Genomic DNA, 134,082 nt, shown 5'->3' on the forward strand with positions numbered 1-134,082 from the left:
GCCCAGTGCACCTGCTTTCCTTGCCCGCATCCCCTTCCAGGGAAAAGTGAGCAGTCCCCTTCCTACAGGAAGGCCTCCTGCCCTAGAGGCCTCCAACTGGGTACCGGGGCAGGACCTAAGGGCCTTCTAATTCTCAGGGAGAGGCCTGGGGATCTGGCAACTCCCTGCTTAGGCCCCTCATGGACTTGACTTTAGGACCAAGTCTCCTTTGAGTCCCTCCCAGCCCACAGCAGGAAGAAGAGGTAGATGGTTGGGCTGGGGGACGCCTAAGGTCTGAGAAACACCCTAGTACCTGGGAACGCGCAGCAACTTCTCCCTTCCTCTCCCCTCCCCTCTCCCAGAACCCAGCCAACTTCGGCCTCAGGCTGCCTGGGGTGACGCCTGCCCCTTTGCCCTCTCTCCAGGAGTAAATATTGGATCAGCTTCAGTCACCAGCTGTTTAACTAAGAGCGAAGTCGTGAGCTCACCAACGGTTGGGATCCTGGGAAAGAAATGCTGAGCGGTATTAATACCCCAGGGGGACCATGGGCCAGCTTCCTGGGGCACACAGGAGGCCTGGGGGTCCAGACAGTTCACAGTTCCTTTCCTCCCCCCCGCCCCCCCCTCGCTCCTGGCTCTGCCAGGCACTGCCACATACGTGCCTGCTAGTGAGGCTGTCCCCTGGAGCGGCCTGTCACCCGGAATCAGTCTTTCATGCCAGGTCACTTGGTGCTCTAGTCTGATTTGGGGCACTCTGGGCTTCCAGATACCGCACCTGGTCATACCTGTTCATTCTCTTAGACTTACCCTCAGCCTAGCCGCTCAGGTGTATTTCCTCGGGTAGCTCCTGACCTGCTCATATGTCTTTGGGTTGGACATACCTGCTCACTCAGGCAGAGGGGCCCCCGGCCCCAGCTGATCATTCAGGGGCATCCAACCCGAGCGGGCCCAGTATCCGCTCCATCACTCACAATCACTCACACGGGGTGCTCCTGGGAGCCCTGGTGCTCTCACCACGCTGGTCACTGGCTCACCCCAGAGACGGAGGACTGAGTAAACCCTTTCTCACGCCTTTCTTGCTCCTCCCCCAACCCCAGGCCCCTCCAGATTCCTTCTGGTTCCTGATCCCTCCTGACCCCTGCCACTCACCAGGCACTTACCCCTCAGGCCACACCTGGCAGCTTTGGGGGCTCCACCCCTCCCAGGCAGGCAGGGAAAGGGGAAGTGGGTCTGGGAGGGGCCCCTAGGACATGAGCTGTGACTCCAGGGCTGGGTTCACACGGGGCGGTGGTGCGGTGGCAAAGGGCTCCGGGCTGATCCCAGCAGGCCACAGGCGGCTCCTGCCTAGGCATTTCTCAGGGCCCTGCTAGCCTCAGAGGCCAGAGCCGTGAGTCACTGCTGGAAGGCTGTCCTCACCTCTTCCCCTTTCCCCAGACTGGGGGTGGTGGTGCTGACCCTGCTGACCCCGGGGTCCATCAGAGTCAGGATGACCGCGGGGGGAGAGAGCCAGGGGCCGGAAGGATTTCTGGGCGCTTTTCTGACTGCAGGCGGTTAGCTCCCTGGGTGGCCGCTGGGCACTGGCCATCCACCCAACTGCTCTGTTTTAACCGTTAATGTCTTGCAAATGTATGTCAAACAGCACGCACGTCTCCTCTCTGTGCCCTGGTTTCAGAGGCTCTGGCTGCTGGGTGTCCTGGTCTCTGTCCCCCCCGATGAACTCGTCTTCTGGCCTGTGTAGACTGGTTTGCTCTGCGGGTCTGTCCTCCATCAGGATCCAGCTGCCGGAGCCGGAGCTTGGAGCATGGAGTCACTGAGGCCCAGGCCACTCCGTTAGGGGAGCAGGTAACTCTGGAGGGGTGTAGGCACCCCCTTTCTGGGCCTCAGCCAGCCGCCTTCTCTCCCTGTCTCCTGAAGCTCCATCCTCACACGGGGCCCTCCCCGCGCAGTCACACTGGTGGAGGGCATGGTCTCTGCCCTTCGGCTGGAGATCAGGTTTGGCTAGAGACGTATGGGTGCCCAGAATATCTTCTTGGTGTTTGTTCAAAGTGGACTTAGCAGAGAGGCCAAGTGCTGGGTTGGGGTGGGCACGGAAGACCTCTGGCTTTCCCAATCAGTGTGTGCTCCCCGCTGCGCAAAGCAGAAACCCTGCGGTTGGCCGACGCCACCATCTTGCCACTAGAGCAGACTTAACCCTGAGGAGAACTCACCTCTACCTTGAGAGGGATTGTCAGATGATTTCTCCTACACACGTCCTGTTATAAGTCCAGAGGTGGTCTGGGCACCTGCAAACTAGCCCACTCCCTCCTCCAGCTTTGGCTGTGGAAGTCTCTGGGGGCTGTCTTGTCCAGCCCGCTCCCCCCAGAATCCACCCCTTCAGCCCCCTTTTGGTTACAAACCAGTGGAGAGAGAGAGTGTGTGTGTGTGTGGTGTGTGTGTGGTGGTGGTGTGTATGTGTGGGGTGTGTGGGGAGCTGTATGGTGGGCGTGTCTCTGTGTGTCTATGCGTGCGTGTGTGCACGTGTGCATGTGTGTTTGGCGGGAACATGTATGTGGTGTGGGAACATGCGTGTGGTGTGTGGGTGCTTACACGTCCTCAGACAAACCTGGAGCAAAGACTTTCCAACACCTCTCTTTCTAGAAGCCCGCTTCCTAGCGCCCGGCTCAGAAGTCTCTGCAGAAGCCGATGTGGCGCATTTGCCATCCGTGGGTCCTGGGGGTCCGGGTGGGGAGGAGGCCAGGTCCCGCCTCTCATTCCATGCCCTTTCATCTCCTTTTCCCAAGAACTTCCCAAATCTCCTCCCCAGCTCGGGGCAGAGTCCTGGGGACCCCCACTCGCAACTCACAGCCCTCCGTGTCCCTTCTCCCAGCAGGGTCAGAGCAAGGCCTCACCCTGCCCAGCCCTTCCCCACTGCTCCCCTACCTCCCCACAGGAGGGAGAGGAGTTTAATTACGGAGCAGACACTCGGCAAGGAGGTGGCTCCCGGCGGGGCGGGCGGCGTCTCGGCACCCCGGCTAATGAGACGGTGCCCGGCCGCTGACGGAGGCAGGCTCTGTGATCAGAGCTGTGAGGGCTGTCGCTTTTCCACACAGTCAAGAGCAACAGCCTCCTTTTTCTCTCTCTTTAATCTGCCTACCCCGGGAGAAAAGGAGTTCTGGTCTCTCCTGACGTGTTGTACCAACCTGGACATACCATTCGGTGGCACCGGGATCCGGGATCCCTTCGAATGTCTCTTCTGCATATGACGTTATGGGTGTTCATAGACCCGCTGAAGCCCTGTGTGGACTCCCCCCGCCCCGCCCCTACTCAGGGGTATGACGTTCTCCACGTGCAGGGGGCCTGAACCCAGACGGAGATACCTGAGGGTAGGATCGGTGTCTGTCACCTTAACCACCGCATAAACAGTGCTTTAATTAGTGTTTACTGAAGGAAGGAAAGAGGGAAGCAAGGGACCCAGGAAGGGAGGGCATGACCCCTGCCTTTAAGAAGCTCAGAATCGAATGAGCTGGACAAGCAACACAAACTAAAAGTTTTAAATAACAGCCCAGGAGAAGAGTCCACCAGTAGCGGCCTTCGTTGTGCTTACTGGACAAAATATCACAGACGCAGGACAGAGGGCCACCGGTGCTGTGCGCCCTGGGATGGTGGCGAGGGTCGGTCTGGGGACAGAGGCGGTGGCCTTGTAGCCTTCGAGAAATTGTTGTCGAGGTGTACGCGATGTTCCTGATGCCAGTCTTGTTTGCTTTCTCTGCGGGGCAGTGGGATCGCGACAGATGGGCTGGGAGTCTGGTGCCCTCCGTAGGCTCCTGCTGCCCCGCCCCCATCCCTGGTCCAGCCCACTGGCTCCGGAGTCACTGGTTCTCCCAGCTGCCTCCCAGCCCACCGCATACAGGCTTCTGCCCCCGTCCTGCTTCCGGAACTGCCCTCATTAGGGTCAGTGATCCAGTCTCTGACCAACCACCTCTGTTGGCCTGGGGCTTCCAATTCCAGAACTGGGAGACTCCTGGGCAAACTGGAGCAGTTGGTTACGCCACCAATGGCTTCCTCCTTGCCAAATTCAAGGATGCCTCTCAGTCCTTAACCACAGTGACCTCCAGTCTCCTCCGGATACCTCGCTCCTCTTCGACACCTTCTCTCCTCTCCTGGCTCCAGTCCTGACTCCAGGCCTCCACGTTCTTCTCCTCCTTTGTCAGCTGTCTCCTCTGCCCATTCGGTCCTGCTGTTTGGGTTCTTCAGACCTGTGATGTGCTAGGGACTAGGGAGATAGAGACTAAAGGTGTGGTGTCTGGCCGCGGGAAAGCCCAGTAAAGGTACTGGGAGACACGCAGTAAGCGGATACTTCACACTGAGGCGTGATCAAGCCTGTCCGGCCAGCATCAAAGACTGTGAGGTATGGATGCCCGAACGAACGTGTGGAGGTGCGTGCAAGGGGTGTGCACAGAGTTCCACGTGGCCTGGGCATGTACCAGTGTTGGGGGAGGGCAGAGTAAGCCGAGGAGGGAGGCAGAGGCCGACCACATGGGGCCTCTTGTGCCCTTCTTCCCAAGCAAGTCTGCAAATGAGCTTCAAGAGGCCCATAGCTCCCAAAAATGAATGGAAAATGCTGGACATGGATGTTTTTGATTCTAGGAAAGGAGTCCCTTCGCTTTCACCAGATTCTGAAGGAGGGGACCAAAGGCCCACGGTTGGGGAGCCATCAGGAGAAGCAGCGGGCAGCGTAGCCCTTTGTCAAATCTTCATTTGGAATGAAGATCTCCCTGGGAGCTGACCAAAGGCGGGACGAAGACGCGTGGAAGCCAGAAGCCAGGTTGCCAGGGACGCCTGCAGGGTCTGGGCTTCAGCCTGCTTCCCAGGCCCCGAGCAAAGTTTCCTCAAGGCAGTCTTCAGCCCTCCTCCAGCCTTGTCCAACAGACCTCCCCGCCATCTCCAGACATCTCCGCCAGCACGCTCTGCAGGCTCCTCACAGTCCGCCTGGCCCCCGCTGAAGCCAGCATCGGCGCCTTTCACGTGGTAAATACCAAGGGAATGTTTCTAGACTGAATTGGGGTCTACCTGTACAATGAGCTCACGAGCTGGACTTCGGCGTCCATCTGGGGGTAGGCCAACTTACTTTTACCCAGAAGTCTCAAAATTCTTAGGGTTTTCTGAAAAGACAACCTACCCTTATTTAGTAGTTGAAAAGGAATTGCACTATGATATGATAACACAAGCCCATTCTATAGTACACAACACTGAGCATGTCTTCGACCCCATCTACAGGTGAGCAAACTGAGGCCCAGGGCTAAAAATAAAATGGACTTCGCAAGCACAGGTGAACTAACTCTCTTTTCCTTCCCTCCCCGTGTGACAACCCTCTCCCCTTAGTGACCTAATGCTAGCCAGCTGTGGTCTGCGTGCTCACCCCAGTGGCGGGTCCGGTCTTGTTGCTAAGGGCCACTTTCCCATATTCCCTGCTTTGTGGGATGGTTTCGTTGCCATGGCAGTGCAGGTTGTGTGTGCCTGTGGTGTGTTTGGGAGGCACTGCTGGACCCAGGGGTGGGGTTCTAATTGGTTTGGTGGTTGCTAGGGTCAACAGGGCTGTGATTGGCTTGCTCTGTTTATGTGCCCACCCCCTCCTGGAACCCTCTGGAGATGCAGCTGTTGCTCCATCTGAAGTCTGGAGCGGTTGTACATACCGCGCATGAGTATATGTGTGTGTGCGTGTGTGCGTGTGTGCGCGCGAGCTCACACGCACAAGGACATCCATGCCTGTACATTTAGCACAAGCAGTGAGGAGATGGTGTGATGCTTGGTGCCGTGACCAAGTGGCAGCTTCCGGGCTCTTTAGTGGAATCACACTGGAACCAGGTAAATGACATTTGTCTCCTAGTCATCCCCACTCTCTGGAAGTCACTGGAAAACAGTGGTCTGGATTTATTTAGAGGAGGAGGAAGAATTGGCTGCGTCCAGCCAACTCTTGCTGTCCCGACTGACTAGCGCACTTGGAAGGAGCTAGGCCTCAGGGGATTTGGTCCGTGGGCTAAGGTCCCCACTGCCATTCTCCTTCCTGAGGTTCTTGGGGAGGGTTTCTCTGTGGTCTTATTTCATTTCTCATTTCTCTGGTCTTTACTTGTCTCCTAAGAACCTTAAGAAGGGGGCGCCTGGGTGGCTCAGTGGGTTAAAGCCTCTGCCTTCAGCTCAGGTCATGATCCCAGGATTCTGGGATCAAGCCCCACGTCAGACTCTCTGCTCAGCAGGGAGCCTGCTTCCTCCTCTCTCTCTCTCTCTGCCTGCCTCTCTGCCTACTTGTGATCTCTGTCTGTCAAATAAATAAATAAAATCTTAAAAAAAAAAAAAACCTTAAAAAAAAAAAAAGAACCCTAAGAAGGTCTCTTTGGCCAAACACTAATGATCTCATAATACATGCAGATCTTTCTAGAGTTTACAAAGTACCTTCACATTCACCCTCTCACCGAACCCTCCTGAGAGGCAGCTTCCACGTCATTCCCATTTTTCAGAGGAGGAAAACTGAGGCCCAGATAAATGAAATGACTCTTGTGCCTTAGGGCAGAGTCAGGTCTCTGGCCCTCCCCAGTGTCCCCGCAGTGCTTTGGAAGACTGTGCGGGTAGGACCCGAAGGGACAGCCTGCGGCAGTTTGCAGAAAGGAGATTCTCTGTTGGCTGAACTCTCTCGCTGTCTGGATGTTGCCCCTCCCTGGGGAAAGGGGGCGGGCTTGAACTTTGGTTTTTCAGAAGCTATTCGAATGCACTGCCCACACAGTCTGTGAGGGAGAGCTGTTTCCAGCTTCCCCGCTCAGCCCTCGGGCACCCAGGGACGCCTGTCCTCTCCGCAGAGCAGTGGCATGTTATCCGCAGCAGGGGGGGGAGAGAAGGGATTGAGTGGAGGAGTGGTCTGGGCTGCGCCTGCCCCCCCCCCCCCCCCCCCGTTGTCATCCTGCCAGCACTGCCTTGCGGTGACCAGGGTCACCCCCAGATGCCATTTAGGCTAGCAGAGGGGAAGGGGCCTGCAGGGTCTAGAGGGGAGGGGTCCCGGAAGCCGGAGCGCCAGACACCGCTCACTGAGAGTCTCTTGTCTAACCCTCTGCAAGGAGGCTGTGATCAGGCAGAGAAGAGAAACAAGCCTTGACTGGGTGCCGAGTTTCCATCACATTTGAACCTCACGAGAGCCCCATGAGGAAGGGACTATTGCTGTCTCCACGTTACAGACTGGAAAATCAGAGGGGTCATAGTCTGTGGCTGTAAAGCCCAAGGTCTTGCTTGGTGGGGCAGGAGGGCGGGAGTCCTTCCTTTGTGGAGGACCAGGTAGGGCTGCTTCTTCTAAGCCGGGCTCCTTGAGAAATATATGGAAAAAATTGGCATGAGAGGCAAGGCGGGGGACACCAAATGGTTTCACAGGGAATTTTTAGAAGGGCACAGACAGGAAACAGAAAAATCAGGATGGCCCAAAGAGCACACACACACAGCTAGCAAGCTCTGCCCACATGGCCACGTTCGCTCCTACCTCGGTCCCTTCCTCTAACTGCCCATCTGCGCGTGCCCTTCCCTGGGGCTGCCAAGGTTCTGCAAACAATTGCCTGGGTTCCACACAGACACCCCCCCTGCAGTCCACCCCCTTCTCCCAGCCCCAAGGAGCATCACAAATGCGTTCAAATGGAACATTTCAGATTGTGAAACTCAATCCCATGTCAAGGAGTAGGGGGTTGGAGGGGGTGTGCTGGGACCATCTCTGAACAGATAGCTGGCCCTACGTTGTTTAAGTTGTCACCTCTCCTCTGTGAAGTTGTCCCTGAGTCTTTGAGCACCATTTCTTCCTCTGTCCCAGCCCATATTGCTTTGCTATATGACTGTTTCTCTGTGTATCTCTCCCCTACTGGATGGGGAGCTACATGAGAATAGGGACTGAGACTTAAGTCCCAAAGATAGAGGACAATTGGTGGCACATGTCAGATCTTCAACAAAGGCTTGTGGCAAGGACAAACAATGGTAATTACATCTACTATTTATTGAATTCCTCTTAGGAGTTGAGCCTTATGCTTTGGCACACATTATCTTTAATATATATAACAACCACGCAAGATGAATATTAGTATCTTTGTATTACAGATTGCAAAAACTGGGCTCGGAAAGGTTAAGTCATTTGCCCAAGGTCATACAACCAATAAAAGGAGGTTCTAGGAATCACAGCAACCCTAAGAAATATCCAGCTTGGTCTATCACACCAGAGGTTGCTCCCGTATCTTCCAGACTCAAACAGACACAAAGTTCTGTGATCCTGGCTCCTAATCTCAAATCAGCCCCCTCCCCTTTCCCTGCTACCACTGCTCCAGCCTAAGCCGGCATCAGCCTTCACTGCGATCAGCCTGCAAACTGGGGTTCCTGTCTCCTGAAGTGCCCCACCCTCCATCCCCCTCTTGACTGGGGATCATCCTACATCACAAACCTGAGGATTTCTCTTTCCCCCGAAATGTTCCACATTTCCGAATAGATCAAACGTGGGAAGTTTTTTCAGAATCCAGCACCGGCTCCCTCTATGACATCACCTCCAGTCCCAGCCCCTCTAAGCTCTGACCTCTCAACTCTCAACTCTGCACAGGTGTTACCTACCCTCCTGGGAAAACGGAAACCCCTTCCTGCCCTCCACTGTCCTCTCATCCTGAGACCCTCAGCGCAAGCAGCAAGACACCCCAAACAGACAGCCTCAGCTCTAAGCTGGGTCACACAACATCCCGACTCTTGTTCCCTGTCCCATTAGACTGTGAGCTCCCCGAGGGACTGTGTTCTTTCCATCCCTTGTGCCCAGCATGCTGGCTATTGTTGGGCATACAAGACATACTAAGAAAACTTTTGTTGAAACTTCTTGACCTCATCCATTCCCGATTCCTTGAAACTCTACCCTTTGGTCCATATTCTCGAATCCTCCAATACCCACAGTTCTTTAGCCATAGCCCTCTCCCCTGCCCTGCCTGTCCTTTCCTGCCTCTGTGCCTCCCGTGTTATTATTATACACGTGGATTATGGAGCCCTGCAGCCTGCTGTCCCCAAACCCTGGAGTTCTGTATCCATCCAATCTTTGTACCCCTTCAAGCACTTGGCAGATTTCTTTTTCTAGAGGGCATGGCCCAGGAAATCTGCATACCTTGGCAGAGAAAACAGAGGTAGCAGAGTTGGGAGGCCCTTTGTGGGGTGCCCCTGTGGACCAGCCAAAAGTCACTCTCTTGGAAGCACCCGGGGTCTTCCTTCTTTCTGCATCTCCAGCGCTCCTGGAGTCTCGAGTGATCTCGTGTTGCAGGACTAATGTGCGCTGGTGGCGGAGGGCAGGCGGTGGTCCTGAGAGAGGGACCTCAGACCCATGGCTTCCAGAAAGGAAACAAATCCATGCTGTGGACCACCCACCTCAAGACACACTCCCCCCAACCCCATGAGGACACCCAGATTTCAGGGGTCATGTCCACCAGCAAGGCAGAGGACACAGACCTCTCTGGTTTGCTGCCCATATGATCTGATGCCACCCCCCCTCTCCTCACAGTCTTCAGGAGGTAGCAGGGCTGGGCAGGGCCCAGATGGGGCCACTGTGATCTTCCCTGCTTCCCGGTCTCCCTTAGACCCCTGAAGTTGGATGGTGTGGCCTTTGGCCTGGGTCCTAGTTGTGGTTTGCCATTAACTCTTTGTGGGATGTTGGGCCAGTCCGATCTCCTTCCTGGGCCTCAATTTCCCCTTCTGTAAAATGAAACCCGGACTAGCGCTAGCTATTCTGTAAGATTTCTTGGATGATTCTCCGTTGGCCTGTGGGGTTTAATTCCAAAAGGACAAACTGAATTATCCTTCAGGGTAGGAAGTTGGGGGTGATGGCTAACGGGGAAGCCCGGAGAGGTGGAGTCAACCAGGTGGGAGCTTGGTCCCAAAAGGTAAGTGACAAGTCCCACTGGGCTGGGCCAAGGGAGAACCCCAGGGCCACTGCTGCAAAAGGCCACGATGGCCAACAGGATGGGCCTGGGCGCATTAGCGCCTGCGGTGCCCTGTGCTGGGATCCAGGATCAGACTCAGAAGGTGGGAAAGCTACCTTTAGAGAAAGGCACTGTCAGTAAATCACCCCTGGTGATCTGGCCCCAGTCCTGGGGTGCTCCGATCCAGAGGGGCTCAGTGCATAGTCAAGGCTCTCGGGGCCATCCCCAGAAGGCTGGCAGACGCCGGGCCTAGGAACGAAACCGGAAGAGGCACTTGGACCCTGGTTCCCAGAGTGGGAGAAAGGGGTGGGCACCCGGGCAGAGGGAGCCCTGGGGATTGGCAGTGGCTGTGGGCAGGGCAGGAGGGACGGGGGAGGAGTCAACTTGTACACGTGAAAAAGTCTGGCGGGGGCCGGGTTTTTCCCTTCCTCCTCCTCCTCCCCCTCCCTCCTCTTCCCCACCTTCCTCCACCCTCCCTTCCCCTCCCCTTCTCCCTCCTCCTCCTCCTTCTCCACCTCCTCCTCCAGCTCAGGTTGCAGCTTCTCTGGGGAGCCGCTCACCTTCCCGGAGTAGCCCCCAGCCTGGGCAGGGACCCCAGCAGGGCGCAGGGCACGGCGCCCAGCCCCGCGGCACCCCGGCTGTAGCGGGCGGGAGCCGGCGCGCCGCGGCCCCCAGGACACGCGCGGTGAGTCCCGCGGGCGTCGCGCAGTGTCCGGAGGGCTGGGCGGGCGGCGCGCCGCGGGGAGGAAGGGGGCGGTCGGAGGAGGGGGCACCGCGGCGCCGGGGAAACCGAGCAAAGGTAAGCGGAGCGGCTCTTAAAGGCGCCGGTCTGCTTTTGCCCTGGGGCGGGAGGTTGGAGGGCAGTGCAGGCGCGCCGCGGGGAGATCGGAGATCACGAGGCGCGCTGGCTCGCGTGCTGGGGGTGGGCGATGCCCCGAGCAGGCCCCTCCCAAGTTCCAGGTGCGCCGGTTCACCTTCGCAGACCCCCGCCTCTCCCCGACCCGGGAGTCTCCGCCGAGACTCACTCCGGCCCCCGGGCTCCCTGAACCCTAGGAAGCAAAGTTTATAACCCAGGTTCAGACCTGGCGCTTTCTCATCGCCCTTCCTTCTGGGAAGGGCAAGGGTCGGGAGTCTCCGGTGACGGGAGAACCCGCGCGAGTGTGGGGCCAGATTGCACCTTGAAGGGCTTTCTGGGCTCCGGTGAACTTTCCAGAGCGGCAGGCTGGAGGGTGGGAGACTAGAGCCCTGGGGTGAAGGTGGAAGGACAGCGTGGGGGCGCTGGGGCCTCTGGGGATCGCTGCCTCTTCTCTGCCCCCCAGGAGACCACAGGGGCAGGGGCTCCCAGTCCGCAGCAGCAGTAAGCAAAGGGTTAATAGAGCCGTGGGGAAGGGCGGCTGGTGGCCTGTTGAGCTGTGCGGGTGAGCATTCGGCCGCTTGGGGGGCAGGGGATGGGTTGGGGGAGAGGCTCAGAGGATCGGGAGTCGGTAGGGGCTGGAGGCCTCCCTTCTCTCCGTGTTGGCAGCGGCGGGAGTTCCCGGAGCTGTCTGCAGGCCCTGTGGGCGTCGGGCTGTTCAGACAGTGACCGATTTTCTGTGCTGTAGGGTCAGCACCCTCCTAGGCACCAGCAGCCTCTTTAATGCATGCTGAACCCTTTCTGGACAGCAGGGGTAGGAGAGTTAGAGCTGTGTGAGGGGTGGGGTGGGGGAGGTCAGCTCCCCCAGAATCTCATCCCCAGGAATTGCTCTGCAGTTCCTCAACTGTGGCCTGGGCACTGTGACTCACTGCCAGCACCAGCTTGCCCTGCCCCCCACCCCGGCCAGGACCCTGTGAGATGCAGGGGGCATCTCCCAGGGTTGCTGGGCACACAGCACATTCTGGGACACTGGGCTGGGGGGCGCAGAATCCTGGAGGATGCTGGGAGGACTGGCTCCCTGGCTCTGCCCGCCCCCACAGAGATCCTCTACCTTTAGTCTAGCCTTGGGAAGCGACTGGGACACATGGCGAGGGGAGGCAAAGGTGGTTCGAGGCAACCCTAGCTTCTGGGTTTGGGTCTGCATCTTGAAGGCTGTCTAGAGAGAGGGTCACCTTGCCAGAGCAAAGCTACTGGCTCGGATTACTCTCTCTGCCCCAGCCACCTCCTGTGTAGCGGAAGTGGGGCTGGCTTCCCCCCACCCCTGCAACCTCACCAGCCTGTTGGGTTCCTGGGACTCTCCCCACTGGCCAACCATGACCCTCCAGGAGAATGGATCCCTCCTTCTTCCCATATTTATGGGGGTTTCCAGAGCCAGAGTGGACTCCGTAAGCTCCATCTGAATTCTGAATGCCTTGGTGGCTACCAGTTAGAGAGTATCTGCTGGGTTCCCAGCAGATGCAGTAAACATCGCCGTCCCGTTTTATAGGCGAGAAAACAGAGGCTATGAGAGACCAACTTTCCCTCAGCCTCACATTAAGTGGGATCCAGCCCACTTCCGTCTGAACCTGGGCTTCCTGCTAGATACTCCCTGCCCCATCTGGGGAGCTCCTGTCCCGCTCTGGAGTTCTCTGGTTTGACATCAGTCCCCAGGAGAAGGAAGGATGGGTGTGGTGCTCTGGGTAAGAACGTTCCCGCTTGTTTTGTGCCACGCAGAGCCAGGCTTTTCCGTGGGTCGCAGGAGAGGAGACACTAGATCCGAAGAACCTACAACTAGGTTCTTGGTCTGAGATCTCCTGGGATCCAGCCGCCTGCCCGGGAAGCCACCCCCTGGGTCCCTGGGGTCATGATGCTGCCTTTTGGACCGCACTTCTTTTCTCTGTAGGCCCAGACTCCATCATCTGTCAACGTGCCCCATGCTGTAGGGCAGAGCCTGGGTTGGTCTTCCCAGCTTCTACCCCAACTGTGCCTCTTCTTGGTGGGGGTTACCCTCTTTGGGACTTTGGGCTCGAACCTCTATCCATCCTTCCCGATTCCTTTCCTTCCCTGAGTTTGAGACCTAAAGGGGAGGGAGAACCGGGGTCTTGTTGGAATCTGGGTCCAGAACATACTAGCTGAGTCCCCTCGCCCCAGCAGGCACCTCCGAGCCTCAGTTTCCTGGTCTCTGAAATGGGAATCCTCGTAGGTCGGGTGGTTAGATGAACGAAATGAAATAACACACAGTGCCTGGCACGTAGCAGATGCTCAGGGACTGTTAGCTGAATCGTGCATGGTTATTTGGGAAGGAAATTTCCCAGTTATCACACCATGCCTGGCTCTGGGGTAGAGACCGAGGCAGGCTTTCCTAATCCCAGCAGGCTGGGCCCTGAGCATCTTTCCTGCTCTTCCAGCTTGGGGAGGAAGGGGTGGTTGGAAACCTGCCAGGAGGGGACCAGGAATCTGGGTTGTGGGGACTCTGCCCTCTAGTTTCTAGCATGAGTGAAGTGGGCACTGAAAGCTGGGAATCCAGCAGTTTCCGGCCAGCCTCTTTGCCCTGGGGTAAAAAGACCCTCGCTCCCTCCTTCATTAACTGCTGTCCCTTTTCTCCTCTGTCATCTGTGAGGGAGTGGCTGGCCTGGGTCCAAACTTATCTGATTAGCGTCACCTCGTTCCTTGGGAACAAGTCACATTTCTCTTCTGTAGCCCCGAGTCCTACCCCCACCCCTTCTGTCGCCAACCCTGGACCCTTTGCCTTTGGCCCTGCCATCAGCTGCTGAGTGGGCGGCTCGCCATCTCGGGAGGGTGGAGCTGCCCAGGGCCGGGCTTGTCTTGTCCTGGCCCCCACAGCTGTGTGCATTTCCTGGAACCCAGCTCTAAGGCCGGGCTAACAGCAGATCGGCAGATCGGGCCAGGGCCTGGGGCCCGGGATCCCCACAGAGCTGGGGGCTGGGCCCGGCAGGAGCTGGCCAGGGGTGCTGCAGCCGATCAAGAAGGGGGAACGCTGTAGGCGCGTCTCAGCCAGGACTCCTGTCTGAAGGAGAGCCCATCTGCTTCTGAATTCTGCAGTTTTATCTGCAGGGGAGGAGGGACCAGGAGGCAAGTGTGAGGACTGGCCTGCAACCAGAAAGGGTCTTGAAGCTTCTTGCAGACACGAGTGTCCCTGGTGAGTCAGGGCCCCCCTGGGTAAGAAGACATGGGCCAGAACTTTGGAAGGAACGGTGGTGAGACCCTCTTTCTTGGAACTGTGGACCGGGGTCTAACCCTGTGCCGCCTTCCTGCCTACCAACATTAAATCGAGTCTGCCTTCGAATGAGAGGGGTGGGGACAGGCAAGGGGACTCTGTGATGGCCAGCTGGGGCGTTCCTTCATTTATATGCGAGCGCCCACCTTCTGTCCAGCATGGGGGGCGGTTTGGCGACTTCGGAGTGGGTTCCGGTCCTGCCCCTGCTGCGGAGCGAGGGGCTTCCGGTGCAGGACCTCATTCACCCAAGCCTTGGATTCCTCTGTGAGAAAGAGAGCGGGAGCATTACACATGAGGATGACAGTGAGACACTGGCCACCACACTCCTGGCTTTTTGCCTCACCTCGTGTTGTTAGCGAGGGCTGGTTGCTGTCCGAGTCCCTGGGCCACACGTGGCAGTTCTCAGTAGCTTGACTTCTGCTCTGTCCCTGTAGAAACCACAGCTTAGGCCTCGCATAGGGGAAGGGGACTGCCCTTAAAACGTTTCCACTCTCCCTCCTTCCAAGGACCTTCTGTGCTTTATTGTTATGGGGGTTAAGTTCTGACAAAACTCCAGAACGATTTCTCTCTTTACACCCTTACGTCTCTCAAGAAGCCTCCACTTTCTTGCCTTTGTGGGGCCGGGGGTTGAGGGGGAGGTCCCTTCAGGAACGAGGGCTGCTTCTCTCCTGTGGTCCCAGCAAAGGAGACCCTTGCTGGGGGACCAGGCCCTGCTCTGTCCTTTCCAGGGTTGTGGCAGGATCCAGTGCCTGGGAGCAGGTAGGAGACAGGTCTTGTGCCCGAGGTTTCACTCATAACGTCAGTAGTGCTGGGTCCCCAGACCACCTCTGCCACCCGGGCATGGGATGAGGCCCGAGAAGGGGTCCCAGAGCCCCTCCCTTACCAGCTGGCAGTACCCGCCACTGTGGCTGGGCCGGGTGCCCTGCTCTGTGCGGATGCCGTAGCTGAGATTGCTTCTTCCCAAGGCAGGGTGGTCCTTGGGTGGGCTTGCCTGGGGACCTCTGGGCAGGTCCTCGAAGTCCCCGAAGGAGCAAAGAGAGCACTGAAGTCCCAGTCACAGGCCCTCGGTTCTGGTCTCAGCTCTGCCCCTTCAGGCTGCATGGCCCGAGGCGGGTCATCCCCTTGGCTGAGTCTTGCCTTCTTCTCCTGAAAAAGGAGGGCACAGACCAAGGGATTTCTAAAGCTCCATCCAAGATGACTGGTTTGTGGTTCCAGCTTTTGGCAGTCCTGCTGCTAAGGTGAGCTGTGCTCTGGGACTCCGGGAGGGACCCTGCCTTCTGTTCTTTTAAACTCAGGAGCCCAGACGAGGGCTTCCCCCAGCCAAGGCCTGCCGTGGCTCAGATGACTGAGGAACCCCTGGGAGGCCTCCTCGAGTCAGATAAGAGGAGAAAAGAACCTCCTGAGGGAGTGGGTGCTGGATTCAAACCCTGTGCAGACACTGGGCGCTCAGGGGCTGCTTCCGGGAGTGAGGGCACATGAGCCAAGAATGGACGGCATGGTTTTAAACAGTGGGGAAAATTCAAAAGAAGAAAAAAAAAATACTCCGTGCCACTGAAAATGATATAAAATTCAGATTTTTGCGTCCACAAGTTAAAGTTGACCGGAAGATAGCCGACTTGTTTGTGTCCATCCTGTCTTCGGGCACTTTCTACAAAGGGCGGGGGTGGGGGTGGGGTGCGGTGGTGTGATTGCGGCAGAGACGGTATGACCCCCAAAGCCGAAAATATTGACTATCTGGCCTTTTACAGAACAAGTGTGCCAATCCCCGTTCGAGATAATTATAGTCCTCCCCAGGCTTGCACTAAAGAGTTTTGGAATCTCAATCTAAAAATACTTTTCTTTTCATTTAAAAAGAAGTGTTACTTCTTTTAACATAAGCAGCGAGTGGCCATTATGCAAGTATTGGAGGAAGCAAATAAGCAAAAAAGGAGATATTAGAGTCACTCCTGGTTCTGCCACCCAGAGAGACCTGCTGTTAGCCATTTATCTTGTATCCGTCTGGAATGTATGCAGTGTCCGTGTTTATAAGCGTGAGTCTCCAGCGTGTGGATACCCAGCCTGCAGGGAGCGTCACAATTGTACATGTCGGCCCTTCTCACTTGAAAACACATCTCAAACTGTCTGCTCCCTCCAGACCCAGTGAGGTTTATCCTGGTGTGTCACAACCCCTGGGGATGTCCAGACAGCTGGGCAGGGAATCCTTCGGACCTGCTTATTGCCACTTGGGGGCTTGCTGGGGCCAGAGCTCTGGGTCTGGGAGTCATCAGCACGAGGCTGGCGGTTTCCACCACGGGAAAGCATGAGGTCACCAGGAAGAATGCTCAGAGGGGAAGAACCGGAGGGCCAGGGCTGGAGAGGGAACTCTGGGGAGTGCCAGCTTTGAGAGACAGGTAGAGGAAGTGAGTCTGGGAGATGGGAGAGGGAGAGGGAAGCAGGAGGAGAGCCAGGAGGCCAGGGGAGGGGAAGACTGGGCGTGGCACTTAGGACAGTGGCTGCCCACCGCCCCCACCCCCACCCCCGGCTTGTACCTGTAGCATGAGTGAGTGACTAGGAGAAACCAGCACCCCCCCCCCCCAGGAGCCTAGGCTCTGGGCAGCAGGTGCCACTGAAGGGGGCACTTAGAGAACAGCTGAACGAGGGGGAGATGTTCAGAGGTTTCTCGGAGGGGGCCTTGGAGGCAGGGAGGAGCGGGAGGTGGTCCGGGCCAAGGGGGCTACCTGGGCCCAGCCTGGCAGGAGGGAAGCCATGCAGAGCCTGAGGAGGCCAGCTTGCCCTGAAGCTTGGAGCATATTGGTGGGGGTCCTGTTGGAACACAGGCCAGACTGGAGCGGGTGGGGGGTGCTGGGAGCGGACTAAAAATAGGACTGCGGGCTAGAGACGCTGGAAAAGCTCCTCCCGCCCTGCCTGCTCCTGAGACTGAGAGGTCCCCAGGGATGCCAGCACTTGAAGTTAACAAAGATCCCAGGACGACCACCGAGAAGGCTGGCTTCTTGCATGGCCGAGGGGGAGCTAGAGCGTGGGCGAACTTGGTCCGCCTTATTTCTCCTCCGTTTCATTGGGTGGAAGATGGTGGGCACCAGCCCTGGGGCTTAAGCAAATGGTGAGGAGACAGGTGTGAGCTGTTTCCTTGGGGACTGACCTCAGAAAACGTTCTAGACTTTGGGATTTCGCAAACGCTGAGCGAGGTGGCTGAGGGACCTCCCGTGAGGGTCTTCAGCGGAACCCGCGAAAAGGAGCAAGGAAACGGTTTCCTCTGCCTGGGAGGGAATGTGGGGATGGGTTTTGCCTTTACTGCCCCTTGCTGTAGCCTCTGGTCTAGAACGTTCTGCACAGCCCAGGACCCGAGCTGGTGGGAGGGCACCTTGTTACATCTTAGCATTTGCAAATCCAGAGCCTCCCCAAAGACTGCAGACCAGACTTAGCTAGGTCTGAAAAAGGATCAAGAAAAAAAAAAAAAAAGCAGAAGATGATAAATGGGCCTCCGTTCCTTGAGCCTTAGGAAGCCAAAGGGAGCAACAAAGTGAGCATCAGCAGGGCTGATGTGGGGCTAGAAGTGGACAGTCAGGGGGTCAGGAGAAGTCAGCTGTAGGGGTCAAGGCCAAGGTCTGTCCCAGGTAGTGCACCTGACCTGTGAGGTCCTAGGAATCTACCCCTGAAGGAATGGGAACCCCTGAGGAAGGTCTCAGGACCCTGTCAAATCCCCTTGCCACAAGCCCCATAGACCCCAACTCAATGGTGTTTGGTGGGAACCTAGCATCCCCAGTCAAGAAAAAAAAAGTATCCCTCGCTGTGGGTCATCTGCCCAAGAGGAGACCTTCACAGACCTCGCTGAGGGAGTCGCTGCCCAGCAGGCAGCTTCCCCTGTGCTTCAGTGGTGCCCCTTCCTCCCCACCCCCACCACTGCCATCAGGGTCAAGAGCAGCCCAGGAAGGTGGGTTAGGTCACAGTTAAGGCTTCGAGTCCAGAAGACAACTGACAGTTCCTGGCTGCTCTCTGGTCTCCAGGTAGCCCCTAGAACTCGGGACTTGTAGCTTTCAGATACTCACTCGCTGGCCATTTGAGGGTTTGCTCAGTGCCAGTCCTGGGGGTGTAATGATGGGTCAGACCCAGTCCTTGCTGTTAACCTGCTCGCAGGCAAACCTGTGGGTTAGACAAATGAACAGGGACACCTGCGAGCCAGGTGCTCTGCTTGGGAATGTCCAGGATGCCATAGGCTGGTGCCAGTGGGCTTTCAGACCAGGGGAGAAGCGACAGTCCTCACAGAAGGCCTCTTGGAAGAGGTCGTGCCTTTCTCCAGCCTTGAAGATGCGGACACTTAAACTGGGTTTCTCCAGTCTCTGGCCTACCAGTCCCGCCGTTCCAGAGAACCAAGGATGTCCGGGGTCTTGGGCTGGTTCTCTGGACTGCACACCTTGCTATGCTTCCCCAGAAAGAGGGCAGGGTTGGGCCCACCCCAGGTGTGCTCAGGACCCACCTACTAGGTATGGAGCTGGCCTCGTGAGATAAACCTAGAAACGGGCCTTGGCCGGATTAAAGAAGGAAGAGCCCCACCGTATACCGCCTTTGTCCTCAATGGGCCCTGTATGTATGTAGAGGAAAGAGTTTTAAATAAGCCTTTGGGGCTCAGTGGCCTGTGGCCTCATTCATTCGAGTAAGGCACTGGGCAAACAGCTCACCGAACCCGCTCTCGTCCTGGAGGGCGTCACAGTCTGGTGATAAATGTACACAAGCTGGTTTAGCAGTGACAAGGAGGAAGCGTCCCAATTGTGGTCACATGTGGTTCTGCGGAGGAAGCGACACTTGAGTTTGGAAGTCGTCTTACCAAGGGAACAATGAGGAAGGGCATCCCGGGCCAAATGAGCAGCACGTGCAAAGCTGTGGGGCACGAGTGTGGTTTACTCTGGGAACAACAAGCACACCCCATAAAACTGGACCCTCCCGGGAGTGATGAGAGCCGAGACTCGAGAAGGAGACAGATCAAAACACAAGGGGCCTGATCTGCTGGGCCCTGGAGTTTGGACTTTTGTCTGAGGGCATTGTCAGGTTGAAGGATTTTAAAGAGGGGAGTGACATCGTCAGAAAGCAACCAAGAAAGTTAAGTCCGGGAGTCTCTTGGCAGTTGGATCGGGGACTAGATATTCTCCCCATTAGGCAGACTGGGAAACCGAGGCATGGGCTGTTTTCCCAGGTCACGGTGCTGGTGAGTGGGAAGGTTAGCGCTGCACGCTCCCAGAAGGCCTTCCCCGCCTGCTTCCTGCATTCCCAGCAGAGGCAGTGGGAAGAACTTGTCCACTGGCCGGCTGCAGGCCTCTCTGTGGCCACCCAGGAGGCCCCAGGCTCCCAGCATCTCCTCCAGGCCGAGCTGGCACAGGGCGAGGTCAGCGATGAGACCCCCCGGGGCTGCTGCTGCTGATTGCCCCTGAGGTTTGTCGCAAGCCAGGGAAACCAAGGCCCCCTGGGCTGGGTCAGCTGCAGGATGGGGGAAGAGATGCTATCTTCCAGGGCTCCCTGAGGCTCGGTCTCCCTGGGAGGAGGGAGTGTCTCTGAAGTCCCAGCTCATGACGTCTGCAAGCTCGGTCAGCCGGTCAGCCGTGGCCTCTTGTTCTTTTGAAATCCGCCCAAAGGCCCAAAGTGGCTGAGTGGCCGAGGTAGGGGGGCGGGGCAGGGAGAGGGTGGCAGAGGGTGTCCTGGCCAGTGATCAGCCTTTGAGACCAAGGCTCAGCCCCTCTGGGCTCCCGAGAGTGAGCAGTTGTGAGTTAGAGCCTCAGGCCCTGCCCCTGGGCCCTCAGAGACTGAGACAGGGGGACTTGGAGAAGCACCTGATTCGTTCCTGGAGCCCAGAAGGTGCTCACTGTGGGCCTGTGTGATGTCTGTGAGGAGCAGAGTGGCCCCAGGGACAGAGGCACTTGAAAAGTCCTCGCCGGAGCCCCGGGAGAGGATACGATCTCCCGGCTGCCTGGTGGCCCTGGGGGTCGGGGAAGCCTTGCCAGACTCCCGGCCTGAGCTGGCCTAAATGTGGGCAGGGGTACCGGCGCTGGAGCTGAGCTTGGGTTGTGGGGAGCAGGGAGACCAAAGCCGTTGGAGGCAGGAGGCTGGATTGAAGGACCTTGGGTGCAGGCTGTAAATTGGGGCTTCATTCAGGGAGGAGGGAAAGGGCTTCTCAGAGGGGTTTGCTTGAGAGAGGCTTCTCAGAGCCTGGCTCCCTGGAGGTTACGGGAGGAAGCCGGCTGCTGCCCTCCATACCTCCTTCCGGGAGAGGCTGCCCAGCTTCCCCGGAGGCTCTGCCAACCTCCTCCTCTGCCTCCGTAGTCTTCGCTGGCAGGGCCTGGCAGGTGGCCCGGGCCTGGGGCAGGTGGGGCTGGGACCTGGCAGAGGCTGTCCTGGGGGCAGCCGGCTGTGTCCGCCCTCCCTGGACACTGGGCCTGGGGGCCAGCCAGGCCTGCTCTGGGGAGCTTTCTCCCTTGCAAGGACCGGGGCTGAGAGCGGTCAGCTGGGAGGCTGGGGTCCTCTGCCCCGTCCGTCTAAGTCGGGGTTGGGGGAGGCCAGGCCCGCCTGGTCTTTCCCTCTTAGTCGGGAGCCTCGGGACTGCCTGGCTTCCTGCCCTTTGCCATCGGGGGTCCCGCAGCACTTCATACGCTGTAAGGAGGTCTGTGAGGGACACGTCTCCTGTGTTATCGGGGGCCTCCTTTCCGGCACATCTTTGCGTCTGAGCCGGAGCTTGCGAGAGGAGGAGGGAAGTGCAAGGTGTCCTGGTGTCCTCGTGCTAGGGCGGTGTCATGTTAGCTCACCCGGCGTCTGCACTCAGATGTCTGCTGGACATGAAACACTGGCCCCAAACCCAGTTTCTGGACTTGCCTCCTGAACCTGTGCGCCAACATTCCCCGCGTCCCGCGGTGGCCGCTCCGTCCTCCCAGGTGCTCCAGCCAGAGCCCCTCAGGGTCTTGCTCAACTCCTCTCTCCCCGTTCTGCAAATCCCTTGGGCTCCACCTGCAAAATACAACCAGACGCCAGACGCTTCCACTGTTCCCACACTGCTCTCAGCCACCACCTTCTGTCACCTGGATCTCTCCAGGAGCCTCCCAATAGGCTCCCTGCTTCCTCCCTTGCCCACACAATCTGTTCTCAACACAGTAGCCAGAGGGAGCCTGTTGAAATCTAAGTGCGACCACATCCCGAAGCTGCTGAAATCCTTCTGTTCCCTGCGGGGGGCCCACATAGTCTGCTCTATGCTCAGCTATGGCCTCCTCTGCACTCTCCTATGGCCTCCTCTGCCTCCACACTGCTGTTCCTAGAGCATACAAGCTCACTTCTGCCTCAGGACCTTTGCACCTCCTGCTCCTGCACTGATCTGCTTCCCCTAGATTCCACATGACTAACTCCCTTGCTTACACCTTCTTGGAATTATTCCTGAGATGTCACGTTCCCAGGGAGACCTTCCTGACCACCCTGTTTCAAATTGCAACATCCTACCCTCCCCACCCCCATTCTTCTCTGCTGCTTTCTTTTGCACCTGTCACCATCTAACTTCCTGTGCAGGTTATGTATTTATTTTCTTGTCTATGCTGCTCCCCACCATTCAAATGGAAGTGCCATGAGGGCAGAAATTATGTCTGATTCTTTCATACGTGGATTCTTAGGGTCTACAACAGTGCCTGGCATGTGATTCTGTTAATAGATACTTGTCAACTGAAGGACTGGCGCCAAAGCTCAGAAACATTATATACCCCAACTGCCACCCTCCAGCCCTGCAGAGAGTGGCACCAGAAAATGAATTTGGCTTTTAAGTCGGGGTGGGGGTGGAGGAGACTTGGAGGAGATCTGGAACTGGGAAACAGCTCTTACAGCCTAGGCCCCAGAGAAGGGCAGGGTGGGGAGGGCTCCCGTTAGGAGAAGCAGGGAGCAACGTGGTCACGGAGTTTGGGCCCTTACTAACAAGCAGGAAATTGCTGTATGGTTTTGAGGAAGTCGGGTCTCATCTGGGAGCCTCAGTGTCCTCCCCGGGGCCGCAAGGGGATGGAACGGTGGGTCTGTAAGTGCTTCTGCTGCGGTTCCCAGCGTTCAGCCCTTTCTCACTGGAGTTCAGCCCTTTCTCACCGGGCACATGGTGGCCTCTGGGCAAGTGTCAGCTCCCTCAGGGCCTGGCTCCTCCCTCTCCTGGGCCACCCGCTGCTCTAGCACCAGCAGGAAGTTCTAGGCTGGTTGGTGTGTGCCCGGGAGGAAATGACAGGAGGTAAGCTGGGAACTCCAGGCTTACCTGGCAGGCGGGCCGGAGGGAAGGACTGGTTGCGGGGTCTGCTTGTGAGGAGGGGGGACGTCTGTGCCCATGGTTCCCGAGGGGGCCTCTTCTCCAACACCTCCCCGGCCAGCTCAGCCAGGCCAGCATCCCTGGATGCCCAGCTCCCTCTTCCCCTGGCACCAGTTGCACGAGGACAGCCCCAGATGGCTCCCTGGCCTGGGGACAAAGGCCACACTGTGCCCGGCCTGGGGCTGGCCTCAGGCTGGATCACACTGAGCCCTTCTGTCCCCAGATGGGGGTGAGGGGCAGACAGCAACAAGGTGACAGGCCTTTTTCCTGTCTCCCTTCCCCCTTGACCCCCCAAAATTGAAGAGCTGATTCTCTCCAGGGAAAAGTGACAGAGGCATCTTATGTCTTGAGCGAGGGGACAACAGAGAGCATTCACGACTCCGTCTGCCCTGTCACACCCAAGACCCTGCCGGGTTCAATGCCCCGATTGTCCCCAGCAGAGCGAGGCGTCCACTCTCTGCTGTGGTCACCACCCCTGCCGCCTGCCTTGCTGTCGCCATCAGTAAGTCCCTCCTTACATCCGACCTCCATCCCTGTCCTGCTCCAGGGGAAACTGCTTCCTCTGGGTCTCTCTCGAGTGGGTGGAAGATAGCCGGTCTCCCTCGCTCTGTATCGCCTGGCCCCGTGTTCCTGCTAGAGATGCCGTTGCAGCTTTGCTCTTCTTCTAGCTCCCCAGCCCACCTCCCTCGCACCCCAGGCCCCAGCCGGTGGCCCCTTGCTCCTAACAGAGCTGAGGGGAGCCGAGGGAACAGCAGGAGCAGGTGCCCCTCAGGGCTGGCTCTCTATTGTTTTGCAGAAATCGAGGGCGCCTGGGTGGCTCAGTGGTTAAGCCGCTGCTTTCTGCTCAGGTCATGATCTCAGGGTCCTGGGATCGAGTTCTGCATCTCTGCTCAGCAGGGAGCCTGCTTCTGCCTCTCTCTCTCTCTGCCTGCCTCTCTGCCTACTTGTGATTTCTCTCTGTCAAATAAATAAATAAAATCTTTAAAAAAAAAAAAAAGAAATCGGGGGTCTCCCTCCTACAAGACTTCTGATGAGCCCCCCTCCCCCACAGGCAAGAGCAAGGGTATAAGATTTATGGCAGCTACTGGTAGATTCCTGAACACAAACCCAGCATGCCATCCCATAAATCCCAGACGGCAGGACGGCTTTATGGGGGAGCCCTGTTTTTAGAAGGGGGCGTGCCTAGTCCCTCTTGGCAGAGCTCAGACCTGAAGGAGCCAAGTGCCTGGCTCCCCCCATTGCCCTAGGCTAGCCATGACTGAGCTGGGACATCAGTCTGCAGGGCAGACGTTTCTTCCCCTTCCAGGTTGTGGGGTGTTGGGAAAGGGGGGGGCTCTGCTGCTCCACTCAGCCTGACATCTGCCCTCCTTCTCCCCAGCTCGGAGGATACCGTGTCTCAGCACAGTAGGGCAATCTGGAATCCTGGGTGAATTACCATCCCTTACCCAGACCTCAGATGCTTCTCACCAAGAATGCTTTTTTTTTTTTTTAAAGATTTTATTTATCTATTTGTCAGAGAACGTGGGGGGCACAAATAGGGGGGAGTGGCAGGCGGAGGGAGGAACGGGCTCCTTGCTTAGCAGGAAGCCTGACGGGGGACTCAATCCCAACACCCTGGGATCATGACCTGAGCTGAAGACAGATGTTTAACTGACTGAGCCCCCCAGACGCCCCTGGGGATGCTTTTTTTAAAAATTTATTTTCACAGTCACCGTCTTCAGTTCCAGACTCTGAGAGGGAGACCCAGGAATCTGAATTTTTAAAAATCCTCCCTGGTGCTACTGAGGTTCAACAACTCTGTAGACAACTGACCTGTCCAGTGGGGACATCTCCACTCTCCTGTCCTGCTGGGAAATGTCCGACGACGGGTAGGGCACATCTAGGTCCCCCTGTCCCTGGAGACCATGTGCAGCTGCTGTCCCGAAACTTCTGTTAGGGGATACACTCTGGCCTCCCGCTGGCTGCACACGGCAGGGTAAGGCGGGGTGAGTGCCTGCTGGGAGCTTCACGTCTGTCCGTGCATCCTGCAGACCGTGGGCCTGGGAGTGCAGGGGGCCAGGAAGGAGCGGCGGAGGGTGGCCGGCAGGAACAAGCTTAGGGACAGGGACCAGGAAAGTCCAAGGTGTTGGGCTTTGCCAAGGAAGCTGGAAGAAGAGCTTCGGATGCCTTCTTAGAGGGGGCATCGGGAGCCCCTGAGTTCCTGGAGAACAGGGACCACACTCACTCCCCATGTGACTCCATGTGACCCAGGACGTAGTAGCTACTCGGTCCTCACCTGTCTGAACTGAACCTAGGGAGACTCCGGGGCCCAGGGACAGAGATGGCTCTGCCGGAGGCAACCTGAGGGAGGAGGGCCTGGCTGCCACCCGCCTTCATCTCTGCGCTCAGAGCTGCTGCAGGTAGCTGCCCCGGGAGTGTGGGGGCAGCCAGGACCCTGCTGGCCCAGGGAAGAGCCCTCTCCGGGCTGGCTGAGGACAGAGGATGACCGTGAAGCAAAGCGAACATGTTATGACCCAGAACCCCTTAAACCAGGAGGACTCAGAAGGGGTCTTTGGCCTCAGATTACCAGCTAGTGATTGGGAAAGGGCTGTGCCTGGCTGTTCAGGTAAAAGCTGGGAGGGGGTGCGGGGTGGCCCCCCTCCCATCACAGGACTAGCCCTGGATGCCTTCTTGGCCCGTGTCAGTGGGGCGCTTGGGATGCCTCTTGGTCCTCTGTTCACCAGGGAGGTGTGGGCCGAGCAGGACCAGGGGCAGCTGCACCGAGAACTTAGGACATCATGGAGGGGAATGGGGGGGTGGGGGTGAGGGTGGTGACTGGAGAGGCAGGTGGGTTTTCAGGGCAAGATATGGAAAGAGGGGGAAAGAGGGGTGTGCAGGAAGAGGCAGTCTAACAGAGTGGACAGCAGGGTACCCCCTCGCTCACAGAGCACGAGGCCTGGGGAGCCCCGAGAGGGAACACTTTCTGGCTCTGGAAGGGGCCTTGAGGGGAACAGAGCAGCCCACCCTTCCCGCGCTATGTTCTCTGCGGCGTGGACACTCTGCCCCCTCAGGGCTCTGGCATGGGAGGGCCTCCGCCTCCTGTCCCTGGGGCCCTCTTTTTCCGGCAAGCTTCTGTGTTTCCCCTGAGACCTTCAGCTGCTCCTGACCTCCCACATCTCAGCTGGAGAGGTGGCGCTGGGCCAGCTCAGAGGCACATGTCCCCTCCCTTGTCCCTTCTCCTTTCCTGCCTCGCAGAGGCCTAGGACAAGCCAGAGAGGGAACTCCAGGTGTCCGTGCGAGGGTGAAGTGGGGTTTGGAGCAGACCGAGGCCGCGGGCCAAGCTGGGGTTCAGCTGCTGGGCGTCAGTAAGACTTACTGGCTGTTGACATACTCAAGCTCTTACACACAAGTTGGTGAAGAGCTATTGGCCCGAGTTCTGGTCCCCTCCCTGCCACTCCAGGCCTCTTGGAGAATTCTCTAGACCTCCAGCAGCTCAAAGGTCTGGCCCTGGTGAGGCCCCCAGGATCTTGCTGGCACGTATGGCTGTTAGGCAGCAGTTTGCTGGATTAGTCCATAGTGTGACTACCTCCCCAGGGGCGGGGGAGGGGTAGTGATGGGGGAGCAGGATTCACAGGGAGGGAGAGGGCTATGTCCTGGAATCTCGGCGAAGAAGGCCTCCCTAGGTGCAGGCCTCAGAGCTTGATGGGCCAGCGGAGACCCAGACCCAGAATTCGCATCTGCTGTCAGCCCAGCCTTGTGCCTTGTTCAACCCCAATCTGCGTCCCCCCCCCCCCCGCCCCGCATCCCAGGCCCCACCGCCCGGGACCCGCTGACCATGAACAAGATGAAGAACTTCAAGCGCCGCCTCTCCCTGTCTGTGCCGCGCACCGAGACCATCGAGGAGTCCTTGGCCGAGTTCACAGAGCAGTTCAACCAGCTCCACAACCGGCGCAATGAGGGTGAGGGGTCCAGCTGCCCCCCTGCCCCGCCCTGGCCCTCCCTGACCCAGCCCTCATGGCTGGGGGAGGACAGAGGTGGGAGGCAGTCTCCCTTCCCCTCACCCCCAGCCCCGGGGCGAAGGGGCAGGGTGGGCAGCTGACGCCTCCCCCTCTCAGACCTGCAGCTTGGGCCTCTTGGCAGAGACCCCCAGCCGGAGTCCAGCACCTTCTCCCCGACGGACAGTGGGGAGGACCCTGGGCAGCTGTCCCCTGGTATGCAGTACCGGCGGCAAAACCAGCGCCGCTTCTCCATGGAGGTGAGGGGCGATGGACTCTCCCCTGGGGACCCAGCAACAGTATATGCCCAAGGAGGGTGGCCGCCTGGGACCCCAACTTCATGGATTCACATCCCAGCTCTGCTGTCGGTCATCTCTGTGACTTTGAGCAAGTGTTTCAACCTCTGCATACCAGTCTCCTTGTGTTAAAATGGTCATCGGGAAGATTAAGCAAGTTAATATATACCAAGTGCCTAGAACAATCCTGGTACATAGGAAGCTAGACAACTTGACTGCTGTTCTTTTTACTCAGAGACCTGGACCCATGTATGAGAAAAATAGGCTTCTTATCCATTGGAATCTCATTCTTTAGATGGTTATACTGCAGCCCAGAGAGGGGAAGGGAACTCCTGAGGTCACACAGCAACTCCTGCGTGTTCACATATGTCTCTGAGCGCAGCTTTGAAGCAACTTTGAGCCTGGGGTCACAGCCTGTGGTTTGGCCCTGCTGGGGTTGCTCTACAGGGAAAGCCAGGTCCTGGGTGATGAGTGAGGGTCCCACAGCACGAGGTAGCCTGGAGCAAGCACAGGTGTCCCCCTCTTACCCCGGCCATTGCAGGACATCAGTAAGAGGCTATCTTTGCCCATGGACATCCGCCTGCCCCAGGAATTCCTGCAGAAGCTACAGCTGGAGAGTCCGGACCTGCCCAAACCGCTCAGCCGCATGTCCCGCCGAGCATCCTTGGTGAGTCCTAAGAGGGTCAGGGGTCACCAGGGGAGACCCAGCTTGGACACATCAGATTGGGTTTGCCTGGCCCTGCGGAGCCCTGCAGCAGTTTGTGGGCCTCTGGCGCCACCTGCTGGCCTCAGCGGATTCCCAAGCTTGTACTCCTTGGTCAGTGACGTGCATTCCCCTAGGTGAGTCCCACCAGGGCTGGAGCAGAGCCCCTAGCCCTCTCTGGGCCCCCACGGTTTCCACTGCGGTGAGACCCCTGGACCAGATGGCATGTGCTTTCCGGTCATGGCTGCTTATCATATTTCTTTGGGAGCCCCTTGCAAAACGTGGACTCTGGCCCCCCACTTCAGATACCTATAGAGTCAGACTCCGGGTGGTGGGGCCCAGGAAACTCCGTTGCTAAGGGTCGGGTACCACTGAGCTAGAGGAAGTATGCTGACGAGAGAGACTGCTGGGGAGGCAGGTTCTGAACTGGACACTTGAGGTACAGTGGGGAACAAGGCAGTTTCTGCTACGAGGCTCTAGTATTCTGAGCACGGCGGAGACGGATAGGTTTTGAAGGTGCGTGGCAATCCCAGGTGCCTGGGCCCTGACTCCGCCCCCTCCACTGCCAGGGAAGGAAGAAACTCATACTTCCAAGGGTTCCTTCCTTTCTCATGGGGACAGAGGGGAGAAACCAAGAGGCAGGACTTGTGGCTGCCCTCATCCCTGCTAGGCTCTGTTGTTCCCTCTCCCTGATGGGGGTCTCATTCCCTTCCCTCCTGGAGGCTGGCGCGGGGGGCGGGGGTGTCCTGCACGTCGGACTGTGTGGCCTTCACGCTCACAGGACCCTGTGTCTTTCCCTCTCAGTCAGATATCGGCTTTGGAAAACTGGAAACGTATGTGAAACTGGACAAACTGGGGGAGGTAAGAGGCTGGGCAGGCGGTGAGGAGCAGGGACAGGCTCTCCCGTGCCGCCCTGTCCTGCCTTATTGCCCCTGCCCCGTGGAGACATACCATCTTGGCCATCCAATCTGGCCCAGCCTTTTGCAGGCGTTGAGGGGGGCCCGGGTCCTGGAGGAGGGTATGAGGATGGCATGGGGCCCATGGGCTCTGGGCGTAAACCAGTTTGTCTGTTTTTCCTGCAAGTATTTCTCTGGGTTCGAATCCTGTCTCTGCCATTTATTAGCTCTGTGGCCTTGGGCCAGTTATGTGACCTCTCTGTGCCTTTTTTTTTTTTTTTTCCTCTGTCAAATGGAGATGCGACGGCTGTGTGTCCTGGGGCTGTCGCGAGGGCAGGCTCCGTTACTATAATAAGCTTGCATGCACGCTTACACCGTGCCTGGCACAGGGGCCGCCGTGTGGGCCGTTAGCTGTCTCTGTTACCACTGTGCCCTGCTTTGTGGCAGGGCTTCGGGGCGGCCAGAGGTTTACAGACAGGAGGAAGACACAGCCGTCTCCCTCCAGGAATCCAGAGAGGAGACCTACCTGTAAACATCAACCTAAGGAAGAACAAAACTGGCGTTCTGACAGAAGGGCGCCTCCCCTGCTGGGGGCTCAGGGGAGGGACGGTTCATTCGGAACAGGGAGGAGGGAGGACGGAGTCAGAGAGAGGTGGGCCTTGGAGCAAACAGGAATTTCAGTGACAGGAGAAGAGGGGGGGAAGGGCATAGCCCAAGCAGACACACAGAGAGGAGGGCGCTGGACAGAGGAGTGTGCGCCCTGAGTGTGGCCGGCGCTGTGGGGGTTCTTGTCCCCAGGGAACCTACGCCACGGTCTTCAAAGGGCGCAGCAAGCTGACGGAGAACCTCGTGGCCCTGAAGGAGATCCGGCTGGAGCACGAGGAGGGGGCACCTTGCACGGCCATCCGAGAGGGTATGGCACCCTAGGGTCCTGAGCTCCTGGGGGCTCCTGGGAGGAGGGCTTCATTGACGTGAGCCCCAGTGGGAGCCTTGGGGCAGAAGGTCATTGCCGGAGTGGGGTCTGCTAGGGCTGATCCCAGGAAGAGAGGGTGTGAGGGGTGTGTGGGGCCACAGGGACCCAGGCAGGCCTGTCACCCCACAGTGTCTCTCCTGAGGAACCTAAAGCATGCCAATATTGTGACCCTGCATGACCTCATCCACACGGAGCGGTCTCTCACCCTGGTGTTTGAGTACCTGGTGAGTTGGGCTGGAGCTAGTGGCTTCTCCCCTGTGTGGTGGGGCATGGGGGCGGGGTGGGGGGCAGCCCAGGCCTTGTTCTAGAATCAGGTTCTCAGATGTTCCCATGCAGGAGTGGGCCCAGGGGGTGTAAGGGCAGCTCAGACCCTGGGCCCTGCCCAGGGAGGGGCTTCTGGCCAGAGGTCAAGACAGGTCAGGGCTGAGCCAGGCTCTGTGTTCCAGGACAGTGACCTGAAGCAGTATCTGGACCACTGCGGAAACCTCATGAGCATGCACAATGTCAAGGTGAGGGCCTCGGTAAGGGCTGCCTACCCCCGGGCGCCCCATTTCGGTCCCCATCTATTCTCAAGCCCAACACAGGCACCCGTCTTACCACCAGGGGCCCAGCGGCGAGGTTGCTCAGACCTTTCAAGGTATGAGGGCGTGCAAAGTCACTGCCATTCAGGGAATCCCAGGAACTGTGCTAATAAGCCCCCTACCCCACCAGTGCAGATACACACCCTCTGCCACCATCTAGCCGATGATCCAAAATTCCCTCTCCAACTCTGAGCACCAGTTTTCCATCTGTCAAATGGGTATATGGACGAAAGGAGGCTTGTGGAGAAGCTTGAAGGGAGGAAAGACCCCTTCTGGCCATTGTGAGAGAACCAAGTGCATGGCTCCCAACCCCGGTGGCCTTCCTGGCCCTGCGTGGCCCCCCTCAGCTCCTGGCCAGACAGTGCTCTGGCCGCCAGCACCCTGATGCCTCTTCCACACACCTGGGGCCCTCCCCTAGCTCCCCAGGGACCTCACCGCACACACCGCCCTCCCCACCCAAGCCATGGGGCAGAAATATAGATTCTCCCAGGCGGGACACACCCGCCTTCCACTGCTCACCTTTCTCATCCCCTCCTCCCTCAGATTTTCATGTTCCAGCTGCTCCGGGGCCTTGCCTACTGCCACCGCCGCAAAATCCTGCACCGTGACCTGAAACCGCAGAACCTGCTCATTAGCGAGAGGGGAGAGCTGAAACTGGCTGACTTCGGTGAGGGCGGGGCCCGCCGGGGCCAGGGGGCGCGTCCGGGCCAGGGGGCGGGGCCCGCCCGCTCGCAGGGGCTGGGTGCTGGTGGGGGGCAGGGAGCTGGGAGGCTCAGTGACGTGTCCGTCCCCAGGACTGGCGCGGGCCAAGTCAGTGCCCACGAAGACCTACTCCAATGAGGTGGTGACCCTGTGGTACAGGCCCCCTGATGTGCTGTTGGGGTCTACCGAGTACTCCACCCCCATTGATATGTGGTGAGTGAGCGCCGTGGGACCAGGGGGTTCCCACACCTCCACATTCACTTTTGCTGTCTCAAGGCCCTCTGCCAAGAACTGCCTAACCTCCTTTGACTAGAAGCCATGTGACCCCCTCCTGAAGTAACCGGATAGGAAAGAATTAAGTCTGGACTCTGTTAGCGTTCCCGGGGCTCTAAGTAGACCCTCCCTGGCTCTGCTTCTGAAATACTGCTGCAGGGATACCTGGGAGGTTCCCAGAGGGTGCGGGAGGGCCGCCACTGTAAATACGAGGACTCTTCCCCAAGCATCAGTTCTACTGAAAATTTTGGAAAGGATCTATTATTTGTGTGTGTGTGTGTTAAAATTAACATGCATATGATTTGGTGTAGAATGAAAAAAAAAAAAATGAGCCCAATTTTAAAGCTGAAACCCAGGTTTCTGATTAATGCCACTGTGTTCTGTGCGCCGGGGTCCCCAAGAGAGTGGATTTGCAGACTCTGAGAATCCTCTGGACAGAGTCTGAGATAGCGCTGCTTTCGAAACTCTACATGGGTGCAGACCCAAACTCTATGGGGTGAGGGGAGAGGTTAAAGCGCCCTAGAGCCCAGAGGAGCCCCAGAGAGAGACCCCAGTGGCGCATGCGGCTGTGCTAGCCTCCGCTGTCCTGGGCCGCCCACCCCAGAGCCAGGACCCTTGGAGCCACGATGGCAGGGCGTCCTTGGTGCCCTGGTGGAACAGCCCTAGGAAGGGCGGGTGCGAAGAGGCCCAGCCTGACGCCGCCCCTGCCCATTGCTCCCCGCAGGGGCGTGGGCTGCATCCACTACGAGATGGCCACGGGGAGGCCCCTCTTCCCCGGCTCCACGGTCAAGGAGGAGCTGCACCTCATCTTCCGACTCCTCGGTCAGTCTCCGGCCTCTCCCCCCTCTCGCCACCAGGGGGCGCCAGAACTCCTCCCAGCCCAGGCTCACACAGGGACTGGGAAGAGGGGCTCCCACTCCCTCTCCACCGGGCAGCGACCCCTGTGGCCTCTGCCATTGTCTGCCCCCACCTCCTTCACTGCATCCTTCCCAGTCGCCCGTGGCCCTGGCCCCTCACTGTGCGCTTCCCACGCCTTCTCATCTCCCCAGGGACCCCTACGGAAGAGACGTGGCCTGGCGTGATGGCCCTGCCCGAGTTCAGAGCCTACAACTTCCCGCGGTACCTCCCGCAGCCACTCATCAGCCATGCTCCCAGGTAGCCCTGCTGCCCCACATCTTCTATCCTGGTCTTGGCCCGGGCTGTCCCTCCTGGAGGTGGCCTCCAGTCCCCCAACCAGGCCAGGCCTGTGCCAGTTCCTTCCTCCTGCAGGTTGGATACTGATGGCATCCACCTTCTGACCAGCCTCCTCCTGGTGAGTGTGCCCCCCCCCCCCCCGTGGGGCCCAGGGACAGGCCGCCTGAAGGCCCAAGATCCCACCTGGGCCCTCCACCTGCCTCTGAGCTCACAGCACACACCCTCCCCCATATTCCACCCCATCCCCTTACCCCCAGCCCCCGCCCCCCAGCACTGGTTCCCACACAGAGGTGGGAGTGGGCGCACTCTGAACTCAAACCCTCTTACTATGTAGCCTTGGGCAAGTTCTAGAACTTTCCTGAGCTTCCATTTCCTCCATTGCAAAGGGGAGTTGATAATTCATATTTCCTAAGCTGGTCACAAGGATACACTGAGATAATGGAACACACTTAGTGTGGGACCTGTCTTGAAGGAAGCGCACAGTAAAGGGGAGTTATTGGTATTACATGTTAGTGTTGCTGTTATTAATGTTATGATCACAGAGGCTTCAGCCTCTGGGTTTCCATCCCAAGAGGAGGTCACTCAGGAAGTCCCATTTCTGGTTTTCTCTTGGTGGCTGGAGATCTGGGAGCTGAGCCCGGAGACTGCCTCAGGCTGGCTTGGAGGGGGAGGCTGGCAGCAGACCCTGTGGGCTCCTGGGTTAGACTCGGGCCCCCCTCATGCTGGCCGTCTAACTCAGTGTAGGACTTGCTGCACTGAGGGGTCCCCAGAGTCCCCCAGCCAAGGCCCCATAGCCCACCCTGTGCCTTTCAGTACGAATCCAAGAGTCGCCTGGCAGCAGAGGCAGCCCTGAACCACCCGTACTTCCGGTCTCTGGGAGAGCGTGTGCACCAGCTTGAAGACAGTGCGTGTGGGGAGGTTGGGGGAGGGACCAGGGTCACCCCAGAGCCAAAGAAATGGGGCAGCAGGTGTGGGTGGAAGAGCTGGAGCAAAGAGGCCGGAAGCCCCCAGTGCAGCCAAGTGCTTGGGCACAGGACTTCCCCTCCTTGGGTTCCCGACTGTGACTAAGGGCAAAACTGGGGGATCTAAGAAGCCACCTGAAAGGCCCAGTTAGGTGCTCCTGGGGCAGTCCCAAATGAAGGGGTTCCCCAGCCAGAGGGCTCTCTGTGAGTGTGCGGGCTCCCCCCAGGGGCTCGGCCCTCTCCCTACCTCTCTCCTCTCTCCCCACAGCGGCATCCATCTTCTCCCTAAAGGAGATCCAGCTCCAGAAGGACCCGGGCTATCGGGGCCTGGCCTTCCAGCAGCCAGGTAGGGGCTTGCGCCTCCCCCGCCCCCACCCCTTATTAGAAGAGACCAGGGCAGGCTGCTCCTCCCTCTTGAAGAACAGAGTGGGCAATCAGCATGGCCTCCCCGCAACGTTGGCCTCCCTTTGGGGGGCCCAGGGAGAGCAGGGAAGGGACTGGTTTCCCTATCTCCTGCCCAGGCTTCCTCCCACAGCGTGTCCCTTGTCAGCCCCAACCCGGCATCTGACAGAGCCCTGAGGAAAGTGCACGATCTCTAGGCTACATTCTGTCTGCAAACCCACCTCCATTCTGGGTTCTCTCTGTTCTGGAATTCTCCACAAATCCATTCTGGAATTCTCCCACCTCCGTTCTGGGAGAGCCATACCTTGTCTCTAGAACAACTGATGGCCTTAGATGTGACGAGTACATTATTTTTTATCATCCTAAAATACCCTGACAGAGCCCTGAGGAAGGTGCATGATCTCTGGCGACACTCTGTCTGCAAACCCTGGTTTGCAGGCCAGCAAGCAAATCCTTGCTAGGCCTGTCAGAGCAGCCCCCGAGGTTGTCTCGCCTGGTCCCCGGGGCACCCTGCTGCCCAGCCCCCTCTCTGCAGCCGCACCCTTCCCCCCCAACTCTGTTCTCCAGGCCGAGGGAAGAGCCGGCGGCAGAGCATCTTCTGAGCCGGGCCCACCCTGCTGCGGCCCCAGGGACGAGAGACGAGCGTTCTCCGAGAGCACGACGGCGGGCAGGAGGGGGCCTGCGTGGCCCTGGGAGGACTGAGGAACAAGGGCTAATGGCCGGCCCAGAAGACTTCTTGGCAGCCCTGCTGGCCACGGCTGTTTCCTCTTCCTGCTTCCCACATGCCTCCCCTGTGGCCTTCTCCTCGACACCCACCCCTCTGTTGCTGGCCCCGGAGCTGGGCCTGAGCTGCTTTCCTGGGAGGAGATGAGGGGCAGGGAGGGACCACTGACCCTTTCCCACCCCGAGGTGCTTGGGCACCAGTGTGGGACCCACAGGGAGGGGAGAATCCGGGTGCCCAGCTGAGCAGGGTGCACTGAATGTGGGTCCCACCATAGCCCCCGCCAGGGGCTGCCTGGCGCACGTCACTCTCTTTCTTCCCCTCTGGGAGCAGGAAGCGCAGGGCACTTGTCTGGGACCCTGGAATCCTGGGTGCTGTTGTGGGCACCCAAACCCAGCCTCTACCTGGAGGGCAGGTGTCTCCAGAGCAGCCCAGCCCTTCTCCACATCCTCAGCCTGTCCCCGTTCCCTCTCCTGGCCAGAGGCCCCATATGCTGCTGGCTGCCCGGCTGAGTCCAGAGGCGGCCTGGTCCCACCAGCTGGCCCCCGCCTGCCCGCCCAGCCTGAATGGGATTGCCTTAAATCGGCAGGGGGTAGAGCATCACTGCCCTTGGAGCTCCGACCCAAACTCCTACTTGTCCCCCCTTCCCCAAGAGCGGCTCCTGCTTAACACGCCTGGGCCCTGATAACCCAGCCCGGGCCAGGGTCCAGGGGACGACACCCCGATAGGCAGGGTCACCCTGATTCTGGTACCAGACCAGCCTCAGCTCCTTGGGGCTCGCCCAGCCTCTTCCCTCCTTCCCAGCCCCCACAGCCCGGTCCATGCTGTACCCCACCCCGGCACCAGCCTCCCCATGACCCCGGCCTCCCCAGAGGGCAGGGTGTAAATGCCACAGTCTGACGTGGAGGAAGGTGGGACCGGACGCACAGGCTTTGAGCCGGAGAGCCCCACCCTGGGGAGCTGGGAGCATGAGGGCCCGCAGCCCCAAAGTAGGCCCCTCACCACCCCTTCCGAGCACGCCTGTTGTATTCCCAAGGTCTCCTCAACACTTGCCTGCATCTCTAATGGCAAGGCCAAGGGCAGGCCGGGCGCGGCTGTTCTCCACAAGCCCCCTGCCCGGCCCAACCCCTAAGCCTGAGGAGCAACCCCGGAGGGTCTTGGCCTCCACATGAGTCCTTCCCCTCCTCCCCCCACTGTACTGTGAATGTCCCGTGACTCAGCACAAAGACAGATAATATATTTAATTCATGTTGTACAGAAAAGCTGATTTTGACAGATTGATGCCAAAGATGGAGGACAGAAGACCCTTCTCCAGGCCCCATGAGTGTGGGTGGGGCTTGCTTGTATGTGTATATGTATAAAGTGGACAGAGAGTTTGGTTTGTGTATATCTGTGAACCCACCCTGGGCACGGGAGGGGAGCCCGCACCCTTCCTGCTGTATGCCGGAAGCTGCTGCCTCCGGAACCGGAAGTTCACTCTGGGTGTTGTGGGGAGGCATGGGAGAGGCCTTCAGCCAGGGACCAGGGACAGGGCCTGAGGGGTGGGGCCAGCCAGGAGAGCAAGAAGGAGTCCCCGGGGAAGGGTCTGGGGGGCCGGCTGCTGTACCTGCCCTCTTGCTCCCCCAACCAAACAGCTCCCTGACTTCTTCGGAGGGAAGAAGGGGAGGTTTAGGAGAGGGCCGACATGGGGGGTGGCCAAGGCCAGGGCCCAGAACGAGGTTGCACATGTCCCTAATCCAATCCAGGAATTTCTACAAACTTGGACTCCACCTTCTGTTGCCCAGACTGTCTCTTACCTTGGGGGCACACGACCTCCTTGCTCTCTCCCAGAGCTCTCCATGTCTTGCTCTGCTTTCCAGTGCAGTGTCCAGGTTTTTTTTTTCCCCCAAGAGCACTGTGAGAATGCCAGGCCCCAAACGATTCTTCCTGACCCTACCTGTCCAGCAGCCTCCTGGCCAGCCGTAAGGACTTTCCAATTTGAAGACATGCATGGGTTGGCTGCTTTCAGGGAAGGAAGCTAATGCAGAGGTTGGGTGATGTCTTCTGAGGTTGTGAAAGTAAGGGGCAGACCGGGGCTAGGTTCTCTGCCCAGCACGACCACTGCCAGCCCAGACCTCCTCACCTGTTTTAGGCAGCTGGTCACCAAACGGTAGGACAGTTAGTGCTTGATGGGAAATGCAGTGGTGGGAACTGGAGTCAGGCCTTTTAAGCAGAGTTTGGAAGGAGACAGGACAGACCTGAGGTCTGCGAGGCTCCCTCCTACGTGCCGGGCGTGGTGGAGGATCATTGCATTGACCCCGCACAACAGCCCACTTCTCTCCCCACTGCGGCACAACAGCCCACTTCTCTCCCCACTGCGGGTGAGGACAGTGAGTGTGAATGACCTCCCCCAGAGTCCTGTGCAAACAGGTCTGTTTGCCCTGCCAGCGCTGGTCTTGCAGGAGGGGAAGGAGCCAAAACAAGGGGAAGTGGAGAACCAGGCCCTGAGAGCCAGGGAAACCACACAGGAAGGAGCTGGGGGCAGAGGCTGCTTTGTGGGGCCTCCAGGAGAGAAATGGGCACTGGGTCCCCACTGTGTTGCAGGCAGTGGTGCTGCCAGTTCATCCAGGTGTCTGTCCCTTTAAGAACAGGTGTGGAGACTCACCTGGCTGGGGGGATGTTGGAGGTCTCTGTGGAGGCAGCAAGGCAGCCAGAGCTGCCCTGGAAAAGCCTGGGGCACCCAGGCCTTGTATATAGTTAGTACTCAAAACCTTTCAGCTGAGAAGTAGTTCAGGAGGAGGCTGGAGGGCCCCTGTGACTCTGGTTATGAGTTGTAGGGGCAGACGGGCTTCAAGGGCTGGCCCCAGGGTTCCGGTGACCAGACTAAACAACGCAGCCCAGGTCCTGGAGCCCCATGTTCCCTGGGCACCACCACCATCATGTCCTTAAGCCTTATGGCTCTCACAGGCAGGAACCTGCCCATTTTGCTGGAGCCCTGGGCAAAAGCACGCCTTCCGGAGTCTTTCCTATCTCCTGCTGGCCCCCCTGGTGCCATCTGCTTCTGGGGTTGGTCAGGGATGCCCATGGTCCCGACTGGCCTTTCCCTTCACCACACCCACTTGGTCTTGGCCTTGGCCGGGGACATTGGTGGTTTGCAATAGCCCCACAGCTGCCTGACAAAAGATGCTCATGGATATCGTCTGCAGGGGTCAGGGTGGGGGCTGGGGCTGACTCTCCCCTGCCCCACCCTTCCCTTCCTATGAGCTCCCTGTCGTCCTGACCCTACTGCATGGTCCAGTGGTCGGGGCTGTTGTCCCACAGGCCACCACTGCCCTGACCTGCCGGCTGCCCAGGCCAACTAAGTGGTCAACACTTCGGCCAGATCTCCTCCTCCTTTTCTTCCCGGAAGCAGCTCAGTGCCCTGCGGCCCATTTTCCCACCTCCATCCGCTTGGACCCCTTCTTCTGGTCTTGACGCTCCACGGCATTCCACCAGCCCTTCTGTTTCCAGAGCAAACCACCAGCACCATGAATTGGCCCCAGACTGACTGATCCTATGCCGGACGCCAGGACGCCCAGATGCATGAGTCCGCCTTCCCCTTCCAGGAGCTCAGGCCTGGGGCGCAGGGGGACTTTCTTTACACAGATTTCGGTCAAGCAGCCATTGGGTGCCAGGCACTGTGTTGGGCCCTGAGGAGGGGACACTGAATAAACTAGCACATCCCTGGTGTCCTAGAGCTTAGAGAGATGTCACCCGAATAAACATACAGCCCATCAGGGGGTCAGCGGTGTGATAAAGCCAAATGAAGCAGGGGCGGGAGAGAGGTGATGGCCCAGGTTGGGGGCTCTCTGATAAGATCAGGGGGAGCGGTGAGTAGTGGCAGGGAGTCATGTGGACCCCCAAGGACAGAGCCTTCCAGCAAAGGCCCTGAAGGGCGTGCGTGTGTGCATGTCTGTGTGTGTGTGTGTGTGTGTGTGTATGCACACAAGGAGGAGGCAGGCTGGGTCACAGAGGCTGGGCAAGCTGGTGAGGTTAGGAAGGACCGATGCCCGGGTCTGGCTCGGATCCATTCGCCCAGACCCACTGGTGTGGGGCCAAGCATCAGCAGCCAGAAAAGTCTCCCCAGATGACCCTAACGTGGAGCCAGGCTTGTGAGCCACTCATATGGGGTCTTGTGGGCCATGAAGGGGAGAAGCTCTGAGTTTCACTGTGGATGGGAAGTCACAGATCTCTGTTTTCCGAGGCTCAGAGAGGCCCCAGGAGGAAGGCTGTGAGAGGGGGAGGGGAAGGACATCCACACCCTTCAGGACAAGCCCAGACCCAAGGGAGGAGGGAAGAGGAGCCTCTCTCATGCGGGCTGCTGTGAAGTGGGGGCGGCCATCACATCCCAAGGGTGAGGCGGCTGGGGTTTGGGGGTGAGCCTGGCCACACTGAGCTAAGGGGGCTGGTCAGAATTTGAAGCCAGGTCTGCGCACCTGTGCGGCCACAGGCTCTGTGCTGCACCACCTGCCTCCCAGGCAGATTCAGCTTACTTGTCTGCACGGAGAGCCACTTCTGGGATCCTGGGGACTGGGGGCAGCACCCTTGGCCCCACCCCATCACCTACAGGCATAGGTGACCACGGGCACCAGAGAATTAGCTGATAGCCACTGTCCCCTGTCCCCACCACACACCTGCCCTCCCCCAGCCCCTCCTCTGGACCCTCTGGACTTCCCACCATCCACCAACCGAAGGGGCAGCGTGGGACCCCGGGGCCCGCGTCCTGCTCCAGCGCTCTGGCTGCTGTCCTTTCTGATGCTGCCCTCCCAGAGGCCAGCTTCCCCGCCCATCAGCCATTTCTCCTCCCCCTCCCTCCCTCTTTGTACCTCTCTCTCCCCTTTCTCCTCTACCGCCCCCTCTTGCTGCCCCTCCCCTCCTTCCTCTTCATGGGGGGCCCTTAAACCTGGGGAGCAGCCAGCAGACCCGGCCTCCTCCCTAAGGGAGATTTTGCAGACTCCCCAAGCCTCCGACCCTTGTGAATTCTCCGGGTGCCAAATGTCATCCTGTCTCTTGTCCTCATGGATTTTCTGGTGACGCCAACACAGACATGGGGGGCCATGGCCTGGCGGTGGCTGTAGGGGCAGGCAGGGGTGTGGCTCTGCCCTCCGGACCGGCTGCCGTCAGCACTCCTCCCTGCTTGGAGCTTCCAGCCCTGTCCTCATCTTCCTGACTCCTCCTCCCTCCTTCCCTCATTCATTATTCATCTGAGCGCTCCTGACTCCGTGCCAGACTGTTTCCAGGACCAGGGATACAAACTTGACCCTGACTTAGACCCTACTTGGGGGAGCTCAGAGTCTCAGAGTCAGTTAGGATGTGGTCTTGGCTTCCTCTCATGAGATCTCAGTTACTTGGGGGAAAGGGAGTTGTCTTTTAGTCATTCTTTTAAAATTTACCGAGTTCTTTTTTTCTTTTTTCTTTTTTTCCGTTAACATTTCAGAGACAACAAAACCCTTTTATGCCATCCACGTTTTCCCTGGAGGAGGGGTCAGCTGGGTTCTGGGTTCTTGAGGAGAACTCTTGCACACCCAGAGCTCCAAAATACGTGGACACGGATTCAAATCCGTGCAAGCTGGGTCGCCTTGGGCATGTTACTTAGCCTCTCTGTGCCTCAGTTTCCTTCTCTGTAAAACAGAGGTAGCAGCAACACCCATTTTTGCAGGATTTCGAGGATTCACGAACAAGTGCCTGCAAGGGGTCAGGCACCTCCTGCTCATAATGTGGAAGCATCAAGACCCTACCCATGCCCACACCCTTCTCTAAGAGCAGGAATTCCAGCTCCCTCCCTCCCCCAGGGATCCCAGTCCTGGCATTAAAACTGGGCACTTTTTCTTTGCTTTCTTTCTTGACCCTTGATAAGATCTCGATCATTCGTAAGAATATATTAAGCACATTCTACCTAAAAGATTTTGCAAGACTTCTAGAAGACTTCCTCAGCCCAGCGTTTTGGGATTTAAATGTAGCTGCGGAAGTCATTATGGAAGAGAGTTCACAATCAAAGCATTGGGTCAAGGTGTCTCAGAGTGGGTCTGCTGCCTTCTGAGCTTGTGAGTGCTCTGTCCCTAGAAGCGCTGAAGCAGAGGCCTGGGAGCACCTCTTGGGAAGTGCTCAGGGCGCACTCCAGCTCTACCAAGTCTCACCTGCTTGCAAAGGACGGTGCCATCTTTGGTCGGCCAGATCTGTACCTGGTCTGACCGTATTCCTTGGGTCTCTACTTTGCCAGGCAGGGCAGCATGGGATGGCCCACAGATGAGAAGCTGGGCTCAGAGCAGCTGAGGAAAACGTGGCACACAATGGTGCTGGTGTGTGAACCCCGTTCCCGCCTGGATTCCAGGAGGCTGGGCCACTCTCCCCATGAAGTCACTCACTTCATAATAAGACAATTGGCCTTTCCAGAGCAGCGAGTGACCCTGGAGTATGGATAATAACCAGACCTGGGATTTCAGAAGCCGGAGCTGATGAGTGGGAGAGTGGCCTTGGGGAAGAGGGGGTAGGCCCAGGGGTTAGGGGCCAGAACCATTTCCTGCCGTGGGCACCTGCCTTGAGAGGTTATCCTCAGCCACCGTGACTGTGCACTTCTGGCCGAGAGCCCCACTGGGTGATGGAGTTGACTGCCCAGCTCACTGTTCAAGATGGTGGGAAAGGCCGGGACAGATGAGCAAGGGAGCGGTGTGGCATGGAGGTCAAGAGTCTGATGGCCTCCACTTGGATCCTGCTCCCTCACTTCTTGGCTGTGGGACCACATCATGTGGCTGCTCTGGGCCTCAGTTTCCCCAGCTGTAAAATTGGCTGATCGTAGGAGTACTGTGGAGGTGAAATGAGTTAGCACATGGAAAGCACTCAGAAGGTATGGGCCACATAGAAAGCTCAGCATAAGTGTTAGTGTCCTTATCTGAGTCCCATTTAGATGGTGGATGGCCGCAGGGATCAACCGCCCCCCTGTTTTCACCGCTGGTGCTGTGACCAGAGGCCAAAGGGTTCTCACTAGGAAAGAAGGGCTGTGTGGGGGCTCAGGAATGAACAAACCCCCTTAGGGCGTATCCGTCCCCCCAAACTGCCGTCAGAGTTTGTGAATTCCCACGTCCGGTATCCTGACAGTTTCCGTGTTACGCAAAGTGCTATAAGTTTAACAAACTACCTAAATGTTCTTTACTTTAACAGACTTTTATTAAAAATCTCCTTGGCCCTAGCAAGTCTGTGAAACACTGAAGATTTAGAAATGAGTAAACAGGGCGCTCTCCCAAGGAACTCCCGTCTGGTCAGGGAAAGATAAGCCGATTGCATAAATTACAGTAATGGCTTCGAAGTGAGCTTAGTTATCTGGACCTCACAGATGCCCCGATAAGCCCAAAGAGTGTGAGCGCCTGGCGGCGGGGGGGTGGTGGTGGTGGTGGTGGTGGTGGTGGTGGTGGTAAGCCTCCCTCCCCTCCCCTTCCTCAGCCTCTGCAGTATCGGTGAGTTTTGCAAGCCTCCGAAAGTGAGTTGTACCTGTACCCTCAGTTCAGCTCTGGAGGTGAAGAAAAATGAATTAACATAAAAATGAAGCACCTGATACATCAGGAAACTGCTGGAACCCCCTCTTCCCCAGTCCAACCACCTGCCCTTCCCTACAGCAGGGAGCGTGCCCCACGCTACCCCTGCCTTGAGACGGGACCTCTTTAGGCGGCGTAAGTGCCCGTTCACAGTCACAAGGTAAAGCCAGTCTTGTTTCTAGGCGTTTCCAGACCCTACTCCCTCCACTCCCCGCTCAGAATGCTTAGGGGAACTTGGCAGTGGTTGAGCTCCAACATGCCATTGAGTGTCCTACTGTCGCTTCTCCTGCAAGGTTCCTGCAACCCGAGCCCTGTGTGCCCCAGCTCTGACCTTCCTTCTCCGGCTTGTATCCCATCGCCCACAGCATGCTCTGTGCTCTGCTGCTAGACCAAGGACCCATCATGCCCTGAGACACTTCCTCCGCCAAGTCTTTGCACCCCCAGAACGTATCTGTCCATGTTTCCTCTGCCTGGATTTCTTCTTCCACCTCCCTCAGTAACTCCAGCTGAGTCAGACTCACTGGCCCTTGAGCACATGCCTTCCCCTTGCTGGCACTTAGTGCCCCTGTTCCTGTCCTGAAGGGGCGTCCCGGATGCCTTGCAGGGCCCTCCCTGCTCCAGATTTTACACCGACCTGTCTGTTTCCACTTTAGTGTTTTGTAGGAGTCATTTCCCTCTCCTCCTTTCGAGCTTGCTCAAACTCTCTTCCTCCAGGAAGCCCTCCTTTTTTTTTTTTTTTTAAGATTTTATTTATTTATTTGACAGACAAAGATCACAAGTAGGTGGAGAGGCAGGCAGAGAGAGAAGAAGGGAAGCAGGTTACCTGCCAAGCAGAGAGCCTGATCCGGGGCTCAATCCCAGGACCCTGGGATCATGACCTGAGCCGAAGGCAGAGGCTTAACCCACTGAGCCACCCAGGCGCCCCTAGGAAGCCCTCCTTAATCAACTCCGTGAACACTCTATGTTCTCTGTTCTGTTGGCATCAAGTAAGGCTGCACCCATTGCAAGGGCATCAGGGGTTTTCAGCCCCTCATAAGCTCCATTGCCCGAAAAGCCACCCAAATATGCACAACCTGAGTAAAAACAGAGCTTAGTATGGAAATGTGACGTCTAGGTAAGTCCTCCAACACTCTCCACCTCTCATCTGTTCTCCCCCAAGCCCGACTATCTAGAAAGTCTAACAGCTTGCATTCTTTTCAAGATTCTTTTTTATTGATTTGAGAGGGAGAGAGAGAGTGAGCAAGAGCAGGGAGGGGCAGAGGGAGAGGGAGAAGCAGACTCCCCACTGAGCAGAGAACCCAGACAGTTACAGGGATCATGATCAAAGCCAAAGGCAGACATTTAACCTCTTAACTGACTGAGCCACCCAGGCGCCCCTCCCAGCCTGTGTTCCGTACTCAGGTTCCCAGTGTCTGCCAGGTCTCTTCCCAGGGTTCAGATCCTCAGTTCCCTGGGTGGTCTTCAGTGTGATTGCCCCCAGGATGCCACCCCCACCGCAACTGCTTTATTGGGGTCATGGTGCCCGTGGATGACCAGGTAGTCCCTTGGCAACAATGGTGGTACTTTCACACACAGCAGACCATTTTGCTCTGAAAACATCCTATGAGGTAGACAGGGCAGGCACAATGACCCCATTCCACGGATGTGGAAACTGAGGCCTGAGGAGGTTTAACACCTTGCGCACAGGGTTAGTTAAATGACACAGCAAGGCCTCCCACCAGGTACACCTGAACTACTTTGTTTGCCTGCTAGGACTTTAATTCATTCCGACCCTGAGCTGTGGAGCCCTTGGCCTCTAGCCCCGGCAAGGGAGCCAGAATAAGCAGATTTGACTTCTAATCTGACTTGCCCAGCTGGTTCAGAATGCAGCCGCTCCTCACCTTGCCTCATCCACAGCTGCTCTGGGCACCTCTGTGCACCCCTCCTTCTCCTCCCCGACCCCCCCAAAACTAGCTCTGGGAGCCCTGAGGTGGGCGTGGGGTGGGGTCCCCAGGAGGATGTGAGCCTAAGGACAGGCGGGATGTTTTTCCTAGTCCACATTGTTCTGCCCGTGCCCATTGTGTGGGCTGAGAGCTGGACGTCACCAAGTCGCCTGGCAGGCTTTCAGCAGAGCTGGGGAACATTTCCGGAGGGAACTGACCCGTTATGAATGACTGAAGCTTCTCGAAAGCGTTGGCATTTCTTTGGATCGGCCAGACTGGGGGGAGGCGAGGCAAGGAAGACGGGATGACACCCGTCTCCTGGCCCACCTGCCGTTTGCCAAGAGGTCTTTGTCCCACAGAGCAAGGGGTTGGAAATGTCACGTGGAGGGGAAGCGGGGTGGGAGGGTGGAGGCAGACAGAGGGCTCGGCCAGGGGGAGCCAAATTGGACGATCATTTAGTTTATGTCACCTGATTCCAACTTGGAGTTCCCACACCTGCGGATGGGAACCCATCTAGACACCTTTGAAAAGCCCCCATTGAGTTCACCCCACAGGAAGTGCAAGGTCAGGAAGGTGTCAAAGCAGCTGAGGGTTTGTGGAGGATGAGTAATGCCGGCTGTCCACTCCCAGGGAAGGCATTTATTCACGCATCTCTCTCTCTATCCCCAGGCCGGGTGTGCCTCCAGACACGTCCCTCGGTGCCAGCGGCTGGGTAGCCGTGTTCTCTCAGGGTCTGATTGAATCCTCACAGCAAGACCAATGGGCAGGGGTGCCTGGGGGTCTCAGTCAATGAAGAGTCGGCCTTCGGCTCCGGTCATGATCCCAGGGTCCTAGGAGTAATTGAGTCCTGCATCGGGCTCCCTGCTCCATGGGGGGCCTGCTTCTCCCCTTCCCTCTGCAGGCCGCTCCCCCGGCTAGTGCTTGCTCTCTCTCTATATAACAAATAAATAAAATCTTTTTTTTTTAAAGATTTTATTTATTTATTTGACAGAGAGAGATCACAAGTAGGCAGAGAAGCAGGCAGAGAGAGAGAGGAGGAAGCAGGCTCCCTGCTGAGCAGAGAGCCTGATGCGGGACTCGATCCCAGGACCCTGGGATCATGACCCGAGCTGAAGGCAGAGGCTTAACCCACTGAGCCACCCAGGCGCCTTTAAAAAAAAAAAAGCAATGGCAAACATAGTAACCCACATCTTCTTCTTTTTTTTAAAGATTTTATTTATTTATTTGACAGAGAGAGATCACAGGTGGGCAGAGAGGCAGGCAGAAAGAGAGGAGAAAGCAGGCTCCCCGCTGAACAGAGATCCCAACTTGGGGCTCCATCCCAGGACCCTGGGATCATGACCTGAGCTGAAGGCAGAGGCTTAACCACTGAGCCACCCAGGTGCCCCCCCGACCATAACCCACTTCTTATAGATGAGGAAATAGAGTCTCACAAAGGTTAGTTCCAGACCACACACACACACACACACACACACACACACACACACACACAGCTATTTCTTGGCCCAGCTGAGATTTGAACCCATGTCTCTGACACTGCGAAGTCCATGTTCTATATAGCAGGGTTTCCCAAACATTCACAAGCATAAGAATAGACTGCGCGCTAGCTAAGAATGCAGCTTTCTGGGCCCTGTCCCCACACTACCCCCCACCCCCCGCACCGTTCCCCATTCTCATTCAATACAGCAAGAGTGGGTGGCAGGAATTTGCATTTTTGCCAAATAACACAGGTGGTTCTGAAGCAGCTGGACCACAGGCTGAGAAACACTGCCTTGGGGTCTGGGGTCCATTCTATGACTTTAGCCAAAACGGCCCCCCAACCTGGTCTGAAAACATGGGTGCAGCTCCAAGCCCCTGCCAGGACCTCAAGGGGTGGCCCTCTTACCTCGCTTGTCCCTTACCTGAGCAATGAAACCCAGGAAAGGCAGCCTGGAACCTAAGAAGACAGCCAATCTGCAGTCTAGAAAAGTCTCCTGTTGCCCTTTGTAACATTTTAAACCCACAAGAGGAATCCGTATAATAGAATCAGGGATAAAGGGGTCCTTGCTCATCCCTGGGATGTCTGTGGACCCCTGCCATGGGAAGAAGCTTGGCACAGACCCCTCAGAGAACCTCTCTCTCTGCCTGCCTCTCAGAGCTGGGTGCAAGAGGGAACCTCCTGCCTTAGAATTATTTGGGCTTTGCTAAGAATTCAGAGTCCTGAGCCCCAACCCAGACCTCCAGAGTCAGAAGCTCTGGGAGTCAACTCTGGGGCCCTGCATCTAAAACATACTCCTCAGGCAATTCTGAAGCACATAGAGGTTTGGGAAGCAGTGCCCAGGCTGTCTGGAAGGCAAGGAACTCCTGAAGCTCGGGGACCCCGGGAAGGCTGCAGAGCTACAGCACGGGCTGGGAGCCCTGGGCTGCCGCTGTGGGTTAGCAGAAGGAGTGTCACCCTTGGTGTGTGCACATCTGGGTTTGTATCCTGGGCAAGTGACAACCTCCCCCACCTCGATTCCTCACAGGCCAGATGAGGTTCATCTGGGTCACCTCCCCACATCACTTGGTGGCCCAGGGAGGGCGCTGTAGGCACAGAATGGGCAGCCGTGGGTGTGCAGTGGCAGAAGCTTATTCTAGGTTTTTAGGCGATGCCAACAGAAGGCTCCCGGCAGCATCCGGCATCCAGCTTCCAGCTGGCTCAGACCCACTCTATTTCACTGGGGAGCCAAAAGCGGGGTTGCGTGTGGGGGGTTGGAATTCAGAATTGTGCCTCTGGACTCCCGTAGAGTGGCCTGGGGCATCGTGGGACGGTCAGGGCTCGGGCTATGGCTGGTCGAACTCCGAAGCCCCGGTCAGACCTGGAGGGCCGTTGCCAGCTCTCCATCTGCTCCCTGTCCGTCCATTCTCAAGCCCCTTCACTCCACTTCAGGGGGTCACAACAAAAGCATGGGCTCTGAGGAGTCAGCTTGAGCCCTTCCTTGTTGTGTTTCCCTGCTGCTGTCCCTGCTGAGCTGGGGGACTCACTGTTCCCCTCTCCTCCCCGCCACCCTCCGGCTGGTAGCCAGGTCCTTCCTGGAGACGGACCTGCTAAGCCAATTCACGGCCCGGCGTGAACTAGGCAGACCCGCGCCCTCCTCGGGAACATGAGCCCTTCATGAGAAGCTGCAAATGACAGACACAGTCAGCTTGGATGACAACCTCTCCCCGGGCAGTTTAGTCTTGTGGTTAGGGGCACAGCCTCTGGAGCAGAAGGGTTCAAATCCTGGCTAGCCCATCCACTAGCCAAGCAACCGGGGCCACCTGCTTTGCCTCTCTGTGTCTCAGTTTCCTTGTGTGCAAAACCAGAGTTGTCATCAACGTGCCCACTTCCTTAACATGGGGAAAGCACTCAGAACATATCTGGCGCATATTAAGCTCTAGGTAAATATTAGCCAGTAGTGCTTATTAATTCGAACACTGGGCTTCATAGGTAAGTGCCCTTGTCTGCCCAGGGTGTGTGCTTGCTGCATCTAGGCTTACTTAGCCCTGGTTCTGTCGTCACAGGGTTTTCCCCGAGATTTCCTGAGAGGATGAGTCCCAGCCTGAGACCCTCACCACTGGCCGGATTAGGGGAGAGTCTATGAGAATATCCCTTAAGTCAGGGCATAAATGGTTGGGAAAGGAACTTGACCTCTGCCATTTCTTTCAAGTTCAGCTCCCCTGTGAACTGGGGGCGGGGCTTGGTGAGAGATGGGAGTACTGGGGGCCATTGGTGAACCACTGGGTCTGTCCACGCTGGGAAACCGGGAACAAGCCAAATTGTCTGGCAGCAGCTTTTTTCTGGAGGAATCTGCAAAATGGCCAGAAGACTCCAGTCCTCCGGGCAAAGAGATGGACAGTGGGGCCCTGCTCCACTCACTCCTCCTGCTCCCATCTCCTCCCCTCTGGCCAGTGTCCCTCCAGGATGGGGAGGGCAGGAAGACTGGAAGGCTCCTGGAGTGGGGTGGGGGGAGGGGTGGTGTGCAAATCTCTGCCCTAAATGTCACCTCATCTCCCAGCCCGACTTGCTCCAAAGACACGAGAGCAGACCCGCCATCCTGGGAGGGCCCTCTCCTCACATTGGACCACCACGGGTCGGTCCAGCGCCCATCGCAGGCTTGGAAGACACCGCCCTATCCGAGGACACTGCTTCGGGAGCTAGGACAGCAGCCAGATCAGGCAGAACACTGAGTTCACACCCCAGAAACTGATACACAGAAAGGAGACACCAAAGCGAAGTGGGGACCGCAGCCAGCGGTAACTCTCTTAGGTCCTCTGCCGCGCAGAAGGTGGAGGGAGCACGAGGGCCTCCCTGGGAGGCCCACACCTTCCTGGCTTTCGTGGTGAGTCAGGGGCTGGCCTACACCTGGAAGAACAGTGACTCAAGACAAAGGCCACACACTTGCGGAATTCAGTGCAGAGGAGACAGTGGGTTACCGGGGCACGGAGGAGGGTGCCCCTGATTCTATCTGGGAGCAGGGACATTTGAGCTGGACAGGCTGGGTCGTGTTACTGAAGGACAGGGGACAACAGCCAGGGGACTTGCTCAGGGGTCACAAATCCTCCGGGGTGGGGCGGGGGTTGTCCGGGAGGGATGGAGAACAACAGAGGAGGGTGGAAAGGCGGGCAGGGGCCTCGAGAGGCCTGTGGAAGGGACCGAGCTTTATCCTGCCAACAGTGCGGAGGAGGAACGGACAGGACTTTTTCCTGATTGTTGGAAGCTATATATCTTTATCATAAAAAATTGGGGGAGCAATAGCAAAAAGAGAAAGAAGGAAATTAAATCACTCGGATGCCAACTACCCAGAAATAACCACCGTTAACATCTTGATGTTTTCCCTTTAGATTCTTTTTTATAAAGAGAAATTTAAGAAGAGGATATATATGATCAATACGACATGTAACATACGGACTTTTTTTTTAAAGATTTTATTTATTTATTTGAAAGACAGAGATCACAGGTGGGCAGAGAGTCAGGCAGAGACAGAGAGAGGGGGAAGCAGGCTCCCTGCTGAGCAGAGAGCCCAATGTGGGTCTCGATCCCAGGATGCTGGGATCATGACCTGAGCTGAAGGCAGAAGGCCCAACCCACTGAGCCACCCAGGTGCCCCCATAGAGGCATTTTAATAGAGTGAGATTGTGTATTTCATACTAAAAGATTATGTTATATTAGAACATCTTCTGAATTCAGAGAATACATATTACCATACAAGTTATTTTATAGTAATTTATTTTTTTAAAAAGATTATTTATTTATTTGACAGAGAGAGAGCACAAGAGGGGGGAGCAGCAGGCAGAGGGAGAGGGAGAAGCAGACTCCTCACTAAGCAAAGAGCCCAATGTGGGGCTCGATCCCAGGACCCTGAGATGTACCTGAGCCAAAGGCAGACATTTTACTGACTGAGTCATACAGGTGCCCCATTTTATAATAATTTAGTATAATATGCATGCTTTTAACTTTTAACTTTTTCGGGTTTTAAAAATATTTTATTTTTAAGTCATCTCTGCACCCAACATGGGACCCAAACTCATGACTGTGAGTGAGATCAAGGGTCATGTGCTCCTCGTACTGAGACAGCCAGGTGCCTCTGTGCGTGCTTTTTGAAAAACTAGACTGAAATTCTACAAAGGCGGAGTTTTAAATTTTATTTATTTATTTTCAATAGACAACACATTCATGTGCTCCGTAATTCGAAAAGTCCAAGAGAGTATATAGTGAAAATGTTCCTTTCCGCCCATACCCCCCAGCTAGCTTTCTCCTTGGAGTCAGTGAATATTGCTGGAAACTTCCAGGGACTTTATGCGTAGACAAGATAAACACATCTTACCTTCTCCCCATTTCCCAAATGTTACACAAGTGTTAGCCACTGACTCTGCATTGCCCGGTTTTTACTACGTATATCTTTGATACTTTTCCTATCAATATATAGTTTTCTCATTTTTTTATGATGACATTTATTCCATGATACGAAGGTATCTCATTTCTGTCCCTACTTAGTCATTTTAGGGATCTTCTGCCTGCATAAACAGTGCTGCAACCAATAACTTTGGACAAGGGTCATTTTGCAGAAGAACACCTCTATCTGCGGGAGAGCCTTCTAGAAGTACGAAGATGACGAGGATGATGGGATCACAGGTCAGGGGTCAGGTGCAGTCATAAGTGTTGATGGCTGATGCCAAATAGCCCTCTGCAGACGTGACACCAATTGCTTTAAAGTGTCCCTCTTTGGGGCACCTGGGTGGGTCAGTCATTAAGCGTCTGCCTTCAGCTGGGGCCATGATCCCAGGTCCTGGGATTGAGCCCTGCGTTGGTCTCCCTGCTCAGCGGGAAGCCTGCTTCTCCCTCTCCCCCTGCTTGTGTTCCCTTTCTCCCTGTGTCTCTCTCTGTCAAATAAATAAAATCTTTAAAAAAAAAGAAAAGTGTTCCTTTTCTGGGGCATCTGTCTGGCTCAGTTGGTTAAGCATCTGCCTTTGGCTCAGGTCCTGTTCTCGGCTCCTGAGATCGAGTTCTGTGTCAGGCTCCCTGCTCAGCGAGGAGTCTGCTTCTGCCTCTGCCTCTGGCTCACGGTCTCTCTCTCTCTCTTTCTCTGTCAAATAAATAAAGCATTTTTAAAAATAAAAATAAAAATAAATAAAGTGTCCTTCTTTTTATGTAAATGAGGTATGAAAGCAGGTGGGAACTTGGAGGCTAAGGAAGGCGGGACCCGCTGCAGGCAGGCAGCACAGGCGGGGAGGTGTTGCCATGGAGCAGGAGACACTGCCCGGGACTGGACTGTGGGTCAGAACCGCCCAACAAAGGCGGTGCTCGGAGCTGGACCTGCGGCTGCAACGCACGTGCCGGACCTAGAATTCACGGGCAGGGACACCAGCGAGCATTCGGAGGGGAGTGTGTGGAGGTCTGTGATGGGGCGACAGGGCAGTGGGACGGGTGGGGAAGCCCCATCTGATGTGAAGTGACAGCTGGGATAAAAGCAGCCAAACAGAAGGAAGGAGCTCCTCAGGTTTCAGGAAACTCCGGTTCCCAAAGTGTCAAGATACTAATGATGAGCACGAAACTGAATTTGGAGCATTCTCCTATGCTCTGGAAAACATGAACACAGACCATGAAGAAGGAACTGAAGGAGCTCCCGGCTGGCTCAGTCAGTGCAGCGTGAGGCTGGATCTCAGGGTCGTGGGTTCGAGCCCCACATTGGGTGTAGAGGTTACTTCAAAAAATAAATAAAAACAAAACCAAAAAAGGAGGGAAGTGCAGATTTCCGTTTCCAGACCGACTACTAGCCACATGTTTGTCATCCCTCCTGGGACCCCCCCCCCCCATGAAACTGATGATAAAGCAATGAAGAAAAGTCCATTCTCTTAATGAGGAGGAGAACAGAAGGGAGGCTGGCACAGAGGGACAGTTGGCGCGAGTATATAGGGACGGACATGGAGCAGAGCGGTCCCTGATGAAGGGGGAGGCAGAGTGGGAGGCGGCTGAGAAGGCCCCACGACATCCCAGCACAACCACAGTGGGGCTCAGAGAGGCCGGGGGTTGGACGGCGTAGAGGAGGCAGGAGACTGGCAGCGGTGGCTAAAAAGAGGCGGACTGGCCAACAGCACGGCAACAGCAGATCCCTAAGTGACATGAAGGGCAGCCAGGGATCCATCCCCATCGGAAGGTTCAACAACCCCAAAGAAGGGGCTTCCACCTCTGTTACTTGGAGTCCCCCCCCACCCTTGTGACCTAGGCTTCCTCCCCGGAGGATATGAAGCCAACTGACCAGTCCAGCCTCGCTCTTCAGCACGGAAAGACAAAGACCCTCAGATATCTGGCAAAGCCTCTGGTGTGAAAAGGAAGCAAAAGTAAGTACCCAGGGGTGGCGAGGATGCTCCACGAGAAAGAGAAACCCCTTACGACACAGAAGACACAAGAAAACCTTCCAAACCTGATAGGTATTTTCAGGGAGATTTGAGGGCTGTTGCATCCCCAGACAAGGACAGGAGGCTATGAAAGAAACAACCAGAAAATAGTGTGAGTGGGGCACCTGGGGGGTGCAGTTGGTTGAGCGTCTGACTCTTGATTTCGGTTCAGGTCATGATCTCAGGGTTATGAGATCGAGCCCCGAATCCAGCTCCTTGCTGGGTATGGAGTCTGCTTGAGATTCCCTCTCTCCCTCTCCTTTTGCCCTTCCTCTTCTTCCCCTGCCCCTCATGCTCACTCTCTCTAAAAAAGAAAAGAAAAGAAAAGACAAAGAAAAGAAAATACTGTGGGCTACCAGAAATTAAAGTTAGGATTATAGAAATAAATATTTCAGTAAACAGTGTTGGAAGGTAGAGAATTAGAAAATCATTATGATAAAAGTCTATCCAGAACAAAAGTACAAAGAAATTCTAAAATAAAGAAATAAAATAATTCCCCAGAGCCAAAGAGCAGAATTTTTGAGTATAAAGTGGACACCAAGAATCACGAGTGAATAAGACACCATAAGCTCTGTTGTCGTGAACTTTTAAAATAGCAACGAGAAACACAAGATCCTCAAAGATTCCCTAGAGGGGAAAAAGTTTACCTCTAAAAATATAAGAACCAGGGGCACGTGGCTGGCTAAGTTGGTGAAGCATGTGACTCTTGATCTCGGGGTTGTGAGTTCAAGCCCCATATTGGGTGTAGAGATTACTTAAAAATAAAATCTTAAGGGGTGCCTGGGTGGCTCAGTGGGTTAAAGCCTCTGCCTTCGGCTAGAGTCGTGATTCCAAGGTCCTGGGATCAAGCCCTGCATTGGGCTCTCTGCTCAGCAGGGAGCGTGCTTCCTCCTCTCTCTGCCTGCCTCTCTGCCTATTTGTGATCTCTGCCTGTCAAATAAATAAAATCTTTTTTAAAAAAATAAAATATTAAAAAAAAAAAGAATTAGACTGGCCTCAGGATTCCCATTAGCTAAGGCTAGAATAATATCTTTAACATTGTGTGAAAAAAGCAATTTTAAATTTTTTTAATAAATATTATTTATTTATTTATTAGAGAGAGAGAGAGAGAGAGTGCATGAGCAGGAGGAGGGGCAGGCAGAGGGAGAAGCAGACTACTCGCTGAGCAGGGAACTGGACCTGGGGCTCAATCCCAGGACCCTGAGATCATGACCTGAGCTGAAGGCAGACGCTTAACCCACTGAGCCACCCAGGGGCCACCTCCCAAAATAATTTTTAATGCGAAGTCTATATCCATCCGAATTACCATTCAAGTGTGATGGTGGAGCCAAGACACTTCCAGAAACGAGGAACTCAGAAAATCCATGTGCCAGAAGCCCCCTCTTAAGAAATTACTTTGATGTAAAATGGGGTGTGGGAAAATGATAGCATAAACAAAGGAGGAAAAGAGAGGGAGGAAAGGCGGAAGGAAGGGAGAACAATGGGACCAGGCCAGGGCATCAGTGAAAGGAAGAAGTCCCTGGTGGACAACTGTGTGACAGAAAAGCAACACACCCAGGGGCGCCTGCCTGGCTCATCAGAAAAGTACGTGACTCTTGATCTCAGGGCTGTGAGTTGGAGCCCCACAATGGGTATAAAGACTACTAGATAAATAAATAAGCCAACAAACAACAACAACAACAAAACCAGCTTGCCCAAATTAGAGCATAAGAGAGAGGACCCTGTGTACGGGCTCCCTGAGGAAAAGGGGGACTTCATAAACAGAATCCTCGATAGGCTGAAACGCTGGAAGATAAAACTTGAGGAAATATGGTATCACGTGAAGAGAAGAAGAGAAGTACGAGGAGAAGGAGACAAGCAGTCGAACTCTAGGATAAACTAAAACAAATGAAAGGAAAGGTCATTCTAAGACATTACCGGCTGGGCCACAATTGGTATTTACATAGTCACAAACGTAAACATTATTTATTGGACTTAAACTTTTAGAACCAACCTGTAGGCAAAACGCAAAGACCTAACAACGGTTAGAAAGTTAGAATTTCAAGGAAATGTTCAGAAGACAGAAGTTGGGAAGGAGAGCCCAAGGGAAAGGTAGGCGTTATGGTAGGCTCAGCCTACAAGATGGCAAGTCCACACTAGCTAGAGCTGACGAGATGAGAAATAAGATATAAATATGTTACCTGAAACAGCAAAGGTCATCAACAGATTTATTTTCATTTTATTGAGAGGAACTGAATAAAAACAGTTCTCTAACCATGCTGGGAGGAGGATGGGCAGAGGGCTGTACGGATGATGTGTGTGAACTCCATCCCCGTGCTCCCCAGTTAGCAAATCAATAGAGGCTGTCTAGAAAGGAGAAATCCAGAAACAGCAGCATAAGCACATTATTTAGAGATGCGGAAGTCACTCCCAGAACAACGGAGGTAGAAGTGTTCGCCTCGGAGGAGTGAGACTAGGGGAGAGGATGAGGTAGGGCTGTTCACCGTAGGCGCCTCCGTTCAACCGTCATTTTAACCAAGTGCAGGATGTTCTTGGATATAAACACTTAATTGTATCCCAAGGAAGACAAGAAGGCAGGCTCATGCACCTGCACGTGAGGACTGGAGGCCAGATTCCAAGGAATCAGACACCCGAGTCATGAAATCCCTTGCAGGTAAGACTGAAAAGCAACCAGGATAAACGGAGAGGACGTTGGCGACGAGAGAATGTTCTGATTTTCGCAAAGAGACAGACGGTATTTCTGGAAACAACGGACCAAATCACTCAATATAGAATCCTGGCAAAATTCTAGCACAGATTACTAAACAGATGGCTTGGGAGTGTTTGGGGATTTATTTATTTATTTATACTCTGCCTTGTTCCAGAAAGAAGGATTTGTAGAGGCTTACAGAGAGGCGAACAGTACCACAAGATAAAAAAAAATAATAATAACTTTCCGTGAGGAAAGAGTCTCAGAAAGTTAACCACGGCGTTGCTATGTGACCCAGTAAATCCGCTCTGGGTAAGCGCCTGAATGACCTGAACCTCGTTCTTGTGAAAACTTGTATGTGAGTGTTCCCAGCAGCGTTATTCGTGCCGGCAGAAAAGCGGAAACCCATGTCCATCAATGGATGAATGGAAAAGCAAATTGTGGCACAGCCCTGTGATGGAATTTCTTGTTCAGCCACAAAAAGGGTACTAGACGTGTGTCACAACATGGAGGGACCTCGGAAACATGCTAAATGAGGGAAGCCAGACCCAAAAGGCCACATATGATATGAGTCCCTTTCTGTGAATTGTCCAGAGTAAGTAAATCTATAAGGAAAGATGGTAGACAGTGGTTGCCAAAGGCTGAGAAGACAGGGGAAGGGGTTGTGACTGCTAATGGGGATAGAGTTTCCTTTAGGGGTAATGAAAATGTTCTGGAATTAGGTAGTGGCGATGATCACACAATCTTGTGCGTGTACTAAAAACCGCAGACTCATACACTTTGCTTTTTTATTTTTTATTTTTTTTAAAGATTTATTTATTTATTTGACAGACAGAGATCACAAGTAGGCAGACAGGCAGGCCGAGAGAGAGGAGGAAGCAGGCTCCCCGCTGAGCAGAGAGCCCGATGCGGGGCTCGATCCCAGGACCCTGAGATCATGACCTGAGCCGAAGGCAGAGGCTTTAACCCACTGAGCCACCCAGGCACCCCACACTTTGCTTTTTTAAATTAAAATTATTTGAGTAATCTTCTACATCCGACATGGGGCTCGAACTCACAACCTTGAGATCAAGAGTCGCACACTCTTATAACGGAGCCAGCCAGTCACCCCTGGGTCATTCACTTGAAAAGAGTGAATTTTATGGTATGGGGGTTATATCTAAAAAAAAAAAAAAAAAGGAGGGGGATGAGGAAAGGGGAATAAAAGGACAGAAAATAAAAAGAGGAACCAAGTCAGCAAAGATACATGTACTATATGATTCTGTACAGGTGATGAAGGTGGGCCATGACTTCAGCCATGAGATTTCTAGCAGCTTCTATCAGCTTGGAAAGGGTGTTAATTAAATAATACCCAGCATCCACAAGATAAAAAAAAGAACTGGATATTCAGGAGAATCGCAGTTTTTTCTTGGTACGGATGCCTGGCAGGAATCTCTCCTGTGCATCTTCCTATAGGGATCCGTAGGCGGCAACATTCCCACCGTAACTGCAGTAAACCATCGTAGGCTCGCTCCAGCCAGGCAGAAAGCCCCGGTAGAATTCAACAAGGGCACTTTAACGCAGGCCCTAAATCGTCTGCCAGGGTATGTGAGCAATTCTCCAAGGGCGAAATGTCCATTCTCTGGAGCAGTGGTTTCCAACCTTGGCTGCACATGAGAAAACCCCCAGGAGCTTCTGCAAAATACCAGTGCAGGACCCCATCAACCAGAGAAGCTGATTGTCTTTAGCTTCCAGGTGATTCTGACCCATAGCCAGGTCTGAGAATGACTAATAGATGAAATGTACATCCCTTACCAAACCCTCCACGAATAGTATTTCTTGCCTCAGAGCTTATTCGTAAGTTCAAGCTTCTAGTAATGAAACTTGAAATTCACGGACTCCTATTTCCTGGATGTCTGCTGGGCACCAGGTAGGTGCTGGGCCATGCACCTGAGACAGAAGGATTAATGTGTGACCCAATCTCCATCCTCGGGGCACAGACATCCGATCTGCGTTAAGGACACCCCAGCTGGTGATCACAAGAAAGGGTGGTAAGTGGAGATGGAGGGAACACAGGCAGACCCCTTGGGTAGCAGTGGGGGGGTGGGGAGGTCCCCACAGGATGACTAGCTCACCTGAGCTCCGAATGAAAGGTTAATTAGAGGGTGGAGAACGGGGCACTGTATTCAATATTTTTCTCAATGAGTTGGATGACGGCTAGTAACCATCCATTATCAATGTGAGGGGCCATCCTTACTCTGGGACAGCTGGAGGAATGGCCCTTCTGTGGCACAGCTGAACTGGGATCTACAGTGTGCTGTCAGGGAAGAGAAACCCAAATGGAAATTACATGAGGCTCAGGGTAGGGGAAGACAACTAAAAATGTAGGCGGCACCGAACTCCGTGTTCTACCAGAGGCTCAAGTGTGCTCTCATTTCTTCCCACCGCAACCCTGTAAGGATGTGCTATTTTACAGTTTAAGAGAATTGGGCTGACAATGTTGAGGGCGGAGATGACAGTTGAGTGCGGGACCAGAACCTAGTGCTGGTCTCTCCTGCTCCCACGTCCAGATTCTTCCCATTATTCCTCATGTAGACCAAGTGCTATACTGCATAGGACTTCCATAAGTCAACTGCGTTTCGACAACTGCGGTTCTGGGGGCGTGGCGTGCCTGGGTGGCTCAGTCGGCCTTCCACTCAGATCATGATCCCAGGGTGCTGGGATCAAGTCCTGCTTCCCAACACCTTGCTCAGTAGCGAGCCTGCTTCTCCCTCTGCCTGCTGTTCCCCCTGCTTGTACTCTCTCTCTCTGACAAATAAATAAATAAAATCTTAAAAAAAAAAAAATAACAGTTCCTGGGGGAAAATGTCACCAGCTCTAAGCCTGCGCACCAGTCTTGGGTGTGTAAGTAGGAGTCGAATGTGAGAGGCAGATGGCGTTATGGGGAGGGTCCAGACTTTGGAGTGGGCTCAAAATTCAGCTGCGATACTTTCTAGCTGTGTGGCTCTGGGAAAATTACTCTGCCTTCTTCAGCCTCAGTTTCCTCATCCATAAGAAAGAGATAATAATGCCTGCCTCATAGGATCATTGTGAAGATTAAAGATAATGTAGGTACAGACGCGGAGAAGATATTTATAATATACGTGAGAGAAGACTTCTATCTAGAATATAAACAAAACTCCTCAATAATATTTCTAAGGACAGACAACTCAATGTTGAAAGTAGGCAGAAGACAGGGGGCCCACGGGTGGCTCAGTCGGTTAAGTGACCAACTTTTGATTTCAGCTCATGTCATGATCTCAGGGCCGTGGGATCAAGCCACTTCTGAGCAAATCCTCAACAGACCGAGTATTTCCATTCCCCAAAAGACAAGTCATGAATGTTCACAGCAGCCCTATTTATAATATCTCCAAACTGGAAAAGACATGAATGTCCATCAATAGCGGATGGGATAAATAAATTCGTGTACATAACTTTGTATGCCATAAAACTGTATGCAAATAAACTGTGTGTATGTATACGGCGGAATATGGCACAGCAACAAAGAAGAACAAACTTACGCTCTCACAGACATAATACTGAGCTAGGCCATTACTGTTTCTGAGGTGGGTGCTGGAAATATTCTGTATCTTGATCTGGGTACGTACACACATAAAAATTCAGTTTGTTTATTTAAGACTTGCACATTTTAATCTACATAAATTTGACCTCTATTAAAAAAAAAGTAAAGTAAACAGGGGGTGCCTGGCTGACTCAGTCAGCAGAACATGTGATGCTTGATCTCCGGGTTATGAGTTCGAGCCCCATGCTGGGCACAGAGCCTACTTCGAAAAAGGTAAACAAAAAGTCACTGTATGTCGTATGCTTAGCACAGAGTGGCCACTCGATAAAGCCATCAAAGTTGCCAGAAAAGAGGAAACAGCAAGCCCATTGTTCTCAGTACCCCTTAGACCACTTGGAGCCCAGTATGGTGCTGGGAGACCCCATTTTTATGAAGCTCACTAAAAATCAGAGCATGACATGATCGCAGAAAAGCATCGCAAGGGGTCTAGAATACATGGCCAGTGAGGGTTAGCTGAAGGAAGTAGAGAGGATGTTGCTGGGGACAATGAAACTTGTCAAGGGAGAACATGAGGAATGTCTTCAAATAGTGAATGGCTCTCGGTAGAGTGGGAATTCGAGTTCTCCTTTGTGGCTCTAATGCAGTCATTCGCACACGGCAGCTGCCGCCGAGTCCCCTGGAGGGTTTTACTGAAACAGATTATTTCTGACTAGCTGGTCTGGGGCAGGACTGAGAATCTGTTTCTTTCTCTCTCTCTTCTTATTTTTCTAAAGATTTTATTTATTTATTTATTTATTTGACAGGAGAGACCCAGCGAAAGAGGAAACACAGCAGGGGGAGTGGGAGAAGGAGAAGCAGGCTTCCCACTGAGCAGGGAGCCCAATGTGGGGCTCCATCCCAGGACCCAGGACCTGGCAGACACTTAATGACTGAGCTGCCCAGGTGTCCCTTAAGATATTGTTTTTTAAATAATCTCTGCCCAACGTGGGCACAAACTGACAACCTCTAGACCAAGAGTCACATGCTTTACTGACTGAGCCAACCAGGCACCCCTAGAGAATCTTCACTTCCTTCTTACTTTTTTTTTTTTTTTTTTTTTAAGAGAGAGGGTAAGCAGCTGTTGTGGGAGCAGAGCAGAGGAAGAGAGACAGAGAAAAATCTTAAAGCAGGCTCCACGCCCAGTGCAAAGCCCCAGTGCAGGGCTCGATCTCACGACTCTGAGATCATGACCTGAGCCAAAATCAAGAGTTGGAGGCTTAACCAGTCGAGCCAGCCAGGGGCCCCAAGGATCTTCATTTCTAAGGAATTCCCAGGACATCCTGATGCTGCTGGTCCGGGGACCTACTTCGCTAGCCCCTGTGCTAGCGTATAGACCAGGAGAGTGATTTGTGCTATTGTTGGGAAGGAGAACGAGGAGGAGGAGGAGAATCCGTTGAGCCTGGTACACCAGCTCCTCTATCACACCCTGTCTACACTTTCTCACAGGAAGGGAGGTATTATTCTCCCCCATTTTCTTTTTCTTTTAGTAAGCCCTGTACCCAGCATGGGGCTTGAACTCACAACCCCAAGATCAAGAGTCTCCCACTCTACTGACTGAGCCAGCCAGGTGCCTTCATTCCCCCCATTTTAAGAGAGGAGGAAACCAAGGCTCGGTTTGGCACACATCTCACAGCTTGACTCCGAGCCCGGGCACACGAAAGTTGAGGCCGAGTGGCTCCCTGGGCAGTGCTGTAAATGGGATTGGGTGTCTGGGTGGAAGGATAATTTCAGAGGGTCCTTCCAACCCTTAACTTGAGGCTAGCTTCAACTAGTCCCGTTCACCACTAACACATATTCAGCACCACCAGAATTCTCTCCAGGATGCGTGTGGCCACCAGTCTCATTCTTAAGAGGCTCCTGGGCCATCTCACCCACTCCTGTCTCTCCTATCCCTCCTGGAACCTGCAGTCACCACCCCCCACCCACACAGGCAGATAACTCGGTTCATCCAGATAGCTGGCGAAGGAGATTTTCCTACGCATACCCATCTCCGCTGTTGGCATTCGTGTAAGGGTAAGGTGGCTGGGTCATCTGGATACAGTCCTTGGCACCAAGCTGTCTGCCACTCCCCCCACCCCCCAGTGCCGAGCCCAGACTGAGCCTGCCAATCCACTCTGCACACTCTGGCCAGCAAGGAGATGATGCGGGGGCTGTGAAGATAAAATCCAGAAGTAGGGGAGGGGTGGCCTCATTCCCCAATGGCCGGAGGAACAGCAGATGTGCTTAATGACCTTAAACTGGAGACTTCTACTGCTCCTGCCTGCCTTCCTCCGAGCCTGGGAAGCAGAGACCAGAGGGTCCTGGGGACCCAAAGCAGGCCCACAGTCACGGAGAGGATCCTGCCAAATGCGAAATCAGGTCCAAGTCCAGGTGAAATGCTCTAGGCTGTGATCATCAAAACTTTTCTTTTTATACATTCTTTTTTGAAAGATTTTATTTATTTGAGAGAGAGGGAGAGCACAAGCAGTGGGAGGGGGGGTTTCGAGAGGGAAGGTGAAGAAGCAGGCTCCCCGCTGAGCTGGGAGCCCAGATGCAGAGCTTGATTCCGGGTGGCTGATGGATTGCTTATCAACGTCCAGGTGTAAGCGGGAGTCAGGGAGTCAGGAGAGGGTGAACAGCTCTCACCGAAGAGCCAGTCCTGGCACTCAGTGAAGAGCCGAGCTCATAGCCCTTCCTTGGAGGAGAGGCACTGCACAGACATTTAGCAATGATTTAAGATGGACCCCCAAGGAAGGACCCTAGGAAGGTCAAGGAAAGCTTCCCAGAGGAGGTGACCCTTGAGGCAAATAAACAGATTTCAGTCTGCAAGCGCCTGAGGACCCTTCACTCCCATAGATCTTTATTGCCACTCTAGTTCATCTTCCCTTATTTTGGGGTCTCAAACTGCTTTCCAGAGCTAGTGAGGAATGGGGATAATTTCCTTCCAATGCACGCAAGAAGAAATCTGAGAGTGGCTAAGGGACCATCCAAGGTTTTGTCGTTAAAATTGAAGAACGAACCCAAGGTGCCCAGGGAGGGCTAGACATTTGGACAGTCGACACAGAAGAAATAGAGGACCGCTTCTGTCCTTAGGGAACTTGTTACCATGGGGAGATAAGATACATAGATGAAAAACCAAAAATAATTATAAGGGCAAGGTGCAAATAATTCAGTACCCATCTACTTATCCAGGACCTGCTATCTGCAAGGTGCTCTGTGAGGCACCTGGATGTGGGTGGGGAGAGTTGGCAAATATAATATAATATGGTAAATATAGTCCCAGCCCTTACGAACTCACCGTTTAACTGGCCGCAGGGGAGGCAGGGTGGCAGGAAGAGGAAGCCGGCAGTCCCTGGGTGTAACAGCTGACCCTGAAGATTATAGGGGGCCAGGAGGGGATCGGGGGCTTGCTGGAATTCGGGAATTGGGTAGGATTTTTCCGGAGAAGTTTCTTGAAGAAGGTAGACAAGGTGATGATACCGAAAAATAGAGACAAAGAAGAATAAGAAGAGAGATTAAGCAAAACATTTTCCCATATTCCTCCTTCCACAACAGTCCAGTAAGGAAGCCTTCCCAGGCAAGGGGAGATGTTTCCCCCTGCAAGCTCTCAAAGCACCCCCACGACAGAAAGAACCTCACAGCTGTGCCAGTTTCCCTGCCTGTCTGACCCAGCTCAGGGGCCCTGCAGGCCAAAAGGAAAGGGAAAGAAAGGAAGGAAAGAAAGAAGGAAGGCAGGAAGGCAGGCTTCAATTCTAAGGAGGCTGGATATTGTGTTCACGGAGAGTTCTCACTTTGTTTTTGTTTACTTTTTTTACTTTTCACTATTTTATCAAACCATAGCTTACTTACAATAGAAGACACAAATCCTAAGTGTACATATGTTTGTACGTGAATGAATTTTTATGTATGTTTATATCTGTGTAACCACCATCCAGATCAAGTTATAGAATGCTTTGAGCACCTCAGACACACTGGGCCGCCTCACTGTACCAGGGTCACAGCCACTGTGGCTGGAGGAGCTGAAGCAGTAGGTGATGTATCTAGGGCGTATGTCTAACAAAATTATGAAAACATTTCAGGCGTTTGAGCTGAAAAGGCCAAGTACTGGGGCAAGGTCATATGCATGAAGGACTAACGTGCCCAGAGCCATTAGCCTTGTCCTGTGGGTGGCTGGGGGGAGCCACAGGGAGGGGCATTTCAGTTGAGCTCCAAACCCTTCCTTGCAACTGGAGCTGACTCACAGTGGAAGCGGACCCGCAGGAAATGATAGGTAAGGCCCCAAACAGTAAGAGGGATCAGTCAAGAACAGGACTGACAAGCTCTTACCAGCAGTGATGGGGTGGGAATAGGAGACTCAAGTTGGAGATGGTTCCTTCCAGCTTTGACCATCTATGGTTCTAGAAGTCTGTGAGAATGGCGAGAGGACCTAATCAAATGCTCGTTGTTATGATTTATTTTTGGTTTTGTTTTTCAGAGGAGAACTTTTTTTTAATCTTTCTTTTAATAAAGATTTTATTTATTTATTTGACAGACAGAAATCACAAGTGGGCAGAGAGGCAGGAGCAGGGGGAACAGGCCCCCTGCTGAGCAGAGAGGCCAATGCCGGGAAAAGGGGTGTATGTGTGGGGAGGTTGGGCTCAATCCCAGGACCCAGAGATCATGACCTGAGCCAAAGGCAGAGGCTTAACCCACTGACCCACCCAGGTGCCCCGCAGAGGATAACTTCTAATTGAATCACAAATACTGTGTAGACTGACTTACCACCTCTGAATAAATAATTCTTATTACCTCCCAAACCACCAAGCCACAGAGACCCTGAGGCTCTGCTCCCAGGCGCTCAGAGTCTAGGGCGGATGGAGCAGAGGAGCGAGCGTGGCTGTGAGAGACAACCAGTGCCTGCAGGAGAAGTTGGTTACCTGTCCTAAGGCCAAGTTGTCAGGAGAGCACCCACCCTCCTACCTCCTCAGCCGCTTCAGCTCTGGTCCCCCTGGAGGGCCAGTGGCCATGATGTCGCGGCTTCTGCCACCCCTAGAACACCTGAGCAGAGGTGACAGTCTGGAACTTATTGCTCTGCCTCCAGAGGCCAAAGCAGGAACCCTGGCTCCCCCCAGAAGCTGGTCCAAGCAGGACTTGTCAGTTCCATGGCCACCTGGGGGGAGGCACAGGCTGTGTCAGCCACAGGCTCCTCCAAGAACTAGGGGTCTGGAGACTAAAATCTCTTCCCCCACAATCCCATCCAGGGTTTTCCAGCATTAAAAACAAAACAAAACAGGGGCGCCTGGGTGGCTCAGTGGTTTGGGCTGCTGCCTTCGGCTCAGGTCATGATCTCAGGGTCCTGGGATCGAGCCCTGCATCAGGCTCCCTGCTCCGCAGGAAGCCTGCTTCCTTCTCTCTCTCTCTCTCTGCCTGCCTCTCTGCCTACTTGTGATCTCTGTCTGTCAAATAAATAAATAAAATCTTTAAAAAAAAAACAAAACAAAAAAACCCAGGAATTTTCCTGAGAACTCTTGGCCCAAAACACCCAGAGAATTTTTCCGGAATACCTCGTGGGATTTCTCCCGATCTCTGACCTTTCCTTCCCACCCCCTCCTCCCCACTCCCCACCGGGAAGAAGGAGAGAGACGGAGTCCGAAGAGAACATCTGCATCCGGCCACCTCCTGCACCTGCCCAGCGCCCCATGAGATGCGGCGGGCAAAGACCAGCTCTCGGGCGGAGCTTGGCGTGAAGATGGGATGTTTCATAAGGTTTTCTGTCTCAAGTGCTCACCCTCTGGAGGTGCTAATGAAAGCCATGAATACTCTCCCAAGAAAAGCATGTATGTAGGTGATTGTCTTCTATTCCAGGGAAAGATGGGGGCGCTGTCAGACCCTCGAAGTCCATCTGTGAAGCCCCCGAAGTGTAGGGGGCTGTGCTCCGGGGTTCCTCCACGGCACAGCCCAAGCCAGGCTGGAGTCTGGGGGGAAACTGTCGCTCCCCGAGCGGACGCGCAGCGCTGGAAGAGCCCGCCCTCCAGGCTGTGCGAGCATCCAGGACTCCTCGGGCTCAGTTCGCCCAGCTCTGCAATGGGGGCTCAGGCCCCTCCGCCCCCGAGCGGGCCGCGCAAGGACGCGGGTGGGACGGGCAGCTGGAGAGGGGGTGGGAGCGAAGAGCGGCAGGCGGTCGGTCTCCCGCAGCCCGGGAGGGTGAGCGTGGGTTCGGGAAGCAGGGGGGACGCCGGCTCCCGGGGCTCGCGAGGAGGGCGCGGACCCCGACGCGCTGCCCGCCGGCCGCACACGCGCCCCCCTCGCTCCCCCGGCCCGAGGGCGGGGCCCCTCGCCGGGCCGCCCCTCCCCGCCCCTCCCTCCCGGCCGCCGGCCTCCCGGGCCCAGCCGGCCCTCCCGCGGGCGGCGCGGCACTCGGGCACCGGCGCGCGGAGCCACAGCCGCCAGCCCGCCAGCCGGGGCCATGGGCTGCGACGGCCGCGTGTCCGGGCTGCTCCGCCGCAACCTGCAGCCCACGCTCACCTACTGGAGCGTCTTCTTCAGCTTCGGCCTGTGCATCGCCTTCCTGGGGCCCACGCTGCTGGACCTGCGCTGCCAGACGCACAGCTCGCTGCCCCAGATCTCCTGGGTCTTCTTCTCGCAGCAGCTCTGCCTCCTGCTGGGCAGCGCCCTCGGGGGCGTCTTCAAGAGGACGTGAGTGCCCGGCCAGCCCGGAGCCCCGCAGCTCCGCAGCCCTGCAGCCCCCCAGCCCTCCAGTCCCCCTCCTCCGCTGCTCCTCCGCACGGCCGCGCCGACCCTTCCCTTCCCTGCCTTTCCCTTCCTTCCCGTCCTTTCCTTTCCCTTCCCTCCCTCCCCTCCCCTTCCCGCAGCCGCGTCCCTGCCCCCGTGGGACCGAGGCCGCCCGGCGCCCTAGCCTCCGGGCGGGCGACGACCACCCCTCCCCGCGCCGCCAGCCGCGCCCCGCCTTAGCTGAAGGACTGCCTCCCTCCCCCACCCCAGCTCTCCCCGGAAAAGTCTCTCCAGGGACTGAAGGTGACTTCGGGATTATTTATTTGCCTTCGCAAAACCCGGCTCTCACCCGCCGCCCCGCCCGCGCGCCACGGGGCCAGGGGTGATGGAGTTGGCGGCGGCGGGAGAGTCTCCCTCCTGCTCCGCGGCTCCGAGCTTGGGCAGTAGCCCCTGCTGCCGGGGGCGGAATTGGAAGTGAGGTGGAAGGAGTGGGAGTGTCCCCTCAGGGGCCATGCTAGGTGCCAGAGCAGGCTGCTGCTTGACAGAGCGCCCTGGGGCGGGCTCCACGCACACCCTCGGCTCTGGTTCAGCTGACACACGCTAGTCCCGCTATTCCTTCTCCCCCGGGGGCCTCGGGGCCGCTGGGTCCTGTGTGGTCCTGCTTCCGAGAGACAGCAGGTTCCTGCACTGGCCCCTGGAGGCCAAGCCCTTCTGCCTCTGAGACGCTCAGGACCTGACCATTAGGGCCATGTGGGGGAGACGTGGGGTGTCTCAGGCACACCTTGGTAAGACGACCCTCCATCTCTGGTGCCAGGGGACCCCTCCACTTCTCCCACCCGGCCTTACTCCTCCTCCGCCTCTGTCCCAGGGCAGAGCTCTAGCATCTGCCTGCCATGGCCCCAGAGATGCCCCTTTGTATGCTTCTGCAGAGCCTCAATCTCCGGCCTTAAATTGGACAGGGCCGCCCCCGCAGAGCCCTCTGGAAAGGCAGCAGGATTCGCTCTCCTAGTGCAGCTGGGAAAACAGACCCAAAGCAGGGAATAGATGACTTGCAAGCTGGAGACTGCTGGAGATTTCCCTAGCCCCAGCTTCTGGCTGGCTGGTTTTCTGGACTGCACGGACTCAAGCAAGCAGAGGGCCAGGAACAAAACCATAGTTAGGCTATCCCAGAGAAACATCTGGGGGGGGGGTTGCTTTCTGGGTCAGTTGCTCTCCCCCCCTTGGCTCACTCCTCCACATGAGAGTGGGTTTTCCTATCCACCTTGCTTCTGAAGCTGATGGAGAGAATGCAGGTGTCACATAGAGAGACCCCACTTTAAGGCACTCAGCTGACAAATCATTACCAATTAGGGTGTGATTAGCCCCATTATCAAATTCTCTTGTAAATGGAAGACTCCTCCTCTGAAGAAGCAAGTCTGTGTATGCTGGTTTTTCTGTGGGTTTTATATAAGATTGGATGCTTGGGGGGATATAGAAAATCTTCCAAAAAATCTCAAGATCCTTCCTGATTCTGCCTCGAGGTTTAATTAGAAATCTAGCCGGGTGTTTTTTTTTCTGTTTCTCCTTCTTTCTTTTTAAAAAGTATTTTGACTTACAAAAGCTTCCTTACCTGGAATTTTTTAGGACCTGGGGTAGTGCAAAGAACAGGAAGGGGGAATGAGGATTATTCTAAATGGCAGGTTGGTGAGCCTGGTTTTGTGAAAACAACAGAGATCCACACCTAGCTGGGCCCTGTCTTCCTCACTTGCTCCACACCTCTCTCATGGCTCCCTCCCTAACCAGGAGCTCTGAGCAGGCAGTGGAAAGGGTTCAGGGGCTCACGGGAAAGAAAAATGATATTGGTAACAGCAATAACTAACTTCACCAAACTGTCGCTCAAGGCCGGGCACTGTTCTCTGTACCTCACTTGTACTGACTTACTTGTCTTCCCCACCACCCTACGGATTAGTACTATTTTCTCCCCATTTTGTGCATAAGGAAGCTGAGGCACAGAGAGAGCAAGACACTTGCCCCAGGTCATACCACACAGCTGTTTAAGTCAGGATTTGAACACAGGCATTTGTCTCTAGAAGCAGATGCGTGAGAAATGGCTCTTGCTTTATGAGCAGTCAGCTTGAACTGTGTAGGGCACAAGTTACACCCTGTCCTCTCCAGGCACAGGCATATGGGTTGCGGATTCCTGAGCTGACACTCCTGGGAAGGAAACCCAGGGCCTCTGGGGCTTCCTGCTGGGATCTGAGGGTGGGGGTAGGTTGCTGTGGAGGGCATTAAGTCCTATCAGTTCAAGTTCACATTTAAATTTGCGACCTCAGTCCTCCTGCCCCCAAAACAAAATGTCAGGAAGAACCCTTTCCTTTGGCTAAGAGCAGAGTGGACTTCAGTGGGAATGAAAGGTGTGGCAACAGGGGTGGTGTGTGTGTCCACGGGAGTCACTACCCAGCTTGGACCTGACAGCTTGTCACAATCCCCAATTTCTCAAAGCCCCAAAACCAACCACTAAAGCTTAACTCTGTGGGCCCTCACTACAAGTTCAGATACTAGTACCCCCGCCCCCAATCCCCATACGCTTTTCAGCTTAAGTGATTACCAGCTAGTGCTAGTGCTCCGGGCTGGTACTGGTGAGAGCATGGGGGCAGGGTTGGTTTGACACATGGTGAGGGCCAGATGTTGTGGACAGACTCCCCGAGAGGCACTGGGCAGCTCAAGTCAAGAGCTGCCTACTGCTTGGCCCAGACTGAGGACCAGGGCTGAAGAGGGATTCTGGATGCCTCCATAGGGACATGCATTGGAGGATCTGCATGTGAACAGCCTTTGGATGTTAGAGTCGGACAGGACAGGACAGGAGCTCTCTGCTCGGGGTAGGATCAGGACCCCCGACCACCCCTCATCCCCCGCCCCTGTCTCAGTCAGTTAAGCCTCTGCCTTCGGATCAGGTCCTGATCCTGGGGTCCTGGGATCGAGCCCCACATCAGGCTCCTTGCTCAGTGGGAGCCTGCTTCTTCTCCCTCTGCCTGCTGCTCCCGCTGCTTGTACTCTCTGTTAAATAAATAAATAAAAATCTAAAAAAAGAGAAAGAGAGAGAGAGAGAAATATCTTGCTTATCGGGAGTGAGGAGCCATTCAGAGAGAGAACACAAAGTCACCCGGTTGGCAGGGTGTATAGGTATGTGCTTTGTCACACAGGAAAGAGAAAGGAGTATTTAGATAAAAGGTTAGGGGTTTTTCTTCCTGGTTTCATGGGGACCTGTCTAACCACCTCGGGCAGTTTGGGAGACCCCTTTATCTCAAAGGCATCAGGGTAGATAAATGGCTTTCAGACCTTCCCTGGCCTTCTCGAAGCCTCGCCTTGGCCTCCCTCCCCTGCATGCACACTCTTAATTGAAGGCTTGACTTCCCCTCCGCCGGACTCACGGTCTCCTTCTCTACCTCTAATTTTCCCACTCCTGCAAGTCCTGCTCTGCCCCAGACCCAGCTCTCACTCCCTCCTGCCCCTTGCATGAAATCCAGTCTTCCTTCCATGGAGGGGTTTCCCAGGCCACCGTCAAACCTGCTTCCCCAAGACCCCGGCCCCCTGAAGCACCTGGAACGTAATACAAAAGTCAGTTTCATCCTCTGAACTGTGCCCTGGGTGGTCTCCCATCTAGAAAGGCTCTGCCTCTCTCTCCAGCAGCTTGTCCACATTTCAGCATGCAGCAAACCTGGGCTGAGAGCCTCCTGGGGGGTCTGGCCCCAGACGTGATTCTTGCTTTAAAAAACTCATCTCAGTGGGGCACCTGGGTGTCTCAGTCATTGGGCATCTGCCTTTGGCCCAGGTCATGGTTTCAGGGTCCTGGGATTGAGCCCTAAATCCAACTCTCTGCTCAGCGGGAAGCCTGCTTCTCCCTCTCCCACTCCCCCTGCTTGTGTTCCCTCTCTCACTGTGTCTTTCTCTGTCAAAATGGGTAAAATATTTTTAAAAAAGAAAGAAAGAAAGGAACTCATCTTAGCCTGGGAGTTACCATACGACCCCACAGTGCCACTCCTAGGTATATGCCTCAAAGAACTGAAAACATGTCAACACAAAACCTCGTACAGGAATAGCGGCATTATTCATCATCGCCAAAAAGTGGAAGCCAACCAGATGTTCATCAGTGGATGGACGGACAAACAAAATGTAGTACACCTACACAGCGGGGTGGTATTCAGCCAGAAAAAGCAACGAGGCTCTTATGCACACTACAGCATGGGGGAAACTTGAAAACAAAATGCTAAGGGAAAGGAGCCAGGCACAAAAGACCTTGTGCTGTATGGTTCCATTTCCGTGAAAGTCCTGAAGGGGAAAATCTACTGATACAGAGCGTAGAGTGGTAGGTTCCCAGCATATGGGAAAGGAATGGTGCGAGGGACGCCCCGTGGGTACGGGGTTTCTCTCTGAGGTGAGGGCAATGTTCTAAACTCAGATGGTAGTGACGGCGTCACAACTCTGAACGGCTAAAAACCACTGAATCACATACTTTGAAGAGATGCATTTTATGGTATGTAAATTATCTCAAAAAATTTTTAAGATTTTGTTTTTTTAAGTAAGCTCTATACCCCCTGGTGGGACCCAAACCCACAGCCTTGAGGTCCAGAGTTGCACACTCCACTGACAGAGCCAGCTAGGTACCCCTGTCTCCGTTTCTTTTTTCTTTTTTTTAAAAAAAGATTCTTATTTATTTATTTGACAGAGATCACAAGTAAGCACAGAGGCAGGCAGAAAGAAAGGTAGAAGCAGGCTCCCCGCCGAGCAGAGAGCCTGATGCGGGGCTAGATCCCAGGACCCTGGGATCATGACCTGAGCCCAAGGCAGAGGCTTTAACCCACTGAGCCACCCAGGCGCCCCCCGCTGTCTCCGTTTCTTAAATAAAAAAAAAAAGAATCTTGAAATGCAAAGGTTTCAAAACTCATCCCACCCCTTAATTCACTCATCCAACAAGTATCTTTCCAGCCAGACCCCGTTTGCAGGGGTGAACACAATGGACAAGGTCCCTGTTCCCTTGGAGCTTACGCTCTGGAGCCCCCCAGTGAACCGGAGGCCAGGAAGCAGGGTGGGGCTGGAGCATAGCAGAGTTGAGAGGTTACTTTTACCAGCAGGTCAGGGAAGGCTGCTCTGAGGAGGTGACATTTGAGCTGACGTCTGAAGGCCAGGAGGGAACCATGCATTCGAGTAACTGGAGGAGAGCGTTCTGGGCAGACGAAGCTGCAAGTCCATCCAAAGCGGGGAAGTGCTCCCTGCAAGGCTAGCTCCCCAGCAGACCAGGGGTGTGGTCACACACTGGGTGCAGCAGCCCCAACCCGACAGCCCTAACAGGCCCTGAGAGCTGCCTTAGGTTGGGATCTCCCCAAAGACAGGCTTTCTTGCTGCTCCCTCTGAGTCTCCCGAGCCTTAACACAGAGCCCTGAGCAAGCTGGGGTGTCATTGTGGGAATGAGTGGTTAGAGGGGGACCTTCTCCTGGCCCCCTCGGTCTGGGTTGTCCCTTCCCTGTTGGGCAGCTTGAGCTCCGGTCTCCAGCCTGCCCAAGATCCCAGGAGATGCCCTGACTCCTGTTTTTTTGTCCCAAGCCCCCATTCCTCTCTTGGCAGCTGCCGGCTCCTTTCGGCGTGGGGAGGACCTGGGGGTGCCTCTGACTCTTTCTGGGTTCCAGGCACTTCTCCTCTTCCCTGGCTCCTCCAGGAAGAAGAGTATCAGGGTGGGGATGTCCTGAGGCAAGATTGTGGGCACAGCAGTGCCCCGCCTGGGGTCCCTCATGTCGCAGTGGCAAGGGGCTGGTCCTCAGCAGCATTTCTCACCACCCAGTGGACGTGGAGGGCAGGCTGTGCTGGCTCATGTCTTACTGCTTAAGCCCTTGCCCTGGTTGGGAGCCAAGCAGCCCCTCCTCTTATCACGGAACCGGGAGGGCCAGAGCCAGCACCCTGGCAAGGCCAAGTCAAGGTGATCACGTGTATCCTCGGGGTAAAGCAGAGCACCTGGGCCAGCAGGGTCGGCAGCGTGCTCAAGGTCACACAGCAGACTGGTGGGGCAGGCACCACGAGGCTCTCCCTCCCCCATTTCACCTTCTACATGGAACCATCAATGAGTAACCTGGCCATTTCTCAGGCTTCCTGAGGAAGGGTTCCTTAAACTCTCTGAGCTCTTCCTGCATCTCCCCAGGCCTTAGGGAAGTAGGACCCCCTCTCTCACTGGCCTGAATTAACCTCTGAACCCCGGGCCAGGGGAGGGAGGATCAACGAATGACACAATGCTGGCCTTCACCTGGATTGGGAGTCAGAAAACCCGATCCTGACTTTTCCCCTGTCGGGGCTCGGGTCTTGATCTATAAAATGAGGGGTAGGTCCTTGCTGCCACTGTAGCAGTTCCTTGAACCGACCTCCCACGGTCACCCCAGACCAGCAGACTCTGCGGCCCAGCTTGGCTGGGACATCCTGGAGCTGCTGAGCACTCTCCCCTGGCAGGGAGGAGGTGAGCACTGGGGAAGGGAGCTGCCAGTGGCCGGAGAAAGATCCCAGGGAGCAAGCAAAAGACTGTAAGATCACACCGACTGCACATGCACGGCAGCCACAGGAGACAGAGCTTACCGTCCGCATTCATAAAGGAGCTAAGTATTCACCCCTGCAAGCTCAGAGGGGCTATGGCTAGGTATTCACCCCTGCAAGCTCAGAGGGACTATGTGTAAATGCTGTGCCCTGAGCCGCCGCTGGAAAGTGGAGGGTTAGGAGGACCAGTCTTTTTTTTTTTTCTTTTAAATTTTTAATTTTCAATTGAAGTGTAGTCGACATACGTATTTTATCCGTTTCAAGTGCACAACATAGTGATTGGACATTTCTGTATGCTAGTCCGATTATACATCCGACTACATTTGTGCTGCCAAAGCCGTTTTGACATTATTATTCCATAATTTTCAATTACCCACATTCCTGGAAGGGGCCTTTGACCAAACCATTAAGTGACCAAACCAATTAGTCTATTTCAGTCTGGCTCTGGGATGTATCTGGGACTTCTTTTCCCTTGGCAGCAGTACGCCGTTCTCAAGAAATGTGTTCAGGCTGGGTTTTGGAATGCCCAGGCACAGCCCTGCTGAACCCGTTGCTGGGGGGGAGACACAGGCTTTCCTGTGCCACAGCCGTCCCCAGGAAACGGGGCACGTCTCCATCCCCCGGGAACCGCAGGCCCAAGATGGGCTTCGCCCTCCCCAGCCCCAGCTGGTAAGTGGCAGGTTCAAATCATGCCCCGGGGCTGGCAGGAGATGCAGGAAGGGGCCTTCCCAGGCCAGTTTCCCTCCAGCCTCTCCTTTCCGTTTTCTCATCCCTTCCTGGCTGTCCCTGAGCCCGGGAACAACAATCTTCCCTGCGGGCATCCCAGAACGACAAGGTGAGAAGGTACAAATGGAAGAGAGGGAGGCCAAGATGGGGCAGTCCACCGTGACCGTGGCCCTCCCCCGCCCCCCACCCTTCCCCAGCCTCCTGCTGCTGCACTGTCATCCCAGCCCTACCTAAGGCTTTATCTCTGGCCTCTGTCTCTGTCTCTCTGTCTGTCACGTACCACAACTCCGGCATCAGGCCCCTCTAAGTCTCCAGGCCATCCTGTGTGGGGTGACAAGGCAAGCCTTCCTCAAGCACGTTTCCCATCTGGGTGGCAACAGCCAGCACCCCTGGATGGAACAGCAGCTCAGGGCCAAGCGCGGTGCCAGGCACGGGGCCTGCAGCGAACAGGTGACACACATGCCTTGGGAAGCTCGCCACGGAGCCAGGAGCCAGCAGGTATCCCAGAAAGGGCTTGAAGCTGCCAGAGGGACCCCTGGGGGCTCGTGTTCCAGCCACCACAGCTGTTCCCGCTGGTTCCTAGTGGGGTCTGTGGCCCAGCACCAGCTCTTTTACACACGCGCGCGCACACACACACACACACACACACACACTCCCTCTCTCTCCCTCTCTCTGTCCTCCACGGAAGCGCAGCATGACTTAGGAATTACCAAGATGAAGACCTGGGTTCGAGTCCAGATGCTCGGCTGCTTTACTCTCTCAGTCCTAGTTTACGCGTGGGTCCAGCAGGCACCATCGCCCTGGGCCTGTGAGCTAAGGTTTGCTGTCATTTTCTTTTCCCGCAGCTCTCCTGGCCACGCTCACTTGCTGATCCTACGTCCCATTCCCACAGGGCTTGTCCACACTCACTTCTACTTTTCATTCCTTCAGGACTTCACTACAGGGCTGTATTGTTTGTTTGTTTTTTAAGATTCTATCTGTTTATTTGAGAGAGAGAGCACGAGCCAGCAGGGGTTGGTGGGGAGCAGAGGGGGAGGGGGAAGCAGACTCTCCACTGAGCAGGGAGCCTGAAGCTGGGTCTTGACCCCAGGACCCCGGGATCGGGGCCTGAGCTGAAGGTGGACACTTAACGGACTGAGTCACCCGGGCAGCCCTACAGGGCTGGTCATTAGCCACATTCGTCTGGGTCTTTCGGGGCCACAGTGATAACGTGTGACCTCTTCACCAAAGTCTGCCCTTGACTTGGGGTGTCCACGCTTTATTGCAGAGTGGTGAGTGAGGTGGTGGAGAGCTCACCCCACCCCGTGTGTGCACGCTCGATGGGGAGAATAGTGGAGAGGGAGAGGGGGACCTTCTTGCTATCCCTGAAGTCAGGCCAGCCAGGAAGCTGCCGGGTTCATCTTGTGCAGGCAAAGGAACAGGAAAGAGAGAGTGAGCCATCATGAGAAGCCTGCCGCGTTCATCACCCGTGGAGACATGGACATCCCCTCCGCGCCGGGTGCCAGGGAGTGAAGGGGGACCCGAGGCCGGTTGCAGAGGCAGAAATGCACAAAGCTCAGTGGGCCCCCCAAACTGTCAGCAGGGGAAGGGGGGGCCAGGAGAGACCTGAGCAGGCCTCCTCACGACACCACCCTCCTGACCCTCCTTCTAGTGGCTGGGGTGAAGTGTGGCCAGAGTCCGCATCTTCCTGCTCACACAGAGTTGGGAACAGACAGGGGTCATGATCAGTGATCTCCCCAGCAGATCAGCCTGGAAACAAGAAAAGAGGAAGTAATGAACTAGTGCTATTGGCAGAGGCCTTCTGATAAAGGAAGTAATCAAAGATGGACCAAAAGGAGAAGCAGAGAGCCAGAGGGGGCAGAGGCATGACCTTCAAGGGAAAGGCATAGCTGAGAGCTCTCCTGGGGCCTCCCTCTTTGCCTTAATGTGCCGGAACCTCAGGTCTTCTCGCCACTCGCCCCTGCCACCTCTCCAGGTCCAGCTGCCAGAACTTTTCTTTTTTTTTTTTTTTTTTTTTTTTTTTTTTTTTTTAAAGATTTTATTTATTTATTCGACAGAGAGAGATCACAAGTAGGCAGAGAGAGAGAGGAGGAAGCAGGCTCCCCGCTGAGCAGAGAGCCCGATGCGGGACTCGATCCCAGGACCCTGAGATCATGACCTGAGCCGAAGGCAGCGGCTTAACCCACTGAGCCACCCAGGCGCCCAGAACTTTTCATAATCTGAAAATCTTCCGTTATAACCTTTTTGTTCCAGAACCTTCTTCTTCTTCTTCTTTTGTTTTAAAAAAGTAGGGTCTATGCCCAGTGTGGTGCTTGAACTCACAACTCTGAGATCAAGAGTAGTATATTCTGCCGACTGAGCCAGCCAGGCATCCCCAGAACCTTCTTCCTATCCAATGTCCTTCACCCACATTAGCCTTTCAGAGTGGTTCCAGAAAACACTAGACATCCTTCCTTTCTCAGAGTCTGGTTATTAGGTAAGGCGTACCAACGTGATCTTGACAGAGCCCTAAGACATACCATTCACTCGCTCACTCGGGTTCCATTCACTTCCCCTCATTCCTGAGGGGAACAGGCCTCAGCCTGCCTGTTGTGGGCTCCTCTGCAGGAAGGTCAGCCTCCCAGATACCTCTCATTGAGGACAGCCACAAGGACTCCATTCCAGAAACTTGCAGAGCCAAGATCTCTGCCCAAGGGCCAGGGGGATGGGGTGGAGGAAGGTGCCAAATTACCCAAATACCTTGGCTTCGGGCTTTGGTTCAGGTGGTTTTAGTTGGCGCCTGGGAAGGGCCCTTTGGCCATTCCTGTGTGGGGAGAGCGCACTGCAGCCCTGCTGGGGAGGGGAGGGGTTCGGGCTCCGCCCCAGGCCCCACCCCCACAGTTTCCCCAATATGGCACATTACCTTGGGATGCTCAAAGCAGATGCCCCTCACACATCTGTGAGAGGGACAGAAAGAGCTCTGTGTATAATAGTTTATGAGTAAACTATTCATTTATTATTTTAAAGGTTTTATTTTTAAGTTCTCTTTCAGCCCATCGTGGGGCTCGAACTCAAAACCCCAAGATCAAGGGTCACATGACTCTACTGACTGAGCCAGCCAGGCACCCCTCTACCTAAGCAATTTAAAACTGCTTGTACGTGAAATAGGAGCAGTTACACTTCCTTCAGTGCGTATCGTGGGCCGCCTCTGTGCGGCAGGGACTGCAACCCGAGAAGACTGGGGACACAAGGGACATCGCATCTGCAAGCTCCAAGCTAATGACAGAGCTTCTTCTGCAGCCCTCTCCCCTCTTCTACTAGAGGCATTCCCGAGGCTGCCCGGCGGGGGGAGGACAAGGAGGGGGCTCTGTATTTGAAGAACCCAGAGCCCCTCCCCTGACTCACGCCTCTGCCCCTGCAGCCTGGCCCAGTCGTTATGGGCCCTCTTCACGTCCACGCTGGCCATCTCACTGGTGTTTGCCATCATCCCCTTATGCCGAGACGTGCAGGTGCTGGCCTCAGTCATGGCGCTGGCGGGCCTGGCCATGGGCTGCATCGACACCGTGGCCAACATGCAGCTGGTAAGGATCTACCAGAAGGACTCGGCCGTCTTCCTCCAGGTGAGTCCACTCGTGGGCATGGGGCTGCGTGGTGGGAGGCCACGGGGTGCTCCCTGGGCCCTGGCCACCTCTCCTGGGCCCCTCCCCGGGGCTAGGTGTCTTTTACTTTAGGCCAGGTGGTGATGCGGTAGGAGACCAGTCATGATCTCTGGACTTGGGTCTCCTCCTCTCTCAAAGGCGGCCATGCTCCCTGTGTGCCAGGTGGTCACGGGAGTCTAGGCGCCCCCCCCCAAAGAGGTTCTTCATGAACCCGAGAGTGCTGTGATGGCGAGACGGGAGGGCTTGTTGTTTCCTCGACTCCTTCCCCCTCTCTGTATTTCCCTTCCTGTCCAGCCCTGCCCTTTATCAAGCCCCCGTCCTTATGGGGGTGTTAGCTGGTCGATGTTATCATGGGGCCAGCCCGCAGGTGTGGTTAAGATTTGGGAAAGAAGGAAGTGGAAGGGAGGAGAAGGGCCACTGTCACCCAAGTTCTCCCAGACCAAGAAGGTCGTGGAGAGGAACATCTCTCCTCACCTCTCCTGCTTCCCTATTGCTCCCTCACTCTGGGACCAGGCAGGGGCTCCCCAGATGGGGCACAAAGTGGGGGATGGGCTAGGAAGCGTGAGCCACCCCCCTTCCCCCCACCACTTCTCTTCCCTCCTCAGGTTCTCCATTTCTTTGTGGGCTTCGGTGCTCTGCTGAGCCCCCTGATTGCCGACCCCTTCCTGTCTGAGGCCAACTGCTTGCCTGCCAACGGCACAGCCAACAGCACCTCCGGCAGTCACCTGTTCCACGCGTCCAGGGTCCTGGGCCAGCACCATGCCGAGGTGTGGCGTTTGTCCAACCAGTCACTCTCCAAGCTGCCTCCGCAGGACAGAGCCGGGACCCGTGTGTCCTACGCCTTCTGGATCATGGCCCTGATCAATGTGAGTGCCATGAGGGGAGGGCTGGATGAGGACAAGTGGACAGTCACACCTACCAGTCCATACCAGCTCCCAGGGTAGACTCTTCTGATTATGAGCAACGTGCTGGCCTGTGGGAAAGCAAGGGGATGGGAAAACTGACCCCCTCCACGGAGGTATCTGAAGGCAAAGGGGGGGGTCACAGGAGGTCATTTCGAAGGTCCTTGCTGGGGACAATCCATGACTGTGATCTCAAGGGAGATAAAGCCGTGAGCAGGTTTAGCACAATGGAATCAGGGTCAACTTTCAAGCCATCTGAGGCTCCATGGGAAACCAGCTCTTTTCCTCCGAGGCCAGACAAAGCACATCCAGGGACAGAGCCCTGTATGATGTCAGGCTCTTCCCCAGGGCCCTTCATCGTCGGTGGGATTCTCCTGCGCCCTGGTGTGAGGTGGGCTCCTGCGGAGGCTGGGGGATGGACGAGATGACCTCTGAGGGGTCCTGCCTACACCAAGGCTGCCACAGAGCAGAGCAGAGAGGTCACTCACGGTGACTGGGTCAGTTACTGAGGCCACTCTGCTGCCCAGCTGCTGTCCTCCCCATCAGCCTGACTGAGTCTGGCTAGAAACCCCTGGTGCTCTGCAACAGGTCCCCGCAGAGGAGCCCAGGCTGTGGCCAGAGGCACCTCTGCCCTCTCTCCAGCTGGGGAAGCACCGTCAGGAGCCAGGAGCACCAGCAACAGACCAGGTCTCCTGGCTGGGGCCCGGCCTGGGCTGGCGGTGCCGATGGAGTACTCCAGAGGGCCATTTGTCTGGCTGTGGGTGGAGGACCAGATGGCTTGTCATGACTGAGGGCCTCCGTTGGCTCCAGGCAGACTTGTCCCCCCTCCAGGGATAGGCAGGCTGGGTTCAGGCACCCAGCTGCTGTTGGGCCTCAAAGTGACGGGGAACATGTCACACTGAATGGGGTCTCTGAGATCACCCAGTCCTGCGGAGCAGCAGAGAGGGGGTGGCACGCCATCCCTGGGACCATCGGTGGCTAGCAAGGCCCCGATCAGTGGCTAGCAACGCTCTGGCCGGGCCAGAACCCTGGGTCCCCGCACAGACCCCCTTCCTCCTGCCCCAGAGTCAGCGCTCATTTTTCCTTTCTTCTGCTTTGCAATTTTCCTTGTATCAGAATCTTCCCTCAGCGCTCTCCAAAACCCAGGCCCCATCTCTTGCTCTTTCCATGTTCTGCCCGTGCCAATTGTTGCTTTGGAAACAATACAGCATTGGGCCTGTGGCTGCCAAGAGGGGACCTGTTTGGAGCACTGTCCAAACAATGTCGAAGCTAAGACTCTGGGATTAGGAAACTGGAAGGTCCGGCTTAAGTGGCCGGTCTGTTTTCTGTTGCCCCACGAAGTGCAGACTGGAGGCGCTTGGCTGCAGGATGTCCGGACTTCCATACTGGTTTGTTTCTGAAGATAAACAGTGCAGCCCAGAAGAGAACGGGGCCGTTCACGCTTGTGAGCATGAATGTTCACACTCACTCACACACGCACCCGCAGAGCCCACCTGCACAGCCCACCCAGCACTCTCTGACTTTGAAGGCGGAGCTTGCCTCCTCTGAATGGGCTTCTCATAAAGGCAGTGTTCCGCGGGGCCAGTCCCCTGTGTCGTCCTTCCCACCACATGCCTCCCTGGAAAGCCCCACTTGCAGTGACCAGGCTCTTTACAGCTGTTTCCCCTTGGCCTTCACTCCGGCCTTCTGCTGCTGCAGGCCTCTGTGTGAGGGTTTCCTGTTTCCCCCATCAGACTCGAGGGAGGGCTTGTCTCCCCCATCAGACCCAGACTCCTGAGGGGGGGTCATCTCCTCCCCCTTGGGCCTGATGTGTGGTGTTGCCATGGCGTGTCTGGCCTGGACGCAGCTCCGAGTATGGAGGGAGCTCCTGCAGGGACAGCACTGCACGGAGGGACCAGCACTAGGCTGGTGTTCTTGGGGGGGGCACCCCTGGGAAAATGCCCCCATGCGCCAGCCTGGCTCCAGGGACTGGGAGGGCCCCTCGGTGCCACGTGGGCCCTGCTGCCTCCCGCGTCCACAGTGGCTGCGCCCATCAGGGTGGGGGGGTGGAGAGGGCCTCTGGGGAGCTTCCGCAGCCCCCCGGACTTCCTCTCTTTCCTGAGCGAAGGGAACCGGGAAGAAGCTGTGGCAGGAAGCAGAGGTCGGACTTGACAAGAGCTTCCTGGAGGCGGGGGAGCTTGGATGCAGGCAGGGCACCCGAGGGAGGCGGCGGAGGCTTCTCCAGGCAACCACAGAGGCAGGAGACACCTCTCATTGCTCTGGGGCTTCCCGAAACCCCAGCGGCTTAGTGGGACTAGCCGCACGCGGAACACCGGGCTTGTGTGTACATGCTGCTCGGAGCCCGCATCAAAAGCAGCGCCTGTCTCCGCTTTCTAGTTTGGACACGAGGTCCCTGTGGACAGGCTCTGTACCTCCTCGGAATAACCTCAACCAGACAAGCCCTGAGGGGGCCTTGGCCCTGGACACAGTCAAGGCGCCCAGGCCCCCCTCCCACTCTGCCCCTCATCGACCGTGTGACCAGGCATTAAGGCTTTTAGGGTCTGTAGCTTCCCGTTCTGATCTCTTCCCGTTGTAACAGGTCATGACTGAGTCATAACTTTGAGCCTCAGTCGCCACATCTGGAAAATGGGCATAGTAAACAAACGCAAGCTGTCTTTGTAAAGGGTCACATGATGTCCCGGCATGAAGCAGTGTGGGGGCACCATTCAGGGTAAGGATCTTAGAAACGAGTTTATCTCTGGCCCCTCTCCAGGACCAGAGCCCTGGTATGAGTCCGAGCCTGGCATGGGACAAGGAGCTGTCTGCCAGAAAACGGATGTGGTTAAGGCTGGGCCGCAATTAAACCAGTCTGCGCTGGGTCAACACACCTGGCGCCCTTGGCCAGGGACGGTGTATTTCCCAGGTGGATACCCTGGGGAAAGAGCTGTCTTCCATCAGGACTGTGCAGACGCTCGCTGTTCGACCGTGTGGTGGTGTCTGCTGCGGGCCAGGCTCGGGAAGGGGCCCGCCTGACGGGAATGGGGCTCTCTTGACCCTCTGCCCAACCCCAGCTCCCGGTGCCCCTGGCTGTGCTGTTTCTGCTGTCCAAAGAGCGGCTGCTGGCCTGCTGCCCCCAGAGGAGACCCCTGCTCCTGTCTGCCGACGAGCTGGCGCTGGAGACGCAGCCTCCAGAGAAGGAAGATGCCTCCTCCCTGTCCTCCAAGTTTCAGCCACACCCAGGTGGGAGCTCTAATGACCTCTGCCACCCACAGCCCCACACCGAGGCTGCCCTGGTGTCCCCTTACCCCAGAGGATGAACGTAGATTCCATCCTGGGTAATGGTGGCTGGAAACAAGCCACAGCACTGCTGGCCTGGCGAGAAGGGGCTGGAGCGATCCTGCCGAAGCGTGCGGGTTCGGGTTGCCATCCAACAGCCCCAGCCTCCCCTCTGCCTAGACCGACCTGCGTGACCTGGGCTGAGTTACTGGATCGCTCAGAGGCTTGCCTCCACCAGGACTGAGAGGGCCGTCCCTAACAGGTGGTGGAAGTTAGTAGAAGGTGGGAGGCGGGACGTGGTCCCCATTCTGCCAGGCTCTCTACCTGCCAGCTGCTTCTCCCGGGCCTACAGTGGGGGAAGGAGCAGGAGCTGAAACTCACCCTTGTCCTTGTGTCTCCTCCAGGCCACGAGGACCTGTTCAGCTGCTGCCAGAGGAAGAATTTCAAAGGAGCCCCTTACTCCTTCTTCGCCATCCACATCACAGCGGCCCTGGTCCTGTTCATGACCGACGGGATGACGGTGAGCCTGCCCTCCTCCCGGGAGACTCCAGCTGGGGGTAGCAAGAGAAAGAGCCAAGCACCGTGGTTTCCCAAAGGCCTCACCTCTAGTGCAGTGGATTCAAACATTTATGCTAAGTGGGGGAGACTGTCTGCAGAATTGTTCGCAGCCCCTTGGTACTATCTCTTCTGTCCTAGCCCATTGTCTTTATTTTCCCTAACTCTGTGGCTAGGGGCTTCTCTGGTTTGTTCCCAAGGGTGGGCTACCCACATTTTTTTAAAGGGGCAGAGCCCAGGGGCACTTGGGTGTCTCAGTCGGTGAAACGTCTGCCTTCGGCTCAGGTTATGATCCCAGGGTCCTGGGATTGAGCCCTACATCGGGCTCTCTGCTCAGCAGGGAGTCTCCTTCTCCTGCTGGCCCTCTCCCTTTCCCCCCACCGCTTGTGCACATACACTCTCTCAAATAAACAAAAAAATCTTAAAAAAAAATAAGTAAATGAGCAGAGCCCTATTTCTCCAGGTAGAGGTCATGCCGTGTAAACCCGAGGGCACTCTGCTTCCTGGAACACATTCCAAACCCCAGCTTCTCAAGCCGTGTGGTAAACAAGCGACAGGCAGGACTGGGCCCAGCTCCGTGAGCCACAGGGGCCTCTGCTACTCTAGTTAGTGTCTGCCCTCGGAAGTCTCGTAGGATTCGGTCGGGGTCCTTTTGAATGGCTGACCGGATTAACTGACTACCACATCAGGGTCTCTCCAAAGAGGAGGTTTCAGGAGACAGATGGGCCAGGGGGAAATACACGTGCTAGCCCTGGTCGACTTCCAACTCTCGGTGTGACCTCGGGCAGCTCACTTCTCTCTGCCCCCTCATCTGTCAAATGAGACACTCTGACACCCCTTTTGTTCAGCCGTGGTACCCTTCCTTCCTGTGGCATCCTCATAGATAAGACATGTGGTGGAAGTCTGCTCCGGTGGAGGGACCGGATGCAGTGCCCGCGTGCCCAGACCTCCCGGCGCCCCCTGTGGAGACCCAGAGAGGCCCCCTCCCCCACCCCATCACTGCCTCCCTTGGCCTGCCCCTCAGGACAGGTGCAGTCTGTAAGCTGTGGCATGGCACGGGTCCTGTCCTCAGCTCAGGCCTGCATGTGTCTGGCGATCCTGGCTCCAAGCCCCCCTTTCACTGAGGCTCTAGGAGCAGGACCAGTCCTGCCTCAGCCCTCAGCACACCTGCCCCCACCCTGGGTTTCCTTTTCTGAGGGTCCAGCTGCCCCGCAGGTGTGCTCAGCAGGGTCTGTCTCTCCCCAGGGCGAGTATTCAGCCTTTGTGTACAGCTATGCAGTGGAGAAGCCGCTCTCTGTGGGGCACAAGGTGGCTGGTTACCTCCCCAGCCTCTTCTGGGGCTTCATCACCCTGGGTCGGCTCATCTCCATTCCCATCTCTTCCAAACTGAAGCCGGTCACCATGGTTTTCATCAATGTGGTAAGTGGCTTCCTATCACTTCCTGGAAGCACAGGAGGGCTATTTACTCCTGGCCCTCCTGCTGCCCCAGGACATTTGCTCAGGACTGGACTCTGCCAGCAGAGCAGGAATGTAGTAGATGGAGGAAAGCAGAAGTGAGAGGCGCTGGTGAGGAAGGGATGGAAATCCAGAAGGTGGAGCCTCTCTGTGTGACCTTGGTAAAACCTCTTTCCCTCTCTGATTCTCTGATTTTTGTACCCATAAAAGAAAGGGGCTATAAGAGGTGGTTACTGCTGTGAATGGAGCAGATCCCAGGGCACAAGCTGCCAAGGGTACAAGGGAAGCAGGTGCAGGCCTTGGTCCTCCTGTGTCCTCTTGGCGCCCAGCTGGTGAGAACCCCATGGCCACCCGAATCACCATCTCTGGGCTGGAGCCTCAGAATCTGCATTTTGAAATTCTCCCAGATGACTCTTCATAGCCAGACTAGAAGGGAGGATGGCATTCAGGGAACTGGCCCGTCTCAACAGCTGGGTGTCCTGGCCCAAACCTTCAGACCTGATGTGTGTCCGTGTCAGCATCTGTGATGAAGGGTCTAAATTACAGATTCCTGTAAGGTCATCTAGCCCAGCCTCCCTTCCGGGGCTCCAGGCACGTCTATAACATCCCCTCTAGGGGTCCACAGTCTGCTTACATACCTGCCGTGACTGGGAACTCATCCCTTTCCAGGTAGCCAAATCCACTGTCAAAAAGTACTTCCCTGCGTTGAGTTTCCAGCGGAAAGAGGTTCGGGAAATAATGCTGGGGCTACAGAGACCAGAGACCATGAGCTGCAAGAAAGGCCTTATCGTTAGCTTTGTGCTGGTCGATGACCTCTAAGAAAGAAATTCCCGTTCACTGTAGATGGGAGGTAGTGTGGGCAGAAGCCAAACTTGAGAGGGAGAGGGAGACAGGAAGTGGAGGTGTGACTGTGGCAAATATTTCTGAGCTGGAGAGAGTTCTGCTTGACAGGAGCCTGTGTGTAGGCAGAGGAGAAAGGGAGGAAGCCTGGGAGGAGGGGTCTGGGCAGATGCCATTGTTAGAGAGGAAGGCCCCGGGGTGGGAATGGAGAAGAGAGCGTGAAGCTCAGTGAGGAGGAGGCCGAGGGGGTGCTCCAGGGAAGGAGCAGGTCATGGGGTGGAAGAGTCGGGGTACATGTGCTCCAGGTGGCTAGCCTCTGCGAGCCCCAAGGTCAGCTGCTTAGACAGAGGACAGTGGGGTGGGACTCTGAGTCTGGGGGGAGAAGAACATCTGAAGCCCCCATATGACTTAGCCATTGATGATAAGAAACGCACCTGGACTACTGGCTTTTTTTTTTTTTTAAGATTTTATTTATTTATTTGACAGACAGAGATCACAAATAGGCAGAGAGGCAGGCAGAGAGAGAGGAGGAAGCAGGCCTCTGGCTGAGCAGAGAGCCTGATGCGGGGCTCGATCCCAGGACCTGGGATCATGACCTGAGCCGAAGGCAGAGGCTTTAACCCACTGAGCCACCCAGGCGCCCCGGACTACTGGCTTTTTAAAAGGAAACTCATATTCCTGGGCCCAGCCCAGGCTTCATGAACCGCAGTGTCCAGGGGAGGGAACCTAGCGATCTATACATTTAACCAACACCCCAGGGGTTCGTGTCATCAAGCAAGCGTGGGAAAACACCATCCTAGAGCAAATGACTCCCAAATACATTACCGGTGCTTTTGCAAAAGACAGATTCCTGGGCCCCTCCCTCAGAGATTCAGACTGGGGTGCAGAGAGAGGAGCCATGGTACCTCAATCGTTTTCAGGGCCTTTCAGCTGCCTTTGGTGGGCACCCAATCAGGGTTACCCTTCCACAGCCCTGAGTGAGTTTCCTGGCTCCGCACCTGCCCAGTGACTGTCCTATAGACTTCTTCCGAACGGTCCTTTCATGTTTAAATTCATGGTTACCCTGCTGCCTGTTCTCCTGGGTCTCCACGACCACTTCCCGGTGAATGAACAGCCATAGGGGAAGTTCAGCTAGGGAAGAAGATTGGCAGGGGAGGGTCGGGATGAGGGTGGCCGGCAGGTGGGAAGCAGGCTGTGTGGGAGGAGGGCTGCCTGGTGGAGCTGCTAGCTGGCCATGGGCGTATTCAAGCTTTTGTCACCCAGGCTAAAAGAAGAGAGGTGTTTTTCAAACTCCCCCAAGTCTAGGGATTTTCAGGGTGACTCTTCATGGCTTTCCTGTAAATTTCCTACAATTTCAAATCTGATTTGAAAATGGGGTGGCCAGGCAGCGGGGGCGGTGGGGGGAGCAGGAACAGCATCTTCAAAGCCCTGGTTCTGCCCCAGGCATGTAAGTTGGGAACTGACTTTCCAGAAGGGGCCAGTGCCACGGTGGCACGGAACGGGGAATGGTCCGGGCAGAGGCCACTGCTGGTTGATAGGCCCAAGGGTGGAGTTAACTGGGTAACTGGGAGGGAGCATGGTGGGCAGGGTCGGCGACAGGGAGCAGGGAACCAGGTTGGGGGCAGCCGACATGGGCTAGATCCTGCAAAAGGCCTTGTAAGCCAGGTTTGGGTTTTTATTCAAAGTGGGAGCAAGGCAGGCCTTCAGTAGGTGTGAAGCAGGGAGTGGACATGATCTGCTTTGAATTTCAAAAACATACTCCCCTGTCCTGGGTGAGAGTCAACCAAGGAGAGAGATGGTGAGGAGTCCGTCTCGGAGTCCACACAGGAGAGGCTGCGACCGGATGAAGGTGGTCAGGATGGTTTTGGAGAGGTCCAAGAGTCTACCTTTTATCTGGGTGGAGGTGGTAGGATTTGCCCTGGCCTGAATGTAGGAGAGGTGGGAATAAGGAATTGAGGACTACCTTAGATCCAGGGCCTGTCCGCTGGGCCCACATCACTGATGTTGGGGGGCAGGGGGAAGAGTCGGTTTGGGGGAGGAAAGGCCAAGTTCTGTTTGGACAATCCTGTCAGCCAGCCAGTCACCCATCAAAGGGGCGGTATTTCGTGCCAGGCTGGAGCTCTGGCCCCAGGTCGTGGTTGGAGGGATGAGTTGGACGAGACTGGCCGTAGAGATATTTGAAACCAGGGCGCTGGACCAGCAGGAAATGCAGACAAAGAAGAGCCAGGGGAGTCTGGGGCCGCGCCAACGTTTAAAGATTGAGCAGAGGAGGAAGAAAGAGCAGTGAGGCTGTGGGGCCATTTTCTGTGCCAAAGAAATACATTATATTTGGAAGCTTAACTATGTCGACTGCTTTTGCATTTTTACTGCATGAGAGAAGTCTTTCGCGTCGCTTCTCCGCTGTGAAGAGAGTGTCTCTCCATCAGCCGCCATTTGCTGTGAACCCCCTCGGGGACAGGCTGACAAGGCCTCTGAGCCACAGTCTGAGACTGAGATCTTGCATAGAGACTGGGGGGCTGGTAAAGAAGGGTGAAGGGCAGGGCGCTCATGGGTGGCCGTTGCTGGCTTCCAGCTGGAGCACGTCCCTGGGGTCGGCCCGAGGAGGGTGACCATCCCTTCCCTCTGCCCAGGATCATTTTATCTGTCAATCAGCCAGGGTCGGGGTGGGGCTGGAGGTGGTTTCTTACATACCTTCTACGCTCAAAACACAAATACGAGGAGTGAGCGTTGTCTGAAGACTCACAGTTTAAGAGCCCCTGTGCGGCGGTCATTTCTCCAGCACTCTCCAGGGGAGCTTTGGTAACCCATTCTGCACACTAAGGGCCTAGAATCAGAGAGATCAAGGACCTCAAAGCCCCAGACTTGGTACTTACACCTGGATCTTCTGCCTCCAGACCCAAGCTGCCTGTTTCTTCCCAGCGGAATTTCCACCCCCCCCAGGGGAATTTTGCATAGAAAGTATTCAGTATTGGGGCGCCTGGGTGGCTCAGATGGTTAAGCCACTGCCTTCAGCTCAGGTCATGATGCCAGGGTCCTGGGATCCAGTCCCCAGTTGGACTCCTTGCTCGGCAGGGAGCCTGCTTCTCTCACTGCCTCTGCCTGCCACTCTGCCTACTTGTGTGTGCTCTCTTTCTCTCTCTCTCTCTGACAAATAAATAAATAAAAACTTAAGAAAGAAAGAATGAATTCAGTGTTGACCTAAAAGCATTTTTAAGGAATTTAGAAAAAGCGTGACTTAACAAAACAATGCCCATGTGACAGAGACCCTTTCTGAACTAGAAAGATCTCTGGCCCCTGAGTCCACATCCCAGGGGTCTCTAACCGCAAGCAGGAATCTGGTCACAGGAGTCTGAGCTGAAGCCCTGGGTCAGGGGGCCCAAACTGCCTCGGCCACCGACCCTCTTCCTGGGAGGTCCTCCTGGGTCCCCAGAGGGTGGGGACCCCACCACCCACCCCTACTACTACCCCCAGCCCTGCCAGCTTCTCCTGTTACCCCTGGGCTTCCTCTGCGAGCTCGTGGCTTTGGGGGCAAGAGAAGCAGCTTGTCTTCGTGAGGAGTGGAGGGCAGAGAGCTGATGGCTTGGCTGGAAGCCCCGTGCTCACAGATGAGACCTTGGGGACAGACGGTACTGCCGCGCCAAGTGCTTCTTGAGTGTGATGACAGGCCTAGCGGTCTGGACGGCCCCTTCGCCGCCCCCTCCCCCAGCCGCCGCCCTCCGTTCAGTTCCCGGGGCTTCCTCCGCGGAGCCCCGCCTGGGGAAGGTGCAGTTCCCACAGAGTCCACAGGGAGGCGTCTTGGTCACACAGCGCCGCCCTGGGGTCAGGGTGGCCCTTTCCAAGTCAGGAGCCCGAGGCCCCCCCGCTCTTCCCGATGGCTAACAGCCTCCATCCTTACTGTCCAAGGTCGGCGTGGTGATGACCTTCCTGGTGCTTCTCGTGTTCTCCTACAACGTCGCCTTCCTGTTCGTGGGGACAGCCAGCCTGGGCCTGTTCCTCAGCAGCACGTTCCCCAGCATGCTGGCCTACACGGAGGACATTCTGCAGTACAAAGGTGGGTGGCCAGAGGTGCAGAGCCCCCAGCGTCCTCCCAGGATGGGTGCCACGTCCTCCCGCCCGGCCTGCCTTTTCGTGGTATATTCCGGCTCCTTCGCTGTTCTGCCCCCTCCCCGAAATGCAGGGCCCCCACTAACCTCCGGACTGGGCTGGGAGCCGCTTCACAGGTGGGCCCACGTGGCTTGCAGCCCTCCACCTGGGGCCCCTGACTTCGGGGCCCTGAGAAGCAGTAAGCTTCTCGTTCCTATTTTCTGTTTCCCGTGGTAATGCCTACTGACCCGCAGCTGGCGATCATGGCTGTGCTGGAAATTCTGAGTCCCAAGACCAGGGCAGTGATGGCATTAGAAAGGGGTTGATCACTGCTCAGTGACAGCAGCTCCTGGCTCCACTGTGCTTCTGGGTGTTTTTGGAAGCCTAGAGGAGTGGAACAGCGGCTCTGCACTTGACTTAGGGTTATGACGATGGGGTTCTTTGATGTCAAAACCCTCAAATTCTCTCCACTAATCTTCCTCCTCTTTCTGGAGCCTTCCAGCTGCACATAGCAAAATATCTTTTCTTAAAATGAGTTAATTAAAAATAATTATGTTTCGAACACTTAATGTTACCCGTAGAAGCCACTAGAGTGCCCTAGGGTGTCAGAAAACCCAACGTCAAAGAGGAGTGATTTCTTTAGGGGAGGTGTGGTGCGGTTGGGGGTTGGGGGGCAGAGTCATAGAGCCAAGACCAATTCAGCTACCCACAGTAACAAGAGATGGGAGGCCTGGGTCCTGGAAGTTTAAGGATGATCTCCAAACCCCAAGTGAGTAAATGACGCAGAAAAATAACGTGGGTATCCCATGTCACACGGAAGATCCCAGAGTTCTAAGTGGTCAGCTAGCGTAAGAGTCTAGGAGCTCCTGGCTGGTTCTGTCCATACAACATGTGACTCCTGACCCCGGAGTCGTGAGTTCAAGCCCCACCTTGCTTGGGCGCAGAGCCTACTTAAAAAGAAATTAATGAATGAACTAAGCCAAATGGAATAACAGTAATAATAACACCAGTTGGTATTGGTTGATTCTGCCTGCAAATGATCTCTCAAATCCATTTTCTCCTCTCTCACCATCCCTGCCGTAGTTCAGGCCTTTCCCAGCAGGTGCCTGCTTAGAATCCTTCACGGTGCCCAGCTTTTCCCAGCTTCTGATGACCTGCCTCCCTGCCTTAGCAGGTCTTGGCCTGTCCCCTTCGCCTCCCTCAGTGGCTCTCAATGCTGCTACAATCACCTGGAGCACTTGTAACAAACCCTAAGGCCTGGGCTTTGTTTCCACAACGTTCGATGGAACGGATCCAGAGCCGCTAGGGGCTCTGAAGCGTCACCGGTCTGGGACCACTTGGGAGGCTGTCCCCCCTGCACTGCTGCGGAGGGTTCCCTGTGAAACAGAGCCGGCCGCGGCCTTCCTGGCTTCCTGGGGGGCTCTTTTCCTTTCTCACGCCTCCTCCCGTCCCGCTGCTTCCCAGGGCCTGCATGCTAGCCGTGGTGAATGACCTGCTGTTCTCTGCCCGGAGTGCCCACTCTGCCCTGTCCCTGCCCACCCCTTCTGGAAGCTTCTCTGAACTCCCCTTGGAAAACTGTACCCTTCCCCTTTGTATCTGCCTCAGCTTCTGTATCTGTGTCCTCTCCTCGACGACATGCTCCCTGCGGGCCCTGGAACGTCAGTCCTGCCTGCACGCTTTCAGGCTTGGTGATCTTGTACGATTCCCTTTTCTTCCCCTTTCTGAGCCTCAGTTTTCTCATCTACAAAATAGGGCGCACGTACTTACCTGGAGGATTGTTTGTGCATTTGAGGAGATGTAGAACACTTGACTTAGCAGCTTAACCGTTGCTCAATCTACATGTTAACTCTAAGTCCCCTGAGTCCTCTCGGTGTTCAGCTTGGCACCTGCCGCACAGAAAGTACTGGAGGGTTTTCGAGTGAATGAGTAGAACAGACGTGGATGCTACTGGAATTCAGAGAAGGGAGCGACCGGTGTAGAATCCACACACAGCTTCACGGAGTTGATGGGATGGGAGCTGGCCCAGGATCCGGAAAGGCAGAAGGAGAAAGGAAAGGCATTCCAGGGAAAGGTGGGGGGCCGTGGACAGGGTGACAGCAAAGGCAGAGAGAGAGACCAATACAAGCCAGTCTGCAAGAAGACCTTGACGCCCATAGTCAACAAAGATGATCTCTGTTTTATTCAAAAAACACTAAGCGTCTACTGTATGTTGGCCTCTGAACTAAAATTCGAGGCACAGTCCTGTCTCCTGGGTTTGTAGACAGACAGTGGGGGACCTGGAAGAAGGGCGGGGTGGGGGGTGTTGCCGGGGGAAGTGGAGGAAGAGCAGCTTAATGCGGGTTTGGGGCCGGGGGAAGAGTGCTGGAGGAGGTCTAACGGAGGGAGCTAGAAGATGAACAGCAGCTTGGCAGATGCAGAGGAGGAAGGGAGGCCGGTGCAGCGTGCCCGAAGCTGCCTTCCAGCAGGAGTGGGCAGCGCAAGGAAGCCCGGTGGTTCTCCCGGTGGGAGGGAGAGGAGGAGAGATCGTGAGCAGGGGTGAGAGGTGGCTGAGCTCTCTGCAGGGATTATAAAGGGCCCTGCAAACCCCCATGAAAGCCTGGGAACTCGATCCTGAAGGGATGAGACTGAGAGCTGGCGGGGTCTCGAGGGTTCGCTGTGCACCTGCACGAGGCTAAGGACGTCCCTGTACTGCATAGGACCTCCCAGAGGGCAACCCTGTGGAGGTGTTTGTGCCCATTTTACAGAAGGAAACTGAGTCCTAGAGAAGGGAGAGAACGAGCCTAAGGTCACAAGGCTAGTAGCCTGGGGCCTGAGCCAGACTGGGAAGCTTGGACTTGGAAGGTCTGTGCCATGTTGCCGGAGGGAGCAGAGGTGTGGTCATCAGGGAGACCATCCGTCTGCCCAGGGCAGGTCAAGAAAGCTTTCTGGAAAGGCAGGTGGCAGTCAGATTGGGAAGGACCCTTCCTAATGCCAGGCTGAGCAACTTGGAATTCACCCCCAAGATAAACCTGAGGACTTCAAGGTTCTAGAACCATGAAAACGTCGTGACAGCAGGACCCAATTACTCCCACAGCCAAGTTAAGGGCCAGAGTGTGAGAAATCTGAGAAATTCGAAGTAGTCTTCTCAGGCCGTCGCACCATTTTCCAGAGTCTTCCCAGAAATAACTGGGGTTATACCAGCTGACTTCTGTCTCCTTGATTTGCCTTGACTGACCCAAACCCTTCTCTTCGGGTTAGGCTGTGCGACCACAGTGCTGGTGACGGGCGCCGGAATTGGCGAGATGGTTCTCCAGATGCTGGTTGGCTCGGTATGTGGGGAAGCTCGAAGGGAAGGGGCCAGCATTTGGGGGGGCCCCCCTCCAAGCGGGCGGGAGGCTGCAGCCAGCAGCTGTCCCTTCCCTGAAGGTCCCGCCCAGCAGGCAGGGCCCGCTCTGTGACCCGTTTCTGCCTCTGAGCCAGCTTGGAAAGCCGAGCTTCCGAATGTGGGACTTGGAGATGGGAAGGCATGGGGGGTAGAGTCCAACGCAAACACAAGGCCTGTCTGGGAACGCGGCCAGTGGGGCCCCGTGGGAACGTTTGTTAGCTCCCAGAGCCTGGGATGGGACTGATGGAGTCGGGAGTTCGTTTCCCTCCCCTTCTCATTCCACTGTCCCCACCCCACCTCTCCTAGCCTTTGGCCACCCTCCACGGGGCCCAGCTGTCCTGCCCAAGTCCCGCCCCGATCAAGGGCCAGCCCTCCCGCTTCTCTTCAGATAGACCCATGTCTCATCTGCTCACCAGGGGGACAGAAATCTGATATTTATTAAAGAGTATAAGGCATATATATTGATATAATTGTCATTGTCCTTCTTCCAAAGGGGGTTACTGAAGGTCAGGTAAATTAGCAACCTGCCCTCGGTCAGCCCGACTTCTAATAAGTAACAGGACGCTCAAGCCTAGGTCTCTCGGTCTCCCACATGCCCTAATCACAGCCCTCCTTCTCTCTTCTGGTACCCTGCCCGGAGGGGGAAGGTCTGTGTCGAAATGACGTGATGTCTGGGGTTTGCTTCAGTGAAATCTAGGGAAGAAGTGGGGCGGGGAGGGGGGAGTACCGAGGAAGTTGGTGCTAATTGTTCAAGTCAGGTGATGGGTCCCTGGGAGCTCCATATGCTCCTTCAGCCTCTGTTTTACATTTTCCGTGATAAAGGGACACCCATAAAATCCTCTGCAAAGTCTGGGCAGGTCTTGTGCATAGAGAAACCCTATGCTCAGACTTTTAAGGAAGAGATGGAGATTTCCAGAAGATCCCAGACAAGAGCCAGCAGGGACGGCAGGGGTCATGGGATCCAGCCCCTGCCTCAGAGCAGGATCTCTGCCTCCTCCAGAAACATAACCTTGAAGCGAGGCCAAGGTGGCCCTCCGGCCCATGATCCTGCCCATCGGGGTGGTGCCGGGGCTGCAGCCTGAGAAGCCTGCGGGGGGTCAGGGAGAGCTGCTGCCCGCTGTCCCCCTTTCATGCGATGGTATGACGGTCTGTGTATGTTCTCCCCTCTGGCAGATATTCCAAGCTCAGGGCAGCCATAGTTTCCTGGTCTGCGGCGTGATCTTTGGTTGTCTGGCTTTCACCTTCTATATCTTGCTCCTGTTTTTCCACAGGATGCATCCTGAACTCTCATCAGGTAAGGAAAGAATCTGTGTCTACACAAGAGGAGGAAAACGGGGGTGGGGAGGGGGGAACCGTGAGAGATGCCCTAGATCTTAGCTTGCCACGAATGCTATTCTGTTCCAAGTCAAATGCAAGGAAATGTTTATTTTTCTACAGCTTCCTTTCCCCCTCTTCCTGCTTTGCCCTGCGATTGTGTGCGCTGGATGCTTAGGGCAGGAGGGAATGGGATAGGCTGACTCATGCCTTCTCCAGGAGGAGAGGGGCATGGATTGTGAACTTGGCTTCCTGCGTCCCACCAAGCCATGGGACCACGGGCCAAGAATCTCTTTCCAGCCCATGCGGGGCCCTGAAAGGCAGAGTCTGCCTCCTCGGCTGGAACGCGGCCCAGAAGCCTAATTGGCCATCTCTTTGCAGTTTAGGATTTTGACTTTTGTCCAGATTTCTTTTCCAAAAAGAGGTCCTTCGGGCCAAGCGGCAAAGGAAAGCTCCTTCAGGGCAGAGATGCCTCCTAAGAATAGTTTCGGTTCCTGGAGACCCCAGGCAGGGGAGTCCCAAAGCTATTTTCATATCCCCGAGCCTCCCTGCCTCCCAGCCTTTCTGCCCAGAGATCTCAAGGCCCCAGCAAGCGTATCAGCTCTGCATGGAGCCAGTTCTTAAGAGAGCATGCCCAGGCAGAGCCCTCATCCTCTCCATAAAAGAAAAAAAAAATTACAAAAAAAGTGGAACAGGTATCTGCAGTCCTCTCTCAGCAGGCGGCCACTCAGTTTAAAGGCCCAGAAGACCGATGGGAGGCCCCCAGTCAGCACTTGGCTGTGGCCTTGCTCCCCAGGTGGCAGGTACCGAGCCTAGCGCTAAGCAGGAGACTTCATTCAGGTTCCAGAAATGTTTCCCGAATTTGCAAGGAGCAACACCTACAGAGTTCCCTATTCAGGGGAGACAGAAAGTCACTTCTGTTCCCCAAGTCCACACTAGTCTCAACAAACTGCCTCCACCAATGGTTACTGGTTCTGGTTTGCCATAACTAGTGAGTCTGCCTTTGGACTTGGCTCCCTGCCGAGCCGTAGAAAGGGCAGAGGAACAAAAGCCTGGGAAAGCGTTCAGAAGTAATCGTTGCTGCCACACTACCTGTTTTTTTCTCTCGTAGTACCTACCCAGGACAAAGCCCTAGGGATGGAAAGCTCAGAGTGCTACCAGAGGTAAAGCTGGGTGAAGGGGCCCGGCGGAGACCGCCAGGCCCTTGGGTGCCAGCACAGACCGAAGTGTTCCAGACAGCGGGGGGAGGCCGTGGGGGCCATCTCCCCATGCCTTGGCTGGGATCTTCTCCACTAATCCTTGGTTGGGTAGAAGAGATTAAATTGACTTCTGGTACCTGGATCCTCCTGGGGCAAATCATTAGAAGTTTATGGGATGGATATTCAAGTTCCCTTCCTCTTCCCTGGTTTGGACCTTTAGTCAGAGCTGTCCAGGACACCCAGATGGGAAGGAGGAAGACAGCCACACGCTTCACTCCGTTGGTCTTCTCTTGCATGGACCATGACCCGCCTGGGTTTGAAGATCACTTTTAGGTGAAGTTTGGAAGTATACGTTGAAATTGTGAAGTTCAAAGATCATGGCTAGATGTAAATATATTTTAAATTGATCGAAAACAAACCCCAAGCTCTTCCCTGGCATGCTCAAAGGGTGTATGTGCTTTTTTGTTTTTGAGAGTCCGAAGTCCCTCAGATTCTGGTTGCTGCAATCAGTAGTTCATTTAACATCTAAAACATCATAAGGAAAAGTTAGATCTTGCTATCTTTGGGACCCTAATTCAGTGGTATGCTGGGCTAGCTCCAACTTGCCTTGTTAAAATTTCATTTCGAGAGCTGGTTGTTACACACAGCCATTATTCAAAATGAAATTACAGAAACTTACAACTAATTACATTAAAAACAAAGGTCATAACCACTCAAAACTCATCACTTCCTTGAGGGTTTTTTTTTTTTTTTTTTTTTTTAATCTGTCTTGCATCTGTGTATCGGAAGGGTGTGCTTCTGAGCATCTCTTTCCGACAGCACTTTCAGGGATCACGTGTTTGGTGGCTAGAGATCGGCCACGTGGGAATATTCATCCCACAGAAACTGGTAAAGGCTATGATCCTGGCTCTTCTTCTGCGCCCCCTCCTGCCCCCCAAGAGCCCACTGTTAAACATCCACCAGCATACCACTGCTAACAACCAATGCTAACCGCCCCGAAGTTTCCGGGAAAATGGGATGAAGGTTCTGTTTTTCTGGACTGCACTTCTAGAAGGTGGAAAAACAGCACCAGAACTTCTAATTTTAAAACTAATTTTAACTTTCCATCGTTTATAGAGGAAAAAAAGCTCTTTATACCGTGTCAGCTTGTTTCCTTTAACAAAAAGCCAGGACTGCAGAGCCATTCAAACAGTGCGGCACACCGGAGGAGACCTCCTGCCCTGAGTGAGTCCCCTAGTAATGCAGAGGGTGTCCCCAGCCCGCCACTGGGAAAGGGCTGAGAGCACCGAGGCGGCCGTGGGTAGAGAGATGGCTGTCACAGCAAGTGTACATTCGTTTACCTGCAGGTTCTCTGTGTCGGTACAGATGTACGGGTATGAACGGGGAGAGTGCAGTGAGGTTCTCAGCAGCGGGTGTAAGCAGTGCACCCCACACGGACAGGTGTCTCCCAGAACTGTAGCATCTGTCCTGTGAGCCAGCCCCACTGGCACCCTGTGTGCTGGTGGGACTCCAGGGGGAACCAACCTGGTGGGGGCCTCCGCCTCCCCCTTCAGCTGCGTACGTGACCCTGGGCACACAGATCACGGACGCTCTTCCGGCCTGGCTTTTATTTTTTTCTTTTCTTTTTTTTTTTTTAAATCTAAGTGACATTTCTAAAAGCACGTACCCTACCTCAAAGGACTTCTGTAAGAAAGTGACTTTGTTTGAAGCAACGATTATATGGCTGACAGAAAAACCGCTTCGTCAACGTTAGCAATTTTTATTCTTAAAACCTCCTCGTTAGCAGCTCCAGAATTGCTCCTAGGGTTGGCACATATTTATTGTAAGTCAGATCCAAATTCGTTTTGAAAGCTGAGGGTCTAGGGGTGCTGTGTTAAGAAGATCTCTAAATACTTTGCTGGCTGCCAGACTTAAATTTGCACTCAAACTGGAGGGATCACTGACCTGGACACAAAAGAAAGCAGTTGTATTTTTCTTGTGGTTTTTCAAAAACAGCAACAAAATCCTTCCTTTTGATACAGGTTTAGAAGAATCACTGGCTTTATCTAAGGTGTCATGATTAATTTAAGGATATAGAAAACAAGATTGAAACAAATCTAAGTGTACCTTTCCTGAAATAAAATATTTTAAATTTAATAAGTGTGGTATCCATTATGGACAATGGATTCTTTTATATGGAGCCCAGAAACAAATGACCAAATATTTCCCGAAGAGTGGCCTCCCTCAAACCGTAGGTTCACATGGCTGATATTTTAGAAGAAGCAAAACTCTTAGGAGTGAGAATCACTGTTCCCTTCTATATATAATCAGAATAAAGGACGGCAGATATGTTTTCATATCACACTTCAAAATCAGTTTCAGAGCAAGGAGGGCTTTTTAAATGGTCCTCCTTCTTCTAAGAGTGACATTTCTGAGCGCGGGAGATCATCCCGTTCTCATTCTGTTCCCAGCTGTCCCTCTGCTAGTCAGAGGCGGGACTCTAATCCACCCAAGTGCTAGCCCGTCACTGAAGGAAGACAGAGTGGTCTAGAAGTCTTTCAGAGGATTCCTTTATTCGTTTTTAAATGATTGATGGAGAACCTGCTGTGTTCAAGGCCCTGATTAGGCGCAGAGATAAAGCAGAGCCTGAGCAAGGGGTCCCTGCCTCCCGGAGGCTCACTGCAGCGGGAGGCAAGCGGACAAGAACGTGAGTGGGATAATGGAGTGCCACAGAGGAAGAAAAAGCAGCAGGGGGAAGGGAGTGGGAAGAGGGACTGTCAGATGCTCTGAGAAGCCTTCCCAAGGAGGCGTTGTTTGAGCAGTGATCTCAGTACCGGGAAAGAGCCTGTCGCTCGGACACCGGGCCGGGGACAGGGTGAGTGAAGGGGTGTTGGCCAGCTTGGGTGTGTTGTCCCCTGAGGAGCAGCCGGCAGGTCAGCGGGGCTTAAGTGCAGTGGGGAAGGTGGGGACAGAGGCAGGAAATGGGTGGGAGTGGCAGCTAGGGGCCGGATCCCACAAGCCACGGTAGGAGTCGGATTCTGTGGTTTCTATGTGAGCTCATTGGGAGTTGCAAGCAGACAGGGCACATAGTCTCATTTACACATTTGTTTTTTAAAGGTTTATTTATTTATTTATTTGACAGACAGAGATCACAAGTAGGCAGAGAGGCAGGCAGAAAGAGAGAAAGGGAAGCAGGCTCCCTGCTGAGCAGAGAGCCCGATGCGGGGCTCGATCCCAGGACCCTGGGATCATGACCTGAGCTGAAGGCAGAGGCTTTAACCCACTGAGCCACCCAGGTGCCGCCCCTCATTTACACATTTTTTTTTTAAAAGACTTTATTTATTTATCGGGGCAGGAGGGGTGGAGAGGTAGACAGGCAGAGGGAGAAGCAGACTCCCTGATGAGCAGGACTTCATCCTAGGACCCTGGGATCTTGACCTGAGCCCAAGGCAGACGCTCAACCCACTGAGTCACCCAGGTGTCCCTCATTTTTTTTTTTTTTTAAGATTTTATTATTTGACGGAGAGAGACACAGTGAGAGGGGGAACACAAGCAGGGGCAGTGGGAGAGGAAGAGGCAGGCTTCTCACCAAGCAGGGAGCTCGACACAGTCTTGATCCCAGAACCCCCTGGCATCATGACCTGAGCCGAAGGCAGATGCCTAATGACTGAGCCTCCCGAGGGCCCTCCTCAATTTACACTTTTCAAAAGTAATGCTCTGGTTGTTGTGTGGGGAAAACCGTGGGACTGGTGTGAGACCAGGCCACCAGCAAGGACATAACTGCCTAGACTATGTAAGACAGGATGATGGCTAAGACAGTGTTGGTAGCATCAGAGGTAGTGAATATGACTGGGTTCAAGCTGTATTTTCAAAGTCAGGATTTGCTGACGGATGGGGTGTAGGTGTGAGGAAGGCGGGAATCCAGGATGATGCCAAGGCATGTGGCTTGAGTTACTGGCCCTATGACGAGGCCATTGACCACTGAAGAGGAAGGGGGTAGCACTCAAGAGTTCGGTTTCAGGGGCGCCTGCGAGGTCAGTGGGTTAAAGCCTCTGTGTTTGGCTCAGGTCATGATCTCAGGGTCTGGGATCCAGCCCTACATCAAGCCCTACATCTGGCTCTCTGCTCAGCAGGGAGCCTGCTTCCTCCTCTCTCTCTCTCTCTGCCTGCATCTCTGCTTACTTGTGATCTCTAATAAATAAAATATTAAAAAAAAAAAAAAAAAGAGGGGCACCTGGGTGGCTCAGTGGGCTAAAGCCTCTGCTTTCAGCTTGGGTCATGATCCCAGAGTCCTGGGATCGAGCCCCACGTTGGCCTATGTGCTCGGCAGGGAGCCTGCTTCCCCTTCTCTCTCTGCCTGTCTCTCTGCCTATTTGTGATCTCTGTCAAATAAATAAATAAAATATTTTTTTAAAAAAAGAGTTCGGTTTCAGACATGTTCATTTTTTGATGCTACCTTGGGTATCAAGAAGGCTGGGGAATTTCAAAGTTAAGAGCTTAAAAGCTGGAGCGCCTGGGTGGCTGTGGGTTAAAGCCTCTGCCTTCGGCTCAGGTCATGATCTCAGGGTCCTGGAATCGAGCCCTGCATCGGGCTCTCTGCTCAGCAGGGAGCCTGCTTCCCCCTTTCTCTCTGCCTGCCTCTCTGCCTACTTGTGATCTCTGTGTTAAATAAATAAATAAAATCTTAAAAAAAAAAAAAAAAGAGCTTAAAAGTCAAGCCCAAAGATAGAAATTTCGTGGCCACATACATTAATAGCACTTAAAGTCCTGGGACTGGAGAAGAGACCATCGAGAGAGAGAGACTCTAGAGAGACTGGAAGCTTGAGCCCTGGGGTTCCTCAACACCTAGAGGTTAGAAGAAAGAACCCGGTCCAGCAGAGCAAGTGAGAGAAGCCAGAGGAGGAAGTTCAGGAGGCACTGTGGTTTTCCTAGAAGGCATCCTGAAAAGTTATCTCGAGGAGGAGGAAGTAACCGGTGCTGCCAGGAGTTCCAGTGAGGACTGAGCATCAGCCGCTGGCCTGGGCAACGCGGACAGTGGCCTTGACGCAGGGTTTCTGGCAATGACGACGACGGCGCCATATTCAGTAAGTGGGAATCCCGACGTCAGTGTGATGCTCCAGCAACCACCTCGACGCCAGGGCTTTCCATCCATTAGAAATGATGTCTCCGTTTCGGTTTTCATGCCACCATCCTCGGAAGGTAACTGATCCCAAAGGGCGTCCCCTTCATGGACTCGGGTTACAGGGCATATCTCAGTGCTGTGCTTTCCAGAGACAACCGGTGTGAACGCCTTCCAGCGGCTCCTGATTCTCTCCCGCCTGGAAACGCGAGCTCTGGGAGATCACCCGCTGTTAGGCTAGAATTTTGTCATTAGAGGCATCTAAAAAAACACAGAAAGTGCAACAAAATGGCCCTGACGCTTCTCAGGAGAAGGAGTCCACAGGAAGATTAGAAAATGGTGGACCAGGGACACCTGGGTGGCTCAGTGGGTTAAGCCGCTGCCTTCAGCTCGGGTCATGATTGCAGGGTCCTGGGATCGAGTCCCACATCGGGCTCTCTGCTCAGCAGGGGGCCTGCTTCCCTTCCTCTCTCTCTGCCTGCCTCTCTGCCTACTTGTGATCTCTGTCTGTCAAATAAATAAATAAAATCTTTAAAAAAAAAAAAGAAAGAAAGAAAAAAGAAAATGGTGGACCAGATAAGCTTTTTTTACTGGAGGATTTCTTAGAGCTTTCCATTTTCTAATAATGCATTTTGACTCTCCAAGAGTTGGTACCCCCATTTCCCAAACTTATTCGACCTCACAGGACTTTCATTTTAGTGACTACTTTGACCACAGTGGCTTAGGAGGACCCAGCCCTCGTCAGAAGTGGTTCCCGCCCAGCCGCCTGCACATGGCTACCCACGACCTGAAGGGATGCGTCACTGCTGCCCCCAAAGAACCCTCTGTAACTCTATCGGGTCCACACCCGGGGATGGGAGACAGACCTCTGTGATGTAATGGGTGCCACTTAGTAACCCCGCTCTCCCCCATGGATCCTGTATCAACTCCCTTCTGAAAGGGCCTCATTTCATTTACTTCATGAACCCAAGTCTCCAGTTTCTTATACTGAAAACTACATGAAGAGATAATGTCTAGGGCAGAAATAAGCAAGACATGCTTCTTGTAAGGGCTAGAACGAGTCTACATTTTTAAAACTGTAGAAATTTAAAAAATTTAAAAGCTACATTTTTAAAATTAAAAAGTGAAATTCACAGGTAAAATGAAAAGATTTCACGTGGTGAATAATTTTTCTAGCCCACGCAGTTCTCTTAATTCCTTTTTATATGAAAGATCTTTTACAGTCTCCCCTTTCCACCACCTTTATTCCAACTCAGGCTTTTAATATTTTAATGCAGATACGCATCAAGTAGTTGACAGGCAGGTTTTAATGACAACCGCTAGGAAACTGAACTTATAACTGACACTGATCCATTTAGCAAGGATGAACACAAAGTCCACACAGACCACCTCAAAGGAGGTGAGAGGAGTAATCAATTCAAGAAGTCATTTTGTTAAAAATATTTATTTAAAAAAATACAATTGTTGTCCATATCTAGTTGCACACATATCTATTAACATATCTATATAGTTTTGGACTTCAGTAAATTTGCTACAGTGCTTTCTTAAAGCTAGCTTGCCATTATACAAAGCAAGTTCCTCTGTCAGTTCCTGCATAAAAATAGTTGTTTTTAACATATCCTTCTACAAAGACACACATCACCATTACAGAATTTAACAAAATTTTTGCATAAAACTTGAAGTGATAGAAAAAAGGGTCACCTGACAGGCTATCAACACAACCCCTGCTGTGTCTGGACCACGCTGAGAACCAGCTACACTCTTCTCTTTTGAAAGCAGCGTATCAGGAAGCCCTCAAAGTGCTACCGCCTTGTCCTCACCCACATGCGCTCTGTGTGAAGGTGCTCGGCCACATCTGAAGGGAATTCCGGACTCTGGCTAGTTAATCCTAGCCAACCTTAAAACAACCCCCTCTGGTTCCCAACAGGCTAGGACAGACTGCTGAGCGAGAAGACACAGCAGCTGCTCTCCAGCTGCACCAGTCATCCGTATGAGTTTAATAAAGGGCAGCGGTCACCATCATTTTAATTGCAGTGTTAGGAAAAAGAAGAAAAAAAGCAATTTTAATACTCTGCAGGTGCCCCTATGAAGACAAGTTCTTAGTGGCGTGTTATCTGTCATTCTTGCCCCTGGTAAGTGTGTGCCTGCATCACCTAGCGGTCTCTCACGTACACAGAAGTGCTGGATACCAGACACGGGGAGAGATCGATTTCAACAAACAAGGGGGACAATAAACCAGGAAGGAACGGTCTTCCCAGTCAAGCCGATCCCGACTAGAGGAAAAACCCTGACAGGTTCTTACTACTGCGCATCCCAAACTAAGAGGCGAACGTAAAAGAACACTTCTCTCCGAGGTCTCTAGCAGACATATGCTCATCTTCGGCATCAGACACGGGGTGGATGAAAATCAAATGTTTACTATGTAGTAACACTCAGCCTTCATGCGAGAGCCACACCTAAAGATCCAGTAGGGCTCAGAGAAAATTACAGGTTTATTCTTCAAAATGCAAAGTTATACACTTTTTTTTTTTTAAAGCCAACTTGATTATCTGGCCAATAAAGGGTGTAATTCTAAAAACCTGATTTTAGTCAAAAATTGTATTCACCTCAAACCAAGCTACCAGTAGCAGAATGACTGGACTGAGTGTTTCATATTTAATCTTCCCTACCCACAGAGGTCAGTGAAACTACATGAAGGCAAAAGTGCAGAAACCGATATGACTGTGATTAGGAAACTCAAATGGCCAGACCAAAAAATAGGCCGCAAGTGATCAAAACACTTAATTGTATTAATTTCTATCTTTACATATATGCATATTAGTTAATTTCACTAATCATGAACACAGAAGTACATAAGACATTGCTACTTCCCACATAAGCACTGAATGTAATGTACATATATAGGCCTTGGTAGTACTGGCCTCAAAAACAGGAAATAAGAAATGTCTTTGAAGGGACTGCGTCCCCTAACAGACAATAAGCAACAACGAGTAAACAGAGAAGGAACAGGAAAGTGGACAGTTTACAAAGCTGAGTGTGTTCCATCAACTGTAAATCATTTAAAAAGTCATTTATTTCTACAAAGCACAATATTAAAAGCTTGCAAATGATTTTAAAACATCCTAGCCAAAAGAGCATACCTTATAGAGCCTGAAAGAATAGCCCATTAGGTAATCCATTTGTCTTTTCTCCAAAGAGTCTTAATTCCAGAAAACATAAATGAGAAATAAACATTACTTCTCTGACCCTCAGTATCCTTAGGTCAAAATTAGACAAAATAATCATTAAGTGCTTCCAGTTATTAGTAACAAAACAGTGCTAATAATGGTGCCCCAAAAAGTGCCAAGTGATTTAATACCAGTATGTGGCATTCCCACCCCTGAACTCTATTCTAGGCAGACTTGAATGATTCTACTGGCTAGAACTCTGGCTCGGCCACAGGGAGTGCCCACCCTTGTCCAGAAGGTCCCATGCCTATCCTAGAGTGGCTCATAATCCTTGGAGGGACAAGAGTCAGAATGGGCCCTTATGAGATGGGAAACAAGGCAAAGCTGAAAAGAACATTCAGCCCAAGATACTCTGAGGTTTCTGCTAATGCTGCTTCGGTACAGTTTGGATAAACAGTGCCAGAACTTCCCCAGCATTTCATCAATTCACGGTCAAATCTGTCCTTCAGAAATACTACTCTTGGTATAAAACCGCTCTGTGAGAAACTTAGAACCCACCTTAATGAGGATTCTACACAAAAGCAGACATGTAGAAATGTCAGGAAAGGGCCATGACACGTGTGCAGAAGAGCGGGTCAACATGGCTTTGTTCAGCACACGTCATGTGCAGCCTTCTAGTTCTAAAAGGGTGGCAAGCAGTTAGTCTTTAAGGTCTACGATTCTAGGGATTTAAAAATAAATGTGCAAGGGATTTGTTTTTTCAAAGTGGCAACCGCAAAGTGTGGCCGATTTTAAGTTTCAGTATAAAATAGCCTAGGAGCCATCCAAGAGGATGAAAAGTATGTTCCCTCCGGAAGGTTTATTTACACGCACGCACGCGCACACACACGCTCAGTGCATCAGCATAGCCACACATACACAGGTACTCAGCCGATAAGCCAGAATGACTTGGAAGGAAATGCTCTCGTCTCCCTATTACGTCTTTAAAAATAAAATTTTAAACCTCACAAAACTTTCTGATGTGTATTATAACTAAAAAAAAAAAACTAGAGTTCAAGAGCCTTACTATGTTTGATTGTATCCCTCCTGAGTTTTATTAGGGGGTTCATGTAAAAGGATGTTAACAACAGCCTGAATGTCGTGATTTCTGCGGAAAGCCTGAGGGCCAACACCTCCCCTGTCACACCAGCCACTCTGGGCTTCCCGTGTTCGTGACGGATGGCAGCATCCCGGCGACAGCCATGCTCTGGCAGGCTGTCAGTCTATTGCAATTTTTTTTTTTTCCCAGAAAAGCCTGAAGAAACTGGCAGCTTTAAATGGAACATGTAAAAACCACATCAACAACTCACCTTTCAGGCTACTCTGTTTACAGGTCAAAACATGACTTTTGTGCTAACAGGTTCCACCAAGTACGAGAAATGAAATCAAACTGCCTTCTTCTCTTGCTTAATACTCTACCACCCACAAGACTTCTAGATTCTAAGATTAAAACTTCAAACTGCAGTAAGCAGAATTCTGATGACTTAAGAGGGGTAACGGGGCTCCTTCTTACAGGTAAGGCCTGCCGCACTGGAACTAACATCTGTTGACCCAAAACCAAGAAGATAATTCACAAAATGTTTTCCACAGGCCCCATTCTCTGGTCAGGGTACTGGCTATAGAAAGATAATTAATGTGGACCTCCACTTCCCTACTGTGGGGTGAACAATGAACTTCTCAGCTCCATTTAGAAATAACAAGTTCTGTTCTCCCCTCAGATAACTGGTGAGTAATCTTTCTAACTTTCCCATTGGTTTGGTAATTCACTCGGAGCTCCAGGTTTCCGCACAAAGACACCTGCACTCGTCTACAGACTGGTCTACACGCCCAAGAGCGGCACCTGCACACAAGTCTAGATTTCGGGTCTAGATAACTAAAATATATACAAGTTAGTGAAATGATCAGTAGCACTGGCCTATTAAGGAAAGTGTTTCTTCAGATGCTGAAATGTTTCAAAAAATCAAAAATCAAAACTTACAAATGCAGCAAGGAAATGAAGGTGGCTATATAGTTCTGCATAAAGCAACTTAAAGTAATTGAGAATTTGTTGGTGAAATATAACATTAATAAGGCCAAAAGTTTGTAAGCAGACTAGTAAAAGTCCTACCTAATCTGGAGAGAAAAGAAACAGGCTGACAAAAATACTATGCAGGAAGCTTGGTAATGGCTTATGCAGGAAAGAAGAATTAATGTAAAATTTCAGGAAGCTGAAGACAAACTGAAGATTTCCTGAAGATTTCCAAACTGAACTTCTAGAGATTTGACATGAAAATCAAATCAAACACGTAAAGGATTTCTCCATGTATCACACAACAAAAGCATCCACCTTTTGTTTTCAAGATCAGACTGGAAATGATACCCCGAGGCAGTGGTCTGTGCGGTGGAGACTGCGGGCTGCCAGAAGTGTGCAAGACAATCTCCTGGGGGCAAGAAGAAAGACTAGAGCTTCCAGTCAAGACTTCCTTTTTATACCATCCTTAATTCTGACTTTTGTGTATGTCTTACGATGTACATGTGACTTTCACACAGTCGTTTACATCTTAATTTATACATACAGGATTTTGCAATAGGAAACTGGTGTTCAAAAACTTTCACGGAGCAAGCTGTGTGTTCAGAAAGGCTGGAGACTGCTTTTCTGAAATGCCAGGGGGTGCTTCCAGGTGCTTAACTTCCCGAGAAACCTACACAACTACCTTTAGACCTTCGTAATCCTAACAAATATTCTGAGATCGGGATGAAACGAGGTTACCGGGCCAGACCTCACCCAACGGGGCAGGCCTGCGGTCAGAGGACCAAGAGCCTGCTGGGCCGGCTACAGCATCCCCAGCCTCTGGCTTCCTTTCCCCTCCAAGCCCAAGTGACACACAGTATGGAAAAAACTAGAAATTGGGCCAGGTGAACAGATTCAACAGACCTGCCTTTTTGGATCTCTAAAACTGTATGTACATTGTCAAGGAATTCTTTTAGTTAAAAAAAAATCCAGTACCCTTTCACCGTATTTACCCATGTGTGTGTAGATACTGGCTCATGGGCTTACTTTCCCCATCAACATCTGAAGAAGAAATTTACACTCATAATTTAATCATCAAAATGTGGAAAAATTAAACCTACATTTTAATTCTAAGATGCTTATGTTGACTTCTTGAGAATTTCTGGATTATTCCCGTGTATCTATTTTTAAAAATCAATGGAAGTTTTCACCTTTGTTAGAACACATAAAATATGCCATGAGGAATATTACATCACAAAAGCACTGATAAGCCATTAAAAAAAAAAGATTACTGAAGTTAGACATATGATTTTAATTTTGTATTTTTAAAAATCAGCATATGAATAAGAAAAAAAAAAAGATTTTAGAATTTATGTGAAAATCCACCCCGGGACGGAATAAATGAGGTGGCCACCAGCTGCGTGCACGGCTCTGTTCATCCCTTCTCAACACTAAGGCAGTGGCTTAAAATCAGCCAAAGGGGGAGTCATTTACATCATGGAAATCAGCAAATGCTACAATTTATGGACTTTTTCCTTTCCCTTCAGAGAGCCTGGTTGTTAAACATTTCCCAGCCTACAAATGAGCAGATATGGGCCAGAGTAGATGAAAAGCTCAGATGATCCCAGATGTCTCAGAAACTCATTCAACCTGCTCCTTTACCTTAACTTGGGCTACTTTTGGGATACAGCCACAGATACCAAACAGAAGGCTCTCCAGTGAATATTGATCTTAAATGGTAGGTCACCTATTTTGATGCTAAGAACGACCCTGGATATTAAAAAAAAAAACCAAAAAACAGAAAAAAAACATGAAGCTGAAACTTTTCCAGGAAGGAGGTAGTTTACAAACAGAACGGTCTGCCTCATTCACTTGAGCTCAAGTTGTAAACTTTCATTTAGAAAAGGAAACACAGACACACACACACACACACACACACACACACACACCCCACACACTTTCCACATCAGTTGATCTCAAACAGAAAGCAGATCATCCGTCTCCTGAGGCCCACACCTCTTGGAGGCTTCCGGGGTAGGTTTACAGACAGAGGACTCACTAAAACTGGTTCCCAGGAAGGTGCTGCGACTGAGTTTTAACGGTGCCCTCGATTCCCAGGCACCCCTGTGCTGAGACAGTTAATCTTCAAAGATATTGTCTACGAAAACAACCAATGGCTTTTCTCCTTTACTTCAAAAAGATAAAATACTTTTGTGCTTTCAAAATTGAAAATATCAAGTTAAATCACGCCATCAATACTTACACTTAAAGTACAAAATAGTCATTAGCCTAATAAAACTATTCCAAAGTGCTGCCGAGAGGTCTACTTTCAAACAAGCATGCGAAGTAAGTGACTCGGTGTGGGAGACAAGTCCCACCGGCTGCTCCCCAGAGCCCTGGGACCCCGTAAGAACAGATGGCAGGTGGCGACCACACGCGAACCACTAACAGGTTTCTGATGCTACAAACAGAAAGACAGCTCCCTGAATATGTCCCTCCACTACCACTAACCTAGCTCGGCTGTCCCACACTACAGCGTCTCTACATGGTACAGAAACGTATTTAAAGTGAGTCTTACACATCTGGAAGATGCTGGTTTGTCTCGGTGTCATTCTGAGCTCTCAAATCCTGAATCCCTCTTTCCACTTAGTTTATGGGACTCAATGAACTGTTTCTAGAGTTAAAAGATGAGGTTAATGGGCAGTGTTGTGGTGGTAGCCGTGGCATATAATCTAATCCTAGACTCTATTTTTTTTTTTGAAGATTTTATTTATTTGTCAGAGAGAGAGAGAGCACACAAGCAGGGGGAGCAGCAGGCAGAGGGAGAAGCAGACTCCCCACTGTGAGCAGGGAGCCCGATGCGAGAATAGATCCCAGGACCCCGGGATCATGACCTGAGCGGGAGGCAGTAGTTTAACCAACTGAGCCACCCGGGCACCCCTAATGCTAGACTTCAAAAGCCACGGTTTTCACCAATTCCACTGCGATGTTGGTATCGATTCAGTCTGGAGGCTCCAGAGCATCGTCCGCATCTGCACTGATTACCGTGCGGTCGAAGTTTCTCAATGTGGTAAGAGAGAGAGGAAGGCCTCCGTTTCTCCCTACTAACATGAACAATGCAATCCCTGCATATGAGCTTCCAAACCAATTCTGCTGCTCTCTCACTAAAAAACACTTTGCCAAAGAAATAAGCACACCTTCACCTCACCGTAGACTTGGAGGCTTCGCCTTGCTTTGTGTCTTCCTCATCACATCTTTAAAACTAGCACAGCCCCTAACAACCTTAAGTTTAAAAGAAGGTAAACGTGCAGTAGAAAATAGGGTAAGACGAACAGAAAAGAGAAAGTCTCTTCTAACTGGGACAGCCCCGCATGTTGTTTCAAGTTATCCAGCTGAACGTTTTACTCAGAGATGCCTCCGGACTTCAACACCCGGTTTCCTCCTAAAAGCCATCACTTAACCAGGCTGTGTACCACGGGGGTGTAATCACCCCACCCAGAGAGCCGACGGCACTTCCATGCTAGAGGTGGGCTCCCCTGCTCTCACTGGTTGTTGCAAACACCATCTTAACCCCAGGTTTAAAACACCTTCCTATGTTGCAACAGACTAGGAGGCTCCGAGCTCTGTTCACAAGTTGAGACAAGATCACACATGCGGCTGAGAAACCCACCACGATGCAAGAGGTCTTTTCTGCGGATTGCTTACATACGTTACTCTTCAAGCCAGACAGAATCTCCCCCACAGTGTGTGTGGACAGGCATGACTGCTTTTTCTTCACTGCTTGTGCACAGCTCACTTTTTGTTTTTCCAGAGAACACACTTAGTCGTGAAGATATGACCAACTGCAGTTAACATTTCTCCAAATAATACACGCAAAGCATAACTGTTTTCCTGGCCAAAGGGTCCCAGTAAGGCAAAAGGAGTAACTTTGTTCTTAACTGCTCTTGCGAACCATAGCTAGCTGCTAAACCCCACCAAAAATTGAACACAAAGCTCAAAATATTAGAAAGGAAGGAAGGAAGGAAGGAAGGAAGAGGGAGGTGGAGCTTGGACTCCAATTAAGGCATTTTTTCTATACAGTCCAACTTGAGTCATATTCAAAGAGAATCTTAAAAAGGCATTTCAATGGGGAATGGCAAAAATCACAATAGTCTATTATTAGCATTGTAGAACTATTAACTGCTCACTTCAAAGGTAATCATGTTGAATGTCTCTCTGTTTCTTTACTCCTCGGTTCTCATTCCACAAGTGCATAGGTTATGTTTTCTGTAAATCTGGGGAAAACGGGCCAGGGGTGGGTGGTCCATCCAGGCCAGACACAGTGAACGGTCCATGACTGTTCAGTACAGAAGGAAACTGGGAAAGAAAGTAAAACACATTATCATCCTATTACTCAACCCCAACTTTCAACTTTCTGTCCCTGCCAGAGTCCCTGAGGCAGAATGTGAAAGCCGCCTGTAGTGGCTCACGGGACAAAGGTAGTAACCATTTATCACCGAAGAATAGGATGTCACAGCAAAAACGTTAAAGAAAAAAGTGTTTGTCCTTCATAAGGACAAACTTCCCTCATAGCCTAAAGTATACAGGTTTACGTTTAACTTCACACGAAGGTTTTAGAAAGTTCACCCATGCCCTATAGAGTGTAACTCAATTACAAACCAAATCATAGACTGTCAAAAGGATATCCAGAAAGAGATGCCCATCTATGAACTCTATGTGTAACTGGTGCAAATAGCTATGGGGTGCTCATGCTAGAACAGAGCCCCCCATCATGTATTCTAAGACCAGTTCTATAGGGAGAACACTGCTAGAGCACTGTGCCTTTGGTTAATGTCTTAGATCATTCTAGAACTCCATCATCTGTGAGAGACAAAGAAAAATGGAAAAATAAAATATGAAACATTCTCAACACTTTCTATTCAATAATTCAAAAACTTAAAAAAAAAAAAAAAAGAAGTAGCTTTTTTAATTTTCTTTTTTTTCTTTACCATTTCATTTCCAAAAGAACAAATGAAAAAAATTGCAAAGTATAAGAAAATTTCCCAGCGAGCCACCCCTAAATAAGTGAATGAGTCAACCAAAATAAACTCTGCAAGCTGTAAAGTCTAGATGCTGGGGGAAAAATAATGGTTGAACGCTCTGAGACCTTCCCTGTGATCTCAGTTAAGGGAGACTACAATATCCGTTTTTTAAAACATGTATTTAAAATGTTTGTAAGTATCAATTCTAAATGAGTGAGAAACAGAGGAGTATTTGATAGACCATTCTCAAAAGTTTTCTCTTTTTTAAAAATCCTCAGGTAAAAGTAGATTCTCCTGCCAATTTTCTCTCACACAAACACACGCTTGTATTTGCCGTTTTTTCAAAAAAAGAGAAAAAAGGGGGGGATTTCTAGCACTTAAAATGACAAAGAAATTGGGTGTGTTCAAAAATCTACACAGTGCTGAACAATTCTGGGTCTAACTGAAATGCATGGAACAGTAAAGAATGCAAAGGAAGCATGGCTATGCGTATCTGCCAGAGCTGTCCACTGGCTTGCATTAACCCTCGGAAAGCGTATTTATTCAACAGAACTTTTGTAAGGACAAGGAGTGAAGACACGGTCTTTCTCCTCTTTCTGCCTGTGCCAGGCCCCAACAGCAGGAGACGGGCTTGGAGGTGACTCACCTGGAAGAGTGTGTTAGCACCTTGCAGTCTGGCTGGACTCAGGGGAGCGACGGGGCTGAGAGTACTCCAGAAGTGGATGCTGGAGAGCAAGGGGCTGGGCGTCAGCAAGATGGGCGTCTGCAAAATGCAAAACAAACCCAGTCACTAGGTGACTCACCAGGATGTGTTTCCACCTTACAGTAACACACCAAGAGCCCTGAACCCAAATCTTTTTTTAAAGATTTATTTGAGAGAGAGCGAGCGCGTGTGCGCGCACATGTACACGAGCGGGAGGAGGGGCTGAGGGAGAGGGAGAAGCAGACTCCAGGCTGAGCACAAAGCCCAGTTCAGGGCTTGATCCCAGGACTCCAGGATCATGAACTGAGCTAAAGGCAGATCCTTAAATGACTGAGCCACCCAGACGCCTCAACCCTGAACCCAAATATTGTCCTCTTCTCCGCTAAGTAGGTCTGAGATTTTTCATGAGGAGAAACTCAGAAATTATTTTTACATCCTAAGTAAGATAAAGGGCAAATATTTTCTAACGTGTTTTGTAGGGTCTTTCCCAAATTGAGAGCCCAATCTGGTCACGTGCAGAAAAATAACGGGTAACTAAAGTCACAAACACAGTTCTCCTTAGTAACGGGGAGCCTGGGAGTCATCCATTTAAATGCTACACGGCTGGCGCCTGGATGGCTCAGTCAGTTAAGCGTCAGACTCTTGATTTTGACTCAGGTTATGATCTCAGGCTCCTGGGATCAAGCCCCATGTTGGGCTCTGGGCTCAGCACAGAGTCTGCCCCTCCTGCTCCACTCATGCTCACTCTGTCTCTAAAAAACAAAACAAAAAAATTTTTGAGAGATTCTCTCTCTTCCTCTCCCTCCCCATCCCCTCTCCCTCTCTTAAATAAATAAATGTTACAGGACACGAGCAAGTTAAGAAATAGCTAATGTAACTATACAACTTTGTTTCTCAACATCACACCAACTGGTTTTCTTTAGGTTCCCAGGATTTACTGTTTTCTAGCTTTTGACGCTATCATTATTTTTGTATAAAATACCACTGAGTCTTATAAGGACTCCCCTCCAAAAAAGCGAGAGTGACAGTCGTTGCTTTAGGAGGAGCCTGACAAGTATTTCTTGGTTTGCAGAGACAATGAGTCCTTTCAGAGCCCTTCTAGAGCTCCTCCAACCCTCGCCTGCAGCAGCTCCGATCAGGTGCTGAACCGGGTGACTCCCATGGGGGTCAAGTCCGCCTTTCTCGTGCAGACCCAAGCAGCGGCTTGAGAACAGGCGGTTATCAGTTCTGGATTTGTTTTAAAAGGGGAGTCAATGCAATCATCAGTGGCCCCAGAAAGTGAGAGGCCGTTACCTGTGAGAAAAGGGCCGGCGTCAGAGAAGCTGTGGGGAGAGACGGGCTCAGTATCCCCAGCGGGCTTGGGTCGCTGCCCGTGATCACCAGGATGGGCGCCAGCTCTAACCCTTTGGGTTTCTTGGATCTTGAGGAATTACTTGTTTTGTCCTTTTCCAGCAAAGCTGAATCCTGGTCTTTAGGTTCTAGTGACAAGTTCTCTGGAAGCTCCATGGGCTGTGATGCCACTGACTCAAGGTCCGTGTCAAGGTCGGGATGCGGACTCAGTGGTGGCGAAGGTGTCCTCGGGGGCTCCTGCATAGAAGGGGAGGTCGAGGGCCCAGGGGATGCGGCAAAGGTGCCGGGGCCGCTGGGGGCAGTGGCCGGGGCTTCCAGGGCGGGCAGTCTGGGGGAAGCCAAAGTCTCCAAGGCTCGGAGAGGGTCTTCTGAAGACGGAGAAATGCCCGGGCAAGCCGACGCGGCGGCAGCAACAGGTTCAACCGGAAGCTTCTTGGAAGGCGTTGTTACAAATCTGATGACAGACGGTGTTGGCTCCTGGGGCGGCTTCTTCTCTGCCAGCTTCTCGGCCGGACTCTCGATCTTTATAGGTCTGAAGAGCTTCTTGTTGGAGGAGTTCAAAGAGTTGAGCGTGAAGGAAGAATACAAGCCGGAGTGGATGTAGTCATTGCGGCTAGAGGCCCGGGCCCCGGGCTGCAGGGGCTTCTCTCTGCCCCCGCTCTCGGCGTCCCTGGAGCCGCTGCCCACCTCGCTGCAGCTCACGACCTCACAGTCTCCCTCGGTCCTGCCCACGGTCAGGGGGTCCATTTTCAAAATCTCTGGGTAAGACACAAACTTGTACACAAACTTCTGACCATTCACTTTTTTAATGATATTCTGTAGATAAATGAAATAAGCATGCTTACACTTTCTTGTCAATGCACTTCCCACAGCTCAGAAGAAACAGACCTAATAAGGGTCTCTATTGGGCAAGCAGTTTCCTTAAGAGCTTCAAAATCACCCACACTGATCTAGCTGTACCAAACCCAGGTCCTAGCACTATGGAGCCGAAGCAGAGTGTATTTAAATGTCTTATGAACAACTGACATGACCTATTAGGTAAGTAAAAGAGAGGTTTTAGTTGCCTGACACCCTCAAGCAAATTATCTGTATTAAGTCAAAGATCCCTGAACTGCGGTCTCAAACAATCCCAAAGTGCCAGCCGTTCGCATCCTGAGTGAGCACAAGGAGAACACTCTGTCTGCTGGGCCCTCTACTTCCTTCTGCAGCTCCGGTCCTTCCTTACCCCACACCCCCATGGGGAAAACGGATAAGACCAACCACTTAAAGGTGAAAAAAATTAGGATCTCAGTTTCTCATTTTAACTTTATCCATTTAAGCTATTCGTTTCACCTCAGAGCCCAAAAACGTATCCAAAATAATAAGAAATTAAACAAAAAATAAACTTTAACTAAGAAATCAAATCTGTGCACTAACAGCTATTATTTAAAGTATTAATCTGGTTTCTCTGGGTTAAATTAAAAAGTGAAGCTACAAAACCGGCATGTATGTGACAACTTTTAAATTGTGATACACATGAGAATGTTTTATTTTGTCCTCAAGAATCTCAAATTTTCTCTTCCTTATTCCCAACCCTACACTCACTTTTTCTTTAAAGACAACTGCAACTAGGAACAACGCATGCGTGAAGAGTGGGAACTAGAGCTGAACACTGACATGTTTCCCCCCCCCAAATCCCAAACTGCTGAAGTTATGAAATAAACTGGATCAATAAAGCCAGGACAGTGATCATTTTGCAGTGTACACAAGTATCAAATCATTATGCTGGACTGCTACAACTAATATAATGTTTTATGTCAATTACACCTCAGTTTAAAAAGGTTTCAAAAATAAACCAGGATGTTAGTCCCTTATAACCTCATCAGGAGAGAGGAACCGTTCTTGATCTGAGGCGGATGTATATTACCTTTACATAATAGTATCTGAGAGCTCGGCTGAGTTTGTCGTAATTCATATTAGGCTTGTTCTTACGAATCCCCCAGAGACGAGCCACCTCTTCCGCCTGCAAGAGCTTGAACTCCCCATCGTTAGAGGTCCAGCTGATCATGTGCTTGTTCTGAGGCTCCTGTAGGAGCTGAAGGAGGAACTGCCACAGGGTGATCGCACTGTCCATAGCAGTGAGCTGAAAGAAGCACACAGGTAAGACACATGAGAAATTAACAGCCGGCACTAACAGGACACGCACCGTACGCCAGGCACTGTGCTCCAGAAGCATTACTTCCTTTCCTTCCCCCAACAGTCCAATCCTACAAAACAGACAGCCTTGCAGCCTCATTTCACATTTGAAAAAACAGATTCAGAAAAGAGTTAAGTCCGAGGCCAAGGAGGTAAATGGTGGAGCAGACATTTAAACCCAGGCAATCTGTACCCAGAGCCCGAACTCTTAAGCAAGGAATACTGCTTAAGAAAAGTCCTGCTGGAAGATAAAGTGAGTTCCTTAAGTCACAGGAGCAGTGTGATGACTGCCGATCACCAGAGGACCGCTGTTACTGAAGTTTTATAGAAGCTCATGGCCCTACCCTCTGAGCCCACCATTTAAATCAAGCAACTTGGTTTATTTGCCAGAAGTATGTGTGTCTTCTGGCAAATAAACCAAGTGACCTGAAGATGTAGGGAGTAATCATAATCTACTCTTGCTCCACTGGCATTTCTCCTCCAAATCCTTTCTGTTCTCATAAATTAATTTACATTTAAATTGGCAGCAGTGAAAATTCAGAAAATGCTCCCTGATTTAATTTACAAATTCTGTCACCTTTTTAGTTTTTTAAAGGAGACTCCATTCCCAATGTGGAGCCTGAACTCACAACACTGAGATCAAGAGTCGCGTGCTCTACTGACTGAGCCAGCCAGGTGCCCCTACAGATCCTCCTTCTTTGATGAGTGGCCTTTATTTATCAAGACATGAAATAAAAAATCATTCAATGTCTCAGGTTTTAGGATTTCCCTGTTTAGGCCAGAGTTTCTCAATTTTGGCTCCTCTGATATTTGGGGCCAGAGAATTCTTTATTCCTAAAGGAATTTTTTTTTTTTGAGATTTATTTATTTGGGGGCGCCTGTGTGACTTAGTCATTAGGCATCTGCCTTCCGGCTTAGGACGTGGCCTCAGGGTCCAGGGAGCTAGTCCCATGTTGGGCTCTCTCTACCACTCCCCCTGCTTGTGTTCCCTCTCTCGCTCTCTGCCAAATAAATAAATAAAATCTTTAAAAAAAAAAAAAAAAAGATTTATTTATTTGGGGCACCTGCCTTCAGCTCGGGTCATGATCTCAGGATCCTGGGGTCACACCCTAAGTCAGGCTTCCATTTATATGAAATGTCCAGAATAGGCAAATGTATTCAACACAGAAAGCAGATCAGTGGTTGTTAGGGGCTAGATGGAGAGAAGAATGGGGAGTGACTGTTTATGGGTTGATGTAAATATTCTGAACTTAAGACTGTGGTGGTGGTTACAAACTCTGAATATACTAAAACCACCATACTGTACAACTTAAGTAGATGAATTTTATCTCAATAAAGATGTTAAAAACAAACACTATAAATATTACAAAACCATAGGTCTTAGGAGCCTAATTCTAACAATGTGTAACTCACAAAGGATGGGATCCTTGAAGGTCAACTATGTCTGCTCCCAAAAAAGGCAGGAGATAAGAAACTACCAGAAGATAGCTGGGCTTCTAGAACTTTTCCGAGACACTCAAAATGTCCTTCGATAATCCTCAACTGCCACTTTGAAGCTAGTTACAGATACTGTCATCCAAAAGTAGAGATGGGAAAATAAAAAAGAACAGGAAACAGAAGTCTCCAGTCACATAGTTAATGGAGAGGCTGAGCCCAGGAATCCAAGTCTCTCTCCTCCCAGTCACCAATCTGTTCCTCAGGAGAACCACTCCCTAGGTGGGTAACTGCATCCACAGGGCAGTACAATTAGATACTAAGTGATAATGACCTACAAATTGGAAGTATGACTTTGATGCTAAGTAGCCCTCCCCTGCTAACCTTTCCCATAGCCTCACTTAAAAGGAGTTAAAAGAGTAGTTTTAGGGGTTACCAGGCTGGCTCAGGCAGTGGAGCATGAGACTTCTGATCTTAGGATTGTGAGTTCAAACCTCAGGCTGAGAACAGGGCTTACTTAAATAAAAAAGAGTGATTTTATAGTCTGATCCATCAAGTATTGGGGGGCGGCAGGAGGGGGATGCCATTTCTCTCAATTTACCAGAGACCCTTTCTTCTAATGATATCTGCTCATGGCTAGTTACTTTTTAAATTATACATGCTTCCCACTTAAATGACTTGTTTTTTTTTTATTATTTTATTTTAGTCTAAACCTGTTAAAAGTACTCCCTAGTAAATTTTAGCTTAACCAAAGAACTGTCTCCATATTTCCAGACACCATCTTCATACCAAGAATGCCTAGCCGGGCTCCTGTGACTTATCAGTTAGGTGTCTGACTCTTATCTCAGCTCAGGTCTTGATCTCAGGGTCCTGAGTTCAAGCCCCATACTGGGCTCCCATGGAGCTTACTTTTAAAAACTAAACAAAACAAAACAAAACAAAAAAAAACAATGCTTACAGAGGTCGGGTATGAATGTGGGGGGTGGTGCAGAGAGAGAACATGATGGGGAGAGGAAACAGGGGAGACAGGGAGGGAAGGGATAGAGAGAGGGAGGGGAAAAGATGAAGGACAGAGCTAAAATCTCAGAACAATTACAAATTTGGTGCCTGTAATTCTATTTGTTCTTGGAAGAATTGCCATACTAAATTCTATAGTCTTAATACCTACCATGTAGATAATGCTTGAGCCCCATGGGTTTATAATGGTTAAGATAAACACGCAAAGACAGAAATAAGCATCAACATCTCCACAATGAGCACAGGAGTGCCATTCTGGGCAAAGAAGAGGGTCCCCCAAGTATGCGTGTACCCACAGGGGCTCAGGTTTCACCTTTCAACTTCTACTTTCCCTTCTGGTTATTAAGGGAGCGCAGGGACTGAGTCAAATGCTGGTGAGCTGCTGCTGCTGCTACTTTGGGGCAGAACCTAACTGTAGTGGAAAATGCTGATGCTTTTTTAGTATTTTACAGTGCCTCTGGGATAGAAGGTTGTTTAGAATCAAAGGACATTGTGGTTTTGGAATGAAGCACTGGAAAAGAATGTTCTTTTGCAAAAAACTAACATGGATATGAAATGGACATCTTCAGTGGGCGATTTAAAGGAATATTTTACTCATTCAATTCTAATATCAGGTCATACTCTATTGAAAAGTTGGGTGGACCTCTGGGTATACAGTCAAGCTGAACTCTTCATTTCAGTTTCTAAAAATGTGCTATCAGGGGCACCTGGGTGGCTCAGTTGTTAAGCCTCTGCCTTCAGCTCAGGTCATGATCTTCAGGGTCTGGGATCAAGCCCCGCATCGGGCTCTCTGCTCAGCGGGGAGCCTACTTCTCTGCCTACTTGTGATCTCTCTCTCTCTCTCTCTCTCTGTCAAATAAATAAATAAATAAATAAAAATTTTAAAAAGGTGTGCTATCAATGTGAAATTCAATTATTTCCTCAGGCACAAAAGAGAACTAAGGAAAAAAACTTCCAGAAGGCAGTTATTAAAAAGGTGAAATGATGAGTCGAAAAATACAAATACTTTTATTCTAACTACTTATCAATAAAAACCTTTACTTTGTCACAGAAAAGCTCTGAGTTTTCTAAAGTTATACTTCAAGAAGAGCTTTTCAGAAGTGTAACAAGGGAGAGAAATACTTAACTGTTGCAAATAAAAGAACATGACTGAGAGTTAAATGTTGAAACTGTTAACACTTCAAAGACAGATCAATCCCAGAGGTAAACTGAAAGAAAGCATGTTGAAATAACCTATTAGGGAAAGGAAGTCTCTAGTAAATGAAACTTTTTCCACCCTAAACATGTTTATAATACACACAGCCCAGTTGCTGTGGTGACCCAGAGCCCAACTATTTTTCAGAAACAGCAGCTAAGATCCAAATATTAAAGGTCTCCAAATTCAGCGTGCTGCTTAAATAAAACCAAACCAAATTATGTATCAAGACTAGTTCTGAATTAAAATCACCATCGTTTATGAGAAGTAATCAGGAATCTCTTCACTGTTCAGTACCCTATATTACGAAAATAGTAAATGTATAGTTACATTGCCCTAAAACTTGAAAACAGTATTTCCCTAAGAATATAATGCATTTCACTTTTGCAGTTTTAAGTAAAATCAAAGAAAGGGAGTTCCTGACGGGGCGGTGGGGGAGGGTGGACGGAATCCTACAACATCTTCATGAAAACACCACTGACAGTCCTAAATATTAAAGCACCAAGTTTTCCCTCGCAGTGGGGTGGTGGCTAGGAGCGCGCAAAGGGGAAGGGAGGACCTGACCCACCGCTGTGATGAGGAAGAGACTCCAGAGTGAATGCCCTAAACTTCAAATACAACAGTCTGGGAAAAAGCCAAGTAAGTGAGTGAGTGAGTGAGAGAGAGAGTGTGTGTGTGTGTTTGTTTTGTTTTTTACTACTTCCATCAGTGAACAATACCCCTTATTTCCTGCCAGGGCCAGTGAATTAATATTCCTCCCCCAAAAGATGTTTCCAATTGATCCTCCCAGGAACCAAGAAGCGACCAGCCTCGCCGCGGCTGTACATTAGGCGGAAAGTCAAGGGTGGAGGGGGCTCGCGGGACAGAAGTAGAAAAAGAAATGAAACTTGACACCGGATGAAGAGCGAGCTCGGGGAGAGGAGGAAACTTCGGCGACCGTGTGCCCCAGAGCAGATCAAAGTCCGGGGAAGAGCCGCAACCTCACGCGGCCTCGGGAAGCGCTGAATTACTGTACTTTCATTTTCCAACTTCCTGTCACCACAGAGAGTCAGAACTCACCCCCTCCCCGGCCGAAGAGCCACTGCCACCCTGTGCCCCAGGGACCTGAGGGGACCACGCGCGGCCCCGGACGCTCCGCGGTCCACCTGCGCGCCCCGCGGCTGCGGCTGCGGGCCGGGCCGGGCGGGCCGGGGGCGGGTCCCGGGGGAGCGCGCGCCCGCCCCCGCGCCCGCCGCCGCGCTCACTTCCTGTTGTGCTGCCGGCCCACCCCTGCCCCCCGGCCCCGGCCCCGGCCCCGGCTCCTGCTCCCCTTTCCCCGCGGCTGGGGGCGGCGGTCGCGAGAGCCCCAAGGGGCGCGGGGTGGACGGGGCGCGCGGGGCCGGCCGCTCACCGAGGCCGGGCGCGGGGCTGCCTCTGGGTCTCCGCCTGGAGCGCGATGCTTCTCTCTGCCCGCCGCCTCCTCACGCCGGGAGCTCGAGGACGGCGCGGCAGCGGCAGCGGCTGCGACCCCCGCGGCGGAGCCGAAGAAGGCGGCGGCGGCCGAGCGGAGCCCGCCGGGTACCCGCAGCCGCCCGCATCGCCCGCCGCCGCCGCGCCCGCCGCGGCTCCTCGCGCCCCGCCCTCCCCGCCCCCGCACGCGGCGGTGGCGGCGGCGGCGCGGGTCGTGGGGCCGCTACCCGCCGGGCGCGCGCTCGGGGCGTTCCTCGCCGGGGCCCGGCCTGCCAGTCGCTCCGCGGCCGCCGCCACTCTCAAACCCCCCGGCTACGTCGGGGCCCTTCCCAGACGCCGCTGCTGCCGCTGCGCGTCATTTCCGGGGCGGGAAGGGCGGAGCCGCTGCCGTCGGCGGTGCGGGGTCGTGAGCGACGGCGTCTCCGCGCCCGAGTTTCGGGAGCTCGCGGGGACGGGTTGGGGCGCGGTGCGAGTGTCCCCTGGAGTCCCGCACTGGCCGCTCTGCTCCGGACTAAGCGTCCGACCGAGTCCGGCGCCCCGGAGCTGCATCTGTGTGGGGCAGTCCCGGACGGGTGGGGGCTCCGCGTCTCCCGCGGCGGGGAGAGGGGGTGCCGCTCGCCGGGCGGCGGTCGGGGGACCACCTGTGTTGTGGCTAAGCAAAAGCGTGAGAGCTTCTCTCTTCTGGGCCCCTCGTCCTGCCTTTTCCCCGGCCGAGTGGACGGAGGAGTTGGTGCTGCCGCAGCTTGCTGTCCCAAGGACCGGCTCCCGGGACACGACGAACACCCCCAGTGACTGTTAAATCAGCGCTGCAGCTCACTGGCCCGGGGTGTGACGGATGAAGTCAGCCCTGGAATCCAGTCGAGCTTTCACCCCTCACTGTCTTGGAGACCTTAATAACTTTCTTAACTTCCCAAAAAGTTTCATCGTCTGTGAAACGGAGAGAGCCCAGTCTCCTAGAACTGTGACGATCAAAGCAGATCGGGCGCTCCAGTCACCCGGCAGAGTTCCTAGCACATAGGTTCTCATTAAATAGAATTCTTAAGCAACCAAGTCACACTTGGTACTAAATACTACTTGAGTAATTCAGCAGCAGAAGGGGTGCAGTCAGTATGCTAGACTGCTAAACAAACCCCCGAAGAAATAGATTGCATATTCTTTTAAAGGAGAAACCAGAAGGCTGGTGTGTGAGCTCCCTTTACGCGACCATTTACTACCTGGAAGACCTGCAGGGAGTTGCTTAACCTCTGAACCTCAGTTCCTCCTGTAAAATGAGGATGATCATGTGTAGCATTGCTGAAAAGATCGAATGAGATAAAGACTGTCATGTACTTAATGCATTTCCTGGCACATACTAGACACCCCACCAAATGGTGATGTCAATTACTTTTGCCTCCACCTCACCCCCAGAACTGGATTCAAGGTAAAATTAACTGAACTCACTGAGTAAAGTGTGATCCTATTATCCCGGGTAAGCTTCTCGAAGAGCATTGGCACGTCATTTTATTTCCAACCTCCTCCACCCTAAGACAGAGTAATTACAACACAGAGGTATTCCTGTAAAAGCAACACTGCCAAGAGATGTTACCTTTTTAAAAATAATTCTGCCAGAGGATGTAAACATATTTTCATTAAGAGGAAACGTGCAATAACTGAAAAACACTAGCACTCTTGGCTTCTGATATAAAATGTTTCCTCACAACAGTTTCCATTTTAGAATGGGGGGGGTTGGTGGTGGAGGGGGGTGGAGGGGAGGGAAAAATAAGAATTATTAAAGTAGGCTGTTTAAGATACACCCTTGGGAACATTTGTTTGTAGAAAGATTTCATTTCAAGCCTTAGACCAAGAACAGTGAAAGGTTGTGGAACTCGTCAACAGACTACCGTGCTCTGCCCAAACCAGCAGGAAACCTGGGATTCAACCTCGGGGTCTGCAGTGGTATCACAATTTCTTTGGATGCAGTTGACAGTCTTGGCGATTGCAGTGTATTTTTGGAAAAGAGCCTACTTTGGGTGCTCTTAAATTAGTCATAGCAAGTCTGTCTGTTTTTAAATTGACTTTTTTTTTTTTTAAACAGTCCATGTTGACAGCAGAGAAACTAGAAGGAAAGTCAGATTTCAGATTGGTGAACTGGGAGAAAAAAGTTTATTAATGTACCCTGTTTTCCCACTCAAGATGCTATAAATACAGACTCTCTCTCCACAGTTCCTCACACAACAGATGGTTGTTTTTGCAAACTCCATGGTGATTATGTTGCTTTTTTGTTATCTTGTTTGGTCACTTTCCCACTCAATAGATTTCCAGTTGTAGCCTTGGCCCCTCAGGGTTATCTCGAATAAAATCTGCAGATTTTATTTAAGTGGTTTCCTATGTGTCTTTCTCCCGGGCCTGCCCTCAATTGTTCTTTTCAGTCATTTTATTTACCCCAGTCCTGCCATCCCTGTTCCCTTAACTTGATTACATTTCCTATCCCAGTAACACCTAGTTATGATAATTTCTTCTAGAAGCAACTTCCCCCTTCCCTCTTTTCTGTTTTGCTGCCTCGTCATTACCCCAAGTTAACATCCCTTTTTCCTAAAGAAATATTTCCTGGACTCTGAGCAAGCATGGAACCATCCGATTGCCTGTCCTGTCTTCCAGGCAATGTCTTGCAGCACATGAAGTAAAGAAGAGAGAGCTTTAAGTCAGAGGAAGCATCAGCAGCCCCAGATAGGGACAGATGTGAAGCAAACAGCAGCATGTGTGTCATGAAGGAATAAAACGCAGGGAATTCTGAATTCTCGCCTTTCGATCTCCCTAAACTCCAAGCTTGATCCTCCTGAGAAAATCCTGACAACTTATCACTTCTGGGCCTCACTTTAAATATCTTTAAAAATAAAAGCTATCTATCCATACCTTTCACTTGTAGTCTGCGGTGGATGGAGGAAAAGAAAAAGACAGTTGATCAAAGTAGACTTTGTGTTCTTTTTGAATGACCCTATAGTTATTATGTTTGCGGGGCTTGAAATGTTCAAGGAAAAGTTACCTTTGAAAATAAAACAGGCTAGCTGGATCCCGCAACTGGCAGCATTTGCTAACCCCACCACCGGTCAAGGCCCTAAGATTCACCAGTGACCCACCAGTGGCGTGATGGTTGGAAATATCTCTACACCAAGACTATCATTCTGGATAAAGACATATCATCCCCAACAGTAGGACCTATAATCAGAAGGTATTCCAGGTCCAGAGAAAAACCCATGAAAAAGCCTTTGAACAAGGTATTTGTGGCCTCTAGACTGTGAGGAAAGCTCATGGAAACATCTTTCAGCCTGCGCTGTAATCTTTACACAACACCCTGTTTCCCAGAGAGGACATGACGATACATGACTTTATTGCAGTTACCTGCCTGGGGCATGGTACGGGATCTACCACACTTCATGACCTATCCCAAACACACCGCAGAAATAGCCTCATGTACTTTTCTTCACCGGAATCTACACTCAGTCTCTTACCTCCTCCACTAATGTGTATATTTTTAAAGATTTTATTGATTGGTTGATTTCAAGAGAGAGGGCAGGAGAGGGGTAAAAGGAGAGGGAGAGAAAAAATCTTCCAGCAGACTCCACACCTAGCACAGAGCCTGATACGGGCCTCAGTCTTGCAACCCTGCGATCATAGCCTGAGCCAGAATCAAGAGTCAGATCTTAACTGACTGAAACATCCAGGTGCCCTCCAATATTTTTCAACCTAAAACAGTTTTATTGGTCTTTGATACATGTACTTTTTCTGCTTGTGAAAACTGCTGTTGAATATGTATATATTAGACAAAGAGGACAGAACTGATCACTTCTTTTTCTAACTGCTCTTTGGAAAAGGTGTGACTTGATTGAAAAGCTACCTTGTGGGTAACCATGTAAGATTCTGGGGGGTTGACTAAACTCATTGTAGGATACAGATTTCTCTGAATTTTAAGCCCAGAGTTGTTTCCTCTCTTGTGAATTATATGATAATTGGGTGGAATTTTTTTCACTTAAAATTAATTCAGGAAGGGGCACCTGGGTGGTTCAGGGGGTTAAGCCGCTGCCTTCGGCTCAGGTCATGATCTCAGGGTCCTGGGATCGAGCCCCACGTGGGGCTCTCTGCTCCGTGGGGAGCCTGCTTCCTCCTCTCTCTTTCTGCCTGCCTCTCTGCCTGCTTGTGATCTCTCTCTGTGAAATAAATAAATAAAATCTTTAAAAAAATAATTAATTCAGGAACCACCACCAAAAGGCTTTGTTCTTTTTTCTTTTCTTTCTTTCTTTTTCTTTTTTTTTTTTTTTTGGAATTTTCAGTCGTGGACCAGAGACACTGACACCTTCATAGACCATCACTCCTCTCCACAATTTCCATCGACTTTACCATTCTCTCGCATTATCTGTTATGATCCTATTGACATAGACAAAAAAAAATTCAGCTGAGGATCCAGAGATCATGGAGAAGGAACAGTCAGGCTGACCAATGTAGGGGTAAGCACAGCTCTTCGAGCTTCAGCTGCGCAGCGCTGTGGTGAGAAGGGCGGGGGAGGGAATTTAGCACCTCCCACTGCATTCAGGAACATTTCCTGAAAGAGGTGGAGTTTGGAAGACTTGGTGCTAATTCAAAAATGTGTAATGCCAGCTTTTTTCTGCCTTACTTTATTTATCCAGCTGCGAAACAAAATTAGTCTTGCCGTGCTGAAGAACGCGGCGCCGGCGAGTTGCATCCTCAGTTCAGAAGGGTGACACGGCCAGCAGCCTCCCTCCTTCAGACTCTCAAGGGAAGGAAATTTAAATTCTGTCTAGGCTCACCCTGTAAAATGGGGAAGTCGTTGGGTCCATAGGGCTTTTTCCCCACTTTCTTCTCTCAGCTTCTCCCTGCTGCTCTGAAGATACAACTGTGGTGCGTGGACTATGTCTAGAAATCGGCTTCCAACAGGAGAGCCCTGAAGTGGAGGGAGAAGAGGGGGTTCTCCCAGGATGGAGAAGACTCCAACGGCAAGGTTTCCCGGCTAAGAGAGCTCTCGTTAGATCTTGTTTGAAATTGTCTCCCTCCCCACTGGAAATATACTTGATCTTCGTTTTCTTGCTTCCTCCTGACCCCCCCACCCCAGCCCTCTCCCTCAGCCTTATTTTTCTTTCTCTGCCTACTTTTCCTTTCCCTTTTTACCTCTATGCCTTTACTGTGCCAGTGGCCCCCTTGAGAATTTACTAAAAGTGATCATCATCCTCAGAAAATGTCAGAGCAAAAGATCTATCTTGGGGAGCGCCCGGCTGGCTCAGTCAGGAGCACATGGGGCTCCTGATCTCAGGGTTGTGGTGTGAGCCCCATGTTGGGGGTAGTTTACTCAAAAAAAAAAAAAAAGCAATGCTTTATTATATATTATATATATATATACATATAATATGTATATATATATAATGTTTAAGCATTAATCACGTGCTGAGCTCCGGGTACTTTCGGAGAGGCAAAGACAACAAAGATCAGTCTCTTCTCTTTACAAGTTTTCTAAAAGACGAGAAGCTACAACCCATTCTGTCACAGAAGGGGATGTTAGTTAAGTAGAGGCGAGAGGAGTGTGTTGGGGGAGCAGCGGGAGGAAGGGGCGAGGAGCCCACCAGGCCTTGGAAGAAGCAGGAGCGGATTTGTAGGGAAGCATTCTGTCTGGGATGCTTGTCCTGTTCCCCGGCCCACGCCGCCACCGCTGACTTTAGTGCCGACTCTAGGTCTCAGCTCAGGTGTCGCCTGCCCTGGGCTGGTGACCTCCTCTGTCTCCATGGTGGCCATTACCAACCCAGCATGCTCACTTTCTCTGTCTGTTCCACCGTTCAGGCTGAGTCCTTGAGGGGAGAGCCCAGGTCTCAGGCACCCTCACAGCCCAGCACCCGGGGCCATCCCTTTGCCAGGAGTTGCTCAGTAAGTGCTCATGGGCCACCAGACCAGCAAGGCCAAGGGGGGGCACCTGGCTCAGAGATGCAGATGGCAGTGGGAGGTGTGGGGTGCCCAAAGCTTGGGCCCTCCCCCTCGCAGCCTCCTCCATCCCCTTGCCTCTTTTGGTCCGTAGGCTCTCACCTCTCCATCCTGCCGGTCAACCTGTGTGGTCTCACCCATCCTGAGAAAACTCCCCTTCAACCATCAGCCTAGCCTTTCCTTCTCTTCAGTATCAGACTTCAAAAAATAATGGTTTCTATTTGCCGCCTACCCTTGCTCAGCTTCCACTTGCTTTCCAATCTCCTGAATGTGTCTGCTGTCCCCACCAGTGGCTCTTCGAGGCATTGTCCCTCCCACCATCCCCGAGTCCTCCTCAAGCCCAGCTTGAACAAGACCATTTTAGGCAAACATCCCCGGCCTCCAAAGCAGGCTTAGCTGTCCCTTTCCGGTACCTTCCCCTGAAACGCTGGCCTCTTGTGGCTTCCATGAGTCTCCCTATATCTCTCTGACCAGTTTTTGTCTCTTTCGGGGCTTCTGTTCCACTAGCTCTAAAGAAAGGGTTCTAGCCTTGCCTCGGGCTTCTGTCTCTGGGTTATGGTCCCTCAGTGCAGTCCCCATGAGGGGCCTCATTCTCTCCAAGGCTTTGTTCACTACCCAAATGTTCAAGACCCCAAACCTTTTTTTCTGACCCTAAAATTTCCCCTGACCTCTGGATCCCTGTCTCCAGTTTCCTACAGAACTTCTCCTCCTGGGGCACCTGGGTGGCTCTGTGGGTTAAAGCCTCTGCTTTCAGCTCACGTCATGATCCCAGAGTCATGGGATTGAGTCCCGCATCAGGCTCTTTGCTCAGCAGGGAGCCTGCCTCCTCCTCCTCCTCTCTCTCTCTCTCTCTCTCTCTGCCTGCCTCTCTGCCTACTTGTGATACATGAATGTGCTCAGAACCCCTCATCTCGGAATATACAACTTGAACTCATTACCTATCCCTGCGACCGAGCCAAATCCTTCCCACTTCCAGCTGAGGGCATCGCCTCAGTCATCCCTGGCAATCCCCCCTCCCCACTCTCCAAGCACAGTGGGTCACCATGATCTGTTGTGTCGAATCTCTAGAATAGCAACCCCCACCCCCTCTCCATGGCTGTCCCCAAGGCTCTCACTGTCTCTAGCCAGGACTATTGCAATGGCCTTCTACTTTCTTTCCCAGGATCCGGGCGTGCCAGCCCATCTCCCCACGGCCACAAGGAAACGTTCTGAAACACATACTTGAGTGGGTCCCTCCTCTGTTCCAGAGTATCCAACGACGGGTTTCTTGGCTGCTTCCGCGAGGTCCAAACTTTAACCTGAAAAACCTGTGAAGGGCAAGGTTTAAGGGCCACATCACCCTCCGGTGTTCTCTGTTTTGATTAGCGGCCCTTTCCTGGCTAGCCCCTTTTCAGTCTGAGCTCTAGCCTCGTAAGCCCTGACCCCTCGGTCACACCCAGCACTGCCAGGACACCAGCCTTTGGCTCACGTGACTCTCTCAGCCTGGAACGTCTCCTCCGTTCCACGGAATTCCTTGAAAGCAAGCACTGAGTCCGTCACCTTCGCACACCCTCTGTCTCCTAGCTTTGTGCCTGGCCCATCACAGGGACCTCCTGAATATTGAACGAAGGACTCCCGGTTCTCAAATGTCACTTCTCCGCGGCTTCTCCTGACCACTGCCCACCTCCCATCCCAGTGAGATATGCTTGTCCCTTCCAGGCCATTCCCTAAACAAATATTTCACAAGTTCCTGCTTCGTTCCAGGCACTGTGCTGAGAGGGATGGATAGGAAAACCTTCAGACTAGGGTAAGAGACCATCAAGTAAACAATTATAACACTGCGAGAAATGCCATGATGGGGGTCCTCTGTCATATACCTTTCCTGTAGAGAAATTAACATGGAAAGCCAAACCATGACCATCATGGTGTCTGGGCAGAGTGGGGAAGGGGGGTTGGATAAACTGCCTGCTCCATAATATCCCAGTCCATTCAGGCTGCTGTAACAATGTGCTGTAACAAAGAAATCTATTTCTTACCGTCCTGAAGGCTGGGAACCCCAAAGGCAAGGCACCAGGATGGTTGAATTCTGATGAGAGCCTTTCTTGGTTCATAGCTGACAGTCCTCTCTCTGTGTTCTCCCATAGTGGAAGGAGTGAGGAAAAGTAGGGTCACTTTTATGAGAACACTAATCCCATTCTGGAAGGTTCCAGCCTCAGGACCTAAGCACCTTCCAAAGGCCTGACTTCCTAATACCATCATCTTTGGGGATTAAGATTTCAACATTCAACAAATGCTGGGGTGCCAACATTTGGACCATAGCCCGTGTTAACTACATGGGCCCATGGCGCTGGAGGGCTGCTCCTCCCACAGGCCAGAGAGCCCCTTTCCCGAACATCAGTGGGCCAGTCACTCCCAACACCTTGTTTATCTAGTCGCCTCCTTCTCTTTCCTACTGACCATCTGCAGAGACATTCTCCTTAGCTGTCTTAAAACAGTCTCATAGGTCCTATGCAAACTTGCCACCTTACCCTAGTTCTGTGCGGAGCAGACGAGGAAGAAGAGTGTCCATCCATTTATAGCTTCTGAATGCCCTGTTTCCTCTTAGAGCCATTTGTGTCCTTGGAACGGGGACCTTAGTTTCCCTTGCCGAGCAGAGTGCGTTATACACCACAGACCAGCATGTTTGGTTGGACAAATCGTCATCTTTTCCTCTCTTCAGACCCCACTCTTTGCGGCAACTGGCCAGCCTCTACAGCCTCCCATTGGAGACTCTCAGGGTGAGTGGTGCTTCGAAGTAATGTAGATCAACCATTCCTTGTGCATGGCTCTCCTCCGTGACCTGCACTGAGTGCCGCTCTGGCCTGGATTCCAATGTCCTGAGCCCCGACCTCCCTCCCTCCCAGCAGCCTGCTTCCCCTCTGACTGTCAGAGTGGGTATTCCCAGAGCCTTTCCCAGCCCTGCTCTCTGGAGAACACAGCACGACTCCACTCCTGCCTCCCCAGATCAGCCCTCTGGGAACCCAGGACCACTCTCCAGCCTCCTGAGGGGTCTCTGGCTGAGCTCAACCCAGCCCCACTCCTGGCCCCTCCCGCACATGATGGGATTTCAAGCAGCTTCACCATCTTGCCCCGCCACCCTTGCTCTAAATAGGAGGGGAAGTCACTGTACCGGACAGAACGGGGCTTTCTCTTTCAAGCTCTTGATCCAAAGAGAAGATCGATCAGAAGTGTCATACGAGCAAAAAAAGCAAAAACATTGCACCTAAGGTTTGAAAGTAGGCTACTGGTTGCCTCGCTGCTCCAAACACCCAACCACCCACTCTACCCACAACACATCCCAATGTAACTAGGAAGGCAGACGGCTGTGCGCTAAAAATGTTCTCTTTAAAAAGATGCGAGCGTTCCTGCTAGAAATCCATATTTTTTTAAGGATTTTATATATTTATTTATTTATTTGACATTGAGAGAGACAGAGAGTGGGAACACAAGCAGGGGAAGTGGGAGAGGGAGAAGCAGGCTTCCTGCCAAGCAGGGACCCCGAAGCGGGCCTCCATCCCAGGACCCTGAGATCACGACCTGAGCCAAAGGCCGATACTCAATGACTGAGCCACCCAGGCACCCTGAAATCCATATTTTCAGGTTTTCTGTGAGTTCACTGGAATTAAGGATGGGGCCAGCTCCGTGGTGCATTCGTCCCCCCAGATGCAATGCTGTCTCCGCTTCCCAGCCTAGTGGGGCGGGCGCTGCTCTGAGCCAGCTCCAAAAAATAATAAGGAGTGAGGCCTCCGGGCTACCCCGTCCTTCCTGTCCCCTGTTTCCCATTGTCCTCAATACCTCTTCCTTTCACTTTCAAGAACTAAACCACGCCAGCTCCAGCTCTGCATAGTTCTCTTCGGCACATCTCCAACAAAGACCTCCAAGAGGGTAGAAGCTCTGTCGTTACATCCTGTAACCCCGACCTCCCCTTCAACAACCGTTCTTCAGAAAATAGCAAGTCACCTACGTTCTCCTATGATATCAGTACCTTATCTTCCCAGGGATAATTGCATCTTAAGTCCTATTTCTAATGACTGTCTCCAGTTAAGGGGATTATGAGCATCAGCTAAGAGGGGAACGTGGTAAGAGGCGCAACCTTCATTCTGGGGCTTCTCAGGATCAAACACTCAGTGGGGAGTGTTTGATTTCGGGCTCTGGCATCTCTGAGACGCTGATTCGCTGATTCGTCCGGTGTTAATAAAACCTCCTTGCGTTAGTCACTTCTCCAGGAAAACACAACCAATAGAATGCACCTGGAGGGAAAGGCGTGTTACAACAAATTGGCTTCTGGGGCACCTGGGTGGCTCAGTTGTTCATCCTCTGCCTTCAGCCCAGGTCATGGTCCCAGGGTCCTGGGACTGAGCCCCGCATCGAGCCACGCATCGAGCCCCACATCGGGCTCCCTGCTCAGCAGGAAGCCTGCTTCTCCCTCTCCTACTCCCCCTGCTCATGTTCCCCTCTCTCGCTGTGTCTCTTTCTGTCAAATAAATAAAATCTTTAAAAACAAACAAAAAACCCCCAAGGAATTGGCTCCAGACTATGGAGCTTGACAAGTCCCAAGATGTGCAGGTGGAGTTGGTGAGCCAGAGACCCAAGAGAGCCGGGGGGTTGTTCCAATCCAAGTCTGAGGGCCTGAGAACCAGGAGCATTGAGGGGAGAGTCCAGTTCGAAAGCCAGCAGGCTCAAGGCTCAGGGAAAGCCGATGTTTTAGTTTGGGTCCAAAGGCAGGAAAACATCAAAGTCCCAATCTGAAGGTAGTCAGGAAGCAGGAATCCTGTCTTGCTCAGAAGAAGGTCAGTTTTTATGTACTGTTCAGGCCATCACCTGATTGGACAGGGCCCACCCACAATGGCTTTACTCCGTCTTCAAATTCAAATGCTAATCTCATCCAGAAACACCTTCATCACAAACACAGCTAGAATAATGGTTGCCCAAGCATCTGGGCGTCCCATGACCCCGTCAAACCGACACATAAAATTAATCGTGAAAGTAGATGATGGATCAGGTTTGAGGTTTGAGAGTCTGGGGTGGCTGTGAAGGGCATAAAGAGGTGGAAGGAGCCCCCAGAGGCTGTGAAGGAGCTTCCCTGCGATACTCAGGCGAGTCCCCTGAGGCTGCTACCCCCCTAGTGGGGGCAGTGAGTTCAGTGTGCTGGGGAGGACGCAGGCGAGGGCCTTTCCGGCAGCGAGCGGGTGGAGACAGGCCACAGGATGGTGGCAGTGAGGTTAGCGGTGAGGTAATCAGCATTAGAACACTTAGGACGCAGGATCAATAAGACTCAGTGGTTTTCTTTATGACTAATGCATAGAGACCGAGAAAATCTATGTGCGATTGATTGAAACGTGCATGTATTTCACGTGTTCATTAGGTCAACACCACGTTGAACTTGTTTCGTAGAAGGAACTAGTCTTGTCCTGATGGTCTTTCTCCTCCTCCTCCTCTCTACACTCCTACAATTGGATGGTTCTTGTCAGGCTGCCTGCACCATTAGCGCTAACTTTGCCAAACCCGTCTTGTCTTCCCTTAGACCAACCTGAGCGCTCAAAGAGCAAGGACCACACTTCATATGTCTCCAGATGCCCCCCGCCCCACGTTGTATGCCCTGGGGCGCCTTCTGCCTCTCAGGTGGTCTGTAAACAGGAATGGTTCATTAGTTGACTGCGTATCAGAGGTGATGAGTTAAAAGTCCTTCACTTTAAAAAAATAATAATAATAATAGGAACGCCTGGGTGCCTCAGACATTAAGCATCTGCCTTGGGCTCAGGTCATGATCCTTGGGTCATGGGATCGAGCCCCACGTCAGGCTCCATGCTCAGTGGGGAGCCTGCTTCTCCCTCTCCCTCTCCCTCTGCCCCCCCTGCTTGTGCTCTCTCACTCTCTCTGTCAAATAAATAAATAAAACCTTTAAAAAATTAAAAAATAAAAATAATAAATAATAATGACCTTTTTATTTTGGAATACCATTAGACTTACAGAAAAGCTTTGGGGATAATGCAGAGGCTCCTTGTGCACTCCTCACCTGCACATTTTGCAATCAGTGATAGAATAAACCTAGGCCTGGAGTCAGTGAGCCCTTGGACACGTCACACCTCCCAGCTGGCCCCAGTTCTGTCACTGGTGAAAGAGGTTACAAGTGTGTGCTCTGCCCTAGGCCGTCCCCGTGTCACTGGAATGAAGTCACTGGGATGAGGCCAGCCTGTGGGGTGGTCTGTGGGTCCAGCCTGCTGTCCCCAGAGCCGGCTGCCCCTGGGACCTCGGGCTCCTGGCAGCCAGCGGGCGGCACCCAGGGTGTGTCCTCACCACCCCGTCTGAGCTGCCACCATGTCTTTCGTCAGCACAGCCCAGGGCTAACATAGGCTCCAGCACACAGGAAGGTGGACAAACACTATCTGATGAAAGGAAGCGAGAACATTACCTGGGGGCTGTCCAGTGCTCAACAGTTTCCGGGAGGTGGGGGCAGACACAGGGCAAAGCATGATGGAGAAGTCAAATGCTGGTCAGGGGCAGATGGGGTCTGGTGACCCTGTCTCCGGGGCATGCCTCCCACTGTGTGCAGAGGTCCAGTGACAGTGTTGGGTGTCAGAAAGTCCCCTTCTCAAACGGGCCTCTAGCCAGTATGGTGACGAGAGCACCAGGCTGCTGTCATCAAATCTGACCCTGGAAACCAAGGGTTTTTTCCCCAATGGCACAAGCGGTAACCCGAGATCCCAGCCGCCCACCGGCTGTTCCCCACTCTCCTCCTCCTGCTCCCCGATCCCACTGTAACTGGCTCTGGGGTAACTCACATCACCCCAGGCCCGAAAGAAGACCCATGAAGGCACAGGGACGGGGCACCACCCACCTAACCCCATCCCCGCCCCCTTTGTCCAATTCCTAGGTCAAACCACAAGCTAGCACCCAGGGCTCCATCCCTTTCTGGCGGGGAGCCAGCTGTGGAATAGTCCAGCCCTTCCTCTCTCCTCCCCAGAAAAGATCTTACTTTTCCCTCCTCTACACTCTCCGGTTTCTGCTCTGCATTTTCCACTCATATCCTGCCCCATACATGGTGGTACATCTGACTCACAAGTGCTTGTTCCTCTCACCTAAATTCAAGGGTCTTTTTTTTTTTTTTAAAGATTATTTACTTATTTGACAGAAAGAGAGAGCGAGCAAGCAAGAGAGCACAAGCAGGGGGAGTGGCAGGTGGAGAGAGAGGGAGAAGCTGACTCTCCACTGAGCAGGGAGCCTGATGACTTAAGGACTCAGGGATCAGGATGCTTGACCAACTGAGCCACCCAGGTGCCCCCCAGTGGTCTTTACGGGCAGAACCAGACTGCAGTTGTCTAAGACCCCCGGTGGAGAGGACTGGGTGACTCCAGTGGGGAGGTCTTTGAGGCTACTTGCTGCGTCCTCCTCCGTCGGCTCCAGAGTCCCCTTTCTCCCTGCTTCTCTCCTCCGCTGGCCTTCCTAGCACGTGTGTTTCTGCAAGGAATGTAGTTGAAAACCTGAGGAACTCCCAACACAAGGCCCAGGGCCTGAGAGCTGGCATGGCCAGTCCCAGACATGGAATACTTCCACTAGAAAAGCCCCTCGAGCCCCGGCCTCCAGCTCCCACGTGTTGCAGTCTCCTCCGGTGCGCTCTGGAATGGTCTGTACCAGCCAAGGAGGGCTCCCGGCTGGTGGGCCAGGCTCTGCGCTCCAGCAACACAGGCTGACATGGATGGACGGGCGGTTCTTTCTGCTTCTTCCTACATCCCCTCCCCCCCCCCCCACAGGCAGACACTAACAGCCTTTGGGCCAGGCCTGTTTCAGTGTGGGAGAAATTAGAGAAGTAAACGGTGTGTATGTGTTGTACTGTCTTGAACTTGAATTGGAAGTATCAGTATAAACTCGCAATGTGTTTACGTTTTAAAATTTTCCCCAGCTTAGTCCACTGGAAAGGCCTAAAACCGATGACGTACCCAGTAATGGGCACTCCTGAGGCAGATCTTTTGGTCTCCAAAAACCTGACCCCACACAAAGCAATCAGAGACCCTCAGAAGAAATAGCTCATTCCGAGTCGTGGCAGGAAACATACAAGATGAGCCTGGACATCTAATCAGGCCCGAAAATGAAAGAAGCTTTTGGGGACCAAAGATGGTGTGGAGAAAGGACTCGGAAATTGACTTGGAGAGGCTCCCCCCGCACCCCCCCCACCCCGGCCAACAGTAGGAGCAACATGGTGTGCACAACAGCTGTGGGGGACTGAAGGCCGGCAAACATGCTTAAACCCACGAACGCATAAGGACACGAAGGGAACAGACCTTCCTGGCAGCATCCGGGAAGTTGGGGAATCAATTCATTATTTTGAAAACTGGTAAATATAAGGGAGGAGTCAAGCACTTTTTGAAGAAATGTGATTTTCCACTATCTGTGAAATAACGGGCATAAGTAAAGAAATCAGGGACTATGAACATCAAAAAAGAAAAGACAGCCAGACAGCCCGTGCTCCCTTCTGTGGAAGTACACACAGCTATTAGGTATTCTTTTTTTTTTTTTAAAGATTTTATTTATTTAATTTATTTTATTTATTTATTTTATTTATTTATTTAATTTATAGATCACAAGAAGGCAGAGAGGCAGGCAGAGAGAGGGGGAAGTAGGCTCCCTGCTGAGCAGAGAGCCTGATGCGGGGGGCTTGATCCCAGGACCCTGAGATTATAACCCGAGCTGAAGGCAGAGGCTTAACCCACTGAGCCACCTAGGCACCCCCCTATTAGGTATTCTTACAAAAACAAATCAGATCTGATCTGGTCTCTGACTTTACCAATTTACAGAAAATACAGGGACAATAACATGTGAAATGTCACTCTGGGAATGTAATCCACAAAATCCAGAGGATCTATAGGACAATAACCCAGTTTCTCTAACAATTGACAAGGAAAAAAAAAAAAGAAAACTTGGAGGTACCTGCAGATTAGAAGAGATCTAGGAGACACATCTGCCAACTGGAACATCTGGAACTTATTTCTGTTCCAATTTGAGCAAAAACTCTACAAAATCATGAGACAGGGAAATGTGAACACGAGATATTTGATTACACTAAGGAATTATTTTTTGGGTCTGATTATAGTAATAGGATTATATTTTTTGTTTTAAAGTCCTTACCTTGTAGAAAAAGATTCTTTTTTTTTTTAATTTTTTAAAGATTTTATTTACTTGACAGAGAGGGATACAGCAAGAGAGGGAACACAGCAGAGTAGTGGGAGAGGGAGAAGCAAGCTTCCCACTGAGCAGGGAGCCTGATGTGGGGCTCGATCCCAGGACCCCGGGATCATGACCTGAGCTGAAGGCAGACACTTAACGACTGAGCCACCCAGGCACCCTGAAAACACTCTGATGTACTTTAGAATGAAGTATGAGTGAATAGAATGAAATCTGCTTCAAAATTATATAGACGTATACAGAGGTATTGTTAAGTGAGTTGAATATTTAAAGGCCTGTGTCGGGGCGCCTGGGTGGCTCAGTGGGCCTTCGGCTCAGAGCTGCCTTTGGCTCAGGTCATGATCTCAGAGTCCTGGGATCGCGTCCCGCATCGCGTCCCGCATTGGGCTCCCTGCTCAGCCGGGGGCCTGCTTCCTCCTCTCTCTCTGCCTGCCTCTCTGCCTGCCTCTCTGCCTGCTTGTGATCTCTGTCAAATAAATAAATAAAAATCTTTAAAAAAATTAAAAAATAAAAATAAAAATAAAGGCCTGTGTCCTTTTGATGCAACAAACATGCATATAATCAAGCCTTTGGATCTTGTCACCAGAGGGGAAAAAAGGAGAGAAAGAGGAACATCTTCAATAACACCAAGGATACAGTTACCCAACATAGAATGTAGACAACTCTGGTGGAAAACATGATGCTTTCTTCACAAATGCATGGCATAAAGAAAAAATTAAAAAGAGGGAAATTGTTACAGTTGAAAAGAAACCAGAGATACGGCTGCTAGACACACGTTTTCCAGTTTGGATATCAATTTGAACCAACCAACTGGGAAACGCCATTTTTTGAGCAACTGGGGAAAATTATACATGGATTGGGTAATCAGTGATAATAAGGAATTGCTGTTTGTTGGCTATGTTCATAGTATTGTGAGTTGCTAAAAAGTCCTACTTCTTAAAACACACGCTAAAGGGGCGCCTGGGTGGCTCAGTGGGTTAAAGTGGGCTAAAGCCTCTGCCTTCAGCTCAGGTCATGATCCCAGGTCCTGGGATCGAGCCCCCCCGCCCGTCCCGCCTGCCTCTCTGCCTGCTTGTGATCTCTGTCTGTCAAATACATAAATACAATCTTAAAAAACAAAACAAAACCACACGCTCAAGTATTTACAAGTGAAATGAAATTGTGTCTGCCGTATGCTTTAACACTACCTCCCCCTCAATGGGTTGGGGAGAAAGAGTAAATTAAAAGGGAAAAAAAAAAATTAAAAGGGCAGAATGCTAATAATTGTTAAAATTGGGTTCATTGTACCAGGCTCATTATTCAGGTATGTTTGAAATTTTCCAGAACACAAAGTTAAATATAGAATATTTTAAAGATTTTATTTATGTACTTGAGAGCAAGAGCAAGGCTGGGGGCGGGGCAGCCTCTCCAATGGGCCCCAGGACCCTGAGAGCATGACCTGAGCTGAACTCAGACACCGACTGACTGAGCTACCAAGGTGCCCCCCCCTTTTAAAAAAGATTTTATTTATTTGACAGAGATCACAAGTAGGCAGAGAGGCAGGCAGAGAGAGGAGGAAGCAGGCTCCCCGCTGAGCAGAGAGCCCAATGTGGGGCTCGATCCCAGGACCCTGAGATCATGAGCTAAAGGAAGAGGCTTAACCCACAGAGCCACCCAGGTGCCCCGGTGCCCCCCCCTTTTAAAGATTTTATTTATTTAGGATAAAATATAGAACATCTTAAAAATAAATAAAGCTAGTTCTTAAAAAAAAAAAATGTAATCTCTGTACCCAGTGTGGGGCTCAAACTCCCGACCCTAAGATCAGGAGCCACGTGCTCTAACCACTGAGCCAGCCCAGTGCCCCCAGCACAGCTGGTCCTGCACATGGTGTTAAGTACACTGAGGAGGTGTTAACTACACTGTTCCAGGAGGACCGGAACAGGAAGGCCAGCCAAGTCTGGAAAGGTGAGAGAGATGGCATGGCAGGGAAGACTCTGAATCCGCCCTCAGCCTGGCAGGAAGGGTGAAGGAGACAGGAACCAAGGCTCAGTGACGTTGAAATCCAAG

General features: G+C 52.9%; 3 protein-coding genes and 1 long non-coding RNA gene across 12 annotated transcripts; 2 read left to right on the forward strand and 2 right to left on the reverse strand.

Annotated features, from left to right (window-relative positions):
• The first annotated feature begins 10,354 nt into the window (after positions 1-10,354).
• Positions 10,355-35,408, forward strand: CDK18 (cyclin dependent kinase 18). Of its 6 annotated transcripts, none has more exons than XM_045081099.1 (17): positions 10,498-10,605; positions 22,675-22,857; positions 26,144-26,293; positions 26,450-26,589; positions 27,167-27,292; positions 28,133-28,189; positions 29,023-29,137; positions 29,327-29,421; positions 29,644-29,706; positions 30,322-30,445; positions 30,573-30,693; positions 31,478-31,575; positions 31,803-31,908; positions 32,023-32,065; positions 32,761-32,851; positions 33,178-33,255; positions 33,879-35,408. In XM_045081099.1, exons 3-17 carry the CDS (start codon positions 26,170-26,172, stop codon positions 33,911-33,913), a joined length of 1,416 nt encoding a protein of 471 aa, XP_044937034.1. In that variant the 5' UTR covers positions 10,498-10,605; positions 22,675-22,857; positions 26,144-26,169; the 3' UTR covers positions 33,914-35,408. The 6 variants fall into 6 exon arrangements, with proteins under 6 accessions (XP_044937032.1, XP_044937034.1, XP_044937033.1 ...); XM_045081100.1 differs by lacking the exon at positions 10,498-10,605 and adding an exon at positions 10,702-10,719; XM_013058234.2 differs by lacking the exon at positions 10,498-10,605 and adding an exon at positions 24,077-24,330 and having other exon boundaries at positions 22,740-22,857.
• Positions 35,409-59,268: 23,860 nt separating this feature from the next.
• On the reverse strand, positions 59,269-64,252 carry LOC106006175. 2 transcript variants are annotated; one of them, XR_006607056.1, is made up of 5 exons: positions 64,150-64,252; positions 63,413-63,770; positions 61,972-62,050; positions 60,944-61,096; positions 59,269-60,355 (listed from the first exon to the last, which is right to left on the reverse strand). It is a non-coding gene; the product is annotated as an uncharacterized LOC106006175 (long non-coding RNA). The 2 variants fall into 2 exon arrangements; XR_001180089.2 differs by lacking the exon at positions 63,413-63,770 and having other exon boundaries at positions 60,090-60,355.
• Positions 63,978-94,375, forward strand: MFSD4A (major facilitator superfamily domain containing 4A). 2 transcript variants are annotated; one of them, XM_045081102.1, is made up of 10 exons: positions 63,978-64,320; positions 75,035-75,233; positions 75,878-76,138; positions 79,225-79,393; positions 79,834-79,949; positions 81,230-81,403; positions 86,183-86,330; positions 89,600-89,670; positions 90,998-91,020; positions 92,152-94,375. In XM_045081102.1, the coding sequence occupies exons 1-9, from the start codon at positions 64,091-64,093 to the stop codon at positions 91,007-91,009; spliced, it is 1,380 nt and encodes a 459-aa protein (XP_044937037.1). In that variant the 5' UTR covers positions 63,978-64,090; the 3' UTR covers positions 91,010-91,020; positions 92,152-94,375. The 2 variants fall into 2 exon arrangements, with proteins under 2 accessions (XP_044937037.1, XP_044937036.1); XM_045081101.1 differs by having other exon boundaries at positions 63,981-64,320; positions 90,900-91,020.
• Positions 94,376-98,762: 4,387 nt separating this feature from the next.
• ELK4 (ETS transcription factor ELK4) lies at positions 98,763-117,037 on the reverse strand. 2 transcript variants are annotated; one of them, XM_045081104.1, is made up of 5 exons: positions 116,819-117,037; positions 111,514-111,729; positions 109,551-110,423; positions 108,201-108,317; positions 98,763-106,889 (listed from the first exon to the last, which is right to left on the reverse strand). In XM_045081104.1, exons 2-5 carry the CDS (start codon positions 111,718-111,720, stop codon positions 106,791-106,793), a joined length of 1,296 nt encoding a protein of 431 aa, XP_044937039.1. In that variant the 5' UTR covers positions 111,721-111,729; positions 116,819-117,037; the 3' UTR covers positions 98,763-106,790. The 2 variants fall into 2 exon arrangements, with proteins under 2 accessions (XP_044937039.1, XP_044937038.1); XM_045081103.1 differs by lacking the exons at positions 98,763-106,889; positions 108,201-108,317; positions 116,819-117,037 and adding an exon at positions 116,488-116,583 and having other exon boundaries at positions 109,104-110,423.
• Positions 117,038-134,082: the final 17,045 nt, after the last annotated feature.

Source organism: Mustela putorius, unplaced genomic scaffold (genome assembly GCF_011764305.1).
Source record: "Mustela putorius furo isolate JIRA1106 unplaced genomic scaffold, ASM1176430v1.1 tig00000508_pilon_pilon_pilon, whole genome shotgun sequence".
NCBI classification, from domain to species: Eukaryota; Metazoa; Chordata; class Mammalia; order Carnivora; family Mustelidae; genus Mustela; species Mustela putorius.

Excerpts from the sequence above, each read along its gene's own strand:
- CDK18 (XM_045081097.1), top strand. The coding sequence starts at position 26,170 with ATGAACAAGATGAAGAACTTCAAGCGCCGCCTCTCCCTGTCTGTGCCG. Across the intron at positions 31,576-31,802 it reads CCTCATCTTCCGACTCCTCG|GGACCCCTACGGAAGAGACG; the intron begins GTCAGTCTCCGG and ends TCATCTCCCCAG. Across the intron at positions 33,256-33,878 it reads CCTGGCCTTCCAGCAGCCAG|GCCGAGGGAAGAGCCGGCGG; the intron begins GTAGGGGCTTGC and ends TCTGTTCTCCAG.
- MFSD4A (XM_045081101.1), top strand. The coding sequence starts at position 64,091 with ATGGGCTGCGACGGCCGCGTGTCCGGGCTGCTCCGCCGCAACCTGCAG. Across the intron at positions 64,321-75,034 it reads GGGGGCGTCTTCAAGAGGAC|CCTGGCCCAGTCGTTATGGG; the intron begins GTGAGTGCCCGG and ends CTGCCCCTGCAG. Across the intron at positions 89,671-90,899 it reads TCCAGATGCTGGTTGGCTCG|ATATTCCAAGCTCAGGGCAG; the intron begins GTATGTGGGGAA and ends CCCCTCTGGCAG.
- ELK4 (XM_045081104.1), bottom strand. The coding sequence starts at position 111,720 with ATGGACAGTGCGATCACCCTGTGGCAGTTCCTCCTTCAGCTCCTACAG. Across the intron at positions 110,424-111,513 it reads TCAGATACTATTATGTAAAG|AATATCATTAAAAAAGTGAA; the intron begins GTAATATACATC and ends ATTTATCTACAG. Across the intron at positions 106,890-108,200 it reads GTGCTAACACACTCTTCCAG|TTTCCTTCTGTACTGAACAG; the intron begins GTGAGTCACCTC and ends TTTCTTTCCCAG.